We start from the raw sequence: 117,762 nt of genomic DNA, 5'->3' as shown, positions 1-117,762 counted from the left end.
CCGGGAGGCACACACGCGGAGAGCTGACACAGCAAGATGACGCAACAGAACGAGACACAGATTCCAGGTGCCACTGGCAAGAATACAAGCAGACACAGAAAAACACACAGTGAATGGGCACAGAGAGCTGAGAACCGGGGAGGGGGAGGGAGGGGAACGGGAGAGAAATAAATAAATCTTTAAAAATATATATTTCTGTCAACAGGGGAAGGGATATGAAAATTGTGATGCATACAACAATATGGATGAATGTCAAAACAATTATACTGAGTGAAAACATAAAAAGAAAAGAAAAGAAAAAATATATATATACTGAATGAAAGAAGCCACACTCTAAAAAGTACATATCAGTTAACTCAAGAAAATGCAAACTACCCTATGGTTTGATCAGTGGTTGCCTTGGGAGATAGGGAGGGCAGGAGGGAGGAATTATAAAGAGGCACAAGGACACTTTGGGAGATGGTGCTCACTGTCTTGATGGTAGAGATGTTTCCACTGGTGTATACACGTGTCAAAAGTCATGAAATTGTACACCTTGTATCTGTATAGTTTTCTGTTTGTCAATGATACCTCAATGAAGCCACAGGGAAAACAAACAACCCTCCAAGTTCTCTGCATTCCATTCCAGGCAAAAGCCAAAGTCCTCTTGGTGGCACCGTGACCTGCCTACCGCGGCCTCTCTGAACTCACCTCCTCCTGGCCTCCTCCTCGTCCACTCCAGCAGTCTGACCTGCCCACTGGCCCCTTCACTCCCAGGTACACTCCCTATGCACCTAGGTAGCTTCCACCTGGAAGTCTTCTTCTGGATACCCACACAGCTCGTTTTCTCACCTCCCAGAGGTCTTTGCTCAGCTTTCACCTTCTCGGCATTACTTTCTCTAACCTGCTAGTTACAACTGCATTCCCTACCCCTCTCCACCACTTCCTGCCCCTTTCTCTCCTTTGTTTTTCTCCCTAGCGCTATCAGTCTCTGCTGTACCACATATCTGATTTATTACACTTATTGTCCATCTGCTTTGTGCAGTGCTTTCTTCCCAGCTTCCAGAACAGGGCCTGGAACATAGTAAGAGCTAAATAACTTTTGTTGAATGATTGCCTAGCAGGTGCCCAATTAATAGTAGCAGTTTGATCATTGTTAAGAATAAGGTGGTGTATCAGGGAAAAGTATGACTCTGGCTCCAAATTTGAGTAGAGACTGGTACTCCCTTGTTACTGAATTCAACGTTCACCATCATGATTCAGACCCTACCTGGAAATCAGTGAGGATGTTCAGTCTTCATCCACGCTGGGTCTGCTCAGGTCACCTGGTGCTGAGCGCCTTGTGGAGGAAGGGCCATTTTCTGGGACAAGCAGATGACAGCAGGTTGCTGCAAGCCCTGCAGCCCACGGCCGGGGCTCTCGCTGCAGCCTGCAGCTGTATTGAGCGACACGCCATGACGTCTCCCAAAAGCCTCTCAATAATACCTTCTATTTATACCAAACACCTCTCCTCCCAGGAGAGTGCTCTGTTTTCCCAACATTGATTCAGTAAGCCAGCCAGGCTGAATTGAATTAAAATTCCCAGCAGCCGCTCACAACAAGCCTACCCATTTCGCCTGCCTGCCCGCCCCTTCTCCATGCACTGCTGCGGTGCTGGCAGCGAAACAGGGAAGTCGCGACAGTTGTTCTCCTGCACACCTGTCCCACCTGAGGGACCGCCTCGCCCACCCTGCTCCAGACCTCAGGGGGTGGGTTTTGTGTCATCCAAGGGCCCTTCTGTAACAGGAGGAATACAATGCACCTCCCTTTTTTCATAAACATATCTATTTAAATCCATTAAAGGTCACAGGTGAGAATTGTTAAGGAGGGGCTAGCAGGCAAGGGAGGGAAATAAATTGAGTTTTTTAATGGTCAGTTTATGCCACCTAGACAGCTGTCTATTTTGCCTACGCCAAAGGGCAGCATGAGTGAGGGTTGCGCTGGGCAGAGACCCCTGGCTCCCCCGAGAAGGGAGAAGGAAGGCCCTGCTGCGTTCTGCTAGCCCTTCCCATTGGCATGGATTTGACCAGCCAGAAATAGACCTGGCCTGGGGGCCCGAGAGCAGGGAAGGACCCAGAGGAGCCAGCACTGGATCGGATGGACAGGTGGACATCCCAGACGACCCCCCACACCCACACCCCCGCACCAAACTCACACCCACAGTCTCAGCCTTTCTGTTCCCCACCCTGCTCTGCCCACCGAGCAGAATACCTGAGGGTCAGACAGGTAAGAATAACACTGGGGCAGGGGTCTCCTGCACACGTCCCCACTCTGAAACGCCACCACAGCAGTCACTCCGTCAAGTGCAGAGTCCTTTTTGTGGACGCACCAGCCCTGTGCCACATTCTGTGGGGAGACGGCACCCCCTGCCCGAGCTGGGGGGATGCAGGCGGCTGGCTTGATGGGCATCCAAGAGGCCTTCCGGGACAGGGGGATGGCATGCCACAGAAAGCCCGAGGGGCTGCAGCCCAGGAGAGCTTGGCTTACAGCCCCGGACAGATCTCAGGGTGGGCGGCTGCTTAGGGTCAGCTGGTCCTCCTCCTGCTCCCCAGCCCCACTGCCAATGTCGGCAGCATCTAGAGCAGGAGGCCAGTGCTGGGGCAGTGCCACCACAGCACCAGCCCCCGCACGTGCCGCTGCCACACTCCTCCACCTAAGACCTTGCCAGCCGCCCCCCACCTTGCCCTTGGTTACGGAGGGCGCTTGGCGCTGCCTGTGCTCTCAGGGCCTTGCCCATTGGGCGCTGTAGTAACCTCCACTCCCTGCGAGGGCATCGAGGGAGGGGGCAGCGGAGCTCCAGGGAGCACATAAAAACCATCCCTCAGGAAGCGGACTTGGCCCAGTGGTTAGGGAGTCTGTCTGCCACATGGGAGGTCCGCGGTTCAAACCCCGGGCCTCCTTGACCCGTGTGGAGCTGGCCCATGCGCAGTGCTGATGCGTGCAAGGAGTGCCGTGCCACACAGGGGTGTCCCCTGCGTAGGGGAGCCCCACGCACAAGGAGTGCACCCGTAAGGAGAGCCACCCAGTGTGAAAGAAAGTGCAGCCTGCCCAGGAATGGCGCCGCACACACAGAGAGCTGATGCAACAAGATGAGGCAACAAAAAGAAACACAGATTCCCAGTGCCGCTGATAAGGATGGAAGTGGTCACAAAAGAACACACAGCGAATGGACACAGAGAGCAGACAACTCGGGGGGCAGGGGAGGGGAGAGAAATAAATAAAAAATAAATCTTAAAAGAAAACACAACCAAAAAAAACACCATCCCTCAACGACGTAAAGGACTGACCCTATGAAACTCAGGGCTCCGGGACCTGGACAGAGCATTCCTCCAGCCACACGCTGCCCCACTCCCCACAGAGCCAGGATGCCCAAGCATTGGCCCCATCGGGTCATACTGAGCAGACCAGTTCAAGAGTACTTGATTTCCAATACAGAGACTCAGAGCACTCAGGTATCGAAAATCATCTCGACGCTGCAGTTAGGAAGTTGACCTGTGTATTCCTGGCTTTCGAAGACTTGAGGTGATATAATAATAATAATAGCAATATCACTGTCACAGCTTTCATCGCAGCATTCTTGGTGTGCCAAGTCTGCTTATGTTTGTGCTGTAAAACAGAGTGAACGTTGGATTAGAAATAATAGAATGCTGGAGTGAGGCAGCCTCAGGCGGGTACTCAGGATGTGGAGGGCAGGCTCCACGAGGCTGTGCGTGAGCAAGTGTGTGTGCACGTGCGCGTGTAAGAGAGAGAGGCCCAGCGCTGCGCAGCCTCCCAGGCCCTGGTAGGAGGGGTGTGGGAGGCTCTGGGCATGCCACTGCCGCTGTCTCCAGCCTGGCCTTCAAACGGGGAGCTGGCTCGGGCCCCCTGTGGGGAGTTGTCTCGTTGTCCCTCCAGCAGCAGTCACTCGCCGGCGGGCCCTCCAGGAGCTGGCATGCAGCCCCACGAGCATGGCCGGCCCGAGACCCGCTGAGTCCCGCCCTGGATGAAGAAATCCCGTAAGTCCCTTCTCACGAAACGTGTTCCCAGAAGTAAAGAGGTTGGAATGGGTGAGGTGGGGAGAATGTGGGCACCAGGCCATTCGGGCCTCAAGTGAGACGAGCACCCAGCTTACAGGCAGGATCTGCTGGGCCTCCGCGGTGCTCCCAGAGCGCTGACCACGTCAAGATGCTAAGGAAGCTACTGCCCACTTTCTTGAAAATGTAATTAGCCATTGGGTGACTCTTGACCTCAGGAACAAGGGCCTTTTCCCTGGAGCACCAGGAGGTGATTTGCCGTCTACGCCGTGTGGAAGGAATCCAGCGTGGGGGCCAGCACAGGAGGCAGGTGAGGAGGCGTGGGCTGGGGGTGCGCTGCAGAAGGGAGGGGCTCGCTGGAGCCCACCTCACCCCACACGCCGCCCGGCCCACAGCTGCACTCGGCTCCCACCACGGCCTGACCCCTTCACCTGCCCACCTGGCCAGTCACAAATATGTGAACGGACAGCCTCTGCTCTCAGGGAATAAACAACTGCACCACAGAAAGCCTTTAGAATCACAATGACCCTTCTGTCGTCTTTAATATACCCATTTGTCCACCTTATTAAAGCCAAACTTGAACTCATACCAGCAAGACAGAAACTTCTAGAGAAAAGCAGACTTCCATGTGCTGAGGACTCTGTTGTAAATTGCATGTCCCCTTGGTGGCCTGTCCCGCTAACCACACGGCCCTGTGGGCTCCATTTGAGGATGGATTCTGGAGTCAGACTGCCTGGGTTCAAATCCCTGCTCTGCTATTCACTAGTTGTCTAACCTTGGGCGAATTAACTTCTCTGTGCCTCAGTTTCCTCATCTATAAAATGGGGACAATAGCAATACCTATCTTCTAGGGTTGTTACAAGTATTAAATGCCTTCATCTATAAAAAGCACTTAAAATAGTGGCAATGTAGTATGTGCTATATAAAAATTAGCTGACTACAATAACTAAAATGATGTGTCTACCGTGTGGCTGAAATTCTCTTTGGGTAATATGTGTGGGGATTTTCTTATACATCCACTGGAAAATATTTACAAAGGTTTTCATAGATTTACTGGTTCCTCAACTTGGTTTTTCCTATCAGGTCTGTTTCCCAGCTGAGAACCCTGATCACAAGCACGTCTGGACATCTTGGGGGAGGCGGTCACTGTGATTTAAATTTATGGCGTAGCCCACAGATCTCTCGGGACTGACACCGGAGCTTAGGAGTGGCTGCCAGGAGCCACTTACCTCACCAAGGCTCGGCTTTGTCGCTTCTTCTGAAGTGGCCGCAGTGGTGTCCTCAATGCCTTCGCCTCCCAGTGGTTTCTCCCGTGGGCTTCACTCGGGAGAACCAAGAGCATGGCAAGTACAACCTGCACCCAGGAAAAAGCCAGCTGCTCTCGCGGCTTCTTCGCCAACCGTGGCCGACCTTCGGAAGAGCCCAGCTCCCCTGTGCTTTCTCTTTTGAAGGCCTCACCTCTCAGGAGGGCTTTCCTGAGAAACAAACCAGCCCGTGTGTGAAGGGTTATTTAGTCACACTCTAACTACAATCCTGATGATGGCTCTTCTCTAGAGGTTTCTGTCTTGTTGGTATGAGTTCAAGTTTAGCCTTTAACAAGGTGCAAATGGGTACATTAAAGATGACACTCTCCGGGTTTTGGTACCTTCTTCCCCTTCAGAGTGTGGAAAACGACAAAAGCAAAAGGGATTATCAAACTCAGATCCAACTCTACTAATTGGGCATTTCATTATCATTTAGATGTGATCTGTGATGGGGGAGGGAGAAACGGTATGGGATGAAAGAAGATTAAAAATAAGAAAAAAATATTTTATTTCTCATTCATCCTTTCGTCATGGCTAAAGTACAGTACAAGTTTCCTAGGACTTCTATAACAAATTATCACAAAAATGAGTGGCTTCTGGGAGGCCTGGGGAGCAGGGCATTTGGGAATCCCCTATATTTTGTGTGTAACATTTATGTAATCTAAGTTTCTTTTAAAAAATAAAATTAAAAAGTATATAAAAAACAAACAAAACAAACAAAGAAATGGTGGCTTAAAAACAGCAGGATTTTGCCATGCAGATGTAGCTCAGGCATTGAGCGCCTGCTTTGCATGTACAAGGTTCTGCGTTCAATCCCCAGTACCTCCTAAAAACAAAAAGCGAAAAGGCACAAGATTTTGTTTTCTCACCATTGTGGCGGCCAGTAGCCTAGAATCAAGGTGTTGACATGGCTGTGGCCCTCCAAAGGCGCTGGGGAGAATCCTAGGATCCTTCCTTGCCTCTCTCCTGGCTTGCGGTGGCTCTGGCAATCCCTGGCTTGTGGCAGCATCACTCTGCCTCCATTTCCGCGTGGCCTCCTCCCCTAAGTCTCTGTCTCGAAACTCCTTCTGCCTTCTTCTCCTAGGGACACCTGTCATTGGATTTAGGGCTCACCCTAAATCCAGGACCATCTCATCTAGAGATGACTTAATTCCATCTGTACAAACCCTTTTCCAAATAATGCCACAGCCTGAGGTTTGGGGGGTGAGAATTTGGATATATCCAGGCAACCTGTCACAGCCCCACACAGGCCAGGTACGGTGCGTACCTGCCCTCGGGAGGCTAAACCTGGCCGGGGAGAAGGACCGTGTAGTGCAGAACCGGTAGTGCCCTGCCTGGGAGAAGTGGTGGCATCCTGGAAGTGACATTCCTGCTGCTATGGTGACAAAAGAAAAGGAGTTTTCTGGTAGCAAAGAGAAAAGCAAACTCCAGGTAGAAGGAACAGCACAGAGGGGAGTCACGCCCGTGTCCGTGTGTTCGGGGAGGCTAAGGCATTCCTTGGGGATGTAGCAACAGGTGTACACGGAGGGTGGAGGGGTACTGGGGGCGTGGAGGGGCAACGGGCAGGTGAGGTCAGCAGGGGAGCCTGGGGGGCTTCTCTAGGGAGATTTGGCCTACTCCTCTCAGCTAGGGCTCCAGCAGGGGGGTACAAGCGGGGCGGGTGGGGGTGGGGGGCTGGAGCGTGTTTTAGGAAGGACGCTCTGACCGTGGAGGGTGGATCTTAGAGGGAGGACTCTCAGATGCAGGAACCAAGAGGACACAGCTCTCCAGCTGGGGAAAGGCTAGGACTCAAACTGCAGCGGTGGCAGGCGCTCAGGGAGGACGGGTCCACCTGCAGGCAACTGCTCAGGCAGAGCGGCCAGAAGTCGGGTGTCTGCCTCGGGGTGGCAGGTGAGAAGGAGGACGGGGCTCTGACCAGACTCCTCCTGACCCACAGTGAAACCTCAGAAGAGTCGGAGACAGCCTGGGAATGCAGTGCCCGCTGCTGAAGCAGCGCAGTGGCTTCCCCTTTATCTCTTGCTCGAGGTGGGAATCCTTGCGGGGTTTAGGAAGCCCCGCAGAACAGGCATGTGCCCCTGGCATGGCCACACCCTCTGTCCTGGCTGGGGCCTGCACACCTCAGCCCGCCTCGGTCCAACCCCCTAGATGCACTGTCACAGAGCCACACAGGTTCCCCCCAATTCTCATTACTCGTGGGACTTCTGACTCCCTGGGGGACTGAAGCTCCACGAGGGCAGGAACCGAGGCCATTTGGGGTCCTGGTGTCCAGCACCTAGCAGTGTACCTGGCACTCAGTGGGTGCCCCACCCTCTTTGCTGGGATTCTTTTGCAGGAAGCCTGGGGCACTTGGAGATACCTGAGTAGTTTCTGTTAAGGTCTGTGGGAAGAGAGCCAGGACATCCTGGCATTTCTCACGGGGGCCTCCCCATCCCCTGCCAGGGCTTTCCTCCTGGTAAAATCTGCTTGCAAGGAACTGCAAGGACCTCTACAGCTCCCAGGGTGAATTCTGTTAGTGCTTCGCTGGCTGATTACCCCCGTTACAGTATATTATGCTTTTTACATATAACATAATGAGGGCTCAGTTAATGAGAAAACACCTCCCAGATTGTAACCAATGTCCAAACGTGCATTTATTCAGCACTTCATTGCCTGCTTAACGTGCTTGGAAGGGATTTGAACTTTTCCAGCAAACCTTCCTGGACCTGGTCCCTCTAGTTCCCTCCTCTCTCCACCTGGCCATTCACCGATTATTTTACTACAAGGGTGGGAGTTGCTGGATATTCAAGAGCTGGGTCTGCACCCGGGGGCTGAGAGACAGGCTCCCTCCCTCCTTCAGGCCTGGCCTCCCCAGGGGGCCATCCAGGGCCGTGTACCTGGCAGAGCCTAGCTCTTGGTTCCTAGGCCTCCAGGGACCTTCCAGACATAGACGGGAGAATCTGGGCTAGAAATAGAATTGTTTTTAAACCGGGGAGAGGTGTCTTTTAAGAGTCACTCACCAGAAAGGATTTGCCCCTGGGGCTGAGCATATTGCTGCCCCAATACCTGGGCATGACTGAGGTTCTGTGACCAAGGAAGGGGATGTGTGCTGGTGGGTCTGGCACGGGCACTAACCCGCAGATGACAAGAAGGAAGGGAGAGCCGAAGGCAACAGGCCAGGGTCACGTAATACCTGGAAAGGGTCCCCAAGGCCCTTCTCCCCTCCCCATCCCCATCCCTGCCTCCAGCAGTCTTACCCCTCCAGCCCACCCACAGCCCCATTCCTTCTTCCAATTTCCCCACCCATTTCTGGGCAAGGGAAAGTGCCTGCTTCCTCTCCATTCTTTAAATATGAACTCCACTCTATCATCTGTTTTTAACATGGGAGTTGTAATTACACATCTAATGAACAATTCTCTTGTCTTTGCACATTTCGCAAACCACAGCAAAGTTAATCATGTGTGGAATAGTTTGGTTATAAGAATAATTGCATTCATAAACTCCATCCTCTCTCTAATGCTGCCTTGGTTTCTCTCTCCCCTTGGATTCATCCCTTCGAAAAAGTTGCTTGGTTAAAACAAATGTTCTATGTATTAGGGGATGGTCCGAACTCAGCCTTGTGACCCCAAGTAAACCCTGTGCTTGGGACCATGTTAGCTCCTCGGTTGGGATGATAAATGTGGGCTGACTCTTCTTGGGAGTACCTTGAGATCAAACACCCCCCCCCCAGCAGAGAGTGGACTGCAGTGAAATTCTTCCCCTTTGGGGCAGAGCATATGTAAACAGTCACTGGAGACCATATGGCTGAAGTATGTCCATTTCATGGCATCCAGCTCACCCCTGCTGGTATATCTGATCCTGGCAGGGAGGGAGTGTTTCCTCCACCACAGCCAGCGCAAGGGGGCGCTGTGCATAGAATGTCTCCCTGCACCACCTGCTGGACGCACGGGACCACCGCCCACGAGGGAAGCTGCTCTAAGTGAGTAAACATCTTTCCATCCGTGCCTGTGTGAGCTGCGCATTCGACAGTAACGCCACACCTGAAGACCCTTGCTGGGGGGCCTGGGACTCCTGTTCCTGGTGGCAGGCGTTGCCATGCACTTGGCCACCCTCCATGCCGTGAGACCCATCCACTAGACGACAGGTGTCTCTTCTAACCCACAGTTTGGCACAGCCAGCAGGGCGCTGACAGTTTGACACTTGAACTCTCTAAAAAGATCGGTTTACTATTCATAGATCCCTGACTCATTCAAATGATGAGATATTAGCTGTGGCTATCCCAAAGCACTTTTCTCCTTGTGCCCCCCTCCTCTGCTTTGTTTGGCTCTTGGTTCTGGCAGTCTGGTGTTTTTGAATTAGAAAAGCTGCTGACGTTTCACGCTCACAATTGCAGGAATATAGAGGAAGTAAGCGGAGAGCAACCTCCCCAAAACACACAGGAAGTAAACCATCATGAGACATCTGAGAGAAGACAGAAAGATTGGGAGATGAGAGGAAAGATTAGAGGGGGATGGAGGAAGCAGGCCTGATAATTGCCTTACCACAGATGACGGTCAAAAGCCCCATCTCAAACTGATTTCAAGCAGAGAATTTTGAATATTCAGAATATTGTGGCCGCGGACTTGGCCCAGCGGATAGGGCGTCCGTCTACCACATGGGAGGTCCGCGGTTCAAACCCCGGGCCTCCTTGACCCGTGTGGAGCTGGCCCATGCACAGCGCTGATGCGCGCAAGGAGTGCCGTGCCACCCAGGGGTGTCCCCCGCGTAGGGGAGCCCCACGCGCAAGGAGTGCACCCGTAAGGAGAGCCGCCCAGCGCGAAAGAAAGTGCAGCCTGCCCAGGAATGGTGCCGCACACACGGAGAGCTGACACAACAAGACGACACAACAAAAAGAAACACAGACTCCTGGTGCCGCTGATAAGGATGGAAGCGGACACAGAAGAACACACAGCAAATGGACACAGAGAGCAGACAACTGGGCGGGGGGAGGGGAGAGAAATAAATAAATCTTTTTAAAAAAAGAATATTGTATAATTTAGGCTTAGGTTCAGTTTTTAGTAAAAGAGACTGGGCAATAACAGGTTAAATACATAAAGGTTAACTCTCATAAAAGAAATCTAGAGACAGGTAGTCCTCTGCTGTGCAAGCTCATTTCCTCTACTTGCTCCTCGGCCCAATGGCTTCAGTCTCAAGGTTGCCTTATGATTCAAGTGGCAGCTGGAGCTCCAGCCATCACATCGTATTCTATGAAGCATGACTGAGGAAGCAGAAATGGTGGAAGAGCAAAAGGGCATCCCCTTCTTTGGAATTAGTTTCCTATAAACAACTTATCCTGGAAGTCTTACATAATATTTTGCTAGAACTTAAAAATACAGTCTCACCTGGCTAAAAGAGAGCCTAGAAAGGTAGTCTTTTATCTAGGCACATTGATATCCCAAATAAAATGGACATTCTCTTACTGAAAAAGAGGTGGAAAGTGGATTTGGGTGGGAACCAGCAGTCTCATTGGGGAGTCAAACCCCTGACTGATTATGGAGCAGGGAAGAGTGGTGAAGAAAGATAAGGGAGGTGGAAGAGAAAGGAGCCTAAAAACTACAGGAATACCTACCATTGTGAAAATCAACTAAAACCTCACTTGGAAGGACACAATGCCAGCAAATGATATGTATTGGCATGAAAGGAATGTAAAGTCCACGTTCACTGATCAATCCCAGGCCCTTGGAATGGTGCCTGGCATATAGTAGGTGTTCAACAAATATAATGTTAAATAAGAAAGTAAGTTTATAAGTTATTTTTCTGAAGTAAACCAAAGGAAAATTTTTCATGGTTCTTGCTGTCCACTATAGCCGTATTTGAAGGAGAATCTTTCATACATTTGTAATAGGTGAAAAATTAAACCTGATTGCAAAGCCTCTCCTTTTCTTTCTTTTAATCTTAAACCATGTAGCAAGTTTTTGGTCCAAATTGTGTAGCCTAACTTAAATTTTAAATTGCATGCTATTAACTGGTATGAGTGTATTTCCACAAGCATAGCTATATTGAAATAAACCTCTAAAAATAAAAAAGCAGTATGTAAAATATCCCATAATTTTAATAAAATCAAGTATATAGATGGATATATGATAGAGAAATGGCTGACTAGATGGACAAATAGATAGATGGATGGATGGATAGATGATAGATATAGATTGCTTCAGCCAGCCAGGCAGAATAGTCATTAAAATGATTGATAACAGTAATTCTCTCTGGATAATGGGATGGGATTTGGGGCAATTTTTGTTTTCTTCTTTTTTGCTGTTCTGAATTTTCAATTATTCTAAGTTAATTATACATTGTTTATTTAGTCTTAAAAAGTTATATCAAAATCTATTTGGGGAGGGGTAGGGGGTGAGGTATATAGGAATCCCCCTATATTTTCAATGCAACATTTATGCACTCTAAAGCGTCTTTAAAAATGATAAATAACAACAACAACAAAAATCCATTTGGGACAAAATCATGCCTATATGGCCTTACTTATGGAAGAACAACAAAACTGGATCTAATTTTAAAATTAAAGAGTTGAAGTAGATCTTTAAGTCATTTCTTAATAAAGAACGACTTGGCATTGGACTCAGTGGAGACATTTAGACAGGGAATTCACAGCTTTATGGACAAAAGGATTAGGGGCAAGGAGTGGTCCCCAATGGGTGCAAGGCTCCTCCTCGCCCTGGGATTCTGGCCTTCATTTCCAAGTTCCTTGTAAAGGGTGCATTGGTGGCTTCAGTAATCCTCAAGTATCAGGTAACATAAAGACGACATAGTGCATTCTTCACAAGGACGGATGTGGAAATTGGAGCCCACAGAGAGTTGAACATCAGAGCTCCTGACTGCACACTCAGTGTGTTCCTCATTTCTCCCCTTTCTTCTGCAGATCCAGCCAATGCCCCTCAAGGTGGTGGTGTATGTAGGGAAACCAAACGTTCACCATAACATTGGTTTCATCAAGCCCATGCCCATCTATATTAGATATCTGACTCCCTCTTTGGAAGGGAAAATACTCCTCTTTGGGCTTCAGGGAGTCGTGACCGCATGTAGTCAAGTCATACTGAGAGGCTGGAGACAAGCGAATGAGGTCACGTCTATAAAAGAGGCTTTTCTCTCTCCCCTCACCCATGCCCACCCTCTGCTCGCCACAATTCCCTGAACGCCATTTGCTTTTTCCTGCTTCCACACTGCACCAAGGTCTATGTGGGACATCCCCTCTCTTCTAGTCCATTCAACCTCTACCTAGCCCTCATACTGGACGTTTCTGCCTCCTACTGGACGTTTCCTCTAACTCCTACAATCCTTGTGCCCAGCTTCCTTCTTGAAGCACATGTGATGGGCAACACACAGTCAGCTCCTTACTGTATTAGCGCCTAACTATATCTGCTGTCATAGTCCTTATTGCTTCACGTATCTGCATCTTGTATCCCCAGCCAGGCACTAAGATCTTGCAGGGAGAACAAGGCTCATACAGTATTCCCCACCCTATCCCAGTGCTATTGTGAGTACAATAGCACACTGCTTTGTACTCAGTAGGTTCTCAATATTTTTTCACTGATTATTTTGAAGTATGCCAGGGGGTAGCAGAACAATCATAGGAATCCTCAACAAGCCTAGCAAGAAGACACAGAGTCTTATGATCCAACTCTATGATGTCTATAAGAGACTAACTTTAGATCTAAAAACATGAATAGGTTGAAAGTGAAAGGATGGAAAAAGATATTCCATTCAAATAGTAACCAAAAGGGAGCTGGGTTGTCAAACATCTGACAAAATCAACTTTAAGTCAAAAATTGTTACAATAGTCAAAGAAGTATATTACATATTGATAAAAGGGTCAATCCAATTGCTATAACAAAGGGTCAACCCAAAAGCTATAACAATTATAAACATATACTCACCCAATAAAAGAACCTCAAAATACATGAAGCAAAATTTGACAAAATTAAAGGGCGACATATGTAGTTCTATGATAATAGTTGGAGACTTTATTCAATACCCCACTTCCAATAGTGGATAGAACATCTAGACAGAATAGCAATAAGGAAAAACAGGATTTAAATAACACTATAAACCAACTAGACCTAATAGTTGTATATTAAACACTCCATCCAACAAGCAAAATACATATTCTTCTCAAGTGCACATGGACCATACTTCAGAATAGACAGAGTAGAATTTAGGCATGAAATAAGTCTCCATAAAACTTAAAAGATTGAAATCACACAAGGTATCTTTTCCAAATACAATGGAATGAAACTAGATATCAATATCAGAAGGTAAACCAGATCATTCACAAATATGTAGAAATTAAACAACACTCAAACAACCAGTGGCTCCAAAAAGAAATTACAAGGGAAATTAGAAAATAGTTTTAGATGAATGAAAACAAAAACACAATATACCAAAATTTGTGTGATGCAACAAAAGCAGTGCTCAAAGGGAAATTTATAGCTATAAACACCTACATTAAGAAAGAAAAAAGATCTCAAGCCAATAATCTATATCTAAGGAGCTAGAAAAAGATGAGCAAACTAAATCCAAAGTTAACAGGAAGAAGGAGACTGTGAAGATTAGTACAGATCAAAAATGAAATAGAGAGTAGAAAAGCACTAGAATCAACAAAAGCAAAAGTTGTTTCTTTGAAAACAACAATTTGACAAACCTTTAGCTGGACTAAGAAAATAAGAGAACATACAAATAACTAAAATGGAAATGGAAGAGGGGACAATTCTGCCAAACTTAGAACTAATAAAAAGAATTATAAGAGAATACTGTGAGAGACAGAGTCTGACCTCTAGCAGACTCCAGAGATAGAACACACAGAATGGACATAAAACTATCAAATAGACAACACAGTATGACTGGCTCCACAAATTCAGAGTAAAATTCTCACATCTGCTCTATACTTTTGGCAGCTAATTGCTTTAATCTTCACTTGCACATGCCCTCTTGATAAAAACCCTGCTAGCTCCTTCTTGAGCCCCCTGATAACCCCCACAAGGCTTATTCAGTCCAAAAGGAAGCTGCTCCTCCAAATACCAATGGGAGAGAAACTGGGGCAAAGTCTCCCCTGCTGCTGTGCTGCTGCTGCTGTCCAGGGCTGCACGGCCACGACATTGCTTGTCCACCACTGCTCAGAACCACTCTACCGTGGGGTGCCACCTTGGGCCCCAAGGTGACTGTCCTCTCAGGTAACAAGTCCATGTTCAACCCTCCGTCTCCAAACCCTACACAGAGCAAGGGAGGTGGCTCTCTGGGCAACCAGTCAGTTACATCCTCAGCTTTCAAAACCCTTGCCTAAGAGCTGCTGTCTGAGCCTCCTCCCTCAGAATAATTCTCTTTCAAGGGATCTCTCTCCCTGGTCCTGGGCTGTGATCAGGCCTCGATTCCCTGCCTCCCCCCACAAGGCTCCCTGACCTCAAATTAAGGGAAGCTAGATTAGATTTCTTTCCCTTCCGTCCCAAAGGGCCCCGGGAGGACCTGGTTCTCTCCTCCCCAGCCACCAGCTCTGTGAAACAAGGGGTGAGAAGAGAAGGGACTTGGCCCAGTGGTCAGGGCGTCTGCCTACCACATGGGGGGTCCGCGGTTCAAACCCCGGGCCTCCTTGACCTGTGTGCAGCTGGCCCATGCGCAGTGCTGATGCAGGCAAGGAGTGCCCTGCCACGCAAGGGTGTCCCCGCGTAAGGGAGCCTCACGCGCAAGGAGTGTGCCCCATAAGGAGAGCCGCCCAGTGCGAAAGAAAGTGCAGCCTGCCCAGGAATGGTGCCACCCACATGGAGAGCTGACATAACAAGATGACACAACAAAAAGAAACACAGATTCCTGTGCCGCTGACAACAGAAGCAGAATATTCAGCAAATAGACACAGAGAACAGACAATCAGGGTGGGGTGGAGCGGGGGGAAGGGGAGAGAAATAAATAAATAAATAAATCTTAAAAAAAAAAGAAAGAAAGAAACATGGGGTGAGGAAGCTTTTGCCAAATCATTCAAATCATACTCTTGTAAAGCCTTAATTTGGAGAGTGGGTGCTGCTACATTTGTACAACTAAGAAGGCAACTCAAGTGACCCCTTACAAAGCAGAGATGATCACCTTCTCCTGATTTAAAAAAAAAAAAGTTTCCTATTATACAACTAATGGCCAGCGAGTAATGCAGACAATGAGTATTACAGTTCTGAGAACAGGAAGATCAAAGAGATTTGGAGGCACTCAGGACATTGTGAATCTTCTTTCTGAATGGAGAATTTTTCATCAGACTTTTACAAACACAGATTAACTTTTTCTCTTTAAACTTTCTCTTTTGAAATAATTTCAAACTAACAGGACAGTTGCAAAAATAATGCAAAATCCATATAGAGAACTCCAATATGCTCTCCCCCCCACCCAGACACCCAGATCCACCAATTTTAACATTTGCCACATTTGCCTTATCGTTCCATCCATCCATCAATCCCTTTCTTCAATCTATCTATCGACCTATCTACTTTCTGAACATTTGAAAGTAGATTATATACATCATGCTCCTTGGCCATGCACAGTTTCCTAGAACAAAGATATTCACTTAACTAACCACCTTAAGTATAGTTATCAAGTTCAGGAAACTTGACTTTGATCTGAAGATTACAGTCTATTTTCCAATTTTTGAATATATATCCCAACAATGTCCCTTTGAGCCTTTTCTCCTTCATTATTAGAACTCATCTAGGATCATGTGTTGTACTTGTCATTTCTCTTTAGTTGTTTTTTAAAAATTGCAGAAACATATATACAATGTAAATTTTCCCACTTCAACTACCCTCACCATTAGGTGGGCGCTACCCTCACCACCACCCATTACCAGAACTTCCCCCTCACCCCAAACAGAACCCCTATACCCATTATGCATTAACTTTTCATTTCCCTGACTCCCTCCCCCTAGTAACCTGTACTCTACTCTCTGTCTCTATGAGTTTCCATATTCTGGCTATTTCATATAAGTGGAATCACACAATATCTGTCCATATGTGTCTGACTTATTTCACTCAACATTATGTCCTCAAGGTTTATCCACATAGTGGTATGCATACAACTTCATTCTTTTTTAAGGCTGAGTACTATTCCATTGTATGAATATACCATATTTTGTTTATCTGTTCCTCCATTGATGGACATTTGGGTTGCTTTCACCTTTTGGCTATTGTGAATAATGCTGCTATGAACACTGGTGTTCAAATACCTACATTTAATTCTTTTGGCTCTATACCTAGAAGTGAAATTGCTAGGTCATAAAGTAGTTCTATGTTTAACTCTTTAAGGAACCACCAAAATGTTGGCCACAGCGACTGTACCAATTTACAGTCCCACCAACAATATACTAGGGTTCCAATTCCTCCATACCTTAGCCAGCATTTGCAGTTTTCCATACTTTTAATTATGGCCATTCTAGTGGATGTGTAATGGTATCTCATTGTGGTTTTGATTTGCATTTCCCTAGTGACTAATGATGTTGAGCATATTTTCATATGTTTATTGGCCATTTTTTATATCTTTTTTAGAGAAATGTCTCTTCAAGTCCTTTGTGCATTTTTAAAGTGGGTTGTCTTTTTGTCATTGAGTTGTAGGTGTTTTTTATATATTCTGGGTATTAAACCCTTATCAGATATTTGGTCTCCAGAATTTTTCTCCCACTTTGTTGGTGTCTTTTCACTTTCTTAATAATGTCCTTAGAGGCACAAACATTTTAAAATTTGATGAAGCCCAATTTATCTATTTTTCCTTTTGTTGTTTGTGCTTTTGGTATAAAGTCTAAGGATCTATCCAATGCAGATTAATTTTTAACAGATGATATTTCTGGAGCAAACTCTTATTCAAATTTCATTTCATAACCAATTTTTTCTATAGCACAGCTACATTGTTAACAATTTTTCCAAATTTTTATTTTAAAGAAATATTTTCCTTGGGATAAATTCTTTTCTATCTATATTTTTTCAATGTAAGATTTGATCAATTAGTTGCATTTGTGTTTGCTTTTTCAACAACTTTATTAAGGTATAGTTCATATACCGTATAATTCACCTATTTACAATTAAAAGAATGTTTTTTAGTGTATTCACAGAGTTGTTCAACCATTAGCACAATCAACTTTACAACATTTTCATCATCCTAAACAGGAACCCTGTACCCATTAGCAATCACTCCCTACTGTGGATTGAAACATGTCCCCTACAAAGGCATGTTCAGGTTCCAACCCCTGGTCCTGTGGGTGTGAGCCCATTTGTAAACAGGACCTTGGAAGATGTTATTGGTTAAGGTGTACTCAAACTGGATGGTGGTGAACCTTAATCCAATATGGACTGAAGTCCTTATAAGCAAAAGGAAATTGGAAGTGGAAAAGAAGCCATAGAAGCAGCTAGAGGTGGAGGTCAAAGGAACCCGGAGGAGAAAGAAGATGGCACCGTGTGCATTGCCATGTGATGGAAAAGCCATGGAACCACAGATATTGCTGGCCAGCCAGAAGACACTGAGCCCAGGAGGAAGCAAGCTTTGCAGCCTCTCAATTTGCAGGCCAATAAATGCCTGCTGTTACATCAGTCCATTCTATGGCATTTGTTTTAGCAGCTGGGAAAGTGATACACAGCTCTAACCAACTACTAATCTTTCTACCTCTTAATTTTCCTATTTGGACATTTCATACAAATATGCAATATGTAGTATTTTGTGAGAGGCTTCTTTCACTTAGTATGATGTTTTCAAGATTCATCCATATTGTAACATGTATCAGTACTTCATTCCTTTTCATTGCTAAATACTTCATTGTGTGTGTGTATATATATACCACATCTTATTTACCCATTCATCCGTTGATGGGCATTGGGTAGTCCCCACTTTTTGGCTATTATGAATTATGCTACTACAAATATTTGCATACTCGTTTTTGTGTGGATATACATTTTCATTTCTCTTGGATACACACCTAGGAGTGGAATCGCCAGTTAGTTGCATTTGACCATATCTAATTTTCCTGGTTAACACTTCTGCCATTGTGTTTTCTTTTCTGAAAAACAGAAAAACACTCAAAGAGAAAAAGGAAGAGAACAAGACAGGGAGAGGCTGTATCTGTTCAGATTTCTTGTTTTAATTTCTTGAGTGCAGGGAGGAATCAAATGGTATTGGGGTTGAAATGATGGCATCAAAATGACTGAGTCAAAAATATCCTAACTCAGGAAGTTTTCTGGGAAAGAGCCTAACCTGAGTTGGAAGGTATATTTGAAAAACTGGAGAGGAGAAGAAGGAAGGTAGTTCCAGTAGGGATCACAGCACAACCACAGCTGGCTGATGGGGCTGAGTATAGAGTACTTGGAGAACCAGTAGGACACAGCAAAAGGTAAGACTAGAATAATTTGTTGAGAGTCACATCATCAAGGGCTTTGAATGACAGTCTCCAGAGTTTGGAAACTAAATGTTTACAACATTACGGGAACCGTGGAGACCATGATCTAGGCAAGTCAGTCACTTGGTCAAATCAGATGACCATGATCACAGCAATGACTGATAGGTACAGGCAGGATGGACCGAGGTGGGAAGAACTCTGAAGCAGCAAGTCGCATCTATAGGAGGCTTTTGCAGCAATACGGAGCTAAGGTAAAGTCTTTTAGGGTAAGCCAGCTGGGAGTGACTCAAACATTGATTCAGTGGGTAAAAGCCACATTCATCATGGGGCTGGTTCCCCAAAGAATCCTTGCCTATGTGCAGAGAACTCATCATTTCCCTATTACATAAATTGATTAGGTCATTCAAAGTTGAGATTGATGCCAGGGGTTTGCTGCTAATCAAGCTAGAATAACACTTGGGAGGACAAGGCAGGCCCTCTGCCAAATGGCCAAGGACCTGGTCCAGAGGCACAGAACACTGCAGTGAAGCGCCCTGTCCCTGCCTTCGTAGTCTGGGCAAAGACAGCTACTGGGAGGCCTGACAATGCCCTTAAGCTGCAACTGGAATCTCCTGGACTGACATTTCTAAGGGCTTCCATCAGAGCTGGACGGCCAAGTGGAATCCAGCCCTGGAGATCTACTGCTGGGCTTTCCTCACTGCCTGCAGGAGCTTGCAGGGATGGAGATGCAGGGAAACAAGGCCTGGGGTGATACCTGCAGAGAGTCCAAGGAGGCAAAGGCTTGGAGAGAATGCAGTGGAGGTGCATTTTGACAATAATAATAGTCTACAATGACAATAATTTGTGTTTGTACAAGGCACTCACTGTGCTCTTGAAAAGGGAGAATGGGGTCCAGCTTCCACAGGGGATGAGATGTTGTCCGTCACACAAAGGCTTCCCTGTGCCTTCTAAGAAGATTACTGCAAAACTAGCCACAGAGCCAGGAAGCCTGGTTCTGCCTTTAATGGTTGTGGAGTCTCTCCCCATGTGTGCAATCAGTCCCACCTAATAAACTACAGCAGCGTTTCTAGGGAGGTCCAAGCATCTGTTGGACCTTGGTTTGGAAAAATCAACGTTCTGTGTCAGATGTTTTTCAGCTTTACGGCAGCACCCCCCAGTTTTAGGCCATGGAATGCTTAGTGAGTGGTGGAGGCTTGTTCAGGAAACGCTTGGAGCAGCTGACCGATAGGGGACCTGGTGCTTCTGCCACCAATTAGGGTCGGCGACCTTGGCTTGGAGTGTTTTCTAATTAACATTAGACAACCAGGGATTGGGATTGGGCACTTCTGCATTTGGCCGGCAGTTCTGCAGTTTGCCATAGTTCACCCACCACTGGTATTAAGCACAGTCACCATCGTTATCTCACTTTCACCCGGACCGTCTCATCATAATCATGCTGGCCAAAGAAGACGTGGGCAGGGTGCTGGCCACAGAACTTCATGGTCCGGGCCAAGACCGCCTGCGTCCGGCGGAGAAGCGTCCGCGGCCGCGCGGACCATCCGCGCTCTTTTCCTGCCGCGGCCAGGGCAGAGGGGCAGATGATTTCTCCAGAGCGTTCCCGAGCCCCCACCGCGCCGTCCTCGGGGAAGTCTGTTAGTGGGCCCCCCCACACACTTTCTTCACTCCTCCGCTGCCAGAGCCTTATCCAGGTTTCCCAATCCTGAAATGGCGGAGTAGGGGCGCTGGGGTCACGAGAGGAGAGCAGGCAGCCTGGCCGGCCTGGGCGCTCCCCGCCCCCGCGGCACCCGGGTCCACCACCCCCGCTAGACTCCTCCCCTGGCTCTTCCGCAGCGTCCCCGCCCTGACAGCACACTGCTTCAGCGGCCACACCTGCCTCCGGTTGGGGGGACGCGCGGTAGGTAAAAGGGGAAACGAGGAGGGCTTGGGCGGCACGGAATTGCGGGGGACCCGCCTCGCCCCCGCCAGCCCGAGAGCCCGCGGGCGGGCGGCTGCGGCACCGACGCGCTGTCCGCGGTGCTGACGCCGGCAGCTCGCTCGGTCCGAAGGGGGAGAAGAGGCCCGGGCTCCGGGGTCGCCCCAAGCCGAGAGCCCCCCCTGCCAAGTGAAGGGGGAACCTCCCGAATCCTGGTGCTGCAGTTGGATCCAGGGCGAAGGAACGAGCGAGAAGGAACTTAAACTTCGGACTGCAGCCCGGGAGGACCCAGTGTCGCGGGGTACGCGCCGTGCGGCCCCCAACCCTGAGACTGCAGGGCACCATCAAGTTGAGCAAAGTTTGGCTGCGGCTTGGAGATAAGAGAGGAATTTCGAAGCCGAGGAGCCGAGGGTGGAAGGGAAGGAGCCTGAAGGTGTTCCCCAGAGGGGAGGGAGCCAGCACCGCAGTCCGGATACCTTGCTCCCGTACCCCGCATTGGAGCCGCCGGAACCGCCCGGAGGCGTCGCAGCGGCCCGACTCCCCACCCCCTCCTTCCTTAGTCCCCCCCCCCCTCCCCCCCGGCCCCAGCACCCCGCCCCGGGCGCCGATGACTCCGCCTCTCCGTGGCGGGTGGCTCTCTGGCTGGAGCCGGGAAGGGAGCGCTTCCCCGGACTCGAGGCGGCTCTGAGGCGGCTCCAAAGCCGACGCCGCCAGCTCAGCCCCGGGGGCGGAAGCAGGACGGCCCGCGCAACCTGCGCCGAGGAGCCGCGGAGCCGGGAACGCCTGATGGGACGCCGCCGGGGGCTCTCTCGGGGCCCCGCTGTTGCGTCCCGGTCCTAGGCGCCCGGGCTCCGCTGCCCGCCCCGCCCGCAGCCCGCGGCCTGCCTGGAGAGGAGTATGAGGCCCGGGGCCTCGCGGACGCCGGCCACCGGGCGGCAGGGGGCTAACTCCGGAGCCCCGCGCCTGAGGGCGGCGGGCGAGGAGCCGCGGGAGCCGACGAGGCGTCGGGGCGCGGAGAGGAGCGCTCCAGCCCGGGCGCCCGCAGGGCCGCGGGACCCGTGTACGGCCTGAGCGCCGGGGAGGAGGCGGAGGCGCCCGGCCGTCCGGGACCTGGGGGAGGCGGCGAGGGGCTCCGCGGCGGCCCCCCCACCCCTGGCCACCATCCTCACGCTCCTGCTCCCACGGTGGGGGATGTCGCGGCCCGGGCCCCGAGCGCCGCCCCGGCCCCGGGGCTGAGCTCCGGACCATGTCCTCCCGCAGCCCGCGGTCCCCGCCCCGCCGCTGCCGCCGCCGCCTGCCGCGCCCCTCCTGCTGCTGCTGCTGCTGCCGCCGTTCGCACCTCAACGAGGACACGGGCCGCTTCGTGCTGCTGGCGGCGCTCATCGGCCTCTACCTGGTAGCTGGCGCCACCGTCTTCTCCGCGCTCGAGAGCCCCGGCGAGGCCGAGGCGCGGGCGCGCTGGGGCGCCACGCTGCGCAACTTCAGCGCGGCGCACGGCGTGGCCGAGCCGGAGCTGCGCGCCTTCCTCCGGCACTACGAGGCCGCGCTGGCCGCCGGCGTCCGCGCCGACGCGCTGCGCCCGCGCTGGGACTTTCCCGGCGCCTTCTACTTCGTGGGCACCGTGGTGTCGACCATAGGTGAGCGGCGCGCCCCGCGCGCGTCTTTCCTCGTCGCGCCTTCACCCGCCTCCCTTTCCCTCCTCGGAGGCCCGATGCGCCCCCCCACCCCCGGCTGTCTCTCTAACGCTCCTTGCCTACTTTTGTCCCGTTCTGTCCCCTTCGCCCGTCGCCCTCCTTCTGTACTTCCCCCCTCTTTCCTGGCTTTCGGCGCGGAAGGTGCTCCCAGAGGCCCAGCTCTGGCGCGCGCCCAGCAGTGACTCGCCTGGCAGTGTGGCCCAATGAGGGGAGCCCGCGCCTTAGCGCGGGGGAAGCCTTGGGGCCGCCCGCGCTCCAGCACTGGCCAGCCCCATGACCCAGTCTCCGCGTGCCTGTTTTCGCCTCTGTAGGAGGAGGCCCTGGGGGTCGTGTGAAACAGTCTTCCACCCCAGTCACTCACCTGTGCAGAATGCTGAAGAAATGCATGGTTCCACTTTGGAGGAATCCCATGTGTTTCTCACCAGCTCCTGCTCGGGTCTAACTTGGCTGGGCGCACAAAGCACTGTCTCCCGGTGGTAGTTTTAGAGCAGGGGCTGGATTTGCTGGGCTGAGAAGGGAGGGGTTTCCGAGGACATGCCTTCTAGGGCTGGGTCCTGGGGTAGTTTGGTATGCTAGCTCAGAGACAAGGGCGCAGACTAGCTGACCAGTGAAAGCCAATGCAGATGGTACTTGGAGGGGGAAGAAACGCTGCCTCCTTATGCAGGATATGAGCAGCTGGAGTGTCTCTCCAAGTGTATATGTGCAGTCTACGAAAGGGCTTCCTTTCCTTCAGTGGTTATTCATGTGCCATGCTTGATCTGATTATTTTAAATAGAAAAAGTCCAAAGCACACTCAAATTGGATAAAAATATGCTTTAAAAGCTATATCATGTTGTTATGGTGACTAAAGTTATAAAATGACCCCCTCAGAAAATACCCTTTTAGGAACTGCATCAAGTTGCTATAGCAACTAGTTTTTTTTTTAAGTGCTTAAAAAGTACTAAGAATGCTTAGTCCGGGAGGATGACATCATGCCTTTCTAGCTCTTTATTGATCTGTGCTCTTCCTTTTGCTTCCTTCTACCTAGAGGCTTAACCTGTGCATATATTGGGTGGTCCCAGCATGTTATTCCCAGTGATGTGGCTTTCTAATGGAACCCACAGGCTGAAGGGAAAGCTGTTGGCAGTGTCCTCTTCCCCTCCAGGCTGGCTGTCCGTCCAAATAGGGATCCGTTCCATTGGTCTCTCTACCTCGCTGACAAGCTTCCATCAGTCCTTCCTTCAGTGCCCCCTTGGAGGCAGCGATTCTGAGCCTAGTCACAGCTATCAAAGCATCCCTCAGGTCTTTGCACAAAGTAAAGCCAGCGTGTTGGCAAATTGTTCTATGCCCCAGGCTTTTAATCTGCTGGCAGGAGTAGCTGTTCTTTAGTCAAGCAGAAAGGAACTATGTTCTCTTTCTTGGTTTGTGTTTTCTGATGTCGGCAAGCAGTGTAGGAGGGCTACACCAAAGCGTGTGGCGGCTACAAATGGCCCAGCACATTGCTTCCAAGATCTGCTGCGGGGAGACATTTATCTCTAAGAGAGCTGCACTCGTGGACCCTGAACCAGCCTGTGGCCAGCTCAGGTTGAACCGGTCCTTTGCAGACGTGCCAAGATGGCCACACGTGGAGCAGGATCTCTTCTCTGCTTGTTATCTGCCTGGGTTGGAGGTCTGGGGCAATGATGCAAATTGGTCACTTCTGTCAGTCAGACAAGTTCTGCTGAATCCCCAAATAGTATAATCGTCATTTCAGCTTCTTCTAGTCGAAATGCACTTGGACAGGATTTAAGTAAAGACCTACATGTCAGTTTCTTTTCTGCTTACCAAGTTCCTTTTCCTTAAATGCCCTTGGTTTTCAGAGACAATTATTATTATTACTGACGCTCTTATGAATTCAGCAGCACAGGGAGCCAAAGCTCTGTCCAAAATGGGCAGTCAGGACTCTGCCTGCCACCTCAGCCAGTGAAGAAGAAAATTAGCATGTACTCAGTTTTATCTGATCAGTGAAGACAGCACAGTGTACATGGTTCATGCAGCCATGTAGAATTCAGGGGACCAAAATGATTTGGTTTCACTCTCTATACTATCTAATTAGACAGGAAATTTCTTTTTTTATATTGTGTAGTCTCAGCTAAATGATTCATCTAGGCTTTGGTATAGAAAACCTTACCTTCATCCATTCCATAAATGTGATGTATCATGTGTGTCAGATTCTGTGCTATATGTTGGAAGGGTAAAGCTTCTTTTTCATGGCAAAAGGTTAAAGCATGGTTCCATGTGAACAGTTGGATCTCAGCATTTGTGGGTGTCATATCGTGGCCATCCTCATGAAAAGTGATTAGAGCAAGAAGGGACCTTTGGTCCAAACCTTTGTGTCCCAGAGTGATACAAGGGGTGAAGTCAGTTTCAGAATCCAAATTGTCAGTGATGTTCCACATATGTTTCATGCATGTAATTAGTGGTCATGTTCTTGTTTGGGCTGAAACATTTAATACTTGCTGTTTTTCTGTTTGCATTTGCAAATGTGTGTGTGTGACACCAGGGCAGTGCTGGGCAGGAAGAGGACTGGTCTGTTGGTCAGGCCAACCACCCATATTTGAAAGATCAGATAGATCATACTAGTCATAAGTTAGAAGCATCTGGCAAGTCTTAGCTGCACAGGCAAGAACTAGTACAGACAAAGTCAGAAACAGGGGAGCTAACAAGGAGGAGGCAACCTTTGAGCCAAGGACAGAGGCCTCTTGCCTTCTGCCTTCCTTTGCATGTGTGTATGTGTGTATATGTGTGTGTATACTCAAGGGGAAGAAGGGGCAGGAATGGGCCTTGAAGTAGAAGGGGACATAGAGGAAGGTTCAGGTGTGACCATGTGGGTTCAAGGTTAAATGCATCTACATGATGAGACGGAACACTTGTTCTGATATTTGCCTTGAATGCCCTGTATCCAGAGCCAAGTAGTTTACAATTGTTTAGACCCACTCATGTGTCCACAGAGAACAGACCCAGAGAGAAAATTTAGTGATTATTCCGCAGTAGATGAGGCTATGTAGAAAGTCAATCTGAGCAATTCAAAGAAAATGAAAATCCACTTTGTGATCTAAATTATTCATATTTGTTTCTTACACTGAACTGAAATCCTGGGTAATTATTATTTCTCCCATTCATGCTATGTGATATAATCCCAGGGGGTTGAAATCAAATTTGTTTTAATGTGAAAGCATCCATTTATTCATTCCTCCATTTAACAAACATCCGAGACAAGCATAACTCATCATGATGCATACGTGGCCTTTAGCACATCGTTATCTGCGTCTCCTGTGATTATGTGAACTCCAGAAGGCAGTGGCTTGTGCACTTTTGGTACTAAAGAATATTCTTGAAGGTATCCTGCTCAAAGAGATTCAAAACAGTTCAAAGCGTGTTAATCCATCATTTCACATCCTAAAGGCTGTTATATTGGTTTACTTTGAAAAGATTAAAAGGAACTCTCCATTGGGATTTTAATTATGCAACTCCTGTCAGATTTACACAGAGGAGAGAAGAACATATTTTAAAGTTGTTCTCAAATGGCAGCTTGATATAAACAGAAACATTTTGCTTCCCTTTATTAGGTTTATTGGCAGCGTATTTTAGCAATAAAGCTATAGACGGGATGGTGTAGGTATAAGAGTTGTCACTTTTGGCACTGCATAATTTAGCTTGCTGCTTTCAGAATTAGATGCACTTAATTATTCAGCCACAAGATTAGTAACAAGTCCTAACTTTTCCCTTCTTTTTAACATGGACTTTTTTTTAAAATGTTTTTGCTACAAAGGAAACTAAGACATTCTAAGTCTGAAATGTCACTACTGCATTTCCATGCTGGTTTTCTTCTAACATGTATGTTCTCCAGCTGGAAAGGCTCTGATAGGTGGAATGAAATCTGCTACCCAGACAAGGAGCACCTTTTCTCACTTATTTCTCTCATCACCCTTTTTTTTTTAATTGAAAAGAAGATGCTGTGACAACTTAGTAGGACATTTAGAAAAAGACATAGCATTAGACTGGAAGCTCCTGCTGAGGAGCAGGAAATGGATATCTCATTCACTGCTCCAGCCTCAGCCCCCGGCACATAGTCAGCCCTCGATAAAGTGAATAAGAAAACGAGTCACTCGTAATACCACTGCCCTAACAACTCTGCTCATTTCTGCAGGTTCCTCCACCAGTCTCTGTCATTCTGTTTTGTAGAGAAAGGAAAGGGGACTAACTCTTGTGTGCTGAGCCGCTTCCCCCTTGTTAACATTGTGCCATCAGTGTTGTCCGTGTTTCCGTGCATCGGGGGTGCATAATATTCCATCCAGTGGATGTTATTTTCTGCACCTATTGCTGGGTAGCTGGGTGGGTCTCATCTTGGGCTATTTTGAATAATGTCACGGGGATCATCTTCATGCAAATGACGTTTCCCTTCTTCTGTAAAATCTCTTTGGGATGAATTCCCAGTGGTGAAATTGCAGGGTCCAAGGGTACAGCCCTTTGCAGAGAGGGACTTTCAGATCTCTCCCAAGCTGAGACGATGCCTCTACAAAGCCTGGCAGAGATTTGTCCAGCTACTAGCTCCATGGCAATGGATTACAAATCCACATGGTTTCCTCCATGATTGTGCTCATTCCCAGGGCCTGAGTTGCCTGCTATAAATGCTGGGCTCTTGATGTTTTAGCATCCTTCGCCTTTTTTTTTTTTTTTAAAGATGTAGTTATTTATTTCTGCCCCCTACCTCCATTGTCTGCTTTCTGTGTCCATTCGCTGTGTGTTCTTCTGTGTCTACTTGTAGTCTCATTAGGCAGCTCCAGGAACTGATCCTGGGACTTTCCAGAGTGGCGGAGAGGTCATCATTCTGTTGCACCACCTCAGCTCCCTGACCTGCTGTGTCTCTTATTGTCTCTCCTCTGTGTCCTTTTTGTGTGTCATCTTGCTGCGTCAGCTCTCCTCATGGGCTGGCACTCCTGCGCGAGGCAGCACATCGCATGGGCCAGCTCGCCACACGGGCCAGCTCGCCTTCACCAGGAGGCTCTGGGTATTGAACCCTGGACCTCCTATATGGTAGATGGGAGCCCAATTGCTTGAGCCACATCTGCTTCCCACATCCTTTGCTTTAATGAGAGCTGCTTCTTGGGAAGTTTTGGCTGAATAGAGAAGGGCAGGAAGGAAAAAAAATGGGAGCCACTATCAGCCATTGAAGACGGAGGCAAGAAGGACACCTGTGCCCCCTGGGCTCCAGGGATGACCTGCCACCACTCCTGGGCCAGGCCAGCTAAGGGGGAACCCTTCTCCATTCAGTCCTGATATGCCCAAGGACCACAGCCTGGAATGGCTGAAATTGTGCAAATTGGAGCAAAGGTACACCCCTCCAGTATTCCAGCTGAATAACACCATAAAAATCTTCCAGAACTTTCTCCATTTAGGTCCTTTTGTCACCAAAAATCAATGTGCAGCCCAATATGAAAAACAGGCAGAAGTAGAACTACTCTATCTGGTGAGGGCCTGAGCCCTGCTCCTTGGACTCCCCCACTGCCCAAAGGCTTCTCTGAGGAACCCTGAAACTTCTCCAAGACCAACCTAAAGAAGGCTATTTAACCGCAATCCTTATATTCCATAAGGGGAACCCAGAGAGGTGGGGAGATTGCCCAAGATCACACGGCAAGTCTGAGGGGCATTAGCTGAGAGCTGGAGCTCACCAGACCCAGCTCTTCTTCTCGTCCTCCCTTTGCGAATTCTGAGTTCCTTGGTCTCAAGGCTAGAGCTCTCCCCCTGCTCTGGGGAAGCTTCCTGAATACTGAACACATGTGAGTGTCTCTCTGTCTGTCTGTCTCCCCCCATATACACACACAGCCCTAAGAGTGGAACAAGCACAGAACCAGACCAAGCCATGTTTTCCTGAGCAGACAGACACCCAGACTTCCCAGTAGGGGTGAGCGCTAAGCTGTACTTAAAGGAGAAGAGAGAAGGTCCTGTAGAGAGGAGGGTGAGGGCAACTGAGGAGCAGCAGAGTAAGCAGAACAACATGAGAGTGTCCTCCAAGTAAAGATGCCTGCTTAATCTGAAGGCGGTAGCAGTAGTAATAGGTCCATGCTTGAAGATGGGGTTTTGATAAATGTCCCATTCCCCCTACCCCACTGTATTAGTCAGCCGAAGGGGTGCTGATGCAAAATACCAGAAGTTGGTTGGTTTTCATAAAGGGTATTTATTTGGGATAGGAGCTTACAGATACCAGGCCATAAAACGTAAGTTACTTCCCTCACCTAAGTCTATTTGGAGCAAGATGGCTGCCTTCATCTGCAAGGGTTCAGGTTTCTTGGGTTCCTACCTTCCTGGGGCTTGCTTTCCTCTGGGTTCAAGGTTCCTTCCTTCCTGGTGCTGGCTTCTCTTTCCTCTAGGTGCTGACTTCCCAGGTCTTCAGCATCAGACTCTAACACCAGAAATCCCCAACTCTGTTCTTTTCCATTCCATTCCTTTTATCTGTGGGGACACAACGTCCTAATCATAACTCAATCATGCCCGGGTACAGATGAGATTACAAGCATAATCCAATATTTCTTTTTGGAATTCATCAATTATATTAAACTGCTATACGCACCGGTAGAGTGGAGCCGCCTTGCCTGAGCTTGACTGCCTTGAATTCAGTGCAGCTGAGAGAGCGAGCCAAGGGCCATCAGCCTGTTCTTGTGGCCACCCCCCACCCCCAAGTCTTCCCAAGCCATTGGCCCTCTCCTCGCATCTGCCCAGTTCCACTGACCTTCCCAGGATCCACATCTGGGGCAAAAGCCACAAGCTAGCAAGCCAAAAGGTGTGTGCAGCCTCTGGTGGGTACACCGAGTGCACTGAGGGTCAGGATTTCTATCCTGGGGAGGCTTAGGGGCAGCAAGCTGGGGGACGGGTGCATTGCAGGGCCTTGAAAATATGCGTGCAAAGCATTTTCCATGGGATTGAGAAAAGCCATATCATAGCACAGGTGAGGTGATGGAGAGTAAAGGGGTACCTGAAGGCCCTCCACCCCACTCCAAGTCAGCCCTTGGTTACCACCACTGCTATCTGTAGGGCTCGGGCCTCAGGAACCTCTGCCAGGTCCGGTTCTTTCTCAGTGGAATCTAGGTCTCCTCTCCAAGTGGCCAGTGGCTACGGAGGAGGAGGTTTCTGGACTGCGAGCATCACCTCTTCTCTGGGCTTCGGCAGCCCCCCAGCTCAAGGCTAAACTCCCAACTCATTACAGGTCAGAGGTGACTATTGTGCTTGGCCTGTGTGAAGGATCGAGTTCTGGCACATCTGCTTCCTGCAGGTCCCAAAGGATCCTCCAGGTAACCCAGGATTGGAGCTTCCAGAATCCCGTAACTTCAAGTTTTACAGCGCCTGGTACAGTGCCTTTATAGCCACAGTGACAGAGCTTGGCGAGCAGGGAGCATGGAGCAGTGCTTCTTAAACCATAGCGTGCAAGCCAGTCTCCTGGGGATCTGGTTTCCACGTAGGTTTCTGCTCAGGAGGTCTGCCCAAGGTGATGGTCCACAGACGTCCCAGGAATAGTGAAGGGGTGGGGAAGCCCAGGGAATTAGGGAGGGCCAGCGGCTGGCAGTCCAGCCCCAGCTCTGCCTCCCACTGGCTGCATGGCCTTAGGCAGGACATGTCACCACCCCGTGCCTCCATGTCTGCATTCCTGAAGGATCCAGTGCCCTGGATCTCTCGGGCCCCTTCTGCCTCCGGTGTTCTAGGTCTGCGAGGGCCGTTTGCTAAGTCCTCCCATGCAGTCTAGTATGAACCCTGGACACAGCTCTGCAGTCTGCCTGCCAGGGTTCCTATCTTGATTCTGCCACTTACAAGCTCTGGGCTCCGGTAGGCTGATGTACTTCTCTGTGCCTCAGTTTCCTCCCCTGTAAAAGGAGTCTAATGGCAGTCCTTGCCTCACGGGGTGAGCCGTGCCTGGTGTACAGAAGCTGTCACGAAGCATCAACCTCAGAGTTGGACAGACCCTGTCTGTGCTGGAGGGAGACCGAGGCACCCCTCATCCCGCAGCTCACCCAGCCACACTGCCCTGCACTGGGGCATCTGGGGCACTCTAGTTGGCAACCGTGTTTCAGGCTGCAGTGTTCTGTGCTTTGACATAACGGGCTGCTGGGGGTGGGGTAGGGGGTGGGCGTGCTTTTTAGAATGCATTTTCTTTGGGTGCTCAAGTACAAATGCTTCCCACAGGTATTTGATCTTTGGAAGTAACACATTTGGGGAATAACTGAATAGTGATTGAGCAGTTGGTTAGCCTGGCGTGCTCGGTGTCTCTCTCTCCCCTCCCCCAACCCAGAAGCAGAGCCCAGGCCGGGCCGAGAGGGACCTGGGAAGGGACGCACACCCCTGTGCACCCTCCTTGTTTGCCAGTGGCACTGAGGCCGTCAGAGGAGCCAGACCTTGACCGAGCCAGACCTTGGCCGAGGCCAGGCCCCGCCTCCCTTCTCTAAGGATCCCAAGCCCGGCTGGAGGGGCTGGTGGGAGGAGGCTCTGGCACCCAGCACTGCCACCAAGAGCCCCGCTGTGGTTGTGGGGGGAGGCAGGTTGCTGCCGCAGGCCCCGGGCCCAAGCAGCCCTTGGCACCCTTCACCCTGGGCCTACCACAGCTCCCCTGGGGGTTGGAGATGGTGCCAGGGCCCTGTTCTTTGTAGAGGCCTCTTGAGGCTGGAAGGATCTCAGGCAAGAGGAGGCTGCAGGGCCTACCAGCAGCTCCCCTCTCTAGACTCTCCACCAGCCAGGACCTTTGTTCTGGAGATTTGGGGATAACGGAAGTGTTACCAGTCTCATTGATCACCGCCCCGTATATGTCGCCATGCTTGCCAATTCGTTTTCATCCATGTTTACTTAGGAACCTCCCAAGAAACCTGGGGAGATGGTATTATTCCATTTCACAGATGAAGAAACAGGCTCAGAGAGGTTAAGGAACTTGTCTGGGGTCACACAGCAAGTCAGGAGGTGGCAGGCTAGAGAATCCAGGGTTCCTCACTGCCCAGCATCGTGTCCATTGCCCCTGAGCTATAGAGGAGGAAGACTCATAGCCCAGACTGGGGTCTACTGGGTGGTGGAGAAAGCAGGAGGTTTTAGTAAGGGCTGAAGCACAGTTTAGGGGCTGTTACTCAGGGCTCTCCAGAGAAGAAGTGGCATATATACATGCATACATACATACGTGTATATAGTGAGAGGGAGCGAGTATGGCTCAAGGTATAGAGCGCCTGCTTCCCACACAGAAGGTCCCAGATTCGATTCCTTGTGCCTCCCTTTAAAAAAACAAACAAACAAGCAAAACAAATGAAAAAAACAACTCAGGGGAGCCAGTGTGGCTCAGTGGGTAAGCACCAGCTTCCCACATACGAGGTCCTCTGGTTTAATCCCTGGCCCCCAGGAGAAAGGGGAGGGGAGAGGGAGGGAGGGAGGAAGGGAGAAGAGAGAGATTTAAAATATATATATATAGAGAGAGAATGTGTTATTATGGGAATTGGTTCACATAACCATGGAGATTGGCAAATCTGAATCCATAGGTCAAGCCACAGTTGGAAACTCAGAGGAAGGTAACAATTAACTTCCCCAGGAGAAGACGGCTTTAGACGTAGAGATAGAAATTCTTCCTTCTAACTGCTAAAATCCTCAGTTCTCCCTTTAAGGACTCCAGCTGATCAGATGAGATTTCTCTCATTGCTGAAGGCAATCTTCTTTGTTGATTGAAGATGTGATCAGTCATAGATACAATCAATGAACTAATGATTTAAATCTATGAAAATACCCTCACAGTAACAATCAAGCCCATGCTTCCTTGACCAAACAACTAGACACTATATCCTAGCCAAGTTGACACATGAACTTAGCCATCACAGTCTGCCTCTTGTCAACATGGTACCCATACACAATGCTTAAACCATACTTAATCCCTAGATAAGGACAGTAACATAGTTATACTTTTGCCTAACTTAATTCCACTGTCCTGAGTACAACCAGAAACATTAACCCTTTCCCCAGAAGAGAATGCAAGTCCTTGGTTAATATTCACTCTTAATAGCCTACAACTTAAACACTAGGCCATAAAGTTAAAGCAATTTATGTTATATGATTGGAGAGAAGAGGGAAGAAAACAAAGATATTTGCTTTATGTATATATACAGACACACTCATAATCAAACAAGGGAGAAATACTTATAACCATTATAGTCCTCATTTCTGCAAACGGTCACATGGATGTAGCTCATATTTATCACTACCTTCTTCCACCACCCATTCCATATTCCCTTCGACCTCAGTAAGCCCCTTAGCTGGTTTTGGTTCTGTCTGGTGGAGTGACCCAGACCTTCAATCCAAGAGTGTGGGTCATTAACAGTCCTGCCTGGATTGGGTTGTTGCAATTTTCCATTGTTAGTAATCACAGGGCATGGTGGTACTAAGAGATACCCGAAGGCACTTCCTGTATTCCAGGCATACTTTTCTTCACCTCCATTGTATAGTGCCAGTATGTAGCATCCTTCTTTGCCTCTTGATTCAGAGGCATGAGGAGCCTAAAGTATCTGTGTGGCAGTCCTAACCTCAAGTTCAATGGAACCATTATGTCTCCAGGTGGAAGTACTCCTCTTTTTGGAATTAAGATCTCTAGATGAGCAGAGCATAAGGTCGTAGGGACTTTTGACCTTCCACTTTTTCTAGTAGATCGTTAGGGGTAATAGTGACTGATGTCTCTCCCACTTCCACCCCTTGATTCCTGAACCTATGAATCTTGGCTACAGGAGAAACAGCACCATACAATAGACACTGATTAAGAGCATAAACAGCCTCCCAGAGAACAGTGTCCCAGCCCTATAAGGTATTGCCACCCAGATGGTACCATAATTGAATCTTTTTTTTAAAAAAATTTATTTTTTATTTCTCTCCCTCCCTCCTTGTGTCCCCCCATCCCCCCCAGTTTTCTGCTCTCTGTATCCATTCGCTGTGTTCTTCTGTGACCACTTCTATCCTTATCAGCAGCACAGGAAATCTGTATTTCTTTTTGATGCGTCATCTTGCTGTGTCAGCTGTCCGTGTGTGCAGTGCCATTCCTGGGCAGGCTGCACTTTCTTTCGCGCTGGGCATCTCTCCTTACAGGGCACACTCCTTGCACGTGGGGCTCCCCTACGCGGGGGACACCCCTGTGTGGCACTGCACTCCTTGCGCGCAGCAGCACTGCACATAGGCCAGCTCCACACGGGTCAAGGAGGCCTGAGGTTTGAACTGTGGACCTCCCATGAGGTAGGCTGACACCCTATCCATTGGGCCAAGTCCACTTCCCATAATTGAATCTTCAAAAGGCCGTTCCACCATTCGATCAGTCAGCTACTTCAGGATGGTGGGAAACGTGGAAAGACCAGTGAATTCCATGATCATGTGCCCATTCCCACATTTCATTTTCTATGAAATGGGTTCCTTGCTCAGAAGCAATGCCATGTGGAATTCTATGATAGAGGTTAAGGCACTCTGTAAGTCTATGGGTGATAATTTGGGCAGACGGATTGTGTGCAGGGAAGGCAGATCTGTTTCCAGAGTAGGCATCTAGTCCAGTAAGAACAAAATGCCTCCCCTTCCATGACAGAAGTGGTCCAGTCTAATCAGCTTGCCAACAGGTAGCAAGTTAATCAGCTCAAGGAATGTACCATATCAAGGATGGAGTATTTGGTCTTTGTTGCTGGCAGATTGGGTGACTGGGCACTCAGTAGTGGCTATAGCCAGGTCAGTCTTGTTGAAAGGAAATCCTTGTTATGGATCCCATGCATAACCTCCATCATGGCCACTTTGTTCATGATCCCATTGGACAACAAAAGGAGTGGCCAGGGAGAGGGTGACTGGTATCCATAGAAAGGATCATCCTCTGCCAAAGATAACCTCTGGTGAGCATTCACATAGGACACAACTATGTTCATGTTATCCAGTCTACCTCTGCCCAGGCCTCTTTATCACTTTTCCAATCATATTTCTTCAAGTCCCTGACCATCCAGCCAAATCATTGGCCATAGCCCATAAATCGATTTACAAACACAACTCCAGCCATTTCTCCTATCAAGCAAACCATACAACCAGATGCAGTGCTCAAAGCTTTACCCAGTGGTGAAGATTTCCCTTCACCACTGTCCTTTATGGATGTGCAGAAAGGGGCTATAGTGCTACAGCTGCCCACTTTTGGGTGGTATCTATATATTGTGCAGAACCATCTGTAAACCAGGCCCAAGTTTTCTCTTCCTCAGTCAAATGTTCATAGGGAACTCCCCAAGAGTCCATAACTACAGGCTGGGAAAGAGAAGGTAATGTGGCAGGAGTGCAGGCAATGGGCATTTTGGCCACTTTCTCATGTAACTTGCTCCTTGAGGGCATGCTTCAGCCCATTCTCCTAAATACCACTTCCATTTGATGATGGAGTGCTGCTGTGCACACCCAACTTTATGGACTGATGGGTCAGACAACACCCAGTTCATGATGGGCAACTCATGTCTCATGGCAATTTGGTGGCCCATGGCTGAACGTCTCTACTAAGGCCCAGAAGAGTAGTTATTGAAATGGTGAGGCTTTGCTCCAAAATCCTACGGGTATGTGCTGTGATTCACATATAAGGGTCTGCCAAAGGCTCCAAAGAGCATCTTTGTTTGCCACTGCTACTTCCACACCATTGGATCAGCTGGACCATATTGCCCAAGTGGCAGAACAGCTTGCATGGCAGCCTGGACCTGTTACAGAGTCTCCACTTGTTCTGGTTCCCTCTCAAAACTAGTCAATTTCTGGGTCATTTGGTAAATAGGCCAGAGGAGCACACCCAAATAAGGAAGTGTTACCTCTAAAATCAGGGCCAATTAGGCATTATGCCTCTTTTTTGATTGTTGGAGGGGCCAGATGCAACTGCTTATCTTTTACCTTAGAAGGGATAACTCAATATGCCCCATACCAATGGATGCCTGGAAACTTCACTGAGTTGGAGGGTCCCTGAATTTTTGTTGGATTTATCTTTCTTCCTCTGACACACAGATGCCTTACCAGTAAGTTAGTTGCTATTTTTTGCTTACCAGGTCCAGTTACCATAATGCCACCAATAAAGGGACTGTTGCTATCCATTATGGTAGCAACACGAACCTCATCTTTGGCAATTAAGTACCGTTACTTGACTCCTGCCAGCCTGAGATCTGATCGCACCCATTTTATTTAAGGGTCCAGGGTCAGTGGCAGCATTCCCACAGTAATGTCTCACCTACAGAGAAGAGCAACCACAGAGCTCTTCAAGGATTATAGAGCTGCTCTCACAAATTTAGTCCTCACAGTCATGGTGAAAGGTAACATTCCTCGTGTGGATGAGCAAGTCTTACATGATAAATCCACTCTAATATTCCAATCTGTCTAAACCTTTGAACCCACTCCTCTCCCCTATACCAGGGCAGTTTTGGCATTTCAATTCCAGTTACTGCAGGCTATCATTTGGTCCATGTTCAGCCAACCACCAGAACAAACTGTTAGACTTCTTTCTAACCCCTCAATCTACAACATTGAATCTAGAATTTCTGTTTAGTAGGCCCATATCAATAAATTCAGCCTGATCCAACTTTGTTTCTTACGTCATTATCCCATACTCTTAGTATCCACTGCCATACATATTCTCCTGATTTCTGTCTATATAAAATGGTAAAATCATGCCATTTTTGGGCAGTATAGAGCACCTCCTCATGGAATCACACTTTGTACCTCACCTTTCATGGCCTGTTGTTACTTCACTCTAGTTGTAGGTATGGAAGAAAAGAGGGGTGGTGGGAGTGTGTCATGAGATTAATTCACAATCTCTTGCAAGCCAACTCAAGGCATTCCATTACAGTTTCTTTTGGTGAAACAAGGGTTAATCTCTTCAGATAGAGGAGTAAGGGCTGTTTCTTAAGGGGAGGCAGTTACAGGTTTATCAGGCCCAGCAGGGTTAATCTCTTCAGAGGGAGCTAAGATGGCTGATTTCTTCTGGGTAGACAGGGGCGGGTTTATCTGGCAAAGAAGACTCAGAATCTAGGTGTTCAGTGTCCCCGCTGTCATCATTATCAGTCCATATGTCCCCATTCCAATTTTCAGGATCCTGTTTCTTCCCAGTCAATGTCCTCACTTTAACAGCAGACACCCTGCAAGGCTGTGAATTCAATTTGTGTTGTAATGCAGCCACTCACAAAATGACACTCTGCATTTGTTTTTCAGAAATCTCAAGTGTGTGGCTACAAGAAATAAGAGTTTCTTTCGGGGCACACATTGAAACTTTGATGTCCTTCATGTGATGTTTGACCTGGGAATATGAAGCACTGAGATCATCCTTTTCTTTAACAACCAGCCAGCATTCTTATGCTTTTTTTTTCCAAAGATTTTAAAAATTTATTTCCCCTTCCCCTCCCCCAGTTGTCTGTTCTCTGTGTCCATTCGCTGTGTATTCTTCTGTGTCCACTTCTATTCTTGTCAGCGGCACCGGGAATCTGTGTCTCTTTTTGTTGAGTCATCTTGTTGTGTCAGCTCTCTGTGTGTGCAGTGCCACTCCTGGGCAGGCTGGACTTTCTTTCACACTGGGCAGCTCTCCTTACGGGGCACACTCCTTGCACATGGGGCTTCCCTATGTGGGGGACACCCCTGCATAGCACAGCACTCCTTGTGCGCATCAGCACTGCATGTGGGCCAGCTCCACATGGGTCAAGGAGGTCCTAGGTTTGAACCATGGGCCTCCCATGTAGTAGGCAGATGATGTGTCCATTGAGCTAAGTCCGCTTCCCCATTTTACTTTTTAACTCCACCCAGAGCCTTGCCCCTTGTTAGCGTTTAAGTAGTAGTATCTGATGGTGATATTTTGTGTATCTCTATTGCCAGTTCACACCATGGACTATCAGTGACCTTGTCATCATTGGAAATAGAGTCATTAGTGCCTTTTAATCTGATCAGGATAGAGAACCAATTCCTAAAACCCCAGAACTAACTGAGAAATCTCATCCTTAAGATTCTGTTTCTCAAGAACCACTCCTGGTACCAAAATCTGTATTAGAGTTCTCCAGGATAGGACGTGTGTGTGTGTGTGTGTGTATAACTTTTAAGAGATTTATTTTAGGAATTGGCTTACACAATCATGGGGGTTGACAAGTCCAAATTCCATAGAGCACTCTGCAAGTTGAGAACTCAATGGTAATGTTGAATTCCCCAGGAGAAGCCACAAGTTGAGAATTCCAATGAAGGTGACAATGAATTCCTAGGAGAAGCTGACTGGGAGAATAGAGATAGAAATGCTTCCTTCTGGCTGCTGAAATCCTCAGTTCTCCCTTTAAGGGCTCTAACTAATTGGATGAGGAAATTCCTCTCATAGCTGAAGTCAATCTCCTTTGCCGATTGAAGATGTAATCAGCCATAGATGCAATCAATTGACTAATGATTTAAATCCATTAATAAACCCTCACAGTAAATCAACCCAGTGATTCCTTGACCAACTACTAGACACCATAACCTAGCCAAGTTGACACATGAAATTAGTCATCACGGGGCCTCTGGGTTGTGCTGTGCTCCTGCCACTCCACTGGCTGCCCTGAACCATAGGCTGCCTGTTTTCCATCCTTCACAATCAAACGCCACTGTGAAGGAGAGTGGCAAGCAGACGAGGAGGTAGATGAGCATGGTGCTTCAGGAGGGGCTCACTAAGCTTGCATCAGTGCCCATATACATGCACCAAGAGCCTTCCCTTTTATAAGCTTTTGCGTAGCAAATCTCAAATAAGCATTTGAGATTTCAAGTCAGGAAAGAGACTCCAAGACCTGAAATCTCCCAATAGCTAACAGAGAGAGACAGAGGCAGACAAGTAATTAATTAGAAGGTCTGCTCAAGACAAACCAGCAAGGAAAGTAGGGACCTGGCCAGCTCAGGAGCAGACCTACCTCAGGACTGCTGATTTGCAGAAAGCTCTGCCCAAGGTAAAACCCTGCACAGACATCAAGGGAATGCATAAAACCACGCACCTTCCAGTGCACCCTATGCTGGCCACCCATAACTGCTGTTCAACCCATCTCCACTTCTCCCCCCACCCCATCTCTCTGCCCTCCCCAGTCTAGTGCTTATGTGGTTCTCCCCACCTGGAAGGGTCCTCAAGGCCCAGCTCAAATGCTTCCACTACGTTGGGACCTATGAAGTCCCTCCTGCTGTCCCCCAGATGTGTCATAATTTTTTGTTCTATGCCCATTAGCCCAGCTGTAATGTAAGCCCCTATTTAGTGGGATAAGGTGTGTCAAAACCTAGCACAGGACCTAGCACAGCATAGGTGTGCAGTAAATATTTGTCCCCTGTCTTCCTCCAGGTGAGGAGCTGACTTGGTAGAGCTGGTCACTGCTACAATTAATAATCATAGTACTAATGGCAGCAGCCATGCATTGAGTGAACTGCAGTGAAGTGGGCACTGTGTCTGCCACTGGAGATACTTAAAGCAAAGAGAGCATTCCTGTAATCATGGAGCATAATGCCTGGCACAAAGTAGGTGGCTAATTGACATATGTTGACTAGATGGAGTAAATGAGTGAGTGACAGCTGGAAAACATGGCACTGCTGGAATTTGAAAAATGGAAACAACCCAAAAGCCCAGGCCAGGCTGCAGAACTGGAGAGGCTGGCTGTGCACTGGCCCCTAGCTTGGGCCATCGGTTTAGTGATCTCTCAGCGGCTGGCAGGGCTGCAGCAGGGCAGCCAGCTCGTTCTGCCTGGGGTTCCCCTGGCAGGCAGTGCTGCCTCCGGGGCTCCCCGAGTCGGCTGGGTCCTCCTTCTGACCCTGCCCAGGGTCCAGCAGAAGTGAGGATGCCTGACAGAGCCAGAATCCTTGAAGCCAAATCAGGTGCCTCAGAGCCTCAGCTTCAAGATCTGTGCTCTATGACCTTGACCCCTGAGGACGCCTGACTTTAGGTCCAGCTCCCCCACCACTCGGGGGGGCAGCTGGCCCTGGCCTTGGCTGCATCCCCAAGGCATAAGTAGGCCCCATGGAGCTCTACCCCTCAGTTTAGCAGTTCCATCTTTTCCCTTGACCTGACACACCCCTTAAAAACTGGATGTTGGTTCACAAATTTGACAGGAGTCTATCAGCAACTAAATGCAGCCCCACCCAGACAGCCCAGCATCATCACAGAGCATCCAAAGATATTTGGAGATGCTGGTACTGGAATTAGGTGTCCTAGCTTTCTGGAAAGTTACAACTGAGACCAACGCAAACCCCAGGTTGCATTCTGCATGACTCCTCTCTAATCCTTTCCAAATGGTGACACTCTCCTTCCCCACTGCCAAGTGTTCTGAATTCTGAGTACCTTGGGGGAATCTGCTCTGCTGCAGGGACAGCCCAGGCTGAGAGGGAAAGGCCAGCATGAAACTGCCTGTGTTGAGTTTGTTGGGGCCGGGTGCACCTTGGAGGTGTGTTCAGTTGCTGATTGCTGGGTTCTAGTCTAAAACAGATGGGTCAAGGACCCCGCCGGTGTCAGGCTGGGGTGGGAATGCAGGGCTGGCCCTCCTCGCACCAGCCACTCCCCTTCCGCGCCCCTCCCCTCTGTGGGCAGGCAATTATTTGTGTGCCTGTTTAGCATCCGCCTCCCTTCCCAGCCTGAGTCCTGGGAGGAGAGAGTCCCTATCTCTTCTGTTCACTGCTCTATCCCCAGTGCCTTGCCCAATGTGTGACCCATGCAAGAGGTTCCAGAAATATCTGTGGAATGAAAATTTGAATGAATGGCCTTTTCCAATATTCTCAACTCTACCCAGACCAGTTTAAGAAAAAGTAAACTATGAAAATCCCCACTTGCAGTTCACTTGTAAAGGAAAGCTCCAGTTCTCGAAGGGATTCCCCCAGTGCCCCTGTAAGTAGCCGGGTATTCCAGAGCATATAAAGTGGGAAGTCCCATTCAACCAATGTTTCAGGAACCCAGGCTGCAAAAGGTCCACTTTACTGCCATTTCCACCCTCACACAAGCCCCAAGTCCATAGGGCAGCTCAGACCCTAATGTGTGTGTGTGGGCAGTGGGGTGCTTGATCAAAGTAGTGAGCAGTACACAGGGCGCATGTCCACAGAAGCTGAAGCAGGTGGTACACCCAGCCTTGGCACAAGAGTCCAGTGGAGCACACACCTGGCTAACACGATGTACCTTGTTCAGCCAGGTGAGGTAGGCGTCCCTGTTTTAAGAAAGAAATCTGCATCTCCAAGAGACAATCTGTAGTGTGCTAATAGTGATTAAGTGAGGAAGAGCTGAGCACCCTGGTCCCAGGTTTGAATCTCAGCTCGGCCAGTCACTAGTTGAGTTGCCTGCATGTTTCCTGTCACCTCCTGGGCTCCTGCTTATTCACTAAAGATGCCTGGCTCCCTGCTTTGCTCTCCAGTCTCCATTCTTGGATGACCCTGAGTGCACAGTTCCTGGACCATCTCATCTACAACAATGTCTTGCTCCATTGCACTCCAGCCAGTCACTCAAGCCCTGGTTATCAAACATCTCACCTTCTGACCGCCACCTCCCACCCCTCCAGCTTTTACCCTCTGTTGCCCCCAATTCAACAAGCCTTTGACCTCCTCAAGACCAGAGCCCATTAACACCCCTGTTCTTAAAGTTTCCAGCATCTCCTTTGGCCCTTCCCTTCTTTTCTAACCCAGCTTACATTCACTGCCTTTGCAAGAACCCTTCTTTGTGCCGTACCCTAGCCCCACTCTACCATCACTGAAATGCCACCTCTTCCTCACTTGGACCCAATCGGCTAAATGTGGCTGGAGAAAACCAAGCAGCGATGCCGGCTAATCCAACTTTAAATTACTGGCGCTGGGTATTAGGTGGACACTCCCAACGGCAGGCCACCCCTACTCTGTCTATTCACAGCTTAGCCTCCCTCTTCACCCCTCCAGCCTCCCACATCCTCACTCTCTGCCAACCTTTCCTCATACTTCGTGGAGAAAAGTAATCATACAGGGACTCCCTTATCTTCATACCCTCAAATCTACCCAGTGTGTACAGCTGCTTTCTCCCTGCTATGACAGAGGAAGTGTCTACTTTTTTTTTTTAAGATTTATTTTTATTTCTCGCCCCCCCCCCGCCCCAGTTGTCTGTTCTCTGTGTCCATTCGTTGTACGTTCTTCTGTGTCCACTTCTATTCTTGTCAGCGGCCCGGGAATCTGTGTCTCTTTCTGTTCTGTCATCTTGCTGTGTCAGCTTTCTGTGTGTGCAGGGCCACACTGGGTGTCTCTCCTTATGGGGCACACTCCTTGTGCATGGGACTCCCCTACGTGGGGGACACCCCTTTGTGGCACAGCACTCTTTGTGTGCATCAGCACTGTATGAGGGCCAGTTCCACATTGGTCAAGGAGGTCCTGGGTTTGAACCCTGGATCTCCCATGTGGTAGACGGACGCTCTATCTGTTGAGCCAAGTCCGCTTCCTGGAAGTGTCCATTTTTGAATGCCTGTTTGACTGGTCCCCTCCCCTCAAGCTTTCTCAAGGACTTTGCTTCTGCCATTACCCACTCGTAAGTGTCATCAGTTCATACCCCATCAATATACAAGCATGCTGTCATTTCACCCCTCTTAATCGCCTCATTTCTCTGCTCCCCATTATAGAAAAGCTTCTCAAAAGAGCAGTCGACAGCCTCCTTTCCTCACCTCCTGTTCTCTCCTAGATCCACATCAGCCAGGATTCTTTCCACTGAAGCTGCTCTTATGCGGTCTCCACTGGCCTCCTTCTTAAAAGTCCAGGGATCACATCCCTGTCCTCCTCCTACTTGGCGTCTCGGATGCTTTATCCTCTTTTCTTTTGACTTCTGGGACCCTGTTTTAGCTTACTAGCTACTAAAACAAATACCATTCAGTGGGCTGATTTAGACAATGGCTATTTATTGACTCGTGGACTTAGAGCCTAGAAGGCCTGCTTCCTCCAGGGGAGGCATCTTCTGGCTGGCTTTCAAACCTTGGGGTTCCTTGGCTTTTCGTCAGATGGCAGCGCACATGGCGGCACCTTCTCCTTTCTCTTCTGGGTTCCACTGACTTCCAGCTTCTGGCTGCTCGCAGTGGCTTCTCTGTCTGAACTTTATTCTGCTTATGAAGGACTGCAGTAATCTGGATTAAAACCAACCTGATTTAGTTAGGCCACACCTTAATTGAAGTAACATCTTCAAAGCTCCTATTTGCAATAGGTCTGCACTCACAGGGCCAGGGGTTGGGACCTGAACGGGCCTTTTGAGGGGAGCATGCTCTCCTTAGTCCTTGCTAGCTGCCTTTCTCCATCATTGCTGTCATCTCCGGTGCCTCAGACCTCACCCCTCTCCCCTCTGCGCTCTGCCTCTGTGCTCTCTTGGGACTGAGTGCCTTTCAGCATATCTTTGTGCTGACATCTCCCAGATGAGTGATCCCATGGGTCCAGCTACCTACTTAACATCTGCATGTGGATGGCTCCCACGTATCAAAAGGTAAAAAGACGAAAATAGAACTCTTGATTTCTGCCCTACCCTGCTTCTGACTGTTCCTCTCCCAGTTCCTCTTCTCAATAAATGGCACCAACACTTAGTTGTCCTGATTCCTCTTTCTCCCTGAACTTCCATTTTCAGCCCCTTATCAAAGTCCATCAGCCACAGCTGCAAAATATAGTCTCATTCTATCCACTTGTCTCTGTGTCCATCACCCCCTGCCTATCCCAGTCACCACCATCATCTCTCACTGGGGCAACTAAATCAGGCTTCTAACCAATCCCCCAGCTTCCTCTCTATTCCTTGACAACCTATTCTCCAAACAGTAGCCAAAGTGTTCTTTAAAAGCATAAATCATGGAGAGCCAGTGTAGCTCAGTGGTTTGAGTGCCTGGTTCTGATGTACAAGGTCCCAGTTTCAATCCCTGGTACCTCCTAAAAATAAAATAAATAAATGAAAGCATAAATTAGGCCAAGTCCCTGACCTGTCTGAAACTCCCCAGTGATTTCCTGAGTTGCACAAAACCTGACTCTTTACCATGATCTGCAGGCCCTGTGTGATCTGATCCTGCCCACCCCACCCCCACCCTGCCCCCAGCCTCACAGGTACTTGCTCTCCCCTTTGTTCAGCGGCTTCAGCCAAATTGGCTCTCTCGTTAGACCTCAGGGCATTTGCACTTGCCTGGGAGCACTGGTCCCTGAGGCTTAGCATGGCTGAGTTCTCCACCACATTCACACCTCTGCTAAAAGATCACTTCTCATAGGTACCCTCCCCGACCACCCTGGCCACAGCAGTGCTGTCCACTCACCCCCCATCACACCACCCTGTCTCATCGCCCTCCTGGCACACAGCCCTTTCAGAAATTCTCTGGTGCAGGTATTTGTTTACTCATTCATTGCCTGACCCCTGCCCACTCCCTCCTCCGTGAGAAGAGGGTCCTTGTCTGTTCTGTCCACTGCTAAGTGACCATCACACAGCACCTGGTGTTTGTCAAATAAATGTGCTTCCAGAGTTTCCATTTCTACGTCTGTGAAGTGGGAATTGTAATAGTGCCTGTCTCACATGGTTGGGAGAATTAAACAAGACAGTGAATGTAGGTGCAATAAGCACTCAGATGTGAGCTCTTGTTTTTATTGATAAATAATTTGGCTGTGGCACACAGCAGGTGGCAGAGCTGGAACATCAGCCAAGGTCCCTGACCCCATCTTTTCTTCTTCCCTGAGTGTCTGATCCCAATGCCCAGGTTGCAGGATAGGTAGGGGGACAGAAGCAAGACTGTGTCCTGAGGGCTGGGCCAGCCTTAGCATGTTAAAGAACATTGGGGGGGTAAGACCCATTTCATGGGGTGAAGTCAGAGAGGATCTTGAAAGCCAGGCAGAAACGTTTTGATTGGTGCAGGGAGCAATAGGGAGCCATTTTAAGTTCTTGAACAGGGGAGTGATGTGCTAATGAGGGTGTTAGAAGAGCAGTCTGGCTGGTTAGTCACTATATAGTTATGGCATTAATTCAGGCAGCCTAGTTAATCTAAATTGTTGGTCTCCAGTCTGCCTGGAAATGACCAGAAAACTGTGAAGTCCTTGTTTTGGCTATTCACTTCAAACATTTAAATCAACCCACCATCAGTCATCTCCTTACTTAATGGGGAAGCTACATGTCTCTGTGGGTGGTAAATCCTTGAAGAATTTGTACCGAGTGCTGATATTCAGCTCTAAACTGTTATGTGATTCCAAACTCATTCAAAAGGATTGCCAGTGTGCATTGTTTCATCATGAGCTCCAAGTGTCTCATGATCTATGATAGTTATAATTTTGTTTTATAGCTACTGGTGTGTGCACTTTGAACAAGGTGTTAGATTTGTTAAATTTGGCAGCCGTAGACAAATCTTTCCCACGATGATGTCTGCCTTACAAGGTTGAGGGTCAATAAATGTCCGTTCACTTGTTTACGTGGCCGTTCAGGAGGCTGAATATTTGTATGCAGAGTGAACTGGGTGGAGGGAGCTAGGGCTCAGGGCTGGAGAATCATGTGAACTTTGGAAAAGAGCAGAAGAGATGATGTGAGAAATGTTTTCAGGAACCAAAGGGCAGCTTCCTTTTGGCACTCAACTCCACCTCTGCTTTTTACCGCTGACCTCTTTGCTCGCTGTTCTTTCCCATTTTCTTAACATCAAGGCAACACATGAAGGTTCAGGGAAAGGGCTAACCATGGACCTAGGCCTCGCTGCAGTGCATCTGGGGATCCGTGGGCGCCCACCGATGGGAGGAGGACTTGCTGGAGATGCTGCAGCTGTCCTGGGGGTGGAGAGTGAAGTCAGTGAGAGGCTGGAGGAGCGCGTCCCCCTCCGTGGCTGTGCTCAGCCCCTCCCGCCCCTTTTCAGAGATTGGGAGGGCCGCCTCCAGGGCTCTGCAGCAGGGAAGGCTGGTGCGTAGCAGTGACCTCTCAGTTCATGCCAACTTCGTCCCCAGAATTACCTCTACCTCATCTAGACCCCTGCTGTATATTGTTTTTAATGTTTTTCTAGAAAATTCTACTTAGAGCTGTTTATGGCTGAAGGGCACCCTAGCTGCAGACCTGAGCTGGTACTTTAATTCTACCCAGCTCCTGACCCTACCCCCTCCTGGGGCCAAGCAGGGAGGAAGGAGGTGGTGCAGGTCCTGCTTGCCTCTCTCTGTAACAGGATTGAGTGAGCCAGCATCTGCAAGGCCCTGGCTCGTCTCCCTTGTTCATGTTTCCAGGGCTTTCAACTCCAGTGCCACTCCGTGAAACATCATTTAAAGCTCCTCCTAGCCCCTTTATCCCTTTGAGCTTTGCACAAGGCAGTCTGTAGATAGAGCTGAATCTTAAACCAATGACCTACCTTTCCCAGAGTTGGCACAAAAAGAATGTTTTTATGCATCAAGGAGTTCAGACCTGGAAAGTTCTAGACAGACTTGAGATATGGATGTTGTGTGTGTAGTATACTGATTTCCTGTTCTACATTTTCCAGAGCACTTAGGTTCTGTATTCCACTCTTGGCACTAAAAAAAAAAAATATTCCTCATTCATCCATTGTCAACAAATATGCATTGAGCACCTACTCTGTGCCAGAAACTGCTAAAATCTCTAGGAATAAAATAGACAAAGTTCCTGCTGTATGGAGCTAACATTCTAGTTGGGACCAATAGTCAATAAACAAATGAATAAATAAATGTCAGATGGTAATAAATGTTACAGAAAGAAAAAGCACAGTAAGGGAATAAATAATGATGAAAGTGGGGTGGTATTTTTTTAGTGGGTGGCCTGAGAGGGCCTCTCTAATGACATGACCATTGATTGAGCAAAGACTTGGAATGAAGCAAAGGAGTGAACCCAGCGCACTCTAGGGAAGGGTGGTCCAGCAATGCCAGAGCCCTAAGCAGGAGCTTGCGTGGTTTGTTGGAGGAACAGTAAGGAAGATGCTGTGGCTGGGCTAGTAGAAGGAGAAGGGTCAAGGTAGAAAATGGTAGACTGTGAATTCATAACAAAAGTGGAAGAGTGGATAATGTAGGGTCTTATGGGCCTATGCAAGCCCTTTGTATTTTACTCTGATGAAATGGGTAGCCACTGGAGGGTTTTCAGAAGAGGCATGAGACAATCTGACTTGTATGTTAAAAGCACTGCATCTGCTGTGTCAAGAAAAAACACTGGGAGTGAGGGAAAGGGTAGAAGCATGGAAACCAATGAAGAAGCTTTTAAAATATTCCAGGTGAAAGATGATAGTAACTTGGACAGGTTAGTATTGCTGGAGGCAGGCAAATTGGATCTTTCAGAAAAGATTTTTCACTGGATATAGAATTCTAGATTGACAGTTTTGTTTTCTTTCAGCTCTTTTAAAGATTGTTTTCTGGCTTGCATGGATAGAAGTATATGGATATTATCATTTTTGTTTTATCTATAAGTAATTTGCCTTTTTTTCTCTGGCTGCTTTAAGATTTTCTCTTCCTTACTGATTTTGAGTAATTTATGATGTGCCTTGGTGTGTTTTCTTTGTATTTATCCCATATGGAGTTTACTGAACATCTTGGATCTATGAGTTTATCAATTTGATCAAATTTGGAAAATTTTTTACTTTTATTTCTTCAAATATTCTTTTTGTTACACTCTGTCCTCTCTTTTGGGATTCCAATTACACGTTAGACTGCTTGATATTGACTGAGGATCTTTTCCTCTCACTGTGCTTCATTTTGGATATTTCTATTGCTGTCTTCAAGTTCAATCTATTCCTCTGTAGTGTCTAATTTGCTGTTAATCCTAGCTAGTGAAATTTTCATTTCAGATGCTATATTTTTTATCTCTGGAAGTCATATTTGGTTCTTTATTTTTTCCATTTCTCTCATTGTATTCATCTTTTCCTTTTAATCCTTGAACAAATTTAAAATATTTATAATAGCTGTTTAAGTGTCTTTGTGGGCTAATTCTCTCATCACTCCTATTTCTAGGTCTGTTTCTACTGATTTTCTCATATTATTGGGTCATGTTTCCCCACCCTTCTGCCTGTCTGATGATTTATTAGTGGCCAGAATACTATGAATTTTACATTGTCAAAGCTTGGATGTGTTGTACTCCTTTAAACAGAGTTTGGCTTTGTTCTGGCAAGCAGATAAGTTACCTATGGATCAGTTTGATCTTTTCCATGCTTGTTTTTAAGCTTTTAAAGGCAGAACTAGAAGAGCTGTTAAGGTGTAACTTTTCTGAGGTCTCTACTGAATGCTTGGTATATTCAATGAAATCTCTCCATCCTGGCTGGTGGGAACTAAGATAATTTCTGGCTCTATAAGAACTCTGGAAATTGTTTGGTTTATGGCTCCTCAGCAGAGTTTTCTTTCCCTGGAAGTTATTCTTTCCCTAGGCTTGAAGAGTTTCATCCTACACCTGTGCAGATTGCTATTCTGTCAAAAACTTAAAGGAAGCCCGTGTAGATTTCTGGAACTCATCCTCTTGGTAGACCCTCCTCTCCAGTAGTCCTCTCCACAATTTATAATTTCTCTGTCCTCCCTAAATTCAAATCTCTGTCTCATCTCAGCAAGACTGCCAGGCTGTTTTTGGGTACCCTCTCTCTTTACTGTTGATTCAAAATTGCCACCAGGCAGAAAGCCAGAGTAATTGAAGGTCTCTCACCTTATTTGTTTCCCTTCTCTCAGGGATCATAGTCCTACACTACCTGTTTTCTAATGTCTGAAAATAATCATTTCACATATATTATCCAGTTTTCTAGTTGTTCATGGTGGGAGGAAAGTCTGGATCAAGTATTCTCTCATGGCCTGAAGCAAAAGTCAGTGGTTGGATTCTAGATATGTTTTGAAGGTAGAGTGACAAGATTTGCTAATGGATCAGATATAGGGTATGATAGAAAAAGAGTGAAAACTGACTCCAAGACTTTTGGCCTTAGTAGCTGGAAGGATTGATATGCCATTTACTGAGATAGGGATGTTTGTAGTACAATCAAAGAGGGAAGAGTTAGGAGGGAGGTGGAAATCAAGAGCTCAGTTTTGGAAATGTTGGTATTGAGGTGTCTCAAGTGGGATGTCACTTAGGCAGTTGGATATGCAAGTCTAGAACTCGGGAGAAGTTGGGCTGAGATGCAAATTTGGGATTTGTCATTTTGTAGACCACTGACTCTTAACCAGGGCTACGACGATATTAAAAATCACTTAAGCTTAAAAAAAAATTAAATATCCTGGCCTGACCCTTGGCTAATTAAATCAGAATCTCTGGGAGTCAGGTCTAGGACTGATGTTTTTATAAGCTCTCCGGGTAATTCTAATGTGCAGCTAGTGGTGAGAACCACTTGTGTAAAAATGTTATTTAAAGCCCTGCCAAAGATCAGCTAGGGCACTGGTTCTCAACCCTGGCTTCATACTAAAATGACCTGAGAATATTTAAGAAGTCTTGCCAGGTTGGACCCCATCCAGTTGCATCATGCTCTCTGGGTGATGAGGCTTCAGCATTAGTTAGTAAAGCTCCTCAGGTGATTCCGATGTGCAGTCAAGGTTGAGAACTACTAAGGCCTAAGGAGTGATCCTGGACACATGAGAGGAGATCTGAAGCCTGATCTTGTGGTCTTGAAGGTGAAGGAGTGGCTAAGCTAGGAGAAGGACCAAAAGAAGGCTGTCCTAAAAGCAAAGACAGCGTTCCAAGAAGGAGGGAGGTGTGTGTCAGTGGGTTACACTGGTATTCATGGGAAAGTGCTGGATTCTCAGAGAGAAGATGTGCTCTACTGCACATAGCATAGCCGTGAACAAGTCACATACGCCCTCTCAGCCATCAGTTCACAATTTGGAAAACAGAGATATTAATGTTTGTACCATCCACTGCCCAGGGTGAGGGAGAGTCAAATTTGAACAAGTGTGTGGAAGGGCGTTGGAAGCTGGGATGCTTGTATTTCATTTGAGTGTGCTGTTCCAACGCTTTCACTTCCTGAATCCACAATTCCATTCAGATCAACAAATAGGTATTGAATATCTGTTTTCCAGGCATGTTGCCGGACTTTGGGTTTGGGAAGATGAAGATGATCCAGTCCCTCATGGCCTTGGGGAGCTATGAGGAAAGTCTACTGCAATCTAGTGTAATGGCGGCCGAGCACAAAGTGAAGTGGGACCACTAAAAGAGCAGAGAGCTTCAGAGAGGGCCTGACACCTGTGCTGGGTTAGGAGGGAGTAGCAGTAAGCGGGGAAGACAGTGGCGAAGTACAGTTGAGGGCAGAGGGACAGCACGTGCCAAGGCATGGAGTAAGGGACCCGCAAGACACGTTCAGGGGCCTCCTGGGCCAGACTGTGAGGCGAAAAGACACAGGAAATGTGACTGGAGAAATTCACCAACCAGGTACGCTGGAGCACCTTGGTGAGAATGCTAAGGAGTTTGGACTTTACTCAGTAGGTCAGTGATTCCTGACCTTGAAAACAAATAACCTTTCCATTTTTTTTCATGCATACGATTAAGGAAAAAACCACATCATACAGAAGTGAAAACACAATCCCTCCCCCACCTATAAATGTCCTCCCCAGAAATCCCATTTTTAGTTTTTCTGGTGATTACGTACATATTTTTAAACAATCTGCAACTATTTTTTTTTTAGGAGGTACCGGATCACACTCAGGACCTCATAAGCGGGAGGCAGGCACTCAACCACTTGAGTTACATCCACTCCCCTGTAACTCTGTATCTTCATCTATTTTAACTCCATGCTATATGAAGTTTTAGCTCACTTGCTCTCATCCTCCTTATGTTCTCCTCCTTATTATCCCTCTATTGATTATCTTTAACACTTTAACATCTTAACTCTCTTTTGTTCCAATAATGATAGTGTCTCTTAACTACTTTTTGTTTCTATTCATTTTTTCTTTCTATCTCCCCATCATATACATTTATATTACATACAATACAAAATATAAGGTTAAAATATTTATACTTTTATTCTAACTTTAATTAAGTTTGTTAGTTTTTGTCTGTGGGTTGAGTCTAAAAAATTGAAAATCAGTTAACAGGGCTTGCATTTTATAACTAGGTAAAATTTTCCCTGCATAATGATTATATTTTCTCTTGTCTACAACTTTTTCTTAATTTTTGGAATTTCTAATGGCTTTTCTTTTTTTCTGAGTGTCTACCTTTATTCCCTCCTCGAGATGTTTCATAAGCTCAAAAACACTCTCATAGCTTTGGGTATTCCTCCCTTCTGGAACCTACCATCCTCCTGCTCTGATATTAATGTTTTCCTCTAAGTTTGTTGTCAGTTGTCATCTTGAGACTTCTCTTTGTAATTCTTCAGGTTGGTCCCACTGTTTCCAGGTGGGACATGGAGTCTTCCTATTAATTTTCTTCCCTCATTTCACTGGAACACATCACCAAATAAGTCCCTTAAAAGGCATATGGAAGGGGAGTGGATGTGGCTCAAGTAGTTGGGTGCCCACCTCCCACATGGGGGGGTCCAGGTTCGGTTCCCAGTACCTCCTAAAGGATGAGCAGATGCAACAAGCAGGGAATGGGTGTGGCTCAAGCAGTGGGTCACCCACCTCCCACGTGGGAGGTCCTCATGCCTCCTAAAGAAGACGAGCAAACAACAAGTGGACACATGAGCAGACAGCAAGCAGAGAGATGAGGGAGCCGTGGGGGGAGGGGTGGGGATTAAATTTTAAAAGAAGCATATGGGAAGGTAACTTTCTGCATCCTGACTTTTTCTAAAATGGTCCTTAATTTATCTTCATTCTTGAGTGATAGTTTAACCAGGTGTAGAATTCTGAGTTGAAAGTGTCATTCCTCAGAACTTTAAAGCATTTCTCCAGGTCTTCCAGCATCTTTGTCACTGATGACAAGTCTGATGCCAGTTAGATTCTGGTTCCTTTGTAGGTGACCATTTTTTCTCTTTTTAGAAACTTTCTTATCTTTTGAATATTCTGAAGTTCATAGTGATATATCCTCTTATGAACATTCATGTAATCTTGCTGAGTATTTTCAATTTGAAGATTCATGGCCTTCAGTTTGGGGAAAAATTATTTTTGGTATTATTCATTTAAAATTTCTTCCTTCTGAAATTTGTTATTAGTCAAAGATTGGATTTCCTGGATTGACCCTCAAAATCTCATAACTCATTTTTCATATCATCTTTATCATTATCTTGTTCTATTTTCTGGAAGGTTCCTTCAGGTAGTAAAGTTTTTGTTTTAATAATTTTTTTTCACGAGCTTTTCTTGTTCCCCTATGCTTTTCTTGATAGTGTTCTTATATTGTAAATGTGATTTCTTCTCAGCTCTTTCCATGGATACCTCCTAAAAGTGTTTTACTTTAAGTTCTCTTTGTTTTTTTTTTTAAAGATTTATTTATTTATTTATTTAACTTCCCCCCCTCCCCTGGTTGTCTGTTCTTGGTGTCTGTTTGCTGCGTCTTGTTTCTTTGTCCGCTTCTGTTGTCGTCAGCGGCACAGGAAGTGTGGGCGGCGCCATTTCTGGGCAGGCTGCTCTTTCTTTTCACGCTGGGCGGCTTTTCCTCACGGGCGCGCTCCTTGCGCGTGGGGCTCCCCCACGCGGGGGACACCCTTGCGTGGCAGGGCACTCCTTGCACGCATCAGCACTGCGCATGGCCAACTCCACACGGGTCAAGGAGGCTCGGGGTTTGAACCGCAGACCTCCCATATGGTAGACGGACGCCCTAACCACTGGGCCAAAGTCCGTTTCCCTTACTTTAAGTTCTCTTTGGTTCCAGAAGTTATCTTTGTTTCTTCTGTGGTCATACTTTTGTTATTGTTTAACCTGTTTTTCTCATTCATGTTGCAAACCTTCCTCATATGTCTGAACTGAGGTTGTCCATTCAAGAATTAAAAATAGAAAATTTAACTGGAAGCTCAGTGTGCATAGATGGAATTTGTGGATTGTCAGATTTCTCTTTAGGTAAGTGGGTGAGCAAACAGTCACTATCTACTTGGTATTTCCGAGACCCAACTTTCTCCAGGGTTTTTTGGGGTGATTCACCTTTCTCAGCTTCTAGCTGCAGCATCCTCCACCCACCTTTATCAGTTACCACTCTTTCATCTGCTCTTTACCTTCCAGAAGTATGTTGAAATTTCTCATCCACTGGTAGCCCTCCACCCCATTCTCTGTGTTTTTGCTGGTTCATACCTTTATATCCATTTCCCTTCATTTTAATAGGGTCTTAAGAGTGAGACTAGGGAAGCAGACTTGGCCCAGTGGTTAGAGCATCCATCTACCACATGATAGGTCTGCGGTTCAAACCCCGGGCCTCCTTGACCCGTGTGGAGCTGGCCCATGCGCAGTGCCGATGTGCGCAAGGAGGGCCATGCCATGCAGGGGTGTCCCCGCATAGGGGAGCCCCATGCGCAAGGAGTGCGCCCTGTAAGGAGAGCCACCCAGCGCGAAATAAAGTGCTGCCTGCCCACGAATGGCACCGCACACACAGAGAGCTGACACAGCAAGATGACGCAACAAAAAGAAACACAGATTCCTGTGCCACTGACCACAACAGAAGCAGACAAAGAAGAACATGCAGCAAATGGACACAGAGAACAGACAACTGGGGGAGGAGGGGGAGAGGAGAGAAATTAAAAAAAAAAAAAAGAGGGAGACTAGATAAATTCAGGTAGTTAGATGATCATCATGAGCCAGACTTTTTTTTTTTAATTAGCAGTTGTAAGTTTAGAGAAGTCATGCAGAAAGTACAGCAATCCCATATTCCACACCCACCTACCCACACACAGATTTTCCCTATTAATTTTTATTCTGGTAAAATACATACAAAAGTTCCCATTGTAACCACTTTCAAATGTACAATCCCGTGGTGCGAATTGCATTCACAATGTTGTTTTACCATGATCACCATCCATTACCAAAACTTTTCTAACTCCCCAAACGGAAACTCTGTACCAATTAAACCTTAACTTTCCCTTCCCCACCCTTCCCCAGTAACCTGTATTATAACTGATGAATATGTATTTGCATAGTCTATTTCATGTAAATGAGATTATACAGTATTTGGCCTTGTGTGTCTGGCTTAGTTCACTCAACGTGATTTCTTCAAGGTTCATTCATGTTTTAGCATGCATCAGAACTTCATTCCTTTTTAAAACTGAATAATATTCCACTGTGTGTATACACTACATTTTGTTTATCCATGAATCAAATGGTGGACGCTTGGGTTGCTTCCACCTTTTGGCAATTATGAATAATGCTATGAACATTGGTGTACAAATATCTGTTGTAGTCTCTGCTTTTTGTTCCTTGGGGTATATGCCTAGAATGGGGCTTGCTGAGTCATACGGTAATTATATGTTTAACTTTTTGAGAACCACCAAACTCTTTTCCATAGTGGATGTACTGTTTTACTTTCCCACCAACAATGTATGAATATTTTTATTTTTCCACATCCTGACACTTATTTTCAGGTGTTTTTTTTTTTAAATAGTAGCCATTCTAGTGGGTGTGAAGTGGTATCTCATTGTGATTTTGATTTGCATTCCCCTAGTGGCTAATGATGTTGAGCATCTCTTTATGTGCTTTTTGGCCATTTGTATATCTTCTTTGGAGAAATGTCTATTAAGTCCACTTGTCTGTCTTTATGTTGTTGAGCTGTATCCCAACCTTTTTAATGTGAGGATCACTCTAAATGCTAAAAATATTTTCAAAGAATCCTTACAATACAAATTATATATATAATTCCAGTATCCATTAATGAAAAGAGAAATACATATAGACCACTCCAAGACCTCTGAATTTATTCAACAGTACCTTTAAATGCATCTTGTCTTTATCATAAAAGCTTTTACATATATTTGAAAATAGCAGTACAAGCACGTAGGAGAAAGTTACCCAGGCTAAGAGCAATGGTGGGTGAAGAAAGGGATTCACACAACTTTGCGAGAATTGCAGAGTCACCCTAAGATTCCAAACCAAGTATTTGGGACCCACTGGTTTAGGTCCCAGAAGCCCTTGGAAGGTTGCAAATGTGGGGAGGGACTGTTTCTGGAGAGTTTATGACCCTTGCTTCATTACCATCTCTCCCCAGTCCATAGTCCCTTAGTGTGGGGGTTCCTGCCCAAGGGAAGTGTAGAGAATGCCAGCTGGCCTCAGGCCTGAGTGAATTATTTGCCCCCCCCCACAAAAAAACAAAACAAAACAGGAAATTAAATGAAATTCAGATTGGGATTTTATTCTACTGCCTTCTACTTTTCCATTCTTCCTTATCCCTTATCTTTAGAAACTCTATTCCTTGTTCTCTAGTAGCTGGTACAAATGCTCGACATTTTGACGTTATCCATGCTGTACGAGCCCTGTGCTGAGCACGTCACACGCTTTATCTCATTTAACTCCCATCACCATCCTGTGGAGGTACAGTTCGTACCCTCATTTTATAGATGAGCAAAGAGAGGTTAAAAGGTTTTCTCCGATTAGAGAGTTAGCAAGTGACAGAGCTGACATTCCACCCAGGTGTGCCTGCCTCTGCTCTTCGTTCCGTGCCCCACGGTGCTGCCTGAGTGTGAGGGTGAGAGGTTCTTACTACAGGACTGAGCTGGGAGGAGACAGCGGCCCAGAGCCAGGCCTCCTAAAGGGTTCATCCTGACTCTGCCCCCCTGGTTTCTTCCAGTTTCTGGCTCTGCAACCCAGCTCCAGCCTCCCCAAGCCTGGTTGTGGCTAATGCTTCCCTTGCTGCACCCTCGGCTCGCCACACTAGTCGACGACGGCCCTCGCACTGCGCCACCTCCCCGTCCTCATCCCCAGCATTCCTCTGCCCCAGTGCCCTTCCTTGCCGCTCCCCTGCACTTACCCAGAATCCACGAGGCATTCAGGGTCCCCTTCCTCTGGAGAGCCCTCCCTGATCATTCAGGCTTCCCCGACCCTCCTCCCCACCTTCATCCCGGCCACCACCGGGCCTGTCTGACCCGCCACCGCCCTGGGGCCTCACTGCCTGCTGGCTTCTCCCACAGGTATGCCTTTCCTCCCTACCCCCGCTGCTTAGACCCTGCCTTTAGAAAATCATGACAGAACAAATTATTTTTCATTCATTAATAAAGCTCATTATGGAGCATTTGAAAAACAGGAGCACAAAAGTAGAAGAAACAAAGAATACCTTAATTCACCACTGGCAAAACTACTACAGAGATTTGCTTTTTTTTTGGACAAAAAAATTCCATGTCTTGCTCTTCGTGTATAATATAGAAATTAATTTTTTTTTGAGTGCCCCTTTTGTTGGATGCATGTACGCCTTGGAGAGGATGTGCCATAGCTTGTCATAACCGTTATCGCATCCCCCAAAGGACCTCGTCCGGGGGCCCTGCCCAGAAGGGCCCTGGTGAGTCATCGGGTGTCTGGGGGGAGGAGGGGGTGGAAGGGGTGGGTCATGTTTGGTGTGTGATACACGGCAGCTCCAGGGGGGCCATTGAGGAGGCCGGAAAATTACAGAGTGCTCCAGCTGAGCCCACGTCTGCCAACAAGGCACATTTAAAACAAATCGTGAAATTATAGCTTTTGCCATCTATGAGCCACCCAGAAAGGAAAGTACCCAGGCCTGGTAGCTTGCGGAAGAACAATGGAAAACAATGGCGCTCGCCATGCCTAGGGCCTGGGAGGGAAGGGTGCGAGAGAAAGGCTTTCCCGGCTGCTGTTCTCAGGAAACAATCCTGTCATCCAGAGCTAATGCGGTGTAGGCCCCGCACAGGGACGCCAGGGGTTCCCGGGTTATGAGGCTTTGCTGATGGGGCAGCTCTTCCAGGGGGAAGCTTGGCAGGCCAAGAGCACACTGAGAATTGATATGGTGGGAATTCCTGTGGCCTAGCTCTATCCTCGAGACACCCGCATGTACGTTGGGAGGTTCGGAGGGCAGGGGAAGGGCCAATGCGGAGGAGAGTGCTTGCCTGTCCGTGTGTCTAAAGTCAGGGCGAGGGAAGCGGATGGGGCTCAGCTAGTTGGGCACCCACCTACCACATGGGAGGTCCTGGGTTTGGGTCCTGGTGCCTCTTAAGATGACAAGCCGATGCCCACACCGTGCCACAACAAGAGCTAGACGCCGCACCCCACCACAAGTAGCAAAGGCCTAAAGGAGCAGATGCCACAGCCCGCGGGGAGCAGATGTGACTCAGGTCGTGGGGCATCCCCTCCCACATGAGAGGTCCCGGTTCTGTTCCCGGTGCCTCCTGCCGAAGGTGAACAAACAACGAGCAAAGAGACAAAGAGAACCAAGTCGGGTGGTGGTGATAAATCTTAAAAAATAAAGTCAGGATGAAGGTCTCTCTGTGTTTTTAGCACTCTCCACTGAGGCTGTGGAGCCGGTTCCACAGAGAGGTGAAATTTGGCAGTGGCATTTCCAGAATATTGTCTGGCCTTTTGCTGCCACCCTGAGGACTCAGCACTACACCTGGGGACCCACTGTTCCCAGAAGCAGTGAGGGGTGGGCCATGCCTCACTCCTTGGCAGAGTGATGGGGAAGAGACTTTAAATTTTGAAAATCCTTTTACAGATCTCCAGACTGACGGCGACAGGGGGAGGAGGGAGCGCCCCACGTCCCACCCCGACTTGCTAGCGCAGCCCCAGGGGACCAATCCCTGGGCAGTGTCCAGGCCCCCATTGGTCCTGCTCTCTGCCCTGCACAAAGAGCCAGCAGAGCACCTACCCTGGGGATTCCCTGTTGCCTTCTGGGGCATCCAGCCCTGAAGCAGGAGCGCCCAGCAGCAGAGCTGAGCTTCCAAAGGGCTTCAGCTCTGAGAGCTGGGACGGTGTTGGCAGAGGGGTCAGCTGTGTACACAAGAGGAGCCACTGAACCGAATTCCGACACCCCTCCACACCCAGTCACTGGGCGTCCTGACAGTGACTTTCTGAGCCTCCAACTTCACGGCTGAAAACGGAGGAGAGCGGCCTCTGCCTCACTGGATGCTGGGAGGAAAGGTAAATAGGTGGTGTGTGAAATGGTCACCAACCTGTAAAACCCCAGATCAGCCTAAGCAGGGAGAGCTACACAGTAGAGCGAAGGCGCTAAAGAGGCTGCTGCCACCTGTGGCAGTGGACGCTGTTTGTGACAGGTGCCTTGACATCTGCTCAAGTAAAGTTCCCACCTCAAAGAATCCCTTTGCAAAGGACACGCTCGCATGCCACTGTGTGGGCTGACCCGCGCGTCTCTCCGCCCAGAAGTAGAAAGCGGGCCGTTCTGTTCTCCGCTCACCAGTGCTGAAGACCTGCAGCTTTTCCACGTCCTTTCCTTGTCACCCCGACACGCATGGGTCCCTGCCCACTCGGCTTCTTCATGGGTGGCAGGAGCCCAAGCACTCTCACCTCACGCTGTCCCCGCCGAGACACTGTGTGTGTGTGTCACTGTGTGTGTGTCCCAGGCGACACTGCTGGCAGGGAGAGAACAGGAACCCTGTGCAGCACAGCCAGGTGCGTCTGTAGACACCCCGGGGCACCTGAACCCCCAGCCTGGCTGCAAGAGCCCAGAACAAGCTCAGGGTTGCCAGAACCCGCCCCAGGAAACCTCCCCTCAGACCCTGCCCAGAGGGGAGCAGGAAGGGAGGGTGGGTGGCAGAGGCATTTCAGGTTATCGAGATGAGTCTCTAATTTTTTAAAGCCAGAAAAGCTCTTTTTCTATTAATTGAGTACCTACTAAGTGCCCAGGTATTGGGTTGAATCTGAGTGAGACTAGAAACGTGGCTAGTTTGCAAAGGGGCCAGTCCTCCAACTGCATGCCTTCCAGGCGGCTGGTGAGAGGCAGTCAGCCTCCCCGCCACAGGCAGGGAGCTCGGAGAAGGCTGGACTCCGTCCCTGGTCCCGGAGGGACTGTGGGGACTGGAGTGTGGGGTCTCCAGAGGGCCCAGCAGGCCTGACAGAAGCAGCTGGTTCCTTCGCTGCCCCATCTTGCCTGGGAGGTTATTTCTCTGGGTATAAACAGTCCCCTGCAGTTAGTAGGATAAATATAAACACAGCCTCCTGATCAGGCTCAGAAACTAAGCTTCGTTTCCCGGGTTCCCTGCTGCTGCTACAGAAGACAGAATGAGCAAGGGCTTCTGCAGCCAAGCAGACAGCCCAGGAGCTCACCGAGACCATCCCCTGCCTGCAGGTGCGGGAGAGTCCATCTGGATTTTGAAGACCACCTTAGAGGCAGAGAGTCCAGGTATTTGGAGGGACTGTTGTGACTTGAATATTTTCGGAAATGGCTCTTGCCTGTCGTGCATGACTAAAAGCAGCATACTTCCATGAAGGACCTGAGCAAATTTCAGTGATGAAACCAGTATAAGCAAAACTGTAAACTCTAAGAGGGCAGCAGGGGCTTTGCCCTAGTACAGGGCTTGCAAACTGCAGGTGCTCAATAGAACTAGTGGAGGGGAGGGAGAGGGTAGGTGGGAAGGAGGGCTGAAAAAAGCTTTAAAAAAAAACATAACAGAAGGGGTAAGAGATGTGCCAGGTGCCGGGACCCAGTGGTACAGCAATTGACTCCTGCACTGGCTCTGAGCTTCCCATCAGACCAGGCAAAATGGGCAACAGCAAGTTCAGGGGAAAGGAGCAGGTGAACAAGCAGCCTGGTAAAGCAGACATTCCAGATACCGATTCCAGGAGACATCCATCTCGTGGACTTTTAAAGAAGGGGCATGGGCAATGATGTGTAGTCTTTTGTTGTTGTTGGGTTTTACAGCAGACAAATGGATGTTTCTACTCTCCCTTTATAAGGGCGGAAGGTATAACATTAAATCAGTAAAGGTATTTGTGGGGGGAGTGAGGATAAGATGGCCCATGGTTCCCATTTCCTAATGACCCCATTTCATACAGAGATGGCATTCCAAAATGCCACAAGCAGGGAGGCATACCCTTACAGTCGCCAGCTCTTGTTCAAGCCCTTGAGGTGATGAGCCTATGTCCCCAACCCCTACCCCAGGCCAGACACTAAGCTCCTTAGCTGGCACATAGTAGGCTTTTCACAATGTTCTGAAAGTAACGGGCTGAATGAGTGCATGAGTAAGAGGGTGAAAGTCTTTTTTTTTTTTAATTCGTTTCTCTCCCCCCACCCCCCAGTTGTCTGCTCTCTCTGTCCATTTGCTGCATGTTCTTCTGTGACTGTTTCTATCCTTATCAGCGGCACCGGGAATCTGTGTTTGTTTTTGTTGCGTCATCTTGTTGTGTCAGCTCTCCGTGTGTGCAGCGCCATTCCTGGGCAGGCTGTGCTTTCTTTCACACTGGGCGGCTGTCCTTACGGGGCTCACTCCTTGCGCGTGGGGCTGCCCTACATGGGGGACACCCCTGCGTGGCAGGGCACTCCTTGCGTGCATCAGCACTGAGTGTGGGCCAGCTCCACACGGGTCAAGGAGGCCCGGGGTTTGAACCGCAGACCTCCCATGTGGTAGGCGGACGCCCTATCCATTGGGCCAAGTCCGCTTCCTGGGTGAATGTCTTAAAGCAAGACTGGACACGACATGCTGTTCTGCAATTTGGGGACCGTTATTTGTGTTCCCGCAAGATGGAGGTCTGCCCAACTGCACCTTCTCCACCATTTGCAGGGCGTGTAGCCCCAGTCATGAGCTATGAATAGTACTTGAGTGTTCACTCTGCGCCAAGCACTTTCCATGAAACATCCCATCCAGTCTTCCCAGCCACCTTGGGAGGTAGTACCATCTCCATTTTATGGATGAGGAAACTGAGGCAGAGCAAGTATCTTGCTGAAGGTCAGAGCACCTGTGAGTCCCTGTGGTTTGAACCACCATACTCTGCTGATTTGGCAGGTTACTCAACCTCTGAAGTGAGCAAAGCGCCTACCTTGGCCTTGAGCTCTGTCCAGGAGTGGGTGTCTTGCTTTCCCCAGCCTGCCGCCTCCTCCCCTGCCTGCACCCGTTGTCTCACCCACTCTCAGAGCCTTCTGCAGGTCCCTGCAGGCTGGCAGCCACGAGGCTGTGCCCTCTCCTCAGAGCCAGCTTCCAGCCTGTTGCCAAATCCCAGGGGAATTTAAGTTCCCATTTACTAGACCTTCCACAACCCCTGACCCTTCCCACTCTGACCATCTCAAAGTACTTGCCTCCTCTAGCTCCTGGGGCTTCATTCTCTCCTGCTTTTGGCTTTCTTTGGCCTCGTCCTTGCCTTAGATTCCCTCAGCCACCATCCTGGTCTGGGCCACTGCCATCTGGATGACTGTCCAAACTAGACCTGCCTCTGCAGTCTGTCAACACAGCAGCCACAGGGCCTTTTTTACTGTCACATATGAATACTGATAAATAGTGATTGAGTGCATACAGTACTACACTATATACCCTGATAAACCCGAGAATATTTCCCTTCTTACCTTGGAAAGATTATAGGTTTGAGGGATGAGTTTGAGACGGCAGGTACAAGTTCTGGCTCAGACTTTAGGAAGTTAGACATCTCGTAAGTCACATCATTTCCCATGGATTCAATTTCCTCATTTATAAACGGGATGGTTACATTTCCTCTACTGAATTATAGTGATGACCAAATGAAACAAGACATACAAATTTGCTCTACCAACTGTCCAGGGCTATTAAAATTGTTGATGGTAGTTATCACCTGAATTCCTTCTAAAATTGCATGAGATTCTGCTGGTAGAGAAAAATGACAGTTATCAAATATATTTGGCATCTTTGCTGTCATTCAAAACCTGTTTATTTCTTCTTCTTTTTATAAAGCCACTGGTTTGTCTGTTTCTCTCTCTTGCTAAAATCAAATGACAATGATTGCTTCTCTCATATTCCAGGGCATGGTGTGACTTACTACACTTTACGCAGAGAGTATCCGTGATATTCTTAGCCCAGTGTTTTATTTCTTTTCCCCTCTTCCTTCTTTTCTCCTCTGCCTCTAACCCCCTGCTTCAGGGCCTTTGCTCTGGCTCTTGGCTGGTGTGGAACATGCTTCCCCAGATGTCACCTCCTTTAAGTCTTCATCGAATGTTGCTTTCTTAATGGGGCCCCCTGAACCCCCTCACTTAATACAATGACTTGCCCCCTGCTTCTTAGCACTCCCAACCTCCTTAGCCAGCCCTATTTTTTAAAATAAATTTATTTATTTATTTATTTATTTATTTATTTCTCTCCCCTTCCCCCCCCACCCCACTTGTCTGTTCTCTGTGTCTATTTGCTGCGTCTTCTTTGTCCACTTCTGTTGTTGTCGGTGGCACTGGAATCTGTGTCTCTTTTTGTTGTGTCATCTTGTTGTGTCAGCTCTCCGTGTGTGCAGCGCCATTCCTGAGCAGGCTGCACTTTCTTTCGCACTGGGTGGCTCTCCTTACGGGGCGCACGCCTTGCACGTGGGGCTCCCCTACGCGGGGGACACCCCTGCGTGGCCGGGCACTCATTGTGCGCATCAGCACTGCGCATGGGCCAGCACGAGTCAAGGAGGCCTGGGGTTTGAACCGCGGACCTCCCATGTGGTAAACGGACGCCCTAACCACTGGGCGAAGTCCACCGCCCCTGTTTTTTTTTTTTTTCTTTTTTCCATAGTATATACCACTTTCTCATATACCACACAATTTACTTAGTATGGTTATTGTTCATTGCCCGTCTCCTCTGCTGCAATGTGAGCTTCCCGGGGAAAAGAACTTTGTTTTGACCACTGATGAATCCCAAGTACCTAGTGCAGTGCCTGGCACATATCAGACCATCAATAAATAGTTGTTGATTGAGTGAAAACAGCCTTCACAGACTCCGCCTCCTCCTGCTCCTTAAATGCTGGGGCTCCCCAGGGGCTCTCCGTCTCACTTCTCACTCCTACACACTTCCTGGGAAGTCTTATCCACATGACCCCTGAATCCATCTCTCCAACCCAGACCTCCAAGACCCCTGTCCTGGGGGCCAGGCCCTCCTCCTCTCCCTCCACACCCACCTGCTTGGCTCCAGCAGCTCCTCCTTTGGGAAGCTTTCCCAGGCTGCCTGTTTTTTTCCTAGCATCCCATGAGGTCTCCACTGCTCTCATTTTCACTATGTATGAAGATCATGGTTTGTCTTAAAGACAGGAGCCTTATCTTATTCACTTTTAGATATATTTAAAAATATGAATACTTGTTGGAGTAGGTTATGATTATAAACATAGTAACTACCTCTTTTACATCACAGAAAATGTGAAATATTCATAAAAGTATAAAGAAGGAAATGAAAATAAAGTTCACCCACATTTCCACAATCTAGAGGTCACCATGGTTAAAGCGGGTTCCACGTGAGGAATCGAGTACACCCTTGGGCACTACCTGCACATATTTACCAAACAAATTGGAAGACTGAAAGAATTTCTTTAAAAAATAATGTGGGGAGTGGACGTGGCTCAAGCAGTTGAGTGCCTGCTTCCCACATGAGAGATCTCGGGTTTGGTTCCCTGTGCCTCCTAAGGAAAATGGAAACAAATACCAAGGCTTCCCACATACAAAGTCCTGGATTCATTCCCTAGCCCCCAGTATCTCAAAAAATAAAAAAGACCTCCAAATGCAATGTTATGAGGATTCTGGGGGCAGAACCACTTTGAGAAAGACAAAAGCAACCTGAGAGATGGGACTGGACAGTTGGCTCTGGTTTTCTGCTATCACACAGAAGACATGTCACTGCCCACTAGCATTAGACAAGACTCACCCCGTAATCACCCAAACCACCAAAACAACAAAGTACCTCCCTATCAGTTATGATGAGCCACTGCTGCTTCTTCACCCATCATGATGTTGGCCTTGCTCTGTTCTTCCCACCTTCTAGTAAGAATTATTTAGATACTCAGTTTTAGAATTACCCCTGCTTCCTGACAACATCCAACCCGGAGCAAATCCCTGCTTCCTTGAGCCCTCTCCCCAAATCACCTAACTCAAGCCCAGATCCAATGAGTCCTTTCTGACACCCTTTTACGGATACTCTTCAGTTCCCCATGGTTGCAGTCTCCCTTGTGACAGTTTGTCAATAAACCCAACTTTGTCTGACTACAGGTGTTCTCCTGGTGGTCTGAATTCCAAAAAGATATTACAGTATTCAAAAAAAGAAAAAAAAACCTTAAATCAGTTACAATGCAAGTACTAAATCATATCAAAATCAATTTAAAGAAATACAATTTGTCTTAGGGCAAAGCCCCATCTGCTATAGACCTCTATGCAAACAATTCATCTGCTTCCAATACACGAATGGACAAAGGATAAACATTTTCATTACAATAAGGAGAAATTGGGAGGGAAACATGAGTCATGATTTCTCTACAGTAGACCTGGAGGGAATCCTTGTGTTTGATTTCAAAGTCTGAGAATCATTCTTAAGACGATAGTTTCTTCTCCTTGGGCCTTATGGGAACCCACCCTTTCCACATCCTTAACCAACATCCATTTTCTTGGTTCCACCCTCATCAAGCATCTGAGTGTTGACCAAGCCCTAGATCTCACCCTCCAAGAGTTTTGGGATGATTGCCACATCTTACCCAATCTTTGGGTTAGAGTCTTAACACTTAGAGTACAGTAATGTGAAGACAACACTCCCCCTAACCTTTGGCATACAGGCTCAACCCTCTCAGAGCAATGGATTGGCCACCTGGCCTTCCCTAACTTTTGGGGGACAGGTCCACCCCACTCAGACTTGTGGGGTACCGACCTTAACCGTCCTAATCCTTGGGGAATGTGCCACACCCTCTCTGTACCCTGGCAGCAAAACTCTCAGAACATTAGACAGGAACATCCACCCTTTTTAACTGCTGGGGCAAACTTACCCTCTCTGTACACATGGGCCCAAGGTAATCTCTGAATTCCAGATCTCAGCTTCCATGGTTTTCCTTTTATACTGGTTCTCCTTCAATCTCTCTTTTCCATGTCTTTATTCCAGGCTGAGAGTGGTTTTTTTCATACAGCTCTCTCAAAAACTGTTGGTTTAGCATGCAGGAAGCAGGGGTCCAAGCCATCAGACAGTAAGACTTTCCACAAGTTTTTCCAACATAACTGCATCTTTCATCCTGATTTACAAGTTCCAAGTCTAGTTAAGTCTTCCAGTGGGGCATTTTCATCTGGAGCCTGATTTCCAGAGGCTTAGAATGTTCAGAACCAGTTTTTGTTTTCCTTGTGCTCGACAATTCAGTTGTCAGCTTATCTCGCTTGTCTAACATTTTTGCTATAAGCTGCAAGCAGAAGCCAAGCTGCATTCTTGGGGTTTACTTTGGAAATTTCTTCTGCTAAATGCCCAGGCTCTCCATTTTCAAATTCTGCCTTCCATAAAACACCAGGAGTTAATCTTGCTAAGTTCTCTGCAACTTTAAAACAGATTGCCTTTCCTCCAGTTTCCAATAATTGTTTCATCATTTACTTCTAAGGCATCATAAAAAGTCTCTTTAGCATCCATATCGCTATCAATAATCTCTTCAGGGAAACGGACTTTGGCCCAGTGGTTAGGGCGTCCGTCTACCATATGGGAGGTCCGCGGTTCAAGCCCCGGGCCTCCTTGACCCGTGTGGAGCTGGCCATGCGCAGTGCTGATGCGCGCAAGGAGTGCCGTGCCACGCAAGGGTGTCCCCCGCGTGGGGGAGCCCCACGCGCAAGGAGTGCGCCCGTGAGGAAAGCCGCCCAGCGTGAAAAGAAAGAGCAGCCTGCCCAGGAATGGCGCCGCCCACACTTCCCGTGCCGCTGACGACAACAGAAGCGGACAAAGAAACAAGACGCAGCAAATAGACACCAAGAACAGACAACCAGGGGAGGGGGGGAAGTTAAATAAATAAATAAATCTTTAAAAAAATAAAAAAAATAAAAAATAAAAAAAAAAATAATCTCTTCAAAGCACTGTAGGTCTTTTCTTCCAAGCATCTTACAACTCCTCCAAAAAATACCTGTTACCCATTTATAAAACCGTTCCAGAAATTTGGAAATTACAAAAGCACTACCCAACTCCTGGTACCAAATTCTGTATTAGTCAGCCAAAGGGTTGCTGACACAAAATACCAGAAATTGGTTGGTTTTTATAAAGGGTATTTATTTGGGGTAGGAACTAAAGATACCAGGTCATAAAGCACAAGTTGCTTCCCTCACCAAAGTCTATTTGGGGCAAGATGGCTGCCAACGTCTGCAAGGGTTTAGGCTTCCTGGGTTCCTACGTTCCTAGGGCTTGCTTTTCTCTAGGTTCAAGGTTCCTTTCTTCCTGGGGCTGGCTTCTCTTTCCTTTGTGTGCTGACTGGGTCCCGGGGCTCCAGCTTAAGTCTTCAACATCAAACTCCAACATGAAAACTGCAACATCAGAAACCCTCAACTCTGTTCTTTGTCATGCCCTAATAACAGTCATGCCCAGGTACAGATCAGATTACAAGCATAATCCAATAATTCATTTTGGAATTCATCAATAATATTAAACTGCTGACTTTGGCCCCAGGGCACCAACCATAGTAGTCATGGTGTTCCTCTACCTTCCCACACATGTATGGCCCAGCAGGTCTCAAAAACCTGGTGAGTGAATTAACCAAAACCAAGATGGAATCCAGATTTTTCTGGTGCCTGCTGGTGATCATAGACAAATTGCCAGTTCTGTCAGGAATTTAGCACCTGTGAGTGCCCACATTATAGAGGGTAGAAGGAAATCTAAGACATGGTCAATGTCCTCAGAAATTTCATCACTCAACTGGAGAGACAAAGAAAAACACAAAGGGTTAAGTACCCTTTTGATGCAATAGACTGAGAGTACAGGAGATGTCACGAGGCAGCACACAATTAAATGTCTGGTGCAGGGTGATGACTAGGAGTTAGGCAGGTGAAGAGAAAAGGATGTGTGTTGTTCCAGACCTTGTGAGGGGGTGGGGGAAGATAGTGCAAAGGTGCAGAAGTGGGTATTCTGTGGTGCATTTGCTGGAGAGCAAATCTATGCATGCTGGGAGTTTGCCTGTCTTGTCTCATAGTCCCACCTTGAGAGACACAGAGCAGACTTTCAATAAATACCTGGTGAATGAATGTATGTGCACGAAGGACACAGTGAGGGGACCAATGCACTGAAGAAGAGGGTTCAGAGACGGGAGATACTAGGTAGGTAGGTCAGAGCCTTGAACAGCAGTATTTTTTTTTAATATCTATTTATTTATTTATCTCCCCTTCCCCGTCCCCCCCCCCCAGTTGTCTGTTCTCTATTTGCTGTGTTTTCTTTCTCCACTTCTGTTGTCAGCGGCATGGGAATCTGTGTTTCTTTTCATTGCATCATCTTTGTTGTGTCAGCTCTCTGTGTGCGCGGTGCCATTCCTGGGCAGGCTGCACTTTCTTTCGTGCTGGGAGGCTCTCCTTACGGGGCGCACTCCTTGAGCGTGGGGCCCCCTTATGCGGGGGACACCCCTGCGTGGCAGGACACTCCTTGCGCGCATCAGCACTGCGCATGGGCCAGCTCCGCACAGGTCAAAGAGGCCCGGAGTTTGAACCGCAGACCTCCCATGTGGTAGACGGACGCCCTAACCACTGGGCTAATCCGCTGCCGAACATCAGTCTTAAGACACTCCATCTTGATCCTTCCATCCCTTGGGAGCGCCAAGTATCTGGGGCAGGAGAGTGATCCTGTCAGAGCTGTGCTTCAGTACAACCCATCTGGGGCAGTGTGCAGAATGGGTCAGAAGGAGAGATGAGGTCTCAAGATGAGGTGGTCTGAATTCCAAGTCACCAGGGCCCCTGTGCGCTTGATCAAGGCCCGACGTGGGGAGAGGAGGACCGAAGGCAAGCTGGAGAGGAGGAAGGAATGTGGGAGTTGGGAGATGGGCATGCCCGCATTGGAACCCTGGTTCTGCCATTTTCTGTCACCTTGGACAAGATCCTTAAACTCCCTGAATCCCAGCCTCCACTTCCTTCTGTCACCCAGGATCTGGCACAGTCTCCTGCCATAAGACCCAGGGCAGGCATCTCAAACACATCCACGTCCCCGCACGGTACTGCGTGCATGTTTTAGAGCAAAAGCACATTTGCATTCTGTGAACTGAAGGCCAAGTCAGGCCTCAAGGGTGGAAAAGAAAGAGCGGTGGGGCAGGGGCTGCCTCGTTCTGTCCTCATGTTGCTTTATTCTGAGCCTGGGTTTCCTCAGGGCCATAATGATGACACTGCCTTCCAAGGTCGCTCTGAGGGTCACAGCAGTGAAAGCACCAGAGGTGGGGGCCCCCTAAACCCAGTTCCCTCCATTCCTCACCTGCCGTGGACCAGCGATCACCCCCCACCCCTCCCTGCTGCTGAGAGCGAAAGTACAGCGAGAACCAGCCCAGCCTCTGAAGAAAGGTCCTCCTCACCCCTTAGCTTCAGTCCTGCAGCCACCAGGCCAGTCCCCCGCACCCAGCAATGCCCTAACAGAGTTCCTTCTGCTGAGGCGCCGAGGGCCGCCCCCTCAGTTTTCATGGACCCTCGAGAGTGCTTCCCTGGCTGCGGGTTTGTGCTCACCTTGCCTTCTCCTCTTTATTCCTCCTCTGGAGCAGCCGCCCCCTGGGAGAAGGGGCCCTGGGGGAGGCCAGGGCTGCAGACAGCTCAGTTGGAGGGAACCATACAAATGGCCTCCACGTGTTAGTAAGTTGGGGGGCTGGGGCTCGGTCTCTTATCTTCTCAGGGCCTCGCCCCTTTCCCTTTGTTACCCCTCTGCCAGGGCACCGAGGGCCTTCTATGTGGCTAGATGAACAGGTTGGGGGGTTGCTTCTTGGGGTACCTGAAATCTGAATTGACAGAGGGGAGCTGAACTGTCCACGTGACAGAGGTCTTTTTTTCTTTAAAAATCTGCTCCTCTATGATGAAGGACTTGAGGTAAAATGAGAGTCAGTGGACACTGTATTGAAACTTCCAAGCAGGGCTGGTAGCCCCGTCTTCTCCCCGCCCCAGGTCCGTCTCCCCTCTGGGAGGCAGCAGCTGGGGTGTGTGTCAGAGCTTCCGTCATCTCACCGGCCCCGATTCCAAGCTGCCGGTGGCCAGGCCTGTGTCCCACCAGGGACTGTCCCTGCCTTCCCTGGTCTTGGACTCAGTCTACCCCCCAAATTCTGGACTGAGGCTAAGTCTCTGCTCTTTTCATGGAGGGTTGTGGGGGGGGGGCGGTGACCTCATCCCTGAAAAGGATTAGTCATCGAAGAGGCAGGGACAGATGGGGGGCAGGAGGGAGGAGGGGCTCTATGTAAATGAGTCATCTTCCCGCCAGCCCAGCGAGGCCTGAGCTTGACAGCTGCTCCCCAGGAGAGGTTGTTAAGCTGGAGACACCCAGAGGCAGGAGCAGTTAAATGGCATTTAATAACTCATTTTGCTGAATGATTTCTGGCGAGGAGAGAAAATGTTAATCCCAGAGATGGAACGCAGAGCCGGGGTGGGGGAACGAGGCGGGGAGCTCAAGTCAGCCTCCAGCCCCTGCTGGAGGAAATCAGTGCCACACACCAACCTGCACCTCAGTCGCTTTTTTCTCATAGTTGCGGAAATGTTCCTATCAGTGGGAGTCACGGGCCTGCAGCTGTGTGGTTCAGGCCCCGGTTCCTAGCTCCCCTGGCCTGTTGGCCAACCCCACCTCCCCTCCTGCGCTCATCAAATGAAGACAGTCATCCCAAAGGCCCCCGAAAGAACAAGCCAGAAGCAAAGGGGAAAATACGGGAGGGAGCTCACCGTCTTGCGTCGTGAAGCATCAGGAGGAAGCCAGCACCTGGGGCTGTGGAGACTCACAAACTAGGTAAACACGGCATCTCGGCAGCGCACGCTCTCAGCTTTTCCAGAACAGTCTCCCTTTCAACCATCCCGCCGCAGCCACACTCAATTTTGGGATTGGAGAGGGTGGTGTCTCTAGCTGGGCCTCCCACCCAGTTCAGGCCACTCATCCCAGACCCCAAGGAAACGACCCAAAGATTCCTACATCCTGAGGTGCCGAGGCACTTCAGCTGTGCTCTGACGGCTGCACCTCACCCCCGGCTTTCCCAATTCAGTGTGGTGCTTTCTGAGCACTTACCACCCTAGACACGGTGGGAAGCAGGTGAAAATTACAACCTCACAAGGCAGGCACTGTCATCAGGCCCCTTTCAGAGCATGAAACGGAGGGTTAAGGGGGCAAGTAGCATCCGAGTCACCCCATTAGCAAGTGGAGGCGCCCTCTGGCCCTGCGACCTGCTCTGAACCTCACTCTCAACTCAGCGCGCCTGCAGGGCCTGCAGGGGCAGAGCTCACCTCCTGCAGCTTGAGGCTTCCAGAGCGTGCACCCTTCCACAAAGCGGGACACACTGCTGGGTGCGGGACTCGGACGCTGGAGGAGCTCCTGGAGGTGCCCGGCGGCGTTCCGGCTCCCACGTAGCTCCTTTGGGGTCAGCCTGGGAACAGGTGGATGGGAAGTTCTTGCAGCATTGCCCTGTTCCTTCTTCCACTGAACAATGAGCTGGGCGCTGAGCACGTGGGAGCCTGGCAGGCTGAGCCCTCAGGCTCGCCCTTCCCTCCCCCAGGCCGTTCTCAAATTCAGTCTCATTTTCTCACCCACCCAACCTTCAAGACTGAACCCCAAATGCCTTCCTCAGTCACTAGAAGGACCTCCGCCGGGATTCTGCTCTGGCTGGCCAGGGCACACCTGGGTGTTGGAGACTATTTTGGGTTCCCCAGGGGCTGCTAGAGTTGAGAGGCTGTTAGCCCTCCTCCAGCCAGTCCCAGAAAGTAAGGATGAACCACATGGGGAAGGGTGTCCCAGAGGAGTGTGTCAAGCAGTCAGGCTGGGCCCTAAGGAGGGTGGCCAGATTTAGCAAATGAACATACAGGAGCCGCAGGCACACAGCCTAAGTGTGACCATATAATATTTGGGACAAACAGACTAAAAAATGATTTGTTGTTTATCTGAAGTTCGAATGTAGCTGGGCATCCTGTGTTTCATCTGGCAGCATTAATGGGCCATGCCCAGCCTTTCTGAATCCTTTCCCATGCCCTGCCCACGGATCCCACACCCCAACCAACCTCTTTAACGCTTCCCCTTGAAATTTGAGGTTCTTGAAATTTTTACTTTGTCAATAAATAATTATCAATACCTACTTTGTACAGGATTCCTATGTTTCCTGTAGAGAGTAAAAAGATGATTAAATAACAAACCTTTATTAGGGGCTTATTAACATGCCAGGCGCTGTTCTAAGTGCTTGGTGCATATTAATATTCACAGAAATTTCTCTGAGGAAGTTACTTTGTCATCTCCATTTTACAAATGAGGACACTGAAGCACAGAGGTTAAGTAATTTGCTCAGAGACACACAGGTAGGGAGTGATGAAGCTTAAGAATTCAAACTCAAACAGCCTGATTCCAAATGGGCATTAAGATGTGGCCGGTGCCTGGAGGGCGTCCTCAAGCTCATTTCCAAGACAGACCCTCAAGGGTAATTAACTCTATAACTCACCTGTGCCTAATACCAATCGATTCAAATCCTTGCTACTCAGAATAAATAATGCCAAATAATCTATGTCAGGCCAGGATGGGAAGATGCATTGTAATTTCAGAGACGTGAAGTGTCACTGACCAGCCACCGTGGCATCATCTGGATGCAGGTTGGAAATGAAGCATCACAGGCCCCACCCCAGAATCTAACAAGATTGCCAGCTGGGTCTTAGGCACACTAGTTTGAAAACTACTGTTCTAAACAGGTAGAGTAAGATGTCTGTTCATTGGCTCCACAGACCTGGCTCAAGCCCTGCTATGTACCAGGCACTGCTCTAGGCATTGCAGTGTCACAGTGACTTTTTTTAAACATGGAATTCCTTGCCCATGTCTTTAAATGTTTCATTCTTAATTCTTCACATGGGTAGAGTGGAACATTTCCCAAAAATTATTCTTTCCAAGACTCATGTCACTTGAGGTGGTCAGGGACCTTCTGTGGTCAAGTTAGTTTGGAGAACACTGAATAGTGTTAGCATATCTCCCCTTGAATTCATAAATCAAATTAACGTGTTAAATGCTCTGAAAAGTCCTGCAATAATGAGTAAATGAACTGGTTTCACTTTATTTAATCCTTTTTTTTTTTTTTAAGATTTATTTTATTTACTCCCCCCTCCCGTTGTCTGCCCTCTGTGTCCATTCGCTGTGTGTTCTTCTGTGTCCGCTGGTATTCTCATCAGGTGGCACTGGGGATCTGTGTTTCTTTTTGTTGCATCATCTTGCTGCATCAGCTCTCCCTGTGTGTGGCACCACTCCTGTGGTGGGCTGTGGTTTTTGCATGGGGGCAGTTGTCCTTGTGCAGGGGCCACTCCTTGCGTGGGGGGATCCCTTACACGGGGGCATCCCTGTGTGGGCCAGCACTCCTTGCATGCAGCAGCACTGCGCGTGGGCCAGCTCACCACACGAGCCAGGAGGCCCTGGGTATGGAACACTTGGACCTCCTATATGGTAGGCGGATGCTCTATCTGTTGAACCACATCCACGTCCCCTTTTTTTTTTTAATCATGGGTCCTCTTCACCTCCTCTCCCTCCTCATGAATTCTATTACCTCATCCTAAGGAACACACTTTGCCCTGGTGTTCTACAGTTTACAAGGAAAGTTGACATTGGGAGGTGGACATTTAACAGATACGGCAAGGCTCAGAGAAGGTAGTGATTTGCCCTAATCACTTAGCTATGGAGGCCACAACAGCGCTCAAACCTTGGGTCTGTTGCCTTGTCGCTGGGCTGCTTAACCAGGCCCCTTAGCGAGCTGCACCAGCTGGGGTGTGTTTAGTTGCGTATCACAGACACTCTGAACAGTCAAGGGCATTTACGGGGTCAAGCAGCTGCACCAGGCGGAGGGCAGGAGGGCAGGCAGCAAGGCTGGTTTGAGCTGCCAGCTCAAGGCCGTATTGCTTTTGGGCTCCCTCCAGTGGGCCTCTGAAGCACTGGCTTCCTCAAGGCCACAGAGGGCTGCCTGCGGTTCCTGGCCCACCTCCTGCTGCCTTGGTGTAGGGGGCAGCTCTCTCTTAAAAGGGAGGGAGCCTTTAAACCCAGAAGCCACCCAGAAAGCTCTTCTCGCTGCTCACTGGGTCGCAGGGCCTGCGCTGATGGGTTTAGGCCTACCCATCAGCCCATGCAGTAAGGGGCTGGGTCCCCTTGATCGGCCTAGACTACAGACTGTTACAGCCGCCTGGGGGCTGGGGGCTGGGGAATGGTTGTCATGGGACTCCTACTCAGTCCACCACAGGATTTTAGGCCTCTGGGAATTTTAAGTCAAAATACCTGTAATTGGGCTGATTCTAACTAGTAGGGCTATCCTGAATATCTTGTGGCATTGTTTCTCAAGGAAAGCGCTTTACTCTAGTTGCATCAGAATCCCCTGGGGGCATTTGTTAAAACAGGGATCCCTGGGCTCGGTTCCAAACTGACTAAATAAACCTCTGGGTGGGCCTGCCTTGGAGTCTATTTTGACAGTGTAGACTGTTGCTTGGGACAGCCCTGGGTAGTGCCTGCTGCCCTGGGGTAATTATTAATAGTGCCCCTTTCCCTCTCAAGAGTATCCTGGATTGGACAATAAATCGTCTCTCTCCCAACCCAGAGCTGACATTCCAGAGCCCAGCAGGAAAAGGTCCCAGAGGGTCATGAGCCAAGACGTTCCATCTGTCTGGCTCAGCGGAAAGGCCACGGGCATCAGGGTCAGCTCTGCCACTTACAAACTGTAGCTCGGGCAACGCCCATCTCCTCTGCTGCCTCTGGGGTAGCCCTGCCCCTCCCAGGGGTCGGGGGACAGGACAGGAGGCTGCCACGCAGGGCTGCACACCTCCCCGTCCCGCTCGCAGGCTCTCTAAGCTGAACTCCAGGGGCCCTGTCACCAGGGCCGCATTTGCGAAGGCGGCACCAGACAGGCTGCCTGGGAACGAGCTTCACAGCTTTTGTTAAAGTGGCATAATAAAGCCCCCAAGTGTCTGCTCTTTGCAAGCTGGGATGACAGATCAATTGTGGCATAAACAAAATAGAAGGCTTGGTGCGAACCTGGGGACAGATGACGCCTCTGCAGGGTGTGACTGGGGGAGGAGGGGGATCTCGGGGTGTCTGGGTTTGCCTTTTCTCTGGCTGAAGCTGCAAGGCCCTCTCCCAGCCTGGCTCCCCACAAACTAGCAAAACGTTGGGAGCTACCCCGCCACCCAGCCCCAGGCCTGGACCCCGCAGCCCTCAGCAAGCGGCTGCCGGGGGGCCTGGGCATCCCCCAAGCTGGGTCTCTTGAGGTTGATGGGGAAGGGGGTTGGCTGTGCCCCCACTCCCCATCCCTGAGCTGAACCGACAGTGTTGTCTGTAGGAAGCCGTAGAAAGGTGAGGCAGACACAGGAGGTCAGACCTCAGGGGTCAGGGCAGCAACGGGGCCCTTTCACTGGCCACCCCCTGCACCAGAGAACCTCCTGACCTTCCTGCCCGTCCCATTCTGGGCAGATAGTGCCTGCGGCTGGGCCAGTCAAATATTCAGTGTCATTTTGGGCTCAACCAAGTGATCAGACAAATACAAGCTGACCCAGGGCCAGGAGAAGACCCCAGGACAAGTTCTGGCCCAGCCTCGATGGAGGGGCTGCAGGGCAAGGCTGTGCCCTGTCCCAGCCGTGAGCCTGCCAGCAGAGGGGGCGGGATCTGACCGGAACCCCGAAGAAACCCAGCGCTGGGCCTCTGGGAAGGCAGCCCAGGTACACCCCGAGGGCGAGGACTGCGTCTGTCCTGTGTTCCTCCCTATCCCCAGGCCTGTATGATACTGCCACCTCAAGGTTCCAGCACATGCTGGCTGCAGAAGTGAATGGTGCAGGGTGGTCTTTGGCTGCATGTCTGGTGTCCGTTGTTTTTATTAGGCCATAGGATCAGACTAAATGCTCCTCTGCCTGCCAGCCCTGGAGGACCGCAATTAGGCTTTCTAAGAGGAATGGCAGTTCCTCTGATGGCCTTGGAAAACGGACTGATGTCACGGAAACAACGTGGACTTGAGATGCTGGCAGACCTGGGCTTCAGCCTCAGCTCTGCAATCGCTGAACTTGACAAGCCACTGAACCCAGTCGCCCGCAGTTTCTTTGTTAATGGAAGCCCTGCCTGTCTCACAGGGTTGTTGTGCAGAAGTGAGACAAGGACACGTGGGGGAGCACTGTGTGTGGCACGGGGCTGGCACCCAGTCACCGGAGGTGTGGTCCAGGTGGGGCTGGCTTGTTAAATGGGCTGACACAGGCAGTGCCTTTATTTTTTTTGTTTTTATCCATGGACTTTCAGCGCTCCCCTTTAGATTCCTTAACGCCTTGGGCAGATGCTAGAGGTTTCCAATAGTTAAGACAGAACGGTTTTAAGACTGAAAGGCGTTCAGCCGGTCTAAATCAAATCTGCACATTCACTTCCAATCAAAGCTGACGCTGTCCCTCCAGCTGTAGCCTGACCCGCGGCTCAGGGACCTGCCGTGAGGGAGGGCTGATGGCTCTGCTCTTACATCACTAATCACTAGCTTTTGCTGTAGGGGCTGAAATGCCCACTCTTCGGATGACATGCCCTTCCACGCAGCCCATTTAGGGCTCCTTTGGAGCCGCCCCACAGGGCCCGCTGCCCTGCACAAGCCCTGGTGCAGCTCCCTCTCATACTCTCCGCAGCGCGCAGCCCTTCAGCCCATATCACGAGGGTCCCCTTGTTCCGGCAGGCAGCCCTCTGGGGCAGGGTCTCTTCGAGTCTGGCTTCCTTGCACTTGGCCCGGTCAATCTCATGCATCCTTGATACAGCAAGCCCTAAGCTGTGGGCTGCGCTGGCGGCTGCCCCTCTCCCCTGCCTGTGCAGGCTGCTCCAGGCAACCTCCCACCCATAGCTGCAAACTCAGGGACACACATCTGGCTCCCCCAGACTCTTGCCATGCCCTGCTCTGGTGCCCGTGGGTGGGCCTGGGGGTGCCTGCAAATCTGCCAGCACCCAGCTGAGAAGTGAGCTGCTGGACTCCTCTCTGGCCGCAGCCTCAGAGGTTGTCCTGAAGCATAAACACCCCCATTCCTTGGCCTGGGACTGGGTGGAAGATGTCACAGCACTCTCCTACAGCAACGACTCTATTTCATGACTATCTTCCAGCCATCCCTGGAGATTTTGTAGCCTTTTGTTACAGCCTGGAGGTAGGTGGCAGGGACTGCTGGTCTCCAGACCAGTTTTGCTGTTTTGCAACATGGATGTGGCCAGCACTTCTTCTAGAATAGGGGGTGGGGGATATTAATGTTCTGAGCTATGAAACTTCAGCTGAAAACCCCAAAGGACAGGGAGGCCCCACTTGACATCCTCTTATGCAAAATATTAATTTTCCAGGCTCAGGATTTTCGGTTTCTTTAGGAATTTAGCAAAGTGATCTCCCTCCTGCGGTGGTGTTTTCCCTAAATGGCGGGAGCAGTGCTGTGTATGATGGCCTAAGCACCAGGCCAGAGGCCAGGGCGTATGGATGGAAGACTGTCCCCAACTAGCCATGGACCACGTCCCCTCTGTCTCTGCTGTCTTGCCTATATGGTGGGAGGTAGATCATAATTAAATCCCTTAAAAAAAGTTCTAACAGTGTAAGGATTTTTAAAACTTTTCTCAATAATGAGGTTAAAATAAAAAAAAAAAAAAAAACCTCAAAATGCACTGTTTAACAATTATACAGCTAACGCTCACATAACCACCAACAGAACATTTCCACCACCACCACCTCCTGAGGTCCCCTTGTGTCACCTACCACCCCCCCAGAAGAAATCACAATTCTGACTTTTATCAAAATCACTTCCTTAGCTTTTCCTTATAATTTTACCAACCAAGTATGTGTCCCTAAACAAAATCTTATAGCTTTGTTCTACCTGGTTTTGAATTGTATTTAAATGGAATAACATAGAATTTATTCTGTGTCCAGCTTTTTTCTCTCAACATTCTTTTTGGGAGATTCAGCCTTGTTGTTGCAATTAGCTGTAGTTCATGCTTTTGCATTGCTGTAGAGTATTCCCTTCTGTGAACAGACAAGGATTTATTTATGTTGCTGAGCATTTGGATTATTGATCTAGGATCTTTTATAAATACAAACACATACACAAAAATGAACACTCCCATTCCACATCTAGCCATATTAACTCAGGCGATTTCTTTGCACACTGATGAACATGAATTTGGTATTGCAGTAGAACAAAATTGCTCTATCAAGTTCCTGGTTACAGTATTTGTTTGGTTACTCTACTGTGGCCCAATTCTGAATCTAGAGACATAATCCATTTCCTTCAATGTGTGTATCAACGTAAGATTTTCCCCCAACTTGAGTCAGGCAGCATAGGATAAAGATCATGGTCAGATACCTGGACTTTTCCCTCAGGGAATCTCGAAAATTATTAGTAAAAAGCTTTAAGGTCTTTACACTGAAAGTATTACAAAAACTATTTTCTTTGGCCCGTTGAGGGAAATAATAAGCCAAATGGAACAAACCTCTTCTCCACCCCTTGTCCCAGGGCTGGCCCCCCGCCAGCCGCATATAGGGCATGAATTAAACAGGGCTACCCCAAGCTTCGGCTGCCATGGGTACTGAAAAATATCATGGTGCTGTTCAAATAGATGGTCCATTTTCAGCTCAGACTCTAAGCAGCATGTGAATCTTCCTTCTGTGAGATTAAACCACTCTCTGTAGCCAGCACTGGGTGACCATGGGTCCCACAGAGAGACCACAGCTGGCATCAGGCAGTGCCAGTGGGCACTGCCCTGGATGGCATAGGCCAAGCATGCTGGCAGGAAGCCAAGGCTTTTGCAAAAATCAATTGGCAAAGGCTCTCCCCTAAAGCCCAGACGCCAGGCATGGAACCCAGGCTAGTCCAAACCTCTGCCCTGGCCACATGGGAGAGCAAGGCTGACGGTGGTCCTCGAGTGAGAAGGGCAGAGCCACACTCATTCCCAGACAGCCCGTCGTCAGCTTCATGAAGCCCTTTCAGCAACCGCTACATATTGCTCCCTGGGCTAAACGCACCCTCTCTGGTCCCCACAGAGGGCAATCTCAGGTAAGCCACAGCCCTTTAGGAATTCTGCCTTCTCTAGGCTGTCTGCCTGGGTGTGCCACCACCAGTCACATAAAAACCATTTGGAGGGCCGTGGGGACAAGTGTCCCTTGTTTGCCCTGCTGCCATTTCAGTGGTTTGCCCTTGGGCAGTGGTTTGTGTTTCGGGTGTCCTGCTGGGTCCTTCCTCCGCAATTCTCCTGCCGCATTCGTTTTGGTTTGAAGAGCCCCAAGATGAGGGGTCATGTCTCCTCCATCACTTTGGGGGTTTGCCAAGATCGGACACTTTATCGAGTGTCCCCGAGGGAGAGGAATGTGCGTCCGGTTTCCCCTCCACCTGAGCGCCGCCGGGAGGGGCCCCCGCCCGGCCCTCGCTGACCCTTGCCGCGTCTCCACAGGTTTCGGCATGACCACCCCGGCGACTGTGGGCGGCAAGGCCTTCCTCATCGCCTACGGGCTATTCGGCTGCGCGGGGACCATCCTCTTCTTCAACCTCTTCCTGGAGCGCATCATCTCCCTGCTGGCCTTCATCATGCGCGCCTGCCGGGAGCGCCAGCTGCGCCGCAGCGGCCTGCTGCCCGCCACCTTCCGCAGCGGCTCTGCGCTCTCGGAGGCCGACGGCCTGGCGGGCTGGAAGCCCTCGGTGTACCACGTGCTGCTGATCCTGGGCCTGTTCGCCGTGCTGCTGTCGTGCTGCGCCTCGGCCATGTACACCAGCGTGGAGGGCTGGGACTACGTAGACTCGCTCTACTTCTGTTTCGTCACTTTCAGCACCATTGGCTTCGGGGACCTGGTGAGCAGCCAACACGCCGCCTACCGGAACCAGGGGCTCTACCGCCTGGGCAACTTCCTCTTCATCCTGCTCGGCGTGTGCTGCATCTACTCGCTCTTCAACGTCATCTCCATCCTCATCAAGCAGGTGCTCAACTGGATGCTGCGCAAGCTGAGCTGCCGCTGCTGCGCGCGCTGCTGCCCGGCGCCCGGCGCGCCCCTGGCCCGGCGCAACGCCATCACCCCCGGCTCCCGGCTGCGCCGCCGCCTGGCTGCGCTCGGCCACGACGCCAGGGCGCGCGACAGCGACGCCGAGGGCCGCCGCCTGTCGGGCGAGCTCATCTCCATGCGCGACCTCACCGCCTCCAACAAAGTGTCGCTGGCGCTGCTGCAGAAGCAGCTGTCCGAGACGGCCAACGGCTACCCGCGCAGCGTGTGCGTCAACACGCGCCAGAACGGCTTCTCGGGCGGCGTGGGGGCGCTGGGCATCATGAACAACCGGCTGGCCGAGACCAGCGCCTCCAGGTAGACCCACGCCCCGCGGCGCCGGGGACCACAGCACCCCAGGCTGCCGTCGGGCGTGGCTGGCTTTCCTTCTCTCAGACGCTGGCGCTTTCTTAATCTTTATCCAATAAAATGAGGCCAAAAAAAGGTTGGGTTTTTTTTTGTTTGTTTGTTTTTTGGGTTTTTTTGTGTTTTTTTTTGCCTTGGTTTTTTTTCTCTGAAGAAATACTATTCGGCCAGACCTGGCGTTATCAAGGGCAGGTTTAGGGGAAGGCTGGTTTCTTTGTGGGTCCCCTCTTGTTGAACAGTAGCACCCAGCAGATTCTCCTCTAGGGACAGAAAAATGCACGGCAGACCCTTCCCCTGTGCGAACTGCAGCAGGAAGATTGCATCCTTGGCAGGTCTGCACTAGACCCAGGCCCCATGCACATAAGCAGCCGGCAAACCCAAAGCATATGGTGCAACTTTTCATGGCTCTGAATTACCTCTTCAGCATTTAGAAACCTGGCGCAGCCTAGCAGCTTCCTTCTGGATGTCAGAAATGATATAGTCACAGTTTTGACAGGTGGGAGTGGGGAGAGCCATATGTCGCCTCCTGTGAATTTATATATAGAACAGCTACTACACACAGGAGAATGGGGTAGGATTATGCAATGAGATGAAACATACCACCAACTCGTGGACGGGGCATTTCCCTCAGACTGGCAGGACTTGCAGGAGTGAGGGGCTGTGGCTGGGCTTTCTCAGCCTGGAGCTAGTCGGCTTAGCCAAGCACACAGGGCAGCTCCTCATGAATGAAAGCCCAGGGGTCCTGCAAGGAGAGTTTCAGCTGCCTGCTCGCTGAGGCCCCCCTCCACCACCACCATCTCTGAATCCCCCAACCCTCATTTCTTTCACAAGCTTCTCCCACAGGAATAATTTTCACTATTAACTAGGAATGCCTCGAGTCCTCTCAGACAAGATTTTTCTTTCTGGTGTGGATTTTTTTTTTTTCTTAACTGCCATGAATCGGTCCAACTTTTTCCCCTTTAGAGAGCCTGAGGGTGCAGGGCGCAGCCACCCAGCTGCCCCTGCTCTTTCTTCACTGAATATCAGGGTTCTGCCAGCTGCACTGAGAACCAGACCTGTGGAACCAGGAACCCAAAGCAGCCATCCTCAAATGTCAAGCTGTTTGACTGCAAAGCCCAAGATGTGCAGGGGGTCAGGAACGAAGGAATCCCGTTCTAAATCCTGTTTGGCCCCCGATGACAATCAAATGAATGTGTTTTCTCTCCACACAATCTGTTCTGGGGGTGAAGGAAGGCAGGCGGCAGGGAGCTGGCGGGACAGGTGGCTGGGAGTCATTTTAGCATTCGAGTTTTGTGCAGGGCGGGCTGAGGATCTTGGGCCATAAAATTCCTTCTACCCCTTATTCCCATCTAAAGAGATGAGGACTGCAAGGACAAATGCCAGAGTTTATACAGACACGGTATCATAGAAAAGCACCAGTTTGCCTAACACAGCCAGCCCGAGAGGTTCTGAAGCCGTGAGCAGTGACGGAAGCACGTGTGCCTGGAACACATGCACGTACTCACACAAAGCCTTAGGAGTCAAGCTTGAATGTCACACTCCTCTTTCCCCTTCCGGTTCTTGGCAGGAAGGAAGAAATCACCCAGGATCTGGGCAAGATTCTGCAGCTACCTTGGATAAATTCTAATTTGGGGTGGGAGAAGTGTTTCAACCCCGAAAGTATTCTGGGGGTGAAGCTAGTGAGAACGGGCGATTTTGCTAAGTCCTGGAGGGCAGGCTCTCAGCCACCTTCCAGGAGCCACTGTGACTGCCAGGCAGCACCAGAAAATTACAAGGTTTATCCCCTTAAAAGGAGAGATTGAAAGGCATCTGATTAGCGGTATCACCTAGTCAATAAGAAAGAAGGTGGGGGGCCAAGCCATCCAGTGGGGGAACTAGAGATGCCAATGATCGAGGGCTATGGACTTAATCTGCAGGAAAACCAGCAACCTGCCCCCAGGAAAGGAGCCTCGGGCACAACCCCAGGGGGCTTAAAGTCCAGCAGTGGAGCTGGACGGGTCTAAAGAGGTGTCAAGGCAGGCTGAACCCCACCTCCTCACGAGGGAACTGGGCCTGCCTCCAGAGAAGAAAAACTCAAGACATTTCTGGGCCCTCTCTGTCGGCAGTTTCTTCCTAAAGTCTATGCTAAGTTTCATATGTTGCAGTCTCAGCTCCGTTGCCGCTCTTGCCATGATTTGGCGTGGAAGGAAGCAATAGAGGGCAGCTTGAGCAAGCTGCTGAGGAAAGCGTAAGCATGATTTGAGGGGAGCAGAGGGAGACCCTTCCTCTTGTGTCCCATCAGCTTCCCAGAGAAACGCCAGTCTCCAGAGGCACAGCGGGAGGTCAGGAACCAGTGGCATGTGTGTTTTTTGTCCGCGTCGCTCTGGCTCCCCTCTCCCCAGGCTCATCACACTGTCCATGGCACGTCACCACCCTTCAACTTGGGCTGAAATGCTCAGTCACAGGACTCGGGGCCCCAGTGCCAGGGGCTGCTTCTGGGGAGAGGCCGGGGCCCCCAAGGGAGGGGAATGGATGGAGCCGGGATCCATGCCCAAGTGCAGGGGTCGGGCATCCCGCCTGAGTGAGCGCCGAGAACCAGAACTGCTTCACAAGCGGGGACGCGGGGTGCGCCCAGCGCTTAGGGAACAATGACTGACAGGGACCCCTTTCTTTTAGGCAGTTCTTCTGCACCCCAGGCTCAAGGGGCTCATCCCCACAGATGCGTGGCCTCTCCCGCTGTGGTAGGGGTCTCTGGTTTGACCCACAGCTCGTCACTCCCTGAAACCTACAAACCTGCCCCCAGGCTCCAGGAGTTCCTTTCTAACTTTAGGCCCACACTCACCCATCTCATGCTTGGGCCTGCAGGGGCCCCCAAAAGGCCTCATGGGCCCTAAGAAGCCCTTGCCACCCAGCTGTGGTCCCACACAAACCAGAGTCTTGGTGAGCGGCCAGGCCTTCTCAGGGCCGTCCTTGCTGCTAAGGCCAGGTGGTCAGAACCCTCTGTCCTCTGCGTAGAGCTGGAGACTGCAGGCCTGGTGGAGCAGTCAGGCTCAGGAGCCTCAGGCCCCGGCGCGGGGAAAATGCCAGGCAGCCGAGGGTGTCTGCCCAGGAGCACCCAGCATCACACACCCACACCCACACTCACACACCAGCCTAACAAAGTTACTAGCTCCGCATCCCAAGGAAAAACCCTCATCTGGGCCACTCAGGGGGAAAAGATTGCCCATTTTTAACTCCCTAGAGATCTACTAGGGCCTGGAAAATTCCACTCCGCCTCAAAGTTTTATGTACAATTTGCATGTATTTGTGTTTTACACAGAAGCCAGTGCCCAAACCCAAACCAAACCCCGGAAAATAGCTGCTAAATGTACCCAGGCTCCTCCATCCCTCAGACAGGACCCCAGCACAGTCGTCTCCCCCAGGCTCTGGGGTGAGGGCAACTGAGTCTCGTGAACAAGGGAGGCGCTTCTGGGGAACCGAGGCTGATGGCAGCACAGAGGCCCAGGCAAAGGGAGCTACCGGCCCCGCGGTTCGTCTCACTGTACATTTTACATTCTTAAAAATCAACAAGCACAGTTCTACATGCACACTGTCTGGAAGACACGCGTGGACAGACTGCTGAGTGCCACTTCTGAGCCCAGAATGGGGTCTCTGTCCTGGGGGGCAGGCTCACCAGCGTTTGAGGCCTGGACTGCCTGAAGCCGCTCTGGCTCCTTCGCGTCGCCCAGCACGTGCCTTGCGGTCTCAACTGTGCACTGAGGAGTCTGAGGAAGTTTCTGTACTAACCTGGCCAGAGACCCTGTTTCTCTTTCCCTCAAGGACCCCGCCTCCTTCCACCTCCCCTTCTCCCTGGGGAGGCTTCCCTTGCTTTACAAACCATTTCCTCTGCTTCTTGGTCTCTCAGGAAGGGGCGGTGGGTTAGCAGGCGGGCAAGCCTGCAGGCTTTCCTAAACAGTACCTTTATTTTTCCGAGTAGCACTCCAAAGGAGGACTTGAAAGGTGTTTGAACTAAGGATGAATAAAATGCAGCCTGCCACCCTTTGAGCTGTTTGCTTTCTGCCTGTCTCCCTGCTCTCAGCTCCGCTCAGGAGGCCCCTGGGGACTGGGCCTGGTGGCAGTTCTGCCGAGGAGGTACTTTGCAAGACTGCTCATCATCCACTGAGCAGACCACAGTGGGCCTGGGCAGTTTCTAATGTCTGCACGCAGAAGGCAAGCAGGGGCACGGAGGCAAGCGGTGTTGGGGGAGTGGGAGGGGCCACAGAGGGGCCTGGGAGGGTTCCCAGGCCTTTTTAAAAATACTGATGCCCAGGCCCATTTCTTGGGTCTGTGGAGTAGCTCAGGCAAGCACTGGAGTGCTTTTAAAGCTCCCCAGGTGATTCTAATGGGCAGCCGGGGTCTTGAACCCGCACTGTGAGCAGGGACCCCCCACCTGATGGCGGCGGGGGGAGAGCACGGGTTTAGAAGCTGAGAGGCCTGAATTCTAGCTCTGGATCTGCCAGTCGCTTTGCTCTCATCCCTCAACTGGGATAAAGATACTGCCCCACCTCCCCGGAGTCTTCGAAGTAAATGAGAGGATGGGAACTCCAGCAAGCGGCCAGTGCTCCAAAATGCTAAGTGTCACCATTGACACTGAAGAGGCGTTTCAGGACGACACTGGTCTGGGTAGTCCTGACGGCTTCCTCAGGGGCCCCTTTTTTGCACTGCCTACTGGGGAAGCAGCACTTTCCACCCAGGCGGCCACTTCTGCCCGTGATGCCTTCACAAACGTCTCCTTTTTAGCAACTCCTTAATGGCATTCAGAACAGTGCAAACTCCACTGACATTTCCTCTTTCCTTCACTTCACCTTCCCCAACGTCATCATTTTCCTTAGGTTGCCCTAGAGATGAGAAATAATGGGGCACTACTGGGTCCCACCCCCTCCATCTACAAAATCATACTCCTGGCCCACCCAACCCTGCCAACAAAATGAATGCACGAGCTTCCCCTACCCTTCGGTTTCTAGAAGGGGTTTTCACCAAAGCATGTGGTCAAATGGAACCAAAAGCTGCATAAAACTGCAGTGTACATATTTCCCATTCTGGTTTTTAAAAAATTATTTTCTTAATGCTGGTCAAGAGCTAATAAATTGATTTCATGAGATGCCTATGGGTCACTCCCAGCAGTTTGAAAAACACTGGCTTACAGACTCATCAGCCAGCTGCAGGAATGGAGGGGTCTGAGTTGTAGCCACCCATCAGCCCTCCTGTCTTTGGGTCTTGGTGCCTTGTCTGTGTAATGGGCACAGGTGGGTGTTCCATCTGCATGAAGCAGGCCAGGTGAGCTTTACCTTCCTTTCATGCTCTAAGACCTAGGATTTCTATGACATTCCAGCCATTTCAGCCATCCCTGGGTGGACTGCCAAACTCCTGCATATCTGTTTTCCTAACCAAACGATTTTTAAAAAGGAATTTACATTTACAAGGCTTTTGCATATGTATCTCATTTACCCCCTACTAGCCTGGAGATTTGGTTCTTGTCCAGTTTGGAGCCAGGAACTGTGCCAGGGGCTGGAGAGACATGAGTGAGAAAGAGTACAGCCCTCACTGTCTTGCGTGCCAGGTGTGGGAGGCTGACAGGCAGGGCCATGCAGTACAGCCCGGGATGCTGGGGCACACCAGGGGGAGGTAGGCAGCCCTGCCCAGGCATCAGGGAAGGCTCCGTGAGGCACGGCTGCCCCAGTGGAGCCCTAACGAGAGCCAGTGAGCCTGCTGATGAATGGGCAGTGTTCTGGAAGGAAGAAGCAGCAGCACCATGTAGTTTAGCAGGATGGGGTCCTGCAGGTGAGGGGGGTGACGAGGGGCCAGATCGTGAGGTCTTATAAACCAGGTCAGATGTTCCACTTAGTCCTGAGGACACTGGGGGACCGTTCGAGGTTGTGATGCGTGCTTGTGCTGCCGAGAATGACTCTGGTGGCAGGGTAGAGAGGGGACTGGAGGAGGAAAGGGGGTGGGGTGGGCTAAGGCAGGACCAGGAGAATGGAGAGATGTGGGCGGATTTGAGAGATACTTAAGAGAGTGGGTCAACCAAGTCAACAGTGTGTCTGCAGGAGGGTGATCGGGCGGAGAGAGGAATTAAGATTGACCCAGGTTTCAGGCTGAGCAGCTGGGGGAACAGTGGTGCCCTCACTGGACCTGGGAACCCAAGAGGACTGGACTGGGAAGACGGTACATTCAATGAGAAAAATGTCAGGCCTGAAGTACCATGAGACATCCCAGGGGGATCTGATCTAGCGCTCAGGATAGTGATCTAGGCTGGATAAACGTTTTGGGGGTTCTAACATCAAGATGGTGAATGAAATCACCCAGGCTGTGTGTGTTGATAAAGGGACACAAACCAACATTTAGGGACAGGCAGAAGAAAAAATCAGTACGGACTAAGGGGAAGGGTCAGAGAAGTAGGGGAAAGTTCAAGGGTGCAGGATGGGGGTGGGAGGTGAGGGGTATCACAGAAGCCAAGGGAAGAAAGGGCTTCAGGAAGGAGCGAGTACCAAATGCTACTGAGAGCTTTAGGCATCTCTGGAAATCAATTTATTAGCCCTTGATAGGCATTTAGAAAAAAACAACAACAGAATAGGAAATAGTATACCACTTGTGCACTGCAATTTTATGAAGCATTTGGTTCCATTTGATCACATGATATATCGTGAAAGTCAGAGGGCATTTAAAAAAAGCACCACTTAGATTTAGTGACAAGGAAAACATCCATGACCTTAGCAAGAGCAGCTTCGGGAAGTGTGAGCACCCCCAGGACAGAAGCTACCACATCTAATTTTCATTGGTCACAAGTTAGGAATAGTAGGATACAGATTTGTCTGCTCTAAGAGAGACTAAAAATAATGCTCACTTGAGTGGTTAGAAGTTCATTTTTCTCTCTCTTAGAGTCCAAGCACAAGCTGAGTATGGAGGCTCCTTGGCATCAGGCACCCAGCTGCTTCTGTGTTATTGCCCTGATTTCCATGGTCCAAGATGATTCACATTTCAGCAACAGGAAAGGGAGAGGGGTAAGGACAGACACCTCCCTTCCCTGTGAGGACATGGCCCAGAAATTGCACACATTACTTTTGCTCAGTTGTCATGATCAAACATAGCTGCAAGGGAATCTAAAAAATGTAATTTATATTCATTCCCCAGGGGGGCATTCGGCTGGCACTCAGGCCACTCAGGGACACTATGGAACTGCAGTGGTACGTCTGAGGGGTTGCAGTGAGTCTGTTGCCAGCTGCCTGGCCATGCTGGAGTGATTCATACCCCAGCTGGAAACAGGAAGCAGTCTCTTCCTCCCTCCTCCCATCCGCAGACCTTTTGGAAGCACACTGGCAAGGAATTCTTGGAAATCTAGTTTGCCGACGCCTAGCCTCTGCCGCACAGAGCAGAGCACAGGTAGGCGGCTAGCAGCTGAGAGGTGGTAGGTAGGCAACATCGGTCCACCCCATTAGGGCACCGTAGCTATCATGAAGTCAAATGTGTTTTCTTAACTGTAAGAACTGGAGAAAATAGAATCTCACCTCCTTCGTACTCACTGAAGAGAGGCTTAACCAGAAGCCCAGAGCACCCTGTCATGAGCGCTCATTTCTGCCTCTCTGGCTTACTATGATTTATTTGACTTTCCCTCATGAAGGTTCCTTTTCTGTGTCAGCAAAATGAGGGACTGGCCTTTTGGCTCTGTCGTTCTGAGGCTCTGATTGGGGGGAAAGGAAGTGAGAAACGTAAAGGTTTCACAGGGATTCCTGCTCAGGAGCCACACTTAGGAAATATCTACCAAGACCCGACCCAGCTGGGACAGTTTGTTCCAATTCTTCTCTCCATGGACTGGGTAGAACACAACCAGCCCCGTGGATGCATCTGGAAGGAAAGGTCCCCTGCTGAGGGCTGACCAGCTTCTGACTGGAAGCTGCAGCAGAAGGGCCCAGGGCCGGGGCGAGGGCACAGGGCCGGGGAGAGGGCACAGGGCGGGGGCGAGGGGAGAAGCCCCTGGCCTCAGGCTTCTTGGAGGGAGTGCAGTAGCCCTTTCTTGTCTTAAGTTACAGATTAGGCCTGGGTGCTTCCATCAGGAGAAAGTTAACGCAATAGAATCCAGTCCAGCTGGTTTAAGCAGGAAATGACTTATTAGAGGCCATAAACCCTGACCTGGCATGTCACAAGGTGGCTGGATGCCATCGTCCCCAGGCAGGGTCCAGGCGAGCCTGGAGAGGCACCTGGAGCCACACCTCACGGCAGGCCCAGCGCGTCCACCGCGAACCCCGGTGCCAGCAGCCAGTCAGCGCCAGGCAGAGGTTTTGCATCCCTGTGATGGGACAGAGACAGTCTGCACCACCTTTTGACTTTAAAGCACCAGCGCCATTTCTGGGCTCTGGGCCTCCTCCCGAGCAGCCTTCCCAGGTGCTGTGCCAGATCAGGTTTCCTCCGCAGCAGGAAAACATGTGCACGCGGCACTCAGTCTTTGGTCTCCAGGGAGCTTTCTTTTTTCTTTAACCTGGACTAGCCAATGGCCTGCACGCCCCTGGGAAGTCTGATGGTGCCCCAGAGCTCTCGAGACTAACTCTGAGGAGAGACCGATCCCAGATCAGATGGTGGTGGTGGTGGGGCCCTTTCAGAAGCCACCGTGACGAGGAAGCCACCCCAGAGAACCCCACGTCCCTGCAGGATGCCAGGAGAAAGCAGCAGGCGCCTGGGCTGCAGACCGCCTCTCAAATCCCGGGTAAGAGCGTCTAGTCCCAGCGTCGGGACCTCTCCAGGACCGTTAGCTGCAAGAGAGCCTGAGAAGTGGGATTTCCTGCTGCTTAGCCTCTGCAGCCCAGGAAGGCCAGCGAGGAGGAATGGATGTCAGTGCCAGGCCGGGGCTGTGAGTCAGTGGCTGTGGCCCCCACCAGGTGGCGAGTCTGCCCACAGGAGGGGAGAAGGCGGCCCCTGTGCAAAGCAAAGCAGAGGCCAAGGTGCCCGCCCCGGCCCCCAGGCTCCCTCAGGCTCGCGTCGCAGCTCTCCCTGAGTCTGGGAGTCCTCTGCTTCTTCCCATCAGTGCGGCCAGAAGCGCCCTCCTGTCCCCTTCTGCCTACTGGGCTCGGCTAAGTCACTCGCCACTGAAAACATGTGGCCCACCACTGTCCTTTTAGCCCAAATCCTCTCCTTCCTCGCTCCTTCAGGCTGAAATGCCTTTCACAGAGATACCGACTTTCCCGGGAAAGTTCTGTCTTGGAACGCAGACAGCTCGGGGAGAGCGGGGCACAACGACATGGTTGCACTAAATGGACATGCCTTACAGCCGAGCCCCCCTAATGCCGGTCTCTGGTGCAGCCAGGAAGGGAAAGCCTCGGCTCCTGGCAGGTGGGACAGCATTCCCACCGACTGGATAAAGGCCCTGGAAAAGGGTATCGTGCATCAGCCCTGCTGACTTCTGGCTTTGCAGAACTGAGGCTGGATATAAGCCCTAACACCTTTCCCTAAAAACCTGACTCCCCAACCCCCCTGCTGTTGTTTCTGATAAGGGCTCAGTCTCCCGTGCTGACTTAGAGTTCACATGGCAGGGCCTCTGCCCGCCCGGCTCCTGGCATTATTAAGCAGCCAGCCTTTGCAGGGCTTTTCAATTTGTTACCCACCCCCCATGCTCCACGTTCCCTTGATTCTCTGCTGAGGAACGGCTTGGGACAAGAGGGTGGGAGGGTGATTTCTACAAGGCCAGAGAGGTTCTCTACTCCCAAAACTTGGAACTTCTGCCCCTCCCAGGCACCTAGTTGCACTCCCACCCTCTCTACTAAGGGATTTTCTTTCTCATCGGTTAAAAAAAAATAGAAAGGGAAAAATGCCTTATTAGGGCAAATTTTTTCATCCCACACAATGAGCTAAAGAGGGAGAAAAGTTTTCTGGCCAGGAGACGTCTTGGAGCCCAGCCCTCTTCCGGGGGTCTCAGGGCTCCCTCGCGCCTCCACGGCAGACAGCGCCCCTGCTCCTCCCTGCCCGGGGCCGGGGTGGGAGGGGGCTCTCGCCAGCTCCAGGCTGGGCTCACGCCAGGCGCGCGCACCACCAGTGCAATTTAGGTGCTCGTGCCTGCTGGAGAAACCCCAGCAGAGGTGCAGGCAGGTTCCGTGGCCCTGGAGAGGCTGTGGCAAAATAAGCAATCCGGTCCAAAGAGGGAGCAGGCGGAGCGCCGCCGCCGTTTCACACCCTGCCCCCGGCTACACACCAGGGAAGCAGCCTGGGGACGAGGCCAGTTTCCAGCCTGGGGCCGTCGCCTCTCTCCTGGAAGGGAGATGAGAGAAACAGCTCAGAGCCGCAGAGTCCTAGACCGACTGCCCAGGCAACGCTTGGTAACGGTGTGGCCTGATGCTCCTGCCTTAAAGACGGGGAGCTGCGCCACTCAGGCTGTGTGCGGGCAACCTGAGTGGGACCAGACCCCTGGACGAATGGCGGAGTCTCCACTCTTTCTAAAACACCACGCTGTGCCGTGGAAACACCGCCTTGACCCCTAACACAGGGGGATGCTACATTCCCACTGCTTGCAGGGCTCCTCCCTTCTAACGTTCCCCCTCCGTGAGTCGCTTCGCAGCCTACGCCAGACGGCCCAGGCCCACCTGGACATCTTCCTAACAGTTGCCAGGGGTCCCCTAAATCCACGGTAGACTTTGTATGAATAAGAACTATACCCCTGCAATACTAAGCCACTGAGATTTGGGGATCGTTTGTTACTGCCACTGAGCCTTGCCCGTCCTGACTGCACTGTTCATCTGCTGCTGTGTTATGGCCCTGCGCGTGTAAGATTTCACCAGGGAACCTATAATGTCTCCAAGAACAAGGGGCAAGTCTTTCCTTTTATCACTTACTTGGACAAGTCAGAACCTTGTTGAGGGTTTGATTTCCTCACCTATTAAATGGAATTAATAATAGTAGCCCGTACCTCCTAGGGTTGTTGTGAAAATTAAAAGAGAGAAAGCATGGAAACGGCACAATTGTTAAGCCTCAAATCTCTTTACTTCTCACTTCCCCCATCGTCAACCCCCTAATCCCTCTTAGTCCAGTGCCCACCTGAGGGCCTGGCCACCATCGGTGCCCACTCTCCACTGGCCAATACTACCTGGCTCACAGGCCTGCGGCCAGCAGGCGTTCAAGGAAAACACCCCCCAGACAAGACGGCAGCCGCCTAGGCCATGAGGTTTCAGGGCATTTCTTCCCCCCTTCCACCAACAGTACCACCTTTAGAAAATGAAACACTCCCCTGCCAGCTTCTTGGTGTTGAAAACTGGTGGCACGGCCTGCTGCAGGACCTTTGAAACAAAGCGTGGGTTTCAGGTCCAAGACCTGCCTCAGGCCCGGCACTGCATCTGTACATAGCCTATACCTCCCAGGGTAGACCAACAGAGGCCACGGCCAAAGCGACAAGAACTGTAGGAGCGACAGCTGGCCTTGGCTCCTTACCCCGTCCCAGCAGAATTAGCGGCAAAGACCCCACCCCAAAGAACCCCCCACGTCCTCTCACAGGCCCCAAGGGGCTGATGTGTTCTCCTCGGTGGCCATTGAAGTTGTCCTGCTGTGGTCATCAGTGGTGACCCCTGCTGGACCCATGGAACCTCCTTCTGCCCTGTGTGCTTCTCTCTCACCACCACAGTGGGCAGCTCCACTTTTACTACCTCCACACGTACCCATCTTCAGCTCTTTGGGGGCTCCATAGGGCTTCTCCTTACCAGTGTTACAGACCTAATAGTGTCCCCAAGAGAGGGCCTGGCTCTCTCTTTTTCCTTGGGTCAAAGGGCACTCACGAAGCACTGTACAGTGTCATATCCAAAAGTGCCTCTGCCCACTGAATTCCAAGGTCCACTGCAAGGCCTCGCGTCTCTGCAGCCTGCGGGAGCTCCTCCTCCACCTTGCCGACAGCCTGTCCTCCCTCGTGTGTGTGTGCAGGAGCCCAGCAGCCACACCAAAGCCCACTCCCAGTTCTCCCAGGAGCCCCAGATGGCCCTGAACGAGTAAATATGCCAGCCTTGCCTGGGCCTGCCAGAGCCTGTCAAGTAAGCAAATGAGCCTCCCACGCGGATGGAAGTAAAATGGGGCTATAATGATCCAATCCCTAAAAGATGACATGTATGAAAAATAACGTTAACTACTGAAGGCCATACCAATAAAAAGGGGGAGAATTACTGTTCTTTTACTGACACATAAACTCTTCTCCACAGTGACTTCAAGTGCAAACAATCGGGTAGGATGGAGGTACGATGGTTTCTGCTTACATCACGATGCCAGTGACTGATGAGAGCCCTTGTGGAGGACTAAGGGCATAGAAAGTAGGACTCCCTGGAACCAGGCGAGGGTGGGGAGAGTGGGGGCACACAAAGGCTAAAGAGCGTCGTGGTTTGTCATAGCCTCAAAGAGGACAAAGTCGTTATGGTTACTTGTTCCATCAGGGCTGGGGCCTGCCAGTAAGTGTCTCATCTTGCGAATCACCTGGAGAAGGCTTCTGTGAGCGACAGTCCCACAGCCCAGGTGGGTTTTAGGCTTGGACCAGGCTGCCAGCGGGGCAGAGCACGATCATGCCAGGCAGTCCAAGGATGTGTCTACAGAGCCACATCCACAGTCTGGGTTCCCAACCCGCCCACCTGCAGGCTCCCAGGGCCTGCTTTCTGTTGGTGACATCGGCTTGCCGCTAGGCTGCAGACATTGCTCCTGGCAGACCCCAGCTCCCACGACGAGGTCTCCTCTCTCCTCCTCTGAGGCCTGCGCTCACTCTGGAATAAGCACTGAGAGGAATGTAGATCGTGGCAGGACTGGGGGATGTGGGGGGCGGGGGGGGGAGAAGGGCTGTGGTGGGCCTGGCCCTCACCTGTCCCAGGACGCAGCATGCCAGGCCACTCTGCTGAGGGCACAGCCACCCTACCCTCAGGTTCTTCTCAAGCCAAGGAGTGGGACGGGCTTCGGAGGGTGACACTCGATCACACGGGCCTCGGGAGGCCATCTCTTTCCGTAGCGCCCGCTGCAGATGCTCAGTCATGCTGAGCCCGCTCCACTTTAATGCAGCATCCACATGCTTTCTACCTTTGTGTCAATGCCTTTGGGGAAAAGGCATCATGGAAATTAACTTTTTGGTGTCTCCTTAGTGCTGGATCAATGGAGTATGGTGTGTTTTTCCATTCAGACTGACCTAGGTGAGAGTCCCCCTCATTAAGCAAACCCCTTAACCTCTCTGAGCAACAGTTTCAACATCTTAAAATAGGAAAATAAACCTATCTTACTGCATTGGTATGAGAATTAACTGAAATATGATTACAAAGTACCAGATACAATGTCAGCACAAGGACAGTCAATGAATATCATTTCCCCTTCTTATCTCGTCTCAACTCACAAGTTCAACTTTTCTTGTGCGAACCCCTTGCTATCAGGGGCCATCCATTCATCCATCTAACCATCCACTCATCCATCCATCCATCTATCCATTTACCCATTCACCTCTCCATCCATCCACTCATCTATCCATCCATCCTTCCATCCACCTATCCACTTGTTCATCTGTCCATCCATGTATTTATTTAACATCACTTACTGAGCACCTACTATGCATGAACCACTGCAAGATTGTTGTAGAATTTGAGAGAGGTTCAATTATTTGCGTATAGAGAGGCCAGGACTCAGGAATGATTTTGAGATGGGAAAATGGTTTATTGACCCCCGGCCGGACTTGGGAGCTTTCTGTTTCAATCTGGAGCCCTGAACAAGATGTTTGAGTCCCTTTTATAAGGAAAGGCCAAATGGTTCTTTTGTTTCAGTACTCAATAGGTTTGAATTAGCATATGTATCTTCCACATCCTAGGTAAGCTTTTAGCATAGACCTTATACATTCTAGATAAGCTTTTAGCCCATTTGGTTTGCATTTCCTCTGAATATTTAAAGCTTATAGAGTTTCCATTGATAAACTGTTTCCTGGGACTGGAGTCGTTGCCATGGTCACCAAGGGCAGGACTGCAGCCTCTTACCGTCCCACACCCACAAGTCAGGACAGACAGTTTAGGTTAAAGTTATGTCCGAAGAGACAAAGAGCCTCCCACCCATATTCCACATCAAGATGACCACAGAAATAGATATGGGAACATACAATGGAGAAGCAATAATTTAATATTAAAAAAAAGAATTTAATATTAAGATCAGAATATAAGTAACTCGGCAGAAAATAAAAAGTGTAATAAGAAAGGAACAGAGAAAGTATTGGGAAAGTAAACACTCCCAGGCTTCTCTTCAAGCTCCCTTAGAAGGCAATTGCTAGGATTACATTTTATTTGATAAAATATTTCTTTCTCCTTAATGAAGACCACCAGGACATTTTTTTCCTTTTATATGAGGAAGATATCTCAAATTCTAATTATCCTTACTTGGGCAATGGCTTTGTCGTGACTTTCTGTTTTACTGCACTCAGCTCTTAGTTGCTCCGCTGAGGACAGTATACAGAGCCCAGATTTTTTCCAAGATTTTAATTGGACTTTCCGTGAGGGAGTTTTGAAACCATCACAATGAACTAAATGAGGAGATAATGGATCCATCAGACAACCTCCTGGCTAGGCATTCCTTGCACAGAGCGCTGGAGGCCAGGCTGTGAGAAGAGCAGGGTGAGAGCTTTCAGCGTCAACAGACCACCTCCACCCCCTTCAAGAGCGCTCATTTCAGTCCTACCCTCATTTCAAGTCAACCTCAGGAAGACTTAGGAAAGAAAATACCTCCTGATGAATGTGCCCGATAAGCGCACAACGTGGAGTACTGCTCCCGGCTGATGCGTGAGAAAAACCTCACAGATGTTGCTGCAATGACAAGAAATGACCCATCAACTTGAAAAATGAAATACTCCAGACTTTCTACAGGCCTCCACTCACCCCTGCAGGAGAATTTGACTGCAGAATTACTACAAAGACACTGCTGAGAAAAATGCTGCCACTTGAGTTGCTTTGGTGTTGTGTAAAGTGCCCGGGTTTAAAGCTAGAAGACCTAGGTCTCCCACCAACCAGCTGTGAGAATTTGGGTAAGGCCTGTCGGTTTTCTACATGGGGAAATTGCCCTGCCTTGCGTCCACTGACTGGCCTGTTCTGGGTGTCAGAAACAACAGTGATTGTGATGACGGCTCATAAACGCAAGCCAGTTCGCGGGGGCAGGGCGTGTGGTGACCTTGGGCAAGTAAATTACCTTTTCTGAGCCTCCATTCCTGTGTTTGCAAAATGGGGACAACACTGCCTGCCATTCAGTGTTCCAGTGCAGATTAAGTGAGCTTAAGTATGGAGGATGCTCCATGCCTTTTTTTCCTGTCCTCTAGACTCCACCTAGCAGAGCTCCCCTCTCCTAGGACAGGGGGTAGACCACCTGGAGCCCCAACCTCAGGCCAACAGAATGTTGTTTGGTGCCTTAGCACCTCGGATGTCTTGGGCTGATTTCCACTTGGAAACCAATTCAGGCTCAGCAGTTTCTGACTTCTGTAAAATGATTTTCCAGAACACTTCCTCATTTCACTACAACACCAGCCACAGATTCATGCTCCAATTCAGCTTCCTTTATCAAACTTTAAAATCATTTTTCCCTATTCTGGCCCTTGGTTAGCACAAAGAGATTTTTCCTTCTCCCAGAGACCACGGCTAACTCATACAGGGCCTGTGTGTTAGAACACGGTGGCCCTCGGAGCAAAGTCCCCACCAGGACATGCAGGCGGGTGAAGGCTGGATTGTAACCCCACCTGGCCACTAGCTGGGTGCCCTCATGCAAGGTACAACCCATACCGCATGGCTGCTGCTTCTCCTCCTCCTCTCTAACACAATGGTAATCACCATAATGGCCACTGACATTTTATCCAGGGCTTGTGTGGCAGTGTGGGATTATTTTATGAATCCCAAAAAGAGAAAGATTATGCCTGTAAACTAATCTATTCCTCTGGGCGTGATACCTTTTGATTGCATTAAATTCAGCTGAGGCCCTTTGGTTAGATTATCTGATAAGATTGCTTTGGGCTTCTGATCCAGTGGGTGTCTCAGGTGGAGTGCCTGCCCCCTTGCTTGGGCTGATTTCAATGGACGCACACGACAAGACACAGAAGAGAGCTCTGTCATTTTTGATCTTGCCATGTGACTGAAAGGAGAAGCCTCAGACAACTGAGACCCACAGGAGAGATGAACCATTTTGCCTGATAGTTTACAGCTGACCTTGGGATGAAAGTGGGGCAGTTGAGACAGATATAGGAGGCCCAAAGAGAGGAAGCCCAGATGGGAAGGCTGAAACCTCGCAGAGACTGGCGGCCATCTTGCTTTACCACACAGTAACACACCGGGACCAACAATAGCTGATTTTGGTGAGAAAGCAACTCTGCTGATGACTTGATTTGGCCTTGGGCCTGTAAGCTTTAACCCCCCAAATAAATCTCCAATATAAAAGCCAATAGATTTCTGATACTTTGCATCGGCACCTCTTTAGCGGACTAATACAGCTTGCTAGAAGTCAGATACTACTCGGCTTTCCCCATGCACGATTGCTTCCAGTCTTCTAAGAAGCATGTGGACATGTACCATTTTCCTCAACCTAGCACCCCTTTCTCTTCTCCAGATCATGATACTACTCGCTTCCTCAACCCCCAAGCCACCCTCGTGAACTTTGCCTCAGGTCAAGGGAAGCCCTGGAGAGAAAGGTTTCTCTTTTTCCTCTGGATTGAGAGCTGCAAGGATTTGACCCTGTTGTGTTGATGCCATGCCCCCTCCATATCGGAAGTGAGGATGAAGCTAACACTCAAATGCGCCAAGATGAAGTATGGCATGAGGAAAAGCAAGGCCATGCCAGAACTTGCTGGGCTTGACATCAACACCCTCTATCCCAGAAAGCCCAATCATCCCCCTTTCTACATAAACTTGATAGATTCTATTATCTTCATTTTACAGATGTTGAAAATGAGGCTAAGTGTCCAAGATCCCATGGCCTCTGACTCCAGAGTCCAAGATGTCCTACTCACCACTATGTGAATGTATTTCATTCTACTTGAGTATCTCGTGTGGCCACTGTGCTGGGTGCAGAGCAAACAGTGTAGAAATAGTTATTCTCTTGGAAGTAAGTCTAAGAAAGGGGTGTGGCTGGTTACATGTTATGGATATAACCCCACTTTAATCAAAGCCATGTATGAAAAGTTGTATTTATGATTTGTCTGGATGACTGAGGGACCCTTTACACTGAAAAATAACTTAGTCAACATCCTCAGTGCATTTGGAATATGAATAATTCACAGAAATGTCTCACATGTCACTTTTGAGACCCATTAGGTTGTCGGTGGTTTTCATTCTGACTCAGACTGTGCATGAATCATCTGGAGGCCCTTTGGTCACAAGAAACAGAAACTATACCCAGAGTAGCTTAGGCCAAAAGTGAAAATCGGTTAGCTTTGTGACTCAGAAGTCCAAGGGTGGAACTGGCCTCAGAAACCCCAAGGACTCCAATCAGGTCAGCTTGCTTTTGTGCTTTGCCCTCTCCCCACCACCTAATAGTTCTGCTTCTGTCTGGGTGCTCACCCATCTCTCTCCTGCTGCTAAGGGGCTCCCTATGTACAGCTGGGTGGGGTTGTAGATGAAGCGAGGTGAGGGCACATCCACAGAGGATTTCATCCCAGTGAGCAACCACGGAGGAAGAGCCTCTCATTTTCAGAGTTTGCATGTACTTTGTTGATGCAGCATGTGTCACTGAAATCTGGAAGTTCCAGGAGAGACCAGAGGTGGTAAAAGCTACGTGTTATGTGAGGCAACTTGTTTCAGTCAAGGATTTGGGACCTTTTATATTTGGCTACTGGGCTGCAGGCCTCCAGGTGCAAGGTCCCAGAGAAAGCATTAGCAAACTAGTGGCAGATCCTGTAGGGCTCCCAGGCAACAGTGACCTCCCTGAGCTGTCACCTTGGACCTCTGGTGACCAGAGAAGAGGATATAAAGTAGAATTAGTTCTGTAGCAGTGAATGTTAATACTGGGAGTGCTTGTAAAGTGCTTGGGCAGGAGTCACCCCAGGACTAGCTCAAGGCAGTCATGTCCCCTCCACAAGCTCACCAATGCCCTAAACCATGTAGATGGAACTGTCCATTAACCCCAGAAAGACTTGGAGGAGGGGCTGCCTTTGAAACCTGTGTGAGGTCAGCTGAGGACAAACAAGTCTACTCCACATAAGAACAGCCAAGTGAAGGACCTCGCCACCACCCAGAAAGCAGTGACTGGCAGGAGACACACACAGATCAATTCCAAGAAGTTCTGAGTTTGTCATTAAGAGAGCCACAAATGCCTACTATTCAGAAGAAAGCAGAAATGGCCTCAAGCCCCAGTAAGATGACCCATGGGGCCTGTTAGCAAGATTCTGGGAAGAAAGGAGTTTGGCTTGGTGGCAATGCCAACATGCCTAAGCCTGAAACCGGCCACTCTTCCTATAGTTTGCTCTCCAGTGAGGTGTCCTTGAAACACAATTTCTTTCCCAAATGGAGTGTAATACTTACAGAGCTGCCCTTTGGAAATGACACAACTCCCAGAAAAGAAAAAAGAAAGTGCCTTTCTTTCAGCTCATTTATTTTATGACTTGTCAGTGCTCACACCAGGGGAAAAACCCGTGGGAGGGTGGTGGAGAGAAAAGGATCATCTTAATAAGGATTACAGTCTTCCAAAAATCTATAAACAAGGCACAAGCTCGGTAACTATCACTTAGATCTGGTGCTCAAAAAATCAGTTCATGTTCATTATTTTCAGCTAACTTAATCCCAAGAGGAGGGAAAGAGAAACTATTTCCAAGTGCATAAACATTTTTATCAGTCTCTTTTACTTAATGACCCTGTGTGATGAGGCTCTGCATGGAAATTGGTGTTTGTCTGAGCAGCGTCATGAGAGGAGATACCCTCTCCAGGCCAGCTCTGACACTTATCAGCCGTGAGACCTTGGACATGTCACCCACCTCTGCATTGTCTTCAACATTCTACCAGTCTGTTCTGTGGAAGGTTGTTTTGTTCCAGGCCTGCCCCAAACATTAGGATGCTCCACAGCCCAAAAGGAAAAAGTGTACACATTCAGGCACGAGAGTTCCCACTCAAAAGGTGTCATTAACCCAGGGCTCAGGGAGCCACACTGTGCACAAGTGTTTCCCGAAAACCCACCCATGTTAGCACTGTGCTCAGACCATGGACAAAAGCAGCACCTGAATTTTTAGTCTGAACACAGTACAAGCAGCTGCAGAACAACAAAGTGGAGTCCAAACAAATTATTATGAAGGAAAGAGAGGAACAAGTAGAGGCCAGGAGATGCTTTGAGAGAAAATAAATATTAAAAACTAGGTGGGGCTGTGAAGGTGGGCAGAAGTGGAAACATTGTAATTCTGAAGTATTTAACCAAGCATCAAATTTAAAATCTCTTGCTGCTTGTAAAATGTGCTTTTTAAAATGAGTTCTAATCAATTTACTTCTATTTAGTAGGGAGGCTATTTCCTAGCCTCCTTTTTAGCTAGGTTTGGACATGGGACTCAGCTGTGGCCAAGATCTAAATGATCCTTAAACATGGTATCCTTGAACTCTCCTCCTTCCTACTGTCTGAAATGTGGGTGTTTTGACTGGAGCCCTAGCAGTCATGTTGGGCCATAAGGTTACCTGAAGACATTGTTAGCTTGGTCACCAGTGTTTTAAATATTTTTTAATGCTTTTAGGTTGAAGCATTTACCTTAATACCATTATTCTCAACTACCCGAAAGCATTTGAGAACTCTAATAATCCAACTCCCTTAAACTATAAAAGGGAAAATCCAAGGAGAATTTGTGACCAACTGAAAGTCATACAGCTAACAGGCAAATCACGGACTAGAACCCAAGTCGAACAGTCTAATATACCACATTGACATTGTGGCTCACTTCAACTCAGCCCCATAGCCAGGCCTGTGCAGGTTTGGGCATTCTGATAGGAATAGAGAAAATCTCAAGGGTTATTCCCCCTGGGCTGGATAAAACAGTCATGGCTCATGGCAGGTTATCTATCTATCTATCTATCTATCTATCTATCTATCTATCTATCTATCTATCTATCTATCTATCTACCTACCTACCTACCTACCTACCTACCTACCTACCTACCTACCTACCTACCTACCTATCATCTACCTACCTACCTACCTACCTACCTACCTACCTGCCAGCCACATGATCAGACTTCTGGGTATACCAGCATCAACATCTTGCTCCACTAGGTAATTTCAAACGTTGCTGTTGACATTTTATTCTAACATCCCATTTTCCAGGTTTCCAGTAGACCATCTCCATTCTTATTTAAACAGTCACTTGATTGTTTAATCACTTGATGAGATGCTGTCATTTGGCTACTGGTGAACTTCTGGTGCTGTCTCCTCTCAGTTAAAAAGCCGCTGGGGAGGAGCCTTGTGGCGGATGTGAACCAGGTGGGCAGCAGGGGCCAAGGTGGAGGGCTGCCTTTTGGTGTTCTAAGTGGCAGCCGAGAGAGAAGCCTTTCACAGGATTGCCAGTATCCACAAGTTGAACTGGGAATACTTCTTTATATTAGTAACACACCTCCATCTATTTTCCTTAACTCCTGTTCCATCGCCTACACCACCACCACATATTTAGAAAGATTAAATTGATCACATATGTACATCTCAGATTCCTAATTATATTTTAAGCTTCTAAATGGAAGAAAGAACAAAAGAGAAAAAAGCATGGACCTTGGAGACTGGCTGCCCGGGTTCATATCCTAGCTGTGTGACCTGGACATGTGACAGAATCTCTGTGCCTAGGTTTCTTCATTGCAATGTAGCTAACTGAAGAACCTATCTTTTAGGACTGCCTTTTAAGAAGCCTAACAAAGCACCTTGCACTTTGCAGATTCACAAAGTATTTAATGTTATCAAACTGTTAATCTGCACTGTAATACTAAGGACTCAATGTAATCATATTCCATGATTGATTTTGCTGAACCAGACAATGTTTAGCAATAAAACATCACATCAGAACTGGTAACTATTGCCTTCAGCATCATGTGAAGAAAAAAAAAGATAAAACACATCTTGTTAGATGGGCAGTGAACATTAAAATTGCAGTTCAGATGCTGAACTGAAAAGTTTCACTGTCTTAATTAAATTATACTTATTTGGGTTTTAAGTTATTTCAATTCAAGTTTTCATAAAAATTGTCTCTTCATCATAATAAGCATCAAAAAATTTTCCAGGAAATAAAAAATGTATGATAATGCATTTTAATTGCCATGGTTGTGTTTACTGTTTAAGAACCAAAGGCAGTAACAACGTGGTTGTCTAGTCACAGAGTCTAGAAATAAGATCAGGGCAGCCCAATCAAGGCAGCTGAACATCCTGCCATTACAATATTGTTCAAGCCACTGCTCAATTTCCCCCAGAGCTGGATGAGAGATCTGTGTGGGCACCTGTTTGGACAAACCACACACCAAGGCAAAAATATGCTAAAATACATTGAATTTGGATCATGTTCGAAATGATGTCTGGCGCCATGAAACACTCTTCTTCCAGGGAGGTACAAACTCAAGGCAAGGGCTCTCCCCCCACCCCCAGAGAGAACAGGAAGCATTATTACCAGCAATGAGATGAGGTTGACAAGAGGATTTCCTCAATGTTACGCTTGCACTGCACCAGATCGTTCACAGATACCGACAAACTGGCTGTATAGGTAAATTCTAACTCAAGCAAAACAGTAAGAGGAAGAAAAATTCTATTAAGGAAGTGCTGTAGGTATGGAAAGGGGATAACATTAGAGAGAACGCTGGACTCCACTTGCAATTTTAGCCTAGATATGTGTGTACTCACTATGGGCATTTCTGTCATCTTCCCTAGACACACCCTATCTCCCTAACCCAAACACAGGTTGTTTGGAAAGCAGTAATAGATTTCCTTTGTATAAGAAAATTCTTTGTTTGTTCTCCCCCATAAACTACTTAGCATTGCTTAATTTATTTCAGAAAAGACTGGTTTTTCTTGACTCTTCTGCATACCATTTTAATAAACAGAATGTAACAATCTTAAAGAGCCACTCAATACTGAATCAGCAACTCATACCATATGCTGTGGGTAAAAACACTCTTCCCAGAAAAGCTAAATGCAGAAAGGCCAAGGATAGAAGATGCATTTAATACTCAAGAAGTCTAACAGGATGTGCTTAGTATTTTATTTGGAACACTGAGATCTGGGGGGGAGGGGGGGGGCGGGTGGGGGGGTGGTGTTGATTTTTAAATATGCAATACCCTAAAACATCCCTCTTTTTACTGTTCTGTTACAACTTTTCTCCAAGCTATATTTTAAGGGGGAAAAAAAGATTAATTACAAAAATGGCAACTTTGATGGATTACTAATGTTTTTTACAAAAATCATGTATTTTCTCAGAAATATGGTTATGTGGCCAAGAGATTTCATGTTAACCACATCTGAAACCTAAATTGTGGGAAATCTTTATATTGAGCTTTATTTTGGTTTACCTAAGTTCATGTCTAGTGGGGAAGAAAAAAACCAACCACATCACAATTAACATTTTTAAATGCAACTCATTTTGACAGGTCAGAAATTAGTTTATCTTTTGCTTTACATCAACCATTCCAAAAGGATGGAGACTCTAATTGAAGGCCTGGTTGCTTCATTACCATATTCATATAATAAGCACAGCTTAAGTCTGAAGCTTCTTAACCAGATCTATTGTTGTTTTTTCTTTTTTCTCATTTTCAAAAATGTCTTACAACGAAACACCAAGTCCCTCTCTTACAAAAATGAAAGCAGCCTGATTTATCAGAGCATGATAGACCTGCATGTATTCTTGGATTCAACACCTTCCCACCCCCATTTCTTGTAGCCCTAACAACTAAAACTACAAGCCAATTTCCATTTTTTTTTTAAAGATTTATTTATTTATTTAATCCCCCCCCCCCCCCCCCCCCCCCGTTTGTCTGTTCTTGGTGTCTATTTGCTGCGTCTTGTTTCTTTGTCCGCTTCTGTTGTCGTCAGCGGCACGGGAAGTGTGGGCGGCGCCATTCCTGGGCAGGCTGCACTTTCTTTCACGCTGGGCGACTTTCCTCACGGGCGCACTCCTTGCGCGTGGGGCTCCCCCACGCGGGGGACACCCCTGTGTGGCGCGGCACTCCTTGCGCGCATCAGCACTGCGCATGGCCAGCTCCACACGGGTCAAGGAGGCCCGGGGCTTGAACCGCGGACCTCCCATGTGGTAGACGGACGCCCTAACCACTGGGCCAAAGTCCGTTTCCCCCAACTTCCATTTTAACCATGCTTTTGTGCAGCAATCTAAAAACACTGTATTTCATGGCAAACCAAGGGATGAAATATCTCATTAGAATTTTAAGATTGCTCTTCTTGAATTACATATAAAGTTTTTCATTTTAGATGATTTTGTAAACCAATAAAAATTCCCACATTTCAAGTTTTCCTTTGTGTTGTTTGCCTTCTTGCCAAGGTTTTGATCTCCGAAAAGAAAAACTGATGTACCTCATTCAATCATGATGAAAAAAAAAACAAGGTAAACTGAGTATTTTTAAGGACTCATGTTCTTAAATTTCAACTTGTTTTCATACCAATGTAAGACATAAATGCATAGTTTAGGAATAATTATAGAGAGCAAGAACCTGCATCACCACCACTCAGGTAAACAAAACAGATGCCCGAATGTGCCCTGTCTGTCCCCATCAACAACTCATACCCTTAGAGGCAGCCACTCTCATTACATAATCATTTTGTTTTTCTGACTTCATCTCCTATGAATGCACCCCTAAATAACAGCATATTATCTGTAAATCTTTATATGAATGAGCATCTTGTGTCTTGTTTTTAAGATTCCATCTGTTTTGTGTAGCTATAGTTCATTTTCATGACAGTTTGGGCTATGATGAACATTCTCCTACATGTATCATTGTACAGTGTACACAAGTTTGTCTAGAGTATGCACTTAGGAGTAGAACTGCGGGACACACAGTATCATTATTTTCAATTTTCCCAGACAATCTATTTTCCAGAGGGTTGTACTCCCACCTGCAGTGCTATTCCACATACTCACCATCTGTTGACACTGTTATACTCCAAATATTTGTCAATCTGGTGGGGGTGCAGAAAGAGTCCAGTAAAGTTTTCATTTTTGCTTTCTGACTGGTGAGTAAGGACATTTTCATGTTTATGGATCATTTAGATTTGCTCCTCAGTGAAGTGCCTAAAGGCTCTTGTAAGTGCCCCTTTAGTGATTTTATAGTGGCTCTTTACATATTATGGCTATAAATCCCTTGATATTTCATAGAGCAAAAACATATATATTTTATATGGATCCTGTCTTTTCACTTTTAATGAAAGTTTTAATTTCAGTATGATTAAGTATGTTAACCTTTATGGATTTTTTGCATGATTTTTAAAAATCTTTCCCTACCTTGAGGTCATAAAGACTGCCCTTTTTTACCCCTTGCTCTGCAGGGTTTGCCACTTACTCTTAATCTGTCCATCTCTTTCTGTAAAATAAGAGAAGACAACTATATCAGGGTTCCCAATCTGCAAGGTTTTTAAAAACAGACCCAGAGTAGGAGGGATGGTGGACAGAGCAGAGAATAACACACTAGGACCCCAGATTTTTATCAGGTTCCTTGGCTAATGCTAATGCATATGCAGCCAACTCGCTCCTGCCAACAGATGGACACTGCAGAATCCTTGAAGATGATTTAATAAGATCCTTTGCTTGGCTACTTGTTTCTTCCTCACCATGGGGGAATACATATTCATGCTTGGGCTGGTAAGATACATGGGGTAGTATATCTAATATCTAATGGCAATTGAAAAGGAAAACCTAATTCTTTTATGATGCTTCTATAATTAACATGGTAAAATGTATAAAAATCATATTACAAAGAAAGAGAATGCATTTTAAATTCCACAAACTACATGATTTTATTTATAAAACTCAACCTATTGCTTACTATTTCCTATATCCATTTATATAAACATCCTTGAAAACATACTTAGAGCAAACTACTGTTACTAAATATCTTATTAAGTTGATATCCCAGGGCATAAACTGCTAATACTACGGAAAAAGGGCTAAGTATAAGATGATACAAAAGTATCATAGACAATAGCTTATCAATATTATCTTCATTCCATCGGTGGGATTTCCTCAGGTAGTAACCTTTATTCGTGAGATGATTTCATTTACAAAAATATTATTCTTTGCTATCACCTCAGCTTTCAGCTGTTTTAACTTCATTGCGATGTTTTCTTCTGACATTTCAGTAAAGGCCACTTGCTTCACCTTAGATAGAAAGTCCTGAATAATTTTTTCACCTTGCTGAAAAACATGTGAATGTTTTATTAGTCTTTAAACCATCTCTTCTACAAGTCACATGAGACAACAATAAATTGTTTCATTAAATTTCAGTCTAAAACCACCAACCAATATTTAAAGAAGATTCTTATTCTATGTGTGCACTGTCTAGAATATACAGTAAAGCCTTGGCCGACCATATTTCTTTATAGCAAGTCATTCAAAGGACTTTTATAAATACATTTTCAGCTGCTAATGACAAAGGGGTTTTTGATAATTTCCCATATACAGACTTCTTCCATCTGAGGAAAAGAACTCAAGGTTTACAAAGAACACTGTAAGGCATAAACAGTTATTGGGAATTTAATACATACACACAAACACACAGAGACTTTCTTCCCAGTTATTGCCATTCTAAAGAACATGGTTTTACTTGCTAAGTGACCTTGGGAAAATAATGATCCGTAACCTCTGTGACTTGCATTTCTCAGTCATAAAGTGAGAATAATATTACCAGCCTCAAGCTGCTGTGAGATCGAAGAGTTAAAATGTGTAAGTGCTAAGAACAGTGACTGGCAAACAGGAAGTACTATGTGTTTACTAGTACTGCAGAAGGTGAACTAAAAAGCCTGCTTTTCACTTGAGGGAACCTATTGGATAGTAAGTACCTTAGAGATGAAAGGCAGGTAATCAAGTAATAAAGAAGAAATGCTTTCTATTAAAAAAACAAGTATAGCTTTTTTTTTTTTTTAAAAAAATAAAGAGTATTGAATTTAACTGGACTTCATTTACTTGTTTATCAAGTAGTCGGAGATGTCCTTGGACATCTATATTTCCTCAGAAATATTTACTTTAAACCTAGATTGATATTCCTTTGTCCACATTTTAAAAATCTGGTATTAGAAATGTTCTTTTGATTATGGCAGGTGTCTTGTACTACAGAAATCAAATGACTTCTTTGTCATGAAAAGAAATTTAAATGAAAGCCAATGATAACTGATCAAAAACTAAACACTAGAATCATATAGGGGAAAAAAAAATAACACAGCTTGGTGGTGATGTGGTTTATGTAACATAGAGATTAAATAACTACAAAAATAAGCCGACAAACCTCTCTTTCCAGATAGCATCTCTTTGCTGCTGGTTCTGTTTCATCATATTCTTCAGATTTACCAATGTTCTGAAACTCCTCTAGTTCCAGTGCTTTCTGCCTAGCACACTCTATTACATGACTAGGGAAATTAGCAAGCTCCGCAACATGAATCCCAAAACTCTGATCACAGACACCTAGAAGAAATGTGGAGGGTAGAAGTAGGTAGAGTGAAAGGCATAGCAATTTATGTAAATAGAATTTATCCTTTGACCTTATCATTAGGAATTTGAACTTAGTATTATTTAAAATACACTAGCTAAAAGTTTCAGAGTAATTTAGATATAGGACATTTAATTAAACCTCCAATGGAAAGTTATGACTTGGCACAGTATTCTATTTTATCCTACACAACTGTAGTAGAGAAAATAAAAACAGCAGAGAAAAGGCTTGGCAGATAATCTTCAAAGGCCAATCAAATAGCTTACTCTGAAGAAAGAATTTACTAAGAAAAAAAAAGGGAGATAAATGTAAAAGTGTCACTATTAAGACAAGCATTTAAGTTAAAATATACTGATTTATTACTAGTGAATGGTCTAACCTCTGGATATGACTGTATCATTTTCTAGAGATTGTGACTTAAGAAAATTGGCTGGATTAATTTATCTATGTATTTACGATATTTTTCTTAGAAAAATTATTTACTGTTTTTATATCATCTCAATCTGACTCTGAACTACTACAAATGACAAAAGAAATTTTTTGACCCAAATCACTGGAAAATTTATTACAGAGCTTCCATTTTTGCCTCAATTATAGATCAACCTTAAAAAACAAAACAAAACAAAACAAAACAAAACAAAAACTTTGTCCCACATAGATATCCCATAAACTCTGTTAGAACTGGGTACTCTGGACCCCTAAGAGAAACAAAATCAAAGCAAAAGCAAATATTGGGTAAACATCGCAGTAGAGGATGAACTTATTCCTGCTTTCTCTATACTTCATGTAGTTTTGTTTATATTTTGAAACCTGTTTCTATAATATACAAAACACAATTATTCACAACCAAAAAACACAGCTTCATAATAAATGCCAAATACAATTGAAAGTATCTATATTCTGTATTAATAATAACATCAACACAGTAACTAAAAAGAAAAAAGGACTCCCAGAGCGGGGGTAGCTCAGTAGTTGAGCACCTGCTTCACATGTACGAGGTCCTAGGTTCATTCCCTGGTGCCTCCTAAACAAACAAACAAACAAAAAAAGTATTCCCGTTAAAGTAAAAAAGTATAAAAGAACCATGACTATCTCACTGATGTGCAAACAAGTGATAGAGAAAAAGGTCTTCATGGGAAACTAAAAAGTCATCTGAAAAATTATTCTGATGAAATGTTTAAGCAATAAAAAACTTACACTACGTTATTCTCATTAACTCAATAATCTGACTAGTTGTCTGAACCATAAATGCAAACTTTTCTGAAAGGATGAAATGCCAAAAGTATGAAATTCCATATTTGCTGACCAGTAACAACCTCAGGATTTCTGGAATTTTTAAGATTTGCATAAAATACACACTCTTAAAAACATATTCAGATAGAATAAATATTTTAAAACAATTAATAGCCAGAATCTTGGAACTTCAAAGCATATTGTTGCTACCTAGGAGCTAATATGACAAGAAAATACACTGCCATGGAAGTAGTAGAAATCCCTCCATGGTGATTTTTTTTTTTTAAGATTTATTTCTTTCTCTCCCCCCTCCCTGTTGTCTGCTCTGTGTCCATTCCCCGTGTATTCTTCTGCATCCGCTTGCATTGTCAGATGGCATTGGGAAACTGTGTCTCTTTTTTGTTGTGTCATCTTTCTGCGTCAGCTGTGTGTGTGTGCGGTGCTACTCCTGGGTGAGTTGTGCTTTTTTTCACGTGGGGCGGCTCTCCTTGCAGGCTCACTCCTTGCAAGTGGGGTGCCCCTGTGTGGCACAGCACTCCTTGTGTGTGGCAGCACTGCGTGTGCGCCAGCTCACCACACGCCAGAAGGCCCTGGGGATTGGACCCTGGACCCTCCATATGGGAGTTGGATACTCTTATCAGTTGAGCCATGTTTGCTTCCCTCCATGGTGATATTCAAGGGTACAGATTATTCCCTTTCTGTGAAGGTTTTAGAATGAGTGGCCACATTGGGAGACACAGAAACAGATATAATGTACCATGTCCCTTCCCCCAGATTATGAATAGGTAAATGTGTTTGTAAAAACATCCATGATTCATACTGTTAGAAGAAAACAGGGCAATTGTTGGTGATTTCAAGGGTACTAAGTTTCCCATTGTCACACCCTGAATTTACAGAGCATCTGTGATCTCAATACTCACCTTTCTTCACCTGATAAAGCATAGTTAAGGTCTCTTCAGTGGTTAGTGCTGTGACATGTAGATTATTAACAGTTGGTATCTGATTGGCCAAGGCAGTAAGTTCATGAAAATGAGTTGCAAACATGCAAAAAGCACCAATCTTTGTAGCAATGTACTCTGATATAGCCCATGCTAACCCAAATCCATCATACGTAGACGTCCCTCTTCCCAATTCATCTATGATAATTAAAGAATCTTTGGTTGCAGACCTGAAAACACAATTATATGAAACTTTCTTAGGACATAAAATACAGTAATTCCAAAAACAAAATTAAGGCAATTTATTGGGAAAGATACGCCACTATTTACAGATTATTTTAACATAAAAAAATTCAACTAAGTCAATAAAAAGCACTAAAATATCCATAGAAAAAAGGCACGGATACGAACAATTGATAGAAGACGAAACAAATGGTGAACAAAAAGTTTATAAATAACCCATCCCACTAGTAATAAGCAAAGAATTTCCAAATAAAGCACCCATCATTTATTTCTTGCCAAGCAAATCAGCTAGTATTTTACAGAAAAATAATACTGACTGAAAATGGAATGAGGGTGTGATGACACAGACACAAACTGCTGGTCATCATGTAAACTTGGATTCCTACTACAGCCTTTCCAACACCAGTCACTAACATTCCTTCTTTATCTTTAGCTAAATGTAAGAAGGAAAACTTTTTTTTAAAATTAGTGAATTTGACAGTCTTTTCTATGCTTATTGGCCACAACTTCAAAATTCAAAGGAGCTTTCCTAAAAAGCTTTTCCAATCACTTTCTTGAGATAATAAAAAGAAAAGTATATTAAGGGGAAGCAGATTTGGCTCAGGCAACTGGGCTCCTGCCTACCACATGGGAGGTCCCTGGATCAGTTCCCGGTGCCTCCTAAAGAAGACAGTGAGCTGGTGTGACGGGTAGGCATAGCAAGCTGACATAGCAAGCTGATGCAACAAGAAACACAAGAAGAAAAACATAATGAAACACAAAAAAGCAGGGAGCAGAGGTTTCTGGTGCCTCCTAAAGAAAACCAGCAAGACAGCGGGCTGACGTAATTGGCAGTACAACAAGTTGACACACTGAGCCACAAAAAGAAAAAACATAATGATTTTATATTTTTCAATGTAACATTTTGTGTGATTTACGTATCTTTAAAAAAAGAAAATTTTTAAAAAATTTGCTAAAAAAACCCCACAAAAACCAAAACATAATGAGAGACCCAACAAAGCAGGGAACACAGGTGGCTCAAGCAATTAGGCACCTCCCTCCCACCTTGGAGAAACTGGGTTCAGTTCCCAGTGCCTCCTAAAGACACAGCACACAGCAAGTGCTGAGGGGGGTAGGGAGAAATAAATAAAATAAATCTTAAAAAAAAAAAAAAAAAAGTACATTAAGAAGTTCACAGAGAAACAACTATTAAACTAGATACAAGTTCTGAGATGTTTTAAAGATGAAATGGCAAATACACTTCCATTTTCAGGGGACTGGGACATTTACTTGCCTGAGAATAGAAGCAGTTTCTAACATTTCGGCCATGAATGTGGAGACCCCTTTCAATTGACTGTCACCGGCCCCAACCCGAGCCAAGATACAGTCTACAATGGACACTTCCGCTGACTCACAGGGCACAAAACAGCCAATCTGGGCCATGAGAACGATCACACCAGTCTGACGAATATATGTTGATTTACCTCCCATATTAGGGCCTATAAAACAAGTTGTATCAAAATGCAAGGTTATTATTACTCTCTGCTGCTAATAAATTAACTCTATTAGTCTTAAAGGATCAGTGACCACTGTTTCACTGCTTGTTAATCACATAGATCACACCGATGTGGCATAAGAGAAGCAGAACTATAAGCTGCCCAGAGATGTAGACAAAGTTCCCACACATACTGTCTCCTGAGGGAAGGCTATTCTCTTTTCAGACAAACCTACACTTCAACGAGGGCAGCCAGGAAAAACTTAACTGCAAGCTGAATAATCCAACTTCTAGAAAAGTACTGTAGGCCTAATGGATTAACTCAGTAATATTACTCATTAATAAATGGTGCTACAAGTGAATGAACCAGTAGGGTAAATATCGTCAAAACAATTAAATTCCATGCCAATGCTCTAAGACATGACCATTCTTTGGAAAATGTGAATTTGTCTGGGTTAGATTACATGAAGAATTTAAAAATCTGTTTGAGAGAACAGCACACCCAAAATACAACCATCGACTATTTCCCAAATACATTTGTCCTCCTTCCCTTCTTTGTTAACCAGAACCTCATAAACTCTCAGTCTGATACATGCTACACTCATCTTAAAATAGTTTGGCTGCCCTAAGCTCAAGTCACTGAGGCCTGACCTTCAATAATCTCACTAGTCAAAGAAGTGGCTTAAAGGTAATGTTCATTTTTAAAGGTTCTGAGCTAATGGAAGAGGAACTTCATTAAGAATCCAATATTCTCTCATAAGCTATTTTCATCCTTCCTAATCCAAATGTGAATATTTTACTACCTAATAGAAATAACATGTTTTTGTTCTGATATTAAGGACTGGATTTCTTCATCAATTTCAAATCCATTTTTCCCCACTCTAATATAAGAGAAGGGAAATTTTACACTCAAAAAGTCTATAAACTAGGTTTTTACCAGTAATGATGTGGAACATTTGTTTATCTTTTTCAAAGTGAACATCATTAGGAATAAATGCAACTTCATCTTGGACTTCAACACAAGCATGTCTGGATGCTTTCAATATAATTCTTCCTTGTCCTTTCTCCAAAATGACTGGCCGTACATATGGAATAGGTGCTCCGTTTGACACATGAGCAAAGCTGACAACAGCATCCAGCTGAGCCAACACATCATTAAGTGTCCTGCATTGGTTCTACGTAGCCTGTATAAAAATAAAAAGAGGAAATGTATGTGTGAATACTAAGATATAAAAAAATTGATATAAGCTGCCATAAGAATAAATTTAACTCCCACATTCAGAAATTTAAAATCTATTTCCTAATTTATATACTTTTAATATATAAAACTGCATGGCTGCCTAAAAAGAAATGAGATGGACCTTAATGGGAGTGGGGGGAGACAAGAAAAGGTTTCATAATATATTGATAGCAGAGTGCAGTAATCTCTGAGGTATACCCTCATTTTTTTTTTAAACTTTAAGTGGCAAAGCCACACTTGCTTTCTTGGCATTTTAAAAAAGATTTATTTATTTATTTCCCCCTTCCCCTCCTCCCATCCTGCTGTTTTTGCTGTGTTGTCTTCTCTTCTCATTCTCTCTCCTCTAGGTTCACTGGGATTCGATCCAGGAGACCTCTGATGTGGAGAGAGGTTCCCTGTCAATTGCACCACCTCAGTTCCTGGTTTCTGCTAAGCTTCACCTTGACTCTCCCCTTGTCTCTCTTTTGATGAATCATCATTTTGCTGCGTGACTCACTTGCGTGGGGCACTCGTGCAGGCGCTGGCTCACCATGTGTGTACTCGCAAAGGCACTGGCTTACCACATGGGCACGGGTTCTCTTCTTCTTTTTCACCAGGAGGCCCCAGGGATCAAACCCTGTCCTCCCAGATGGTAAGTGGAAGCTCTATCACTTGAGCCACATCCGCTTCCCCATCCTCAATTTTTAAGACACACCTTTTTCTAAATTTTAAGAATCTGAACCCAGGATGGCAGCTCACATTTATAATAAGAAATGTACAAGCACCTGACAGTAAGTTGTAATGTGACTGTCAAGGCTTGTGCATGTATAAACCTGAAGGTGAAGTTTCTTTCTCATCAGGACAAAAGGCAGATGAATTTTAGCATAAATTTAAATTCCTAATTTTCACTTAAAATCCTTCAATAAGATTCTACTCTGCTAGAGCACTAAAATTAAGTTGTAATGTACCGAAAGTACAGGATACATGTCAGGAAAGCAATAGAAGCAATAAAAGTTGTCAAAACCTTTAGAATAAATTCTAAAATTTTAATAGTTTGGAGGGGGGGGTTAGGGTAACAGACCCATGCATCACATAGGACTATCACATAATCAAGCCAGAAGTTTCAAAGGGACTTTCAAGAGAAAGTTGTGCTGAGCTTAAAGAAACACACAAAATAATGAGTTAACCCAAATGGCAGTGAAATGGGAAATCTGACCCCTCTCCTATTCCAATGTTTCATAGAAGTGATAAAATGTTTAAAAATTTTTTTAAGTTTTAAGTTATGAATGTCTGGGTACTCTTACATTCCTTTACCACAATTTAAAAATTTATTCTCTTTATACCCAACATAGAATTAAAAAAGGAAATCAAAAGTCTCTTGATCAAGAATCTATCCTTGGGGGAAGCAGATTTAGCTCAATTGATAGAGTGTCTGCCTACCATATGGGAGGTCCACGGTTCAAAAGCATGTGGTGAGCTGGCCCATGTACAGTGCTGATGCGCGCAAGGAGTGCTGTGCCACACAGGGGAGCCCCACGCACAATGAGTGCACCCCGTGTGAAAAAAAAAAGAGTATATCCTTGGCATCTTTCATCATCTGACTCTTCACCAAGACAGAACACTGTAAAAATGATCCATTACATTTCTAAATAATGTGTTCATTAGACCAAGAAGAGGTTTCTTTTACTTAGGTTGTCTCCAAATATAAAACCATCAATTTAAGTACTAAACTCTAACTTTTTTTTAGGGAAAAAAAAAACCCACTTTGGGCTTATAATTTTGTCAAGAATATCACATGGGTGATAATGTGTCCTCTGAATTACATCAGGAAAAACACATAATGTCATCTGTTCAATTACTGGTGATGTTTTGTCACTTGTTTAAAGTGGTTCCTTATACTTTTGAAAGGCACAATAAAGATTACCGTCAATATAGCACACGATGGACAAAATCTTCAAAGGTAACACAGCACCAACCCTGCACCGAATACTCATTCTATTTAAGGCACCATAGTGCCAAATCATGTGTTCCCCTTCATTAATACAGGGTAATTACAAAAAGACAAACATCTCAAACTGTGCTTCTAGAAAGGACTCCAAAAATCTATAAAATGCCACACAGAACTCGAAAAGGTTTGCTTTTGTGTAAATTATATGTACATTTCAGTGATACTTATTTCCATAATCTAGAGCATGAGCCTGTATATCATCTAAGATATTAGTGCCTTGTAGCCCTTGGTGCTTCCTTTTCTTATTACTACTACAATAAGTTTGCGCTTTTCTGCACATCCTTGTTTTTAAGGGTTTTCCCATTGTCAGGCTGCACTAGCTCATTTGTACAAGAGCAATTTCCAGTTACTTTCCTACCGCAATGCAGCATGTATTATTTTTTAGGTAACCTAATATTAGTCACTGGGTGTAATGGCTTTTTTTTTTTTTTTTTTTTTGAGGTACCAGGATTGAACCCAGGACCTTGTACATGGAAAGCAAATGCTCAACCACTGAGTTACATCCACTCCCCAATGAGAGTTGGTTTTTTGTTTTTTGTTTTTAGGAGGTATTGGTATTGGGGATCGACCCCCAGAACCTCATATATGAGAAGCAAGCATTCTACTGCTTGAGTTACATTTGCTCCCCTGCAATGGCTTTTTAAGAAACACTCTTCAAACATGTTGATGTCTTTTTCTATCACTAAAAACCAGGTCAAATTCACAAAATTTAATGTACTTGTTCCTTTAAATTTACCTGAAGAAATGTTGACAATTTCTTTAACAATGGCATTCTGAGCTTCCTCGTATTCAGTTTTATTTTTAGTATACTCTTCGTTGAGAGAAGTCAATTTACTGCAAATTAAGATAATAGTATTATTAAAAATATTAAAACATCTAGTAGAGGTAATGCACACTACATAAAACATATCCAGTGTATCATGAATGGCCATGAATAATACAATGATAATTAAAATGGGAATACGAGTTGAAAACTGGCAACTTAGTATGGGCAAATGTAGCTAGAATTCAGTTCATTAAGGCTCCTTTATACAGTTTGGAATAGTCCACTGGTACAAATCTTACTACAACATTTATCCCCCCTTGAGTGAAATTCTGATCTGTACCTTTCATAAAATATTGAAATGAGACAGTACATTCTTTTTTCCTTTCCTTTTGGCTTTGGAATAGATATAGTTTGGAAAGATCAGACGCTCACAACTCCAGCCCTCAAAATATATGGAAAAAAGAAAAAAGCAATCACAGAGGAGTGGGAGAAGTTGACTTCCAGAGTTACAGCAAAATGAAAGTCAGAATGTCTGGTTCTTAAAAAATTTAAAAGCACACAAAGGAACAGGAAACTACAGCCTGTTCTCAGGTAAAAAAGAATTTGCCAGAAACCATCCCTGAGGAAGCTCATACACTGAAACTATTACCCAAAAACATTAAACCAATTGTCTTAAGTATACTCAATGAGTTAAAGGAAATAATGGACAAAGAACTAAAAGAAATTAGGAAAATGTTGGCTGAACAAAAATAACAACTCTTTTAACAAGAAATTATAAATAGGAACCAAACAAATTTTGGAGCCAAAATTACAATAATTGATATGAAAACCTCACTAGAGGGATTAAACAGTAGATCTGAGCAGGCAGAAGAACCAGCTAATGTGAAGACAAAATAACTGGAATAATTCAGTGTGCAAAGAAAGAAAAAAGAATGAAGAAAATCGAACAGATTGGGTAGTGCCCGTATGGGAGAAGAGAGGCTGGATATGAATGGAATGGCTGTTTCCTGTTTCTCTATGGTTTTCCTCTAGTTTTGGGTGGTGGCCATTGCTGGCTTTGGCCTTCAGAATACTGAAGGTCAGGTGGCATGGAGCAGCCCCCAAACCCGTGACCTGTGCCCGCCGAACTCCTTGCCTCAGTGCCTGATTGCCCACCACTGATGGTGGCCCACACTCCTGCACCTGCACAGTCCAGTACAAGAGACAGCAGTAGGTAAAACTTCCAATTTTCACAGTCATCAATTACATATGAATTCCTTTTCTGAAGAATATATCCTCACTGTTTTGACAATTATTCTGCCAATGTTATGACAGAAAGGCAGTCAATGTATGGTAGTTAGAAAGGCAGCTTATGGGAGACAGCTGAACAACAAAATGGTGACAGTTTATGACCTTTATCCTATCCCCAAACAGATGTATACTTTTTTTTTTTTAACTTATTTCTCCCTACCCCTTGGTTTTCCACTTGCTGTCTATTCTTTTTTTTTTTTAAGATTTATTTATTCCTCCCCTCTGTCTCCCCATTGTCTGTTCTTTCTGTCCATTCGCTGTGAGTTCTTTGCCTGCTTGTCTTCTCTTTAGGTGGCACTGGGAGCCTATCCTGGGATCTTCCAGAGTGGGAGAAATGTGCTCATTCTTGCGTCACCTCAGCTCCCTGGTCTGCTGCATCTCTTATTGTCTCTCCTCTGTGTCTCTTTTTCTTGCCACAGCTTTCTGTGCCAGCTCTCCGCATGGGCCAGCACTCCATGTGGGCAGTTTGCTGCACAGGCCAGCTTGTCTTCATCAGGAGGTCCCAGGAATCGAATTCTGGACCTCCCATATGGTAGATGGGAGCCCAATTGCTTGAGACATATTAGCTTCCCTTCCCTGTTTCTTTAAGAGGCACTGGGATCTGAACCTAGGGCCGCTGATACGGGAGCGAGGTGCCTAATCACTTATTTGTTTTGTCTCTCCATTCTGGTTTTCCTCTCCATGTCTCTTGTTGCAGCAGCTCACTGTGCCTGCCCGTTGTGTCAGCTCGCTGTCTTCTTTAGGAAGCACAAAGAACCTCTGCTCCCTGCTTTTTGCTGTGTCTCTCATTATACTTTTTCTTCTTACATCTCTTGTTGTGTCAGCTTGCCACACCAGCTCGCTCTCTTCTTTAGGAGGCACCAGGATCCAAACCAGTGACTTCCCATGTGGTAGGTGGGAGCCCAGTCACCTGAACCACATCTACTTCTCCAAACAGATATATTCTTAATGTGCTTTTCCCTTGTAGGTCTTGCATCATTTGCAAATGTCCATGTAAAAGAATATCTTGAAATGTAACACTACTGTCCGAACACTCCCATCATCCTAGTGGGAACTAAACTTGATCATAGGGATGATAAAGACAAGTGAGAAAATGAAGAAGAGGTTGACCTCTGCCACCTATCCATAGGGTTTAGCCTGGTAAAGGAAATCTGTGCTGTAAAAGACTGGAGTTGCTCAGCTCTTACACAGTGGGGACTCAAGACAGTGTTCGAAAAAATGAAGCTATTAGAGCAGTTCTCTGCCCACTCACTATCAAGAAGAGGGAGATCCCAGCATCAGCTACTGAAGCTGCCTGATGAGAATACTAGCAGACACAAAAGAGAGCGCAGCGAATGGACGGAGAGAGCAGACAATTGGGGGGGGGGGGGGAGGGAATAAATAAATAAATCTTAAAAAAAAGAAGAGAAAGAGAAAATGCCTGCTGTTGTAAATGTCAGAGCCCCTTGCTCCTTACCCTGTCTCACTTGGAACCTTTGCATGCTTTGCCCCAAAACAGTGGCACATTCATGTTTAAATGCCAAAAATTTTTGTTACTAATTGGTTTTTCCATTTTGAAACAATCAGTATTTTCAAGGTTTTATCTGGTGAGAGTTTAAGAGTTCAAACTTTCACATTCTACTAAAATTTAGCCCTAAATTATATAGATAGATAAAGGTAGATAGGTAGGTAGGTAGGTAGATAGATAAAGTGGGAAAAGAGACCAAGGGACCTGTGAACACCATCAGGCATACCAACACATGCATCATAGGATTTCCAGGAGGAAGAGAGAATCTAGAGAGGGAAAGGGGTAGCAAAGTATCTGAAGAGAGAATGGCTGGAAACTTCCCAAATCTGATAAAAGACATGAATACACACATCGAAGGACCTCAATAAACTCCAAGCAGGATAAAAAGATGCATAAAGCACATTCTAGTGAAATTTTCATAATCCAAAGAGATTTTTTTCTCGTCTGCTCATGGTTTTTGCTCTATGTGTGCTTGTTGTTTGTCTTCTTTAGTGGGGGGTGGGTGCTCAACTACTTGAGCCACATCCTTCAAGACAACTAATAGTGGATTTCTCATCAGAAACCAGGGAGGCAAGAAGACGGTGGGGTGGCATATCAAAGTACTTAAAGATAAAAACCATCAACCAAGAATTCTACATCTGTCAAATTCAACCTTTAAGAATGAAGAAAAATTAAAACATTAACAGACAAAAATCGAAGCAAACTTTACTCTAAAAATTAAAAAAAAAAAAAAAAAATAGAAGCAAGAACACTTCCCTAACTTATTCTGTGAGGGCCAGGATTATTCTGATACTAAAGCATGATAAAGACACTAAAAGAAAATAAAATTACAGGCCAAATTGGCTAACTGAATCCAACAGTGTATTAAAAAGAATACAAAGGGAAGCAGACGTGGCTCAAGCACAGTTGGGCATCGCCTACCACATGGGAGTAGGCGGGGAGAGGAGGTCCTGGGTCCAATTCCTGGTGCCTCCTAAAGAAGATGAGCAAGACAGCGAGCCCAACGCAACAGGCTGGTGTGGCAAGCTGATGCAACAAGAGACAAATGGAGGAAAACATAACGAGAGATACAATAAAGCAGGGAGAAGGGGAGGCTCAAGCAATTAGGTGCCTCCCTCCCACACGGGAGGCCCCAGGTTGGGTTCCTGGTACCTCACAACAAACAGACACAGCAAATGCAAACAACAAGGAGGTGGGAAAAAATGGATAAATAGATCTTAAAATAAAAAAATAAAATAAATAAAATAAATCCAGCTACTGTGGAAAAGTTTGGCAGTTCCACAAAAGGTTAAACACAGATTACCATGTGGTCTAGCAATTCCACTTCTAGGTAAATACCGAAAAATTTGAAAGCAGGGACTCAGACACTTATACACCAAATGCTTATAGCAGTATTATTCACAGTAGTCAAAAGATGGAAGCATTCCATGTACCCATCAACCAATGAACAATTAAGCAAAATACGGTGTGTATATATACATATACACACACAATGGAATATTATTCAGCCATAAAAAGAAATGAAGTGCTGACACATGCTACAATATGGATAAACAGTGAAGACATCACTTGAGTGAAATAAACCAAGAAGAAAAGGATAAATTTCGTATGATTTTTCTTATATGAAATATAAGTGGCTTCAGGGGGTAGGGGAGAAAAGAAGAAGAATGGGGAGGAATGAATTTCTGTCTGGGATGATGAAAAATGTTCTGGAATTAGACAACAGTGAAAGCTACATAACACTGTCAATGTACTTAATGTCACATAATTGTACACTTAAAGATGGTTAACATCATTTTTCTGCTATCTATTTTACCACAAGAAATAATAATCACCACCACAATGATCTGAAAAGGCTTTTAAAATACTCTTCCTTTTTGTAATTACCTAAAGTGAAGCAAATTTTCTTTATCTATTTCCACCCCAAACTCATTGCTACAGAAATGACCAGAATCAAGTTATGAATGCAGCTGTCTTCCATTAAGCTAGATATTAGATTTTTTGCAAAAATGCAAAAAAAGTTTTTTTCTCATTAAATATTTTATTATGGTAGCATGTA

At 47.5% G+C, this 117,762-nt stretch overlaps 2 protein-coding genes across 2 annotated transcripts in view; one reads left to right on the top strand and one right to left on the bottom strand.

Moving 5' to 3' along the window:
* Positions 1 to 21,781: 21,781 nt before the first annotated feature.
* On the top strand, positions 21,782 to 78,476 carry KCNK12 (potassium two pore domain channel subfamily K member 12). Its single transcript, XM_004479718.3, has 2 exons — positions 21,782 to 22,259; positions 77,477 to 78,476. The coding sequence occupies exons 1-2, from the start codon at positions 21,869 to 21,871 to the stop codon at positions 78,376 to 78,378; spliced, it is 1,293 nt and encodes a 430-aa protein (XP_004479775.2). The 5' UTR covers positions 21,782 to 21,868; the 3' UTR covers positions 78,379 to 78,476.
* Positions 78,477 to 103,314: 24,838 nt separating this feature from the next.
* The window catches only part of MSH2 (mutS homolog 2), a 95,369-nt gene continuing 80,921 nt past the window's right edge, over positions 103,315 to 117,762 (bottom strand). The window contains 7 exon segments of the mRNA XM_058278516.2: positions 103,315 to 103,737; positions 104,825 to 105,000; positions 107,179 to 107,426; positions 108,713 to 108,917; positions 109,851 to 110,076; positions 110,078 to 110,097; positions 112,877 to 112,974. Coding sequence (XP_058134499.1) covers positions 103,567 to 103,737; positions 104,825 to 105,000; positions 107,179 to 107,426; positions 108,713 to 108,917; positions 109,851 to 110,076; positions 110,078 to 110,097; positions 112,877 to 112,974 — 1,144 coding nt within the window. The 3' untranslated portion in view covers positions 103,315 to 103,566.

This window comes from Dasypus novemcinctus, chromosome 17, assembly GCF_030445035.2.
Source record: "Dasypus novemcinctus isolate mDasNov1 chromosome 17, mDasNov1.1.hap2, whole genome shotgun sequence".
Taxonomy (NCBI): Eukaryota; Metazoa; Chordata; class Mammalia; order Cingulata; family Dasypodidae; genus Dasypus; species Dasypus novemcinctus.
This window is presented reverse-complemented; position numbering and strand designations above follow the sequence as displayed.

What these genes read in the sequence shown, in the direction of transcription:
- KCNK12 (XM_004479718.3), top strand. Translation starts at nt 21,869, where the DNA reads ATGTCCTCCCGCAGCCCGCGGTCCCCGCCCCGCCGCTGCCGCCGCCGC. An exon ending in CACCGTGGTGTCGACCATAG is followed by an intron (nt 22,260 to 77,476) that starts GTGAGCGGCGCG and finishes GCGTCTCCACAG; the next exon opens with GTTTCGGCATGACCACCCCG.